The sequence below is a fragment of the Mesoplodon bidens genome (genome assembly GCF_964165515.1).
Source record: "Mesoplodon bidens genome assembly, chromosome: 2".
Classification (NCBI taxonomy): Eukaryota; Metazoa; Chordata; class Mammalia; order Artiodactyla; family Ziphiidae; genus Mesoplodon; species Mesoplodon bidens.
In genome coordinates this window covers 68,962,782-69,106,960 of record NC_138177.1, presented here as the reverse complement: position 1 = coordinate 69,106,960, position 144,179 = coordinate 68,962,782, and the positions used below count along the sequence as shown (strand labels likewise).

The following is a 144,179-nucleotide window of genomic DNA, read 5'->3' as shown; positions in this document are numbered from 1 at the left end:
GAACATACATAGCGATAATTACCTTAAACATAAATGGATTAAATGCTCCAACCAAAAGACATAGACTGGCTGAATGGAAACAAAAACAAGACCCGTATATATGCTGTCTACAAGAGACCCACTTCAGACCTAGGGACTGAAAGTGAGGAAATGGAAATATAGACTGAAAGTAAGGAAATGGAAAAAGATATTCCATGCAAATGGAAATCAAAAGAAAACTGGAGTAACAATTCTCATATCAGACAAAATAGACTTTAAAACAAAGACTATTACAAGAGACAAAGAAGGACACTACATAATGATCATGGGATTGATCCAAGAAGAAGATATAACAATTGTAAATATTTATGCACCCAACAGAGGAGCACCTCCATACATGAGGCAAATACTAACAGTCATAAAAGGGGAAATCGACAGTAACACAATCATAGTAGGGGACTTTAACACCCCACTTTCACGAATGGACAGATCACCCAAAATGAAAATAAATAAGGAAACACAAGCTTTAAATGATACATTAAACAAGATGGACTTAATTGATATTTATAGGACATTCCATCCAAAAACAACAGAATACACATTCTTCTCGAGTGCTCCTGGAACATTCTCCAGGATAGATCATATCTAGGGTCACAAATCAAGCCTTGGTAAATTTAAGAAAATTGAAATCGTATCAAGTAACTTTTCTGACCACAATGATATGAGACTAGATATCAATTACAGGAAAAAAATCTGTAAGAAATACAAACACAAGAGGCTAAACAACACACTACTTAATATCCAAGAGATCACTGAAGAAATCAAAGAGGACATCAAAAAACACCTAGAAACAAATGACAATGAAAACACAATGACCAAAAACCTATGGGATGCAGCAAAAGCAGTTCTAAGAGGGAAGTTTATAGCTATACAAGCCTACCTTAAGAAACAAGAAACATCTCAAATAAACAACCTAACCTTACACCTAAAGCAATTAGAGAAAGAAGAACAAAAAAACCCCAATTTATCAGAAGGAAAGAAATTTTAAAAATCAGATCAGAAATAAATGAAGGAAACGATAGCAAAGATCAATAAAACTAAAAGCTGGTTCTTTGAGAAGATAAACAAAATTGATAAACCATTAACCAGACTTATCAGGAGAAAAAGGGAGAAGACTCAAATCAATTGAATTAGAAATGAAAAAGGAGAAGTAACAACTGAGACTGTGGAAATACAAAAGATCATGAGAGATTACTACAAGCAACTCTATGCCAATAAAATGGACAACCTGGAATAAATGGACAAATTCTTAGAGATGCTCAACTTGCCGAGACAGAACCAGGAAGAAATAGAAAATATGAACAGATCAATCACAAGCACTGAAATTGAAACTATGATTAAAAATCTTCCAACAAACAAAAGCCCTGGACCAGATGGCTTCACAGGCGAATTCTATCAAACACTGAGAGAAGAGCTAACACCTATCCTTCTCAAACTCTTCCAAAATATAGCAGAGGGAGGAACACTCCCAAACTCATTCTATGAGGTCACAATCACCCTGATACCAAAACCAGACAAAGATGTCACAAAGAAAGAAAACTATAGGCCAATGTCACTGATGAACATAGATGCAAAAATCCTCAATAAAATACTAGCAAACAGAATCCAACAGCACATTAAAAGGATCATACACTATGATCAAGTGCAGTTTATCCCAGGAATGCAGGTATTCTTCAATATACACAAATCAATCAACATGATACACCATATTAACAAATTGAAGGGAAAAAAACATATTATCACCTCAGTAGTTACAGAGAAAGGTTTCAACAAAATTCAACACCAATTTATGATAAAAGCCCTCCAGAAAGTAGGCATAGAGGGAAATTTCCTCAACATAATAATGGCTATATATGACAAACCCACAGCCAACATCATCTTCAATGGTGAAAAAATGAAATCATTTCCACTAAGATCAAGAACAAGACAAGATTGCCCATTCTCACCACTATTATTCAACACAGTATTGGAAGTTTTAGCCACAGCAATCAGAGAAGAAAAAGAAATACAAGGAATCCAAATCAGAAAAGAAGAAGTAAAGCTATCACTGTTTGCATATGACATGATACTATACATAGAGAATCGTAAAGATGCTACCAGAAAACTACTAGGGCTAATCAATGAATTTGGTAAAGTAGCAGGATACAGAATTAATGCACAGAAATCTCTTGCATTCCTGTACAATAATGTTGAAAAATCTGAAAATGAAATTAACAAAACACTCCCATTTACCATTGCAATAAAAAGAATAAAATATCTAGGAATAAACCTACCTATGGAGACAAAAGACCTGTATGCAGAAAATTATAAGGCACTGATGAAGGAAATTAAAGATGATACAAATAGATGGAGAGATATACCATGTTTTTGTATTGGAAGAATCAACATTGTGAAAATGACTCTACTACCCAAAGCAATCTACAGATTCTGTGCATTCTCTGTCAAACTACCACTGGCATTTTTCACAGAACTAGAACCAAAAATTTCACAATTTGTATGGAAACACAAAAGACCCCGAATAGCCAAAGCAATCCTGAGAAAGAAAAATGGAGCTGGAGGAATCAGGCTCCCTGACTTCAGACTATACTACAAAGCTACAGTAAGCAAGGCAGTATGGTACTGGCACAAAAACAGAAAGATAGATGAATGGAACAGAATAGAAAGCCCAGAGATAAACCCACACACATATGGTCACTTTATCTTTGATAAAGAAGGCAAGAATATACAGTGGAGAAAAGACAGCCTCTTCAATAAGTGATGCTGGGAAAACAGGACAGCTACCTGTAAAAGAATTAAATTACAACACTCCCTAACACCATACACAAAAATAAACTCAAAATGGATTAAAGACCTAAATTTAAGTCCAGACACCAACAAAGTCTTAGAGGAAAACATAGGCAGAACACTCTATGACATAAATCACAGCAAGATACTTTTTGACCCCCCTCCTAGAGAAATGGAAATGATAACAAAAATAAACACATGGGACCTAATGAAACTTAAAAGCTTTTGCACAGCAAAGGAAACCATAAACAAGACCAAAAGACAACCCTCAGAATGGGAGAAAATATTTGCAAATGAAGCAACTGACAAAGGATTAATCTCCAAAACATACAAGCAACACATGCAGCTCAATATCAAAAAAACAAACAATGCAATCCAAAAATGGGCAGAAGACCTAAATAGACATTTCTCCAAAGAAGGTATACAGATTGCCAACAAACACATGAAAGGATGCTCAACATCATTAATCATTAGAGAAATGCAAATCAAAACTACAATGCAATATCATCTCACACTGATCAGAATGGCAATCATCAAAAAATCTACAAACAATAAATGCTGGAGAGGGTGTGGGCAAAAGGGAACCCTCTTGCACTGTTGGTGGGAATGTAAAGTCATACAGCCACTAATGGGGACAGTATGGAGGTTCCTTAAAAAACTAAAAATGGAACTACCATGCAACCCAGCAATCCCACTATTGGGCAGATATCCTGAGAAAACCATAATTCAAAAAGAGTCATGTAGCAAAATGTTCATTACAGCTCTATTTACAATAGCCAGGACGTGGAAGCAACCTAAGTGTCCATCAACAGAGGAATGGATAAAGAAGATGTGTCACATATATACAATGGAATATTACTCAGCCATAAAAAGGAATGAAACTGTTATTTGTAGTGAGGTGGTTGGACCTAGAGACTGTCATACGGAGTGAAGTAAGTCAGAAAGAGAAAAATGAATACCATATGCCAACACATATATATAGAACCTAAAAAAAAAAGAAAAGAAAGAAGAAAATTGTCAGAAGAACCTAGGGGCAAGACAGGAATAAAAATGCAGACCTACTAGAGAATGGACTTGAGGATACGGGGAGAGGGAAGGGTAAGCTGGGACAAAGTGAGAGAGTGGCATGGACATATATACACTGGCAAACGTAAAATAGATAGCTAGTGGGAAGTAGCTGCATAGCACAGGGAGATCAGCTCTGTGCTTTTTGACCACCTAGAGGGGTGGGATAAGGAGGGTGGGAGGGAGGGAGATTCAAGAGGGAAGAGATATGGGGACATATGTATATGTATAACTGATTCACTTTGTTATAAAGCAGAAAGTGACACACCATTGTAAAGCAAGTATACTCTAATAAAGATGTTTAAAAAACAAAAAAACAAAAAAACATTGCCATATCTCTCTCTCTTTCCCTTCTTCCCCCCTTCCTTCTTTTCCTATCTTGCTCATCTCTGCTTGTCTTTTTCTTTCCATGCCGAGTTCACTCTTTACTGCAGACAGGACTTTGCCTTGTGGTAGGAAATATGGTTCCTGCCAGACCCAGCTCAGTGACCACAGAAACAGAGCTTTTTGGGTTCCAAGTATGCATATAACAATCCTAGGGACCTTCTCTAATTAGCCTTGCTTGGATTACATTTCCATCCCTTGGATCAATCATCAGTGCCAGTGATAAAAGGCACTATGATTGTCCTACACAAGTCATGTGACTACATTTTTGCCTAGAGGGGAAGGGTCTATTACCAGAAGAATGGGAATAAAAATACTTACTGGGAAGATAAAAATAAGAGTGGAACTTTGTGTTGCTTAAACTCTCTTCCAAAAACCTTCAGTACAATCTTCTATCCATGCAACAGCTTTGTGTAAATGGAGCTTTTCAGGTGGAAATTTTGGAAAGAACCTTAGGTCTTGTCTGCTCTTTTTAAAAATATACCTATTTATTTATTTATTTAGGCTGCACAGGGTCTTAGTTGCAGCACGCAGGAACTTTGTTGCGGCATGAGGGCTCATAGTTGCAGCATGTGGACTCTTAGTTGCAGCATGCATGCAGGGTCTAGTTCCCCAACCAGGGATTGAACCTGGGTCCACTGCATTGGGAGTGCAGAGTCTTACCCACTGGGCCACCAGGGAAGTCCCCTTGTCTGGGTTTAAGGTAGTAAGGAGTAGGGAAACACACATAGGTGGTCAAATGATCCATAAACTGAACTAATTTAGCAGAAGCAGGAATTTGGAACCAGTAGTGACAATGAGAACAATGCCATGAAAGAGGGCATTGGATTACTAAAAGATGTAGATGGAGATTTGAGGCCATCTTATGTAGTTCTGTGACCTGGAAATGGGCAGATTAATATTGTTGGCTTATTAAAATGGGGTATTGTAGGTTCTTCAAAGATTCCCCTGCTGGGAATCTGTAAGTGTAATTCCTGTCATGTGGGTGATGCTTCTTATCTGACAGGCTGGTTTTAACTTCAACTCCTAGGAATGAGCCTCCTATAGTAAACATAGGTACCTCTATGGAGTCATGAGTTTTCAAACTGGCTCCAGGTCAACTCCATTTTAGAAAACCTGTGTCTGGTATGAGGAAACATTCTTATTTCTGTTCTGCCATCTGCGGATGGTCAGCCTTCTTTTTTCTCTGCTCTGTGGCCTCAGGCCCATGAATCCACAGCCTCTCTTCACAGTCCTTATAAACCCCAAACTCCAGAGGACACAGGTAACTCTGAATGATCTACTGCTTATGATTCTATTGAAGCCCATCCAGTTGGTTTAGGGTGAAGGGAAGTCCCCCTTCCCCGTGCTGTGAACACGAGCATTTACACAACTCTTTTTTTTTTTTTACAGTACACGGGCCTCTCACTGCTGTGGCCTCTCCCGTTGCGGAGCACAGGCTCCAGACGCGCAGGCTCAGCAGCCATGGCTCACGGGCTCAGTCGCTCCGTGGCATGTGGGATCTTCCTGGACCGGGGCACGAACCCATGTGCCTTGCATCGGCAGGCGGACTCTCAACCACTGCGCCACCAGGGAAGCCCTATACAACTCTTTTAAAGAAATTCTGTGCTTCCCCTTCTCTTCAACTTTAACTCCTGATACAGGGGATGTGCTAAGGGTCACAAAGCCAGCTTTTGATTATCTCCTTAGTAAATTCCTGAAAAAGAGGGCAAGCTTTGTACTGTGAGGAGAGCTTGGCATCTATTGTTTTATTTTTGGTTTTGTAGACTTAGCCTAAGCTAACAAAGAAAGAATACCGTTTTAAGCTCCTTTTACACAAGCATCACCTCACTTAAACATTTCAATATATTGGTCCCATTTTACACATGAAGAAACAGGTTTAAAAAGGTTATGTGACTTGTTTGAGATCATATAGATAGCAAGTGGCAGGGATAGAATGTGAACGCACATCTTTCTGATTTCAAACTTTATGCACCTTCCAATTTACAAGTGTTAACTGATTACCAGGGAGGCCGAGAGTCTTGCGGTTATGCTCTGAATCAAGTGTGAGGAGCTTGATCAAGTGCTGGTGCCTCTGACTCACTATGGTGCCAGTCCATTCACCTTTGTGTCTCAGGTTTCCTTTTTGTGAGCTGTGGAACATAAAAGTAATAATTTTATTTATTTATTTTTTTACTGCTTCCAGGTTGGTGGGTAGAAAAAGAATCTGTAGGATTAAAATTTACTGAACATCCACTACTATGTTCCAGGCTGGCCCTATGATAGGCTCTTTACACACTATTTCATCTAACCAGTATTGACTAAAATCATTTGGCAACAGGTATAGCACAGTCGGCAATCAGGATGACGCTGGCCATTAACAACCAGTAGGCTGTGCTCTTGAGGCCTGCCTGAGTGTGGGCCTCAAGGAAACAGGCTTACAGGGCAGCTCCTACAGGTCAAACAGCTAGCAAGGAGGGACCAGGACCATTTTCAGGTCTGACCCACGACAAAGTCCCTGCTCTTTCCAGCTACTTGATGAACACTTCAGAAGAAAGTATCTACACAGAGTTGAGCTATTATTATTCTTAAATGTAGGTATTCTGATGTTATTTAGGAAAGGTAAACAAGGCTAAGAGCTTTTGTTTTTATGATTCTCCTTTCAAAAGAGCACTGTTTTGCTCCTTTCTCTTACCTGCCTCTTTCTCATGCCTTTGGTGGAGTAAGAGTAGTTCAGTTATGAACCTCAAAATCTTATGTTCAGGATCTTACTTCCTCTCCTTGTGACAATGCTCCCCAATCAAGATACATGTGCATTACTGAGAGCAATACAAAAGAAAAAGAAAGAAGGACAGTGGGGGAACAGATCAAAAAGAAAGAAAAGGAGTCAGAGAAAGACAGAGAAGAAAGGAAGGAAGGAAGGAGAGAGAGAAGAAAAAAGGCCAGCAAGAAAGAAAGCATTCAGACCAGGGCTAGTTCTGGAGCTTTGTTTCTACAGTTTAATCAGATAGGCTCACAGTGAATGGAAAGTTTGCAAATTTAGAAGTTATTTCTGACTCCCTAGCAGCTTTCAACATCAAAGTGCTTCAGACTCCCCAGTGTATTCACTCAACACCAGGGCTCCGGTAATCATGACCTGGGAGGGGAGGTAAGGGTGAAGGGTACAGACTCAACTGTTACTTGTGGAAAAACCAAGGATAAACAGGAAGAATTAAAACAGGAAATGACTCATAAACCATAGAAGGGGGCACTCCCTTTACCTTGATCATTCCTCTCACAGAAAGAAGTATTTCCATTATCTTTGTTTTTAGGATTTTTCCCTCAACAACTCAAACTCTCTTAACTCCCTCCTATGAGGCAAACTCAGTTTTTCTGAAGAAGTCACGACAAACTTCCCTGGCCTCTTCTTTCACTCTGACTTCTTTCAACCATACTGAATACTTGTGTTGAGTATTTGCTATTGAAGAAAACAGGATTGATCAAAGATTTGTAAATGCATTGCTTATAAAAAAGCACAGCAGCAGCTGCAAATTTTATGGGTCTGGTAAAATCATTCAGAGAAGTGATGGATTTAGAAAAGCTCCTCAACAGGCCTGTTTGGTTCAGATCCTGTTCTGATCATGTTCTGAAAAGGGAACAACTGTGACAGAGTTCAAATTGGTCTGCATAATAAAGTAATAGGTGTGTTTCAGTTTTCCCCTTGGGGGAAGGCAAGTGGTGTGTTAGCAAATGTTTAAAAACCACTTCTCTGGGCCTCCCTGGTGGAGCAGTGGTTGAGAATCTACCTGCTAATGCAGGGCACATGGGTTCGAGCCCTGGTCTGGGAAGATCCCTCATGCCGCGGAGCAACTAGGCCCGTGAGCCACAACTACTGAGCCTGCACGTCTGGAGCCTGTGCTCTGCAACAAGAGAGGCCGCGATAGTGAGAGGCCCGCGCACCGTGATGAAGAGTGGCCCCCGCTTGCCACAACTAGAGAAAGCCCTCGCACAGAAACGAAGACTCAACACAGCCAAAAATAAATAAATAAACAAATGTGGGTTTAAAAAAAAAACCACTTCTCTAATAAAAACTGCAGATGAACAGAAAACCCACAAAACCCTGATTTATAGCACTTGTCCATTCTGTGGTAGCATTTGCATAAAAATGTGTACCATTATACAGTATATCCACTCAACAGGTAAAATAGATGTAAATAGTCTCAAGAGCATCGAATACTAAAGTGTAGTAACATAATTAGGAAGTGAATACTTACTATCTTTTAAAAATATGATTTATTTAAATGTAAGCTTATATAATTTAGTTTTTAATAATGGCTGTGTTTAACAACAGGCTTGTGAAATTCCTGAAATTTTAACAATGGACTTATGTGTACCTGTATGCAGCTATGGCATACCAGTAGCTTTGGGAGCCTGAAACTTTAAGAGGAGAAAGAATGAGAATGGTCTCTCAGGAAGGGTACATGCCAGAACAACAACAACAAAGCGATACCCAATGAGAAACTCTCTGTGCAGAGATGACCAATGGACTTTGAAGACAGTGATTTAAATAACTCAATTTTAATTTGTTTTTTATTCCAGCCTTTTTCCTCAAATCTTTAAGTGTGTTAAATAATGATTAAAGAAGACAGTTTAGGTGATACAAACAATCTTTACCTACCATGTTATGAAGAGGAATGTCTCCATTTGGAGAACTGCAAAATGGGGTGGAGGGCAGGAGCTTTTCTTTTTTTCTTTCTTTTTCTTTTTTTCTTGAAGTATCATTGATTTACAATGTTGTGTTAGTTTCAGGTGTACAGCAAATTGATTCAGATATATATATATATATATATATATATTTCAGATTCTTTTTGGCAGCAGCTTTTACAGGGTAAAGACTAAGGCAAAAGCAAGTAAGTATAGAGCCCAGAGTTGTCTTGGTGTTTAGGAATTGGCTGACTGGATATACCGTGTTTCTGGTCAAGCAGAATGTAGGTGAGCAAAACTTGCCACCCCAAAACGTCTCTTTCACATGAGGATTATTTTGAGCTGAAAACAATGAAGTCTTAAAAGACTCAGGAAGAAATTTCTACCTTCCCCCTAATTGCCTAAAATAATTTAGATAGACTGTTCGTGGAATAGGGCTGTCACCAGAGATAATCTGCAAAGAATATGGACTAGGGGTGGTGGGGAAACTCAGCAGGGCCTATTGATAAGAGTCCACTCTGTGAACTATTGTCTCAGGTGGCCCAGCAAACATTTGTTTACCAAACATTTCCTTTTCAATCTCCATGTGAGTTACTTTCCTCCCCTTTGAGGTCTCAAACCACTACACTCACCATCCTCTTTTGTCTTTAGCTGAAGATGATATTTAAGGTGAGGGTTTTGACCATTTTGGTAAGTTACTCAGTTTTCCGGGATCTCTCCCACTTGTACATGCTATTAAATTTTCGTTTTATTTTCTCCTGTTCTTCTGTCTCATGTCAATTTAATTCTTGGGTCAGCCAGAAGAACCTACAAGGAAAATTTCTTCCTTCCTGACAAGAGCATTTACTAGGACATGAAAGTTGTCAAAGTTTTGGTTTGATGACATGGCATCTGGGGGAGGCAGAGCTCCATCTTGGGCCCAGAAAGTTATTTGAACAAGTGAAAGTGTGATAGACACACAGACTAGTGTTTGGTGGTACTTTCAGGGTCAGGGTCCATGCAAATGTAAAACAAAGAATGTTGCCCACCATCCTTGGGCTGTCTGTGAGGATTAAGTCATTAGCCACTGCAGTTGCTGACTGACAGTATGCCCTGAAAAGAATACCAGATGAAAAACAGCATAAGGCACCCTGTGCTTTGGAAAAACAAGCCCCTTAGTTAGTTAGATATCCCAGAAAGAATTTTAATGAACCCAAATTCTTGTGTTTTCCCACATATATATTTTAAAAAGCACTTAGATCATTAACAGAGATACCTGTTCCTCGTGACTAGCAGTTACATTTTACTGAGATGTGTGTGTATATATATAGGCTGGTCCTCCTACCTCTTCAGAGCAGTTAGTCAGAGCTACCTGAGAGGCTGTTTCCCTGGCTGTAGTGCTCAGTAAGACCCTGAATATAATTCAACTCAAAGCTCTGACATGTATTTTTTTTCAGTCAACACTAGTGATGAAATAGTATGGAGAGAACACAGCTGTAGAAGGTGAAAGGACAATAGGAAATGGAAACTCTATAGGTGTAGCAATTTGGAGTGAGGTTACCAGGTGAGTATAAGCACTGCTTCTGTCCCACCCATACAGCAATCCCCTGGAACAGGAATTTCTGAGTGTGGGATGGGGCTTGAGGTGTTTTATCTGGGTGTTAAAGGAAAGGGTGACCCTAGAAGTCTAGAAGAATTAAAAACATTTGGCTTGGACTTCCCTGGTGGCGCAGTGGTTGAGAGTCTGCCTGCCAATGAAGGGGACACGGGTTCGAGCCCTGGTCTGGGAAGATCCCACATGTCACGGAGCAACTAGGCCCGTGAGCCACAACTACTGAGCCTGCACATCTGGAGGCTGTGCTCCACAAAAAGAGAGGTTGCGACAATGAGAGGCCCGTACACCGCGATGAAGAGTGGCCCCTGCTCTCCGCAACTAGAGAAAACCCTCACACAGAAACGAAGACCCAACACCCCACCCCACCCCCCAAAAAAATAAATAAATTTAAAGAAAAGGTTTAAATGAATAAGAATGACACAAAGAGATAAGGCTTCATTATTTCCTTTGGATATTAGATAAATGAAGAGTTTTTGTAATTAATAGCGGTCATTTTTCCATTTCCACTTTTGTCTTGACGATAAGGATGGCATGGCAAAATGTATTGAATGCTAATAAAGTTAATTTACGTAATGGGACTCACAAAATGGAGGCTGCCCCAGTGGCCTGCTCCACATCACAAATCTAAGCCTAAGTCAACCTGCACTTATGGGAAGCACCTGTCAAGGAACCTAACATCCACCAGTCACAATCCTCCAACTCAACTTTGCCTAGCTCACCTTACCCTAGAAACTAGGACCTGGTCGCCTTATAAGGAAATCCCTAACCTCTTAGCCAATCATGTTCTGTTCCCATGTTGCCTCTTCTAATGTCCTATAAAACTCGCTTTTGCCCAAAATCCCATGGGAAGAGTGCTCCACTACTTGTGAGGAACTGTACTCTCCCAATCCATAGACTGATTTCCCTTGAATAAAATTCATCAAACTCGTTACCTAATCATTTTAGTTTTCTCATTTGACAGGACTAAAAGCAAGTTTCAAAAGTTGTGTCAGCAAAATTATTATAAAAATTGCCCCAGACTTCTGGAAACTTTAGACGTTCAGATTACCTGACCAGGAGAAACAGTTTATAAAGAAGATCTGGGCTGCTGGACTGCTAAAATGGCTGCCACCATGCCTTTGTCTACAGCTTTGTAGGAGAGGTCCTTGGGTCATCTTTCAGAGTCCACCAAATCTTAATTCATATAGAACCAGTGGCACTGTATTTCTCTGACCACAGCAAAAATGAAACATCAGGTTAAAAGGTACTGGGTTATAAGAGACAGGTTCTATGACAAAGGAAGTAACTATTGTTCTCCTGACATAGTAGGAGATTTTAGAAAATAGAGTACAGTAATTAATAGTTCTAATAACACACATGATTAATCAAGAAATGGTAAAATAATAGTTACTATTTAAGAAGGAGGGTGCTAATTAACTCTTCTAGACAGATTTCCATAAAAAATGTTTACAATATAAAGAAGTTACTTGAAGGGGTAAACTTCAGTTACCTGAAAAAAATGCATTAATACAAATCACTTTGTTCCTTAAGCATCCTGGTTAAATGCAGATTTACTATATAATTTTTACGTTTGATTTTTTATTAATTTATTTTTTTGCTGCACTGTGTGGCACGTGGGATCTTAGTTTCCTGACCAGGCATCGAACCCATGGCCCCTGCAGTGGAAGAACAGAGTCTTAACCACTGGACTGCCAGGGAAGTCCCTACATTTGAGTTTTTAAAAAAAATCTGTAACCACTTTCCTAATTTGTCAGAGTTGTTGAATAATAACAAGAAGTCTAAATTATGCCTCTTGCTACACTTTTCCATCTGATGTTCTGCTTTCATCTCATTCTCAATTTATTGACAACCAAACTCATAAATTTTCCTATGAAATAACAAAAAATATATATTGGTCTCTTCCCCCAGTTCCTGGCACAGAGCTCCTAAAACCCTGGTAATTTCCTAAGTCTTAAGGGCACTAGGAGCATCTTTTGTTCCAATATTTGGTCTTTGATCCCAGTTTCTGACACAGCAACCAAATACCTTGGAATTCAAGAAATTAGGTGGCAGAAGTGTCTTTTGTCCTGAAGACTCTTGGTGGGATCCTGGATAGTTCAGGATGGGGGCTGGTCACAAGAAAGACCAGCTCATGATTAGAAGCTTGGAACTTTCAGCTGCATCTCCCATCCTCCAGGAAGAAGAGAGGGCTGGAGATTGAATTGATGATATATCATCTGTACGTGATGAAGACTCCATAAAAATCCCCAAAGTATTGGGGTTTGGAGAACTTCTGGGTTGCTGAACACATGGAGGTACTGGAAAGGGGGCATGCCTAGTGATAGCATGGACATTCCATGCCCCTTTCCCCATACCTTTCCCTATACATCTCTTCCATCTTCATGTTCATCTGTATCCTTTATCATATCCTTTTATAATGAATAAATATAAGTGTTTTCTGGGTTCTGAGAACAATTTAAGCAAATTATTGAACCCAAGGAAGGAGTTGTGGGAAACCAGATTTATAGCTGATTGTGCAGAAGTGTAGATAGCAATTGAGGACTTGTGATTGGCATCTGAAGTGGGTGTGGGGTAGAGTTTCGTGGGACTGAAACATTAACCTGTGGTATCTGACGCTAACTCCAGGTAGATAGCCTCAGAACTGAATTGAATTGTAGGACAGCCAGTTGGTATGGAGAATTGCTTGCTTGACACCACACATTTGGTGTCAGAAATGTGAGTGTGGTAGTATTATGAGAGTAAAGTAGAAACACAGGAGTGTTTTCCAGCTCATCTTCCAAGCTGACTTCTCTACATTCTCAAGTTTCTATTTTTGTATCACAGTCATCAAGTGTGAGGCTTAGGATTCATCTTTGAATAACTATTTCCCATGTGCAATCAGTTTTAAAGTTCTGTCAATGTTTCCTTGGTGATGTTGCTGTCCCTCCATTTTTATTCTCCTGGTTAACCCTTATCATTTAACACCCAAGTTATTCCATAGCTCTCCAACTGTAATGGTTTCTGGTTTTCTTGGCTCTTTCTCCATACTATACTGTAAACTGGCTGTCATCACATTAGGCTTTTGAAACCCATTTCTTTCTGTGGTGTATTGATTCAAAGTGTGGAATTTGCTTTTAGTCTTGGATTTTAGTCCTAGCTCTACCTCTTTCTCTTGTGGGAACTTGGGCAAGTAACTAAGCTTCTAAACTTCAATTTCTTCATCTATAAAACAGAAATAATAACAGTGGCTAAACCATAGAGCTGTTGTGAGGATTAAATGAGGTAGTTTGTATACAATATTAGTATGGGGCCTGACACATAACAGTGGCTTCTCTCTCACCTCTCTCACCTCTCTCACCACTCCTTGTCAGACTACTTTGTTGTATCTTCCTCTTCCAGAGGCAGCAATCTATCTGACTTTGCCTCTTCTCTTTTCAATCTGTACTCACTCTCTAGGTGACCTTATTTAGACTCATGCCTTGAAATATTACTTATATGTTGATGATTCCCAGGTATAAGTTGTCTATGCCCACTGGTTTTACTGGGTTGCTGACTTTTTCAGCTCCAAGCTTGGGATATATGAAGCAAAAACAAAACACAGGGAACTCACCACTGAGTCATTCTTTGGGTCCTGAGTTCCCTAGCCTGTCTGTCTTCTTCTGTTCACTTTTCAGAGTCTTCTTATGTTTGTTTTACATATAATGTCTAGGGTTTTTCATTGTATTTAGTGGGAAGAATAGAAAAAATATATCTATTTCATCTTGATGGAAATATCTATTGAATTAAAATTTTAAAAAATTTTAAAATTGTGGTAAAAGACACATAAAATTTATCCTCAACTCTCTTTAAGTTACAGTTCAGTAGTGTTAACTATATTCACATTGTTGTATAACAGATCTCTAGAATTTTTTAATCTTGCAAATCTGAAACTATACCCATTGTACAACTCCCAATTTTCCCCTCTCCAACACCTGGCAACCATCATTCTACTTTTGTCTCCATGATTTTGATGACTCTAGATATCTCTTGTAAGTGGAATCACACAGTAATTGTTCTTTTGTGTCTGGCTTATTTCACTCAGCATAATGTCTTCAAGGTTCATCCACGTTGAAGCATGTAACAGGATTTCCTTCTTTTTCAAGTTGAAATATCTATTGAGCTTTCAGTTTCAGTGATTATATGCTTCATTTCTAGAAATTAAATTTTATAAAATTTAATTTTAAATTAAAATTAAATTTGCTTTAAATTTTAATTTTAAATTAAAATTAAAATTAAATTAAATTTGCTTTTTGTTTTACTTTATGTCTTTAATAATTTTAAGCATTAATAATTAAAATTCTACTTCATATTGTCAATCTGTCATTTTACATGATTGAGGGCTCTAATTTTAATTTTCCTTTTTTATATGCAGACTTTAACTTATAATGAATTGCTTCCTTGTGTGCTTTACATGTTTTAATGTGTGCTCACAGATTTTTGTTAGATAACTAATTCAGATACCATAAATGGTTTTCCTAGTTTACTCTTTGGCTAGTTTAAGGCCTTAAATCTATCCTTGATAATCTTGATCTAGTACTTTAATCTTCTTGATTCAGATCTTTATTTTTACCACCCTCTTCTATATCCACAAACTAGATCTTGCCAATTGCCATCTAGAACTGTTCCACCTGTCTGAAATATTAAACTTCTATATTCTACCTTTTGACCACAACTTTTAATCCTTCTAGCTTTTGTGTCATGCCTCTGCACAAATTATAAGCCTCATCAATATCTCTAGTCCAATGACGGACTCATTTTTTCTCAATTTACTTATCTTCTCTATGGCCTCACTTTGATTTTCTACCATAGTTGACCTATTGCTTTTCTGTATGCTGAATCCTATATCTTTTGGGAACTGCTCTTCTTCCCTTCCACATGGTATTGGTAGGGCTGTTGATCATGTGTTCTAACCACCTCACCATAGGTGTGGGCACCTGACTCAGGCTGTCCAAGCAATCTTTGTTAGGGATTGATATGTATACAATGAGAGAAATGGTCAGGGTCAGGCTATGGGGTCATGAGCTCTAAAGAATATATAAAAGTCGAGCTGCCGGAGGTTGTCCTGCCATATATACTTGGAGAGATTTGGGATAGAATGAAGTCAAGCAGAGACAAGTAGAGCTTAGAGATGAGAACAAAAACCTTCCTTCTCATTTACCTCCATCCACGTCCTAGCTAACATCTAAATCTTCTCTTTTTCTATTGAACTGAGCTTCTCAAAATATTAATAGCCAGGCAGTCCCAATGCAGGAGGCCTGGGTTCCATCCCTGGTCAGGGAACTAGATCCCACATGCTGCAACTAAAATTCCTGAACGCTGCAATGAAGATCCTACACATGGCAACGAAGATCCTGCATTCCACAACCAAGACCCAGTGCAGCTAAATAAATAAACAAATATCAAAAAAATAGTAATATCCAATTTCAGTCTCTACTTTCATACCTTCCAGCCACTTCCCAACTCATTGTTTACCAGCTTCAACACTACCATGTCAGTGAACTGTCTTTGCTAAGGTCCCTGATGACTCCCTACTTATCAGACTCATATATTATGTAAGTCTACTGCAGAATTTATTTACACATATCCTATTTCTTGCAAATATCCCTTTCCTTGAATTTTTGTGACACTCTCTTGGAATTAAATTATAGAAGAATTGTAGCTTTTGGTACTAGGGCATGACTATAGGAGGTATCCAGTCAGCAGAATCTAGGGACACAAGTCTCTTTATGGTACAGGAGTCATAAGAGAAACCAAGACAAGGAGAGGTAAGGAGGGGCTGGAAAGACAAAGGAGTATACTAGGATGGTGCACCTGAAAGGCTAAAGGAATGAAAGGAGTGGAGGACAAATTCATTGGAGGAGAGGAAGTCAAGAATCTAAAAAACTAGGCTGATGCAAGGACCATCTACTTGGATAGAATTATGAAATTAGTAGTGTTGAAGAATATAAGTTAGCCAGAAGCTAAACTCTTCAGGGAATGTGGGGAAGATTACTGTAACAGGAATAGTGATGTTATACTCTTAAAAAACGAGATTCAAAGCAAAATTGCTCATCTTATGGTCATGCATGACATCCTACTTACCAAAAATTTTATCTTAAGTTTTCTGCATAATTTGTCATCACTTCCACTTTCTTGAACTTCTCTTTTCTTGAAATTGTTTGATCTTGAGATCTGTTGGTTCTCCTACCTCTCTGTCAATACCGTTTGTTGTCATCTCTTAGGTTCTCCTTCTCAGCGGTGTTACCCACAGCTCCCTACATGTCATTTTCTCTCCTCACTATACGCATACTCCCTGGGTGATCTCACCAATCTCATGGCTTTAGCTGCCGCCCAAATTCATGTGGTTCTCAAATCTCTAGCTCCAGCCACAACTATGCTCCCTTGCTCTAGTCCTGTATTTCTGATTGCCCACTGAATAGCATTTGGATGTGCTTCAGACAGCTTAAATTCATTCAAGAGTGAATTAATTATCTTCTTCCCCAAACTTCCATCTCTTCATTTTTGAATTTTAATCACTAAGATATATTTGACTCATCATAGTCCAATTCCTCTTCCTCATCTCCCAAATGTAGTCAAGTCATGAATTCCATTTCTCTACTATGAATTCTATTTCTGAATTGTCAGCACTGATTAAATCCAGCTCTTTGACTCCTTCAAACCTATATCTATATAACAAAAATTTGATGAAAAAAACCCCCCACAAAAGCCATTGCCCCAGTCTCATGGAAGTCTAGAAAATATAGTTTATCAGATGCTCTGTTTCTATAGCACAGAGAGGCACATAGAAGGAAGATGGAATGGATGTTGAAAGTCAACTCATTACACTGACATATCAGTTATGAGGCATGGGGCTTCCCCAAAGCAAGCATATTCTAGGTTGAGAATTCTTCTATTGTGTGTGTGTGTGTGTGTCCACACCAGATAAGAAGTTTTTGTTGCATTTTGATATTTGCAAATTAAAAAACAAAAACAAAAATGAAAAACTCACTACCTCAGAGAAACCTTCCTTGATCACCTTACCTAGGTAGGATTTTCCCTATTATTCTTATTGTTCCTTCATTGATTTACCAAATACTTAGAGTACCTATTTTGTGTCAGGCACTATTCAGAGTGATAGGAATATAGCGAAGAAAAGAGACAAAATCCATACCTTCATTGAACTTAGAGTCTAGTGGGGGAGCCAATCAAGAAACCTGTATGGAAATACATAATGTATTTTCCAATAGTGATCCATCCTATGGGAAAATAAAAGATAACAGAACAGAATAAATGGTGGTGGGGAGGCTGGGAGCAATTTTAGGTAGGAAAATCAGGGAAAGCCTCTTTGAGAAGATGAGGTTTTAGTGTAGATATGAATGATGAGAAGAAGCTAGCCACACAAGGACCTCGGGGAAGAGATCTCCACAGAGAGCAGAAATTGTAAAGACCCTGATGTATACGTGCTTGGCATGTTCAAAGATGCTGTCAATATCTCTGAAAGCCTCCTTCAAAGCACTTATCCCAGGCTGTAATCATATGTTTATTTGTGCTTACCTAGTTGGATCTATTATATATTTGCTTATTGTCTTTTATTCCCATGGTTCCTGAGGACCAAGGCTGTGTTTATCTTGTTAAAGTTTCATACTTAGCACCTGGCACACTGTGAGTAGTTTAATGTTTACTGAATGAATAAATAAATAACAACTATTTAATAAAAATTTTATTTGTAGTATTAGCTGTTGAAGAGGTACTTTTTTGTTTTCTAAATATAAAATTACAATTTTGACTATGCTCTTTCAAACTACATATTCTATCATATCATAAGTAGGCTCTTTTCCTGTACCCTTCCTCCCTTGAAAATATCTGTTCTAAGATGTTTGATATTAAAGTTTCTTTTCCCTTTATCTTCAATTGTCATGAATTCACTCTATGATTTGGATTTTTATCAGACCCTGAGAGGGGCTTTGATAGAGATATTCTCCATTCCTTGGGTCACTAGAAGCATTAATCATATTCACTCTATAGAAATGAATGAAGGGAGAGAGAAAAGTAAAATTTAAGGTGATTATGGGACATTCAGGTGTCCATTCAGCAGAGTCTAGGGAGACCAGTCTGTTTATGGAACAGGAATTGTAAGAGAAGCCAAGTTAAGAAGAGGTAAGGAAGAGCCAGAAGATGGAGAAGAAGACTAGGATGGTGCAACTTAATGAGAGCTGAAAAGGGGGAAACTTAAGGGTAGGGAGGATTCTGTAATGTCAAATGCTGCAGCAGGCACCAGAATACAGAGTAAAGACCCTTGCGTCTGGACATTTGTACCTTTTAAGACTGCAGCTTCAGAAGAGTAGTGGGGCTAGATGAGAGGAAGTGAAAGCTTTGGACATGAGCCATTCATTCTAGAGGTTTGGTAGTATAAGGTCAGTTATAATGCCCCCATCCTTCCTTCACACAGGAAGTGTCTTTAGCTCACCTCTGGGAAGAGGAAAGTCAGGAGGTCATACTCCCTTCCTCTCTAGTTGAGAAGTCACTTCTCAGCCTATTCTTCTCATCACTTTGAAATTCAGGATGAAATGTCTCCCTAGTGATTCTGGAACAGGGTTCCTGTCTCTCGGTTCTGCAACCATCAGCAGCAATCTTCCTATAGCAACATATACACTGGACCCTGAGGGAGGGGTTAAGTGGTTCTTTACTGAAAGCTTCAGGTGAATATTCTAAAGCCACACAGGGTCCAAGTGTTGTTTTGAGGGTGGATTGGGTAGTGGACAAGGGAGATCAGGCATTGTTATTTTAGGTCTGGCTAATTTGCTCCTTTGACCAGCATGAGGTGGGGCAAAGCTTCACGGCTTAGGCTAACAGTTGGAAACTTAAACATTTATAGGTATCAGGCAGGTATAATAAATGAATGAAGTAGGCAAGGCAGGCCAGGGATGAAGTGTAGAGTGCAAGCTCCGTTTAGAATAGGATGAATGCTACTCAGCACCAGATAGTTGTTGCCCTGTAGAAATGTGGTTCCACTGTGGTCAGATATCTGGAAAACATTTTAAAAAATCAGGATCTTTAAGTGAATTGTCCCAATTTCTCATTTATAAAAAAGCACAGTGGGGGTGAACATCTGTAGATAGGATCCTGATCTCCAGCTGCCAGTTTGTGATTTTTTTTTTTTTTTGGTGGCCCTGTGGCTTGCGGGATCTTAGTTCCCCAACCAGGGATTGAATCCCGGCCCTTGGCAGTGAGAGTGCAGAATTCTAACCACTGACTGTCAGGGAATTCCCAGTTTGTGATTTCTGGTTTAGAACTTAAGGAAGTATGACAAGGGAATACTTTCCTCTTTCCTTAATTCTTATTGGTCACTCCCCACCCCTACAACACTTCCATCATGGAGTCCTGGGCCCCCTTTCCTCAGGCACTCACTGAATTTGGATTATTTTCTCATCCATCTTTACCTGTTAGCTCTGAGGGAAGTAGAAGGATGGGCAATACCCTATAGGTAGGAATGGGGAAAAGATTGTAGCTTTTTCAACTCCAGTTTGGTTTCTCACATCCACAAGGATGCTATCAGTTTTCTCCTATAATACCTGAAGATAAACTCATAACCTCACTGAGAAGGTTAATTTTTTCTTGAAGACCACCCCATGTAATCTACATGCAAAAGTGAATGTTTCTCCTATTAAGTAGACTGGAATCACCCAAAAGTTAAAAAACTATACTGATGACTGAGTCCCATCTTAGACCAATTAAATCAGTATTTCTGGGCACTGTAGTTTAAAAAACTCCTCAAGTGGTTCTAAAGAGCAGCCTTAATAGGTGATATGGAGGATATTATTGAGAATATGTGAAGGGTGAGAGTTTGGAATGGCTAGGAGAGTAAAAGTATCATTGAATGGAGCAAAGACCCAAAGAGAAATTAAATGGGTCTGTGGTGTGTTGCATGCTTCACTGATTTTCTTCTACGGACTTTGCAGGTTAAGTGTAGTCACTGGGAAATTGAGATGGAGGATAGAGGATCCTTTGGACTGGATACTGACCCAGCAAACTGGAAAACTAAGGAAGAGGGCACACAGAGTATTAATGATGACTTTATTGATCTGTGGAAAGGGAATGAAAGATACTTAGATAGGGACTAAGGACCTGGATGACTTAAAATGCATGAAGGAGAGAGGAAACACCAGTGAGTATAGGCGAAGTGTAAGGAAGAGGAATAAGGGTAATTGCAAATTTGAGATTTCAGAGGCAGATCAGGCCATTGTGTTGAGAAAGTTCGGGTTTTGTCATCCTGGTGTGACTCCATTGAAGAGCTGTCCCTCCGTTTGAAGGAACCCCCTCATTGACTTTCTATCTATCGTTTATCCATTCATTCAATAAGTATTTACTGAGTGTCTACTTGATGAACAAGGTAACATATGAGGTTCTGGGGAATTTTCTATCCTCTTGGAATTTCGAGGCCAGTGGAGATATATGTCTAGATATATAGATATATCAAACATAAAATTACATAAATGCTTATAAAATTACAGTTTTTATAAAGAAATACAGGGAGCTATGAGACAATATAACAGGCGTAGCTGACTTAACTAGAGGTAAGGATAAATATGTCAAAGAAGACTTCTCTGGAGAAATGATGTAGAAGCTATGTCCTGAAGACTAAATAAGAATTAGCCAGCCTGCTTCTGTGTGTGTGTGTATGTATCTATGTATAGAAGGCATTGCAGAGGAAACTGAATATGTAAAGGCACAGAAGCCAGAGAATTTGGATAATTCTAGGAGCTGAATGAAGACCAGTGTGGCTGGGATACTGCGAAAGGAGTGACGATGTAGTAGGGGTCTTGGAGGTCATGCCAAAGGTTTGGAACTGCCAGTTGGTGTGACTGGGGTCTGCTTAAAAGGGAAAAGAACTTTTCTTCCCTTTTATTACCTTCCCAGGACAGCGAATCACAATCATCTTATCTCAATCAAAGCAGTTTAATGGTGATATCATTTCCTCCATTCTATTAAAGAACAAGCTTACTTTCTGGACATAGAAAGGTTTTTTTCTGGGTTGAAATTTTGTAAGCATTGCATATTTTCTTCCCTGATGGCAAAATGCATAATTTATCTTTTGGGAATGGAGCATCCAGTTCTTCATGTGTTTACCGACAGAGCAATAGATTAGTTATGGTTGGTTAATTTCTTTTATTTCCCATAAGAAAGGAAAAAGTAATTAATTACATGGTGAGGTTGAGTGGTCTTCAGGCCCATAAAGGAGCTCTGACTGAGAGTGTCCTACAGCAGTGGTGCTATTTACTCTTATGAGAAAGAGTAGTAGAAGAAAAGACTTGGAGAGGAAATTCAGAGTTTTCTTTTTTTTCTTCTTTTTGACATATTAAGTTTGATATGTGAATTAGACATATCAAAGATTCCAAGTAGGCAGTTTGTGAGGTAAGCCAGGAGGCCAGGGCTAAAGATATAAATTTGGGAACCATTAGCATATAAATTGTATTAAAGCAATGGGAATGGTTGACATCATATAATAAGACGTAGATAGAGAAGTAAAAGGGTCCCATGTCTGAGCCTTATCTCCAGTCCTTACTGGTCCTACAGAGGAGAAAGAGATTCAGAAGAAGACTGAGAAGCAACTCAAATTCCTAGTTCTTGTTTTAGTAGTGATCTTCCTCAGTGCTGCCCAGACTCAAGGTGAATTCTGGTAGATTTCCTGATCTTGACCGTTTAGCAGTCCCTTCCATGCCATGGTCATTATTATTATTATTATTATTATTATTATTATTATTATTATTATTATTATTTTGCTGGTTTTGGGCATCCTAGATGTTGAAAACATTTCTCTACCTGCCCTGACTTCCAGATTATTCATTTTTACCCTCTGAAAGACCTTTGAAATCTTATTTTTTTTCTTGGTCCCCTTGAGAACAAGGCATTCTCTTGTCTACCCAAAGAGATTTCCCCCAAACTTTAGGCCATCTTGCATGAGCATAGCAGTAACTCTCTTCTTTTTTTCTTTGATGCCTCCATGACTCTATCCCTGGAAGTCCTTCCTTCTTCCTGATCAAATTTCTCAGTCCTGTCCTATTCCACTGACTGATAATGTAATTAGTAACCAGTATTTGAGATTAATTTAACTTTGGTGAATTTGTTTTGCTCATATATTGTTCCCATCATTATTTCAGTTCTTCCCTACTCAACTCTTCCACCCCTTCCCATTAAGTCTTGAGGTCTTGAGAGCTGGTCTTCATTACACAGTCTCCAGCACATGGGCTCTCTCCAACAGTCCTGTGTTGTTTAAAATTTTATAGTTAATTAAAAAACTTAATTAAAAATTTTAGAAGAATTTGACTGGTTTAAAATCCCCCAAACAATACACCCTTACTGTAACTATTTAGACAATTCAGAGGTATATAGAGAAAATCATGAGATACAAAAATTAGGGTCTCTCACAGAGAAAGTAGGTAAAATGGTTGTCTAAGGTGATGACAAAGGGAAGTTCCAAAACAACTGCTTTGCCTCAGGCATAGAAAACACCAGTTCAGGGTTGAATACGAGGTCAGATGCTCCAAAGGTCAGAATTAAGTCTCTAGAAGAGCATGAAGCTGATAAATTATTTAACAGACTTAACTGGATGGAGAATTATATTGAAATCACTTTTTACAGAACTAGTGGAGAGTGAGGGAAGACAGTCAGATGTTCAATGAAAACAAAGCAAAATGGAAAATGAGGCAATTCACTCTAAGAAAAACTGAGAGTTGTACAAGGGAGTAAATGGAATTGTAGTCACTTCTTGGCTCAGCAGCCAAGAATATTTTACATGGTGATAATGATGAAAGCATTTGAATATGTATTTAACCAAAATTGAGCTGTCTTTGTATTAGGAGAATCAGGCAGGGAAAGAATGAATTTAAACACATAAAAAGTCAATACATAACATTTTTTGTGTGTAGATGTGTGGAGAAGGGGAAGTATTGGAGAGGGGAATATAAAATAAGAGACTGTAATTAGTTGTTTTATGCATTTTAAAGCACTATTTTAATTTTAACTATCTGTAGGTAAAACTGATAAAATTTAATCAAAAGCAAAAAGAATGTAGTAGAGCTAATATTTTGACATTTGAAAGTTGTTTAAGAAATATTCTTAAGCAAAAAAAACCCAAACAAATTCTAAAAAAATTTCATTCTGGTGAAAAATTTGTTCTTTTAATATGGAATCATTAATGATGGTTATCTTAGAGATTGTAGGGGATTTTTGCTTGTGGAATGTTTGAATTTACAATGAGCATATATTTATTATTTTGTGATCAGAAAAATACACACTAAAGAAAAGATATATTAGGATGACATCAGGTAGATGGTGGAATAAGAGGTCCTAGCCCTCGTCCTCCCACAGAAACACCAACTTAACAACCATTCATGGACAAAAATACCTTTATGAGAGCTCCAGAGTCCAGTTGAGAGGTTCTAGCACCATAGTGGAACAAAAAATATGAGAATGAGGAAGGGGGCAGAAAACTTGTTTAAAGAAATAATAGCTGAAAACTTCCTGAATCTGGGGGAAAGAAATAGATGCACAGATTCATAAAGGCTAAAGGGTTCCAAAAAAGTTGAATCCAAAAAGGTCTACACCAAGACACATTGTAATTAAATTGTCAAAAGTCAAAAACAGAGAATTTTGAAAGCAGCAAGAGGAAAATGACTTGTCAAATACAAGGGAATCCCCATAAAACTGTCAGAGGTTTCTCAGCAGAAACCTTGCAGGTCAGGAGGGAGTGGAATGATATATTCAAAGTCATGAAAGAAGACAACTGCCAACAAGAATATTATATACCTGGCAAAACTCTCCTTTAGAAATGAAAGAGAGATAAAGACTTTCCCAGACAAATAAAAACTGAGGGAGTCCATCGTCACTAGACCTGCCTTACAAGAAGTGCTAAGGGAAGTTATTCATATTGAAATGAAAGGATGCTAAACAGCAACACCAAAGCATATGAAAATATAAATCCCATTGGTAAAGGTAAGCACAGACAGTCCTTGGCTTATGATGGCTTAACTTACAATTTTTTGACTTTACAATGGTGTGAAAGTGATATGCATTCAGTAGAAGCCATACTTTGAATTTGGATCTTTTCCCAGTTAGCAATATGTGGTAAGATACTCTCTTGTGATGCTGGGAAGGGCAGTGAGCCACAGCTTCCTCTCAGCTACATGATCATGAAGTTAATAACTGATACACTTACAACCATTCTGTACCCATATAGCCATTTTGTTTTTCACTTTCAGTACAGTATTCAATAACTTACAGGAGGTAGTCAACATTTTATTATAAAATAAGCTTTGTGTTAGATGATTTTGCCTACCTGTAGGATAACATAAGTGTCCTGTGCACATTTAAGGTAGGCTAGGCTAAGCTACAATGTTCGGTGTTGGTCAAGGATATAAAGTTTCAGTTATGCAAGAGGAATAAGTCCCAGAGATCTACTGCATAGCATAGTGTCTATAGTTAACAACATTGTACTATACACTTAAAAATTTAAGAGGGTAGATCTTATGTTATGTGTTCTTATCACACACAAAAAATTAAAAATTAAAAAAATAAAGAAGGTGGAGGAAACTTTTGGTTATGATGGATATGTTTATAGTATTAATTGTGATGATGGTTTCATGAATGTATACTTATCTTCAAACTCACTAAGTTGTTTGCATTAAGTATGTGCAGCTTTTTGTATGTCGGTCGTTCCTCAATAAAGTTTTGTGTTTTTTTTTAAAGAGAATTCACCCCAGAGGAAAAGGAGGGTTATTTCTCATATGAGGTAAAAGAATGGAATTAGAAAATTTGAGCAGAGGAAAGGTAGGAAATAATGTGGAAGTGGCATACACAGACAATTATCCTTTTTCCTTTCTTATTGTGCTGAAGGCATGTAAGAAGATTCTGTTAGTGCAGGAGAATGTAATTTAATAATAATAATAACAACAACAGCAACACAACAATAATGATGACTGGCTGACATTTATTGAGTTCTTTTATGTGTTAACCATTATGGTAAGGGTTTCAGGTGCATTGTTTACTTAATTCTCACAAAACTCTATTACATATTTTATTTATTTATTTATTAAAGATATTTATTGAACATTGTGCTAGATACTCTGCTAGGTGCTAGGGATACAGTGATAAACAAAATTGTCATGGTCCCTATTCCTGAAGAGCTTATGGTATAGAAGGAAAAACAGACATTAAACAAATAAAAATAAATATTTAATGACACACGATAAATGACATGAAAGGTGTGACTGAATAATAGGGAGATCTACTTCAGATAGAGGGACCTGAGAAGGTCTCTCTTAGAAGGTGACATATGTAAGCTGACATCTAAAAATAAGGAGGATCCAGGCAGGCAGAGGAAGGGCCTTGAGGCAGATGTAAATAACTCTAACATAGAGTACTCTTTCCTCTAATAGGGGAGCTGAAAGGAGATCAAGGAAGCTAAATAAAGACAGTGGAGGGAGAATGATGCTAGCTGAGGCTGGGATGGGCCAGACTATCCAAAACTATGTTACTGGGAAGTCTTGCAGGATTTTAAGCAGACAAGTGAAGGCTCTGATTTATATTAACAGTAATACTTTTGTTGTGTCATGGAGAATGGATTGGAGGGAGCCAAGGGCAAATGTTGGGGAGAATTGCTCAGAGTTTATTGCAGTATTCCAGGCTGAGAGGATGATGGTTGTATATAGGATGGTGGTTGAAGATTTTGAGAAAAGTAGATAGGTCCACTAGTTGGAGGTAGAGTCCAAAGGGCCTGGTGATAGAGAAGCTGAAGCCAGCGATAACTCAGGTTCTTGGTTTGAATAAGAGGGCTGAGGTACTGCTAGCCTCCTTTTTCAGTCTAGGAGACCAAAGCTCCAAGAGGTTAGGTAACATGTCCCAGGAGGTATATCTAGTAAATAATGTATGACGATTTGAGCATGGGCCTGTTCAACTCCAGAGACAACACATATAACCAATATAACTCTACTGCCTCCCAGTGAGTCACAATCCTGCTGCTCTCTAAAAGGAGAGAAGTGGTTGTCTTTTGAATTATAATCTCTCTGCCAACCATAACTCCATTTGCTTAGTTACCAAAAAGAAAGTGAATATCCAGACTTTTTTTTTTACCCTTCCCCGCTGGTAACCATAAATTCATTCTCTAAGACTGTAAGTCTGTTTCTGCTTTGGAAATAAGTTCCTTTGTATCATTTTTTTAGATTCCGCATATAAACAAGTTCATATGATATTTGTCTTTCTCTGTCTGACTTTCTTCACTTAGTATGATAATTTCTAGGTCCATCCATGTTGCTGCAAATGGCATATCTCATTCTTTTTAATGGTTGAGTAATATTCCATTGTATATATGTACCACATCTTCTTTATCAATTCATCTGCTGATGGACATTTATGTTGCTTCCATGTCTTGGTTATTGAAAACAGTGCTGCAATGAACATTGGGGTGCATGTATCCTTTTGGACCATGTTTTTCTCCAGATATATGCCCAGGAGTGGGATTTCTGGATCACATGGTAGCTCTATTTTTAGTTGTTGTTTTTTTTAATCTTTTAAATTTATTTACATTTATTTATTTATTTATTATTTTCAACTGCGTTGTGTCTTCATTGCTGTGCACAGGCTTTCTCTAGTTGCAGAGAGCAGGGGCTACTCTTCATTGTGGAGCACGGGCTCTGGGTGCACAGGCTTCAGTAGTTGTGGCAGGCAGTCTCAGTAGTTGTGGCTTGTGGGCTCTAGAGCAAAGGATCAGTAGTTGTGGTGCACAGTTTCAGCAGTTGCTCCGTGACATGTGGGAGCTTCCCGGACCAGGGCTCGAACTCGTGTCCCCTGCATTGGCAGGCAGATTCTTTACCACTGTGCCACCAGGGCAGTCCCTATTTTTAGTTTTTAAAGGAACCTCCTTACTGTTCTCCATAGTGGCTGTATCAATTTACATTCCCACCAACAGTGTAGGAGGGTTCCCTTTTCTCCACACACTCTCCAGTATTTATTGTTTGTGGATTTTTTTTTTTTTTTTTTTTTGCGGTATGCGGGCCTCTCACTGCTGTGGCCTCTCCTGTTGTGGAGCACAGGCTCCGGACGCGCAGGCTCAGCGGCCATGGCTCACGGGCCCAGCTGCTCCGTGGCATGTGGGATCTTCCTGGACCGGGGCATGAACCCGCATCCCCTGCATTGGCAGGTGGACTCTCAACCACTGCGCCACCAGGGAAGCCCTGTTTGTGGATTTTTTAAAAGACTTTATTTTAAAAATTATTTATTTATTTATTTAATTTTGTTGATTTTTGTCTGCATTGGGTCTTCGTTGCTGCATGCGGGCTTTTCTCTAGTTGTGGCGAGTGGGGGCTACTCTTCACTGTGGTGCGTGGGCTTATTGCTGTGGCTTCTCTTGTTGAGGAACATGGGCTCTAGGTGCATGGGCTTCAGTAGTTGTGGCACGTGGGCTCAGTAGTTGTGGCTCACAGGCTTAGTTGCTCCGTGGCATGTGGTATCTTCCTGGAGCAGGGCTTGAAGCCATACCTCCAGCATTGGCAGGTGGATTCTTAATGACTGCGCCACCAGGGAAGCCCATTTGTGGATTTTTAATGATGACCATTCTGACTGGTGTGAGGGGACATCTCACTGTATTTTTGATTTGCATTTCTCTAATAATTAGCGATGTTGGCCATCTGTATGCCTTCTTTGGAGAAATGTCTATTTAAGTCTTCTGCCCATTTTTGGATTGAGTTGTGTTTTTTTTTTTTTTTGATATTGAGCTGCATGAGCTGTTTGTAAATTTTGGAGACTGATCTCGTCTGTCACATTGTTTGAAAATATTTTCTCCCATTGTGTTGGTTGTCTTTGTTTTGCTTATGGTTCCCTTTGATGTGCAAAAGCTTTTGAGTTTAATTAGGTCCTATTTGTTTATTTTTGTTTTTATTTCCATTACACTGGGAGTCAGATCGAAAAAGATATTGCTGCAATATATGTCAAAGAGGGTACTACCTATGTTTTCCACTATGAGTTTTATAGTATCTGGTCTTATATTTAGGTCTTTAATCCATTTGGAGTTTATTTTTGTATATGGTGTTAAAGAATAATTTAATTTCTTTTTTTTTTGCTTATATGTGGAATTTTTTTCTTTTTTAAAAACATCTTTATTGGAGTATAATTATTTTAAAATGGAGTGTTAGTTTCTGCTGTATAACAAAGTGAATCAGCTATACACATACATACATCCCCATATCTCCTCCCTCATGCATCTCCCTCCCACCATCCATCCCCTCTAGGTGGTCACAAATCATGGAGCTGATCTCCCTGTGCTATGAGGCTGCTTCCTGCAAGCTATTTTACATTTCATAGTATATATAAGTGCATGACACTCTCTCACTTCGTCCCAGCTTACACTTCCCACTCCACGTGTCCTCAAGTCCACACTCTATGTCTGCATCTTTATTCCTGTCCCTCCCCTAGGTTCTTTTTTTAGGATTATTTTTTTTATATTCCCTGTATATGTGTTAGCATATGGTATTTGTATTTCTCTTTCTGACTTATTTCACTCTGTATGACAGACTCTAGGTCCATCCACCTTACTACAAATAACTCAATTTCGTTTCTTTTTATGGCTGAGAAATATTCCATTGTGCATATGTGCCACATCTTCTTTAACAATTCATCTGTCGATGAACACTTAGGTTGCTTCCATATCCTGGCTATTGTAAAGAGTGCTGCAGTGAACATTGTGGTACATGACTCTTTTTGTTTATTTTATTTTATTTTATTTTTAACATCTTTATTGGAGTATAATTTCTTTACAGTGGTGTGTTAATTTCTGCTTTATAACAAAGTGAATCAGCTTTCCATATACATGACTCTTTTTGAATTATGATTTTCTCAGTATTTGCCCAGTAGTGGGATTGCTGGGTCATATGGTGGTTCTATTTTTCATTTTTTAAGGAACCTCCATACTGTTCTCCATAGTGGCTGTACCAATTCACATTCCCACCAACAGTGCAAGAGTGTTCCCTTTTCTCCACACCCCCTCCAGCATTTATTGTTTCTAGATTTTTTGATGATGGCCATTCTGACCCGTGTGCGATGATATCTCATTGTAGTTTTGATTTGCATTTCTCTAATGATTAATGATGTTGAGCATTCTTTCATGTGTTGGCAATCTGTATATCTTCCTTGGAGGAATGTCTACTGCCCATTTTTGGATTGGGTTATTTTTTTTTTTTTGATATTGAGGTGCATGAGCTGCTTGTATATTTTGGAGATTAATCCTTTGTCAGTTGCTTCACTTGCAAATATTTTCTCCCATTGTGAAGGTTGTCTTTTCATTGTTTTTATGGTTTCCTTTGCTGTGCAAAAGCTTTTAAGTTTCATTAGGTCCCATTTGTTTACTTTTGTTTTTATTTCCATTTCTATAGGAGGAGGCTCAAAAGGATCTTGCTGTGATTTATGTCATAGAGTGTTCTGCCTATGTTTTCCCCTAAGAGTTTTATAGTTTCTGGCCTTACATTTAGTTCTTTAATCCATTTTGAGTTTATTTCTGTATATGGTGTTAGGGAGTGTTCTAATTGCATTCTTTTACATGTAGCTGTCCAGTTTTCCTAGCACCACTTATTGAAGAGGTTGTCTTTTCTCCATTGTATATTCTTGCCTCCTTTATCAAAAATAAGGTGACCATATGTGCGTGGGTTTATCTCTGGACTTTCTATCGTGTTCCATTGATCTATATTTCTGTTTTTGTGTCAGTACCATACTGTCTTGATTACTGTAGCTTTGTAGTATAGTCTGAAGTCCAGGTCCAGCTCCGTTTTTCTTTCTCTAGATTGCTTTTGTTATTCGGGATCTTTCATGTTTCCATACAAATTGTGCAATTTTTTGTACTAGTTCTGTGAAAAATGCCAGTGGTAGTTTGATAGGGATTGCACTGAATCTGAAGATTATTTTAGGTAGTATAGTCATTTTCACAGTATTGATTCTTCCAATCTAAGAACATGGTATATCTCTCCATCTGTTTGTATCATCTTTAATTTCTTTCATCAGTGTCTTATAGTTTTCTGCATACAGGTCTTTTGTCTCCTTAGGTAGGTTTATTCCTAGGTATTTTATTGTTTTTGCTGCAATGGTATATGGGAGTGTTTCCTTAATTTCTCTTTCAGATTTTTTTCATCATTAGTGTATAGGAATGCAAGAGATTTCTGTGCATTAATTCTGTACCCTGCTACTCTACCAAATTAATTGATTAGCTCTAGTAGTTTTCTGGTAACATCTTTAGGATTCTCTCTGTATAGTATCATGTTATCTGCAAAGAGTGACAGCTTTACTTCTTCTTTTCCGATTTGGATTCCTTTTATTTTTTTTCTTTTCTTATTGCTGTGGATAAAACTTCCAAAACTACGTTGAATACTAGTGGTGAGAGTGGGCAACCTTGTCATGTTCCTGATCTTAATGGAATAGGTTTCAGGTTTTCACCATTGAGAACAATGTTGGCTGTGGGTTTGTCATATATGTCCTTTATTATGTCGAGGTAGGTTCCCTCTATGTCTACTTTCTGTAGAGTTTTTAACATAAATGGGTGTTGAATTTTGTCAAAAGCTTTTTCTGCATCTACTGAGATTATCATGTGGTTTTTATCCTTCAATTTGTTAGTATGGTGTATCACATTAATTGATTTGCATATACTGAATAATCCTTGCATCCCTGGGATAAACCCCACTTGATCATGGTGTATGATCCTTTTAATGTGCTGTTGGATTCTGTTTGCTAGTATTTTGTTGAGGATTTTTGCAGCTATGTTTATCAGAGATATTGGCCAGTAGTTTTATTTTTTTGTGACATATTTTTTTTTGTGTGTGTGTGACATATTTGTTTGGTTTTTGTATCAGGGTGATGGTGGCCTTGTAGAATGAGTTCAGCAGTGTTCCTCCATCTGCTGTATTTTGGAAGAGTTTGAGAAGGATAGGTGTTAACTCTTCTCTCAATGTTTAATAGAATTCGCCTGTGAAGCCATCTGGTCCTGGGCTTTTGTTTCTTGGAAGATTTTTAATCACAGTTTCAATTTCAGTGCTTGTGATTGGTCCGTCTATATTTTCTATTTCTACCTGGTTCAGTCTCAAAAGGTTGTGCTTTTCTAAGAATTTGTCCATTTCTTCCAGGTTGTCCATTTTATTGGCATATAATTTCTTGTAGTAATCTCTCATGATGCTTTGTGTTTCTGCAGTGTTTGTTGTTACTTCTTTTTCATTTCTAATTCTGTTGATTTGAGTCTTCTCCCTTTTTTTCTGATGAGTCTGGCTAATGACTTATCAATTTTATCTTCTCAAAGAACCAGCTTTTAGTTTTATTGATCTTTGCTACTGTTTCCTTCATTTCTTTTCATTTATTTCTGACCTGATCTTTATGATTTCTTTCCTTCTGCTAACTTTGGGGTTTTTTCTTTTTGTTTTTATTCTTGTTCTTCTTTCTCTAATTGTTTTTGGTGTAAGGTTAGGTTGTTCATTTGAGATATTTCTTGTTTCTTGAGGTAAGCTTGTATTGGTATAAACTTCCCTGTTTGAACTGCTTTTGCTACATCCCATAGGTTTTGGGTGGTTGTGTATTCATTGTCATTTGTTTCTAGGTATTTTTTGATTTCTGTGTTGATTTCTCCAATGATCTCTTCATTATTTAGTAGTGTATTGTTTAGCCTACATGTGTTCTTTTTTTTTTTTTTACAGTTTTTTCCTTGTTATTGATATCTTCTCATAGCACTGTGGTCAGTAAAGATAAATGATATATCAATTTTCTTAAATTTACCAAGGCTTGATATGTGACCCAAGATATGGTCTATCCTGGAGAATGTTCCATAAGCACTTGAGAAGAAAATATATTGTGTTGTTTTTGGATGGAATGTCCTATAAATATCAATTAAGTCCATCTTGTTTAATGTGTCATTTAAAGCTTTTATTTCCTTCTTTATTTTCATTTCGGTTGATTTGTCCATTGGTGAAAGTGGGGTGTTAAAGTCCCCTACTATGATTGTTGTACTGTCGATTTCCCCTTTTATGGCTGTTAGCATTTGCCTTATGTATAGAAGTGCTCCTCTGTTGGGTGCATAAATATTTACAATTGTTATATCTTCTTCTTGGATTAATCCTTTGATCATTATATAGCATCCTTCTTTGTCTCTTGTAATATTCTATTTTGTCTGATATGAGAATTGCTACTCCAGCTTTCTTTTGATTTCCATTTACATGCAATATCTTTTTCATCCCCTCACTTTCAGTCTGTTTTGTCCCTAGGTCTGAAGTGGGTCCCTTGTAGACAACATATGTATGGGTCTTGTTTTTGTATCCCTTCAGCCAGTCTATGTGTGTTGGAGCATTTAATCCATTTACATTTAAAGTAATTATCAATATGTATGTTCCTATTACCATTTACTTAATAGTTTTGGGTTTGTTTTTTTAGGTCTTTTCCTTCTCTTGTGTTTCCTGCCTAGAGTAGTTCCTTTAGCATTTGTTGTAAAGCTGGTTTGGTGGTGCTGAATTCTCTTAACTTTTGCTTGTCTGTAAAGGATTTATTTTCTCCATTGAATGTGAATGAGATCCTTGCTGGTAGAGTAATCTTTGTTGTAGGCTTTTCCCTTTCATCACTTTAAATATGTCCTACCACTCCCTTCTGGTTTGAAGAATTTCTGCTGAAAAATCAGCTGTTAACCTTATGGGGATTCCTGTGTATGTTATTTGTTGCTTTTCTCTTCCTGTTTTTAATATTTTTTCTTTGTGTTTAATTTTTGATAGTTTGCTTAGTACGTGTCTTGGCTTGTTTCTCTTTGGGTTTATCCTGTATGGTACTCTCTCCTGTATGGATTTGATTAACTATTTCCTTTCCCATATTGGGGAAGTTTTTGACTATAATCTCTTCAAATATTTTCTCAGACCTTTTCTTTTTGTCTTCTTTTTCTGGGACCCCTATAATTCGAATTGGTGCATTTATTGTTGTCCCAGAGGTCTCTGAGACTGTCTTCAATCCTTTTCATTCTTTTTTTCTTTATACTGCTTCCTGGCAGTTAATTCCACCCTTTTATCTTCCAGGTTACTTATCCGTTCTTATGCCTCAGTTATTCTGCTATTGATTCCTTCTAGAGTATTTTTAATGTCAGTAATTGTGTTGTTCATCACAGTTTGTTTGCTCTTTGGATCTTCTAGATCCTTTTTAAATATTTCTTGTATTTTCTCCATTCTGTTTCCGAGATTTTGGATTATGTTTACTATCATTACTCTGAGTTCTTTTTCAGGTCGGTTACCTATTTCATCTTCATTTATGTGGGCTTATAGGTTTTTACCTTGCTCCTTCGTTTGTAACATAATTTTTTGTCGTTTCTTTTTTTTTTTTTTTTTTTGCTGGGTGCTGCTGTATTCCTGTCTTACTGGTTGTATGGCCTGAGATGTCCAGTACTGGATTTTACAGACAGTTGGATAGAGCCAGGTCTTGGTGCTGAGATGAGGACCTCCAGAAGTTCTCACTCCTACTGATATTCCCTGGGGTTTGACATTCTCTGTTAGTCCAGTGATTTGGTCTTAGAGCTCCCACCACAGGAGCTCAGGCCCAACCTCTGGCCTTGGAACCAAGATTCCACAAGCTTCATGACACAGTAAAAGAAAAGAAAGAAAGAAAGAAAGAAAGATAAAAAGGAGCAGTACAGTATCAAAGTTAAAAACCAAAGTAAAATTAGAAAGATAAAAAATATATTAGGAAAAATAAAAGTTTAATTGAAACAACTGCAACAAGGCAAAATAAAACCAAAACAGAAAAAGGAAAAAAAGAAAAGAAAAAAAAAAGGGTGGTGGTGGGGAACAAGCCAAAAGTAGAGAACAATAACAAAGTATAAAGAATAAAATAAAATTAGAAAAATAAAAGATTTATTAGGAAAAATGAAAATATAAAAGAATCAACAACAATGAATCAACAAGGTAAAACAGAATCCCAATCTAAAAGAGGAAAAAAGAAAAAAAAAAAAACAGCCTTGGCTATGGGGGTGGAGTTTAGGTGGTGGTGGAACTTAGGCAGGGACAGAGTTTAGGGTGGGGTGGGACCTAGGCAGGTGGGAGCATGACGTTTGCGTGTGGGCCAGGGCCTAGACTCAGGACCACATAGCCAGAAAAGGCCCTGGGGGCGGGGCCTAGGCTGGGTGATGTTCAAGCGTGGGGCGGGGCCTCTGCTTAGGACTTGCATGGAAAGGAAGAGGCAGCACGTAGAAAGGAGGGCCTCTGGAGTGTGGAGTTCTGGAGTTTGGAGGTAGGGCCCTGAGTGAGGGTGTGTGCGTGGTGTTTAGGCCCCGTATTGGAGGGCGTCTCAGAGGGGTCTCCGAGAGTAGAGATAGAGCCCTGGGTGGGGGTGTAGGAACAGGGCTTGGGCTCTGCAGGTAAGGAGGGAGACTCCAAGGGCAGAGGATTAGGCCAGGGAGCCCAACAGGCTCTCCAGTGCCTAAGTGGACAGGGAAAGCACTGGCCACATTCCCTTCCATTCCTTTGTGCCCCTCCCCCACTGTCACCTCCAGGGTCTCCCCTGTAGCCACTGGACCCCTAACCATGGATGGGTCCCGCTAGGTGTAGGAACTCCTCCCCTCCCCCAGCCACCCCTCAGGGGTGCCAGTCCTGGAGGTCTGGCCTTTACTTTTGCTCCCCCTTCCCTCTCTCCTTCTCCCTCAGACCCGTGTGGCTGGAGGATCCCTAGGTGGGCAGAGGATCAGGCCCAGGATCTCAGCAGGTTCCAGGGGGCCCAAGTGGACAGGAGAAACCTAGCCACACTCCCTGTTGATCCTCTGCCCTCCCAGTGGTTCCCCAATTTCCCCCTTCGAGCATGGAATCCCTTCCCCTCCTCCAGCCACCCCTCAGGGGCACCAGTCCCTTCTGACCTCCACTTCTTCTACCCCTACACTCCCCCCACGCCCTATCTGGTTGCTGGGGGTTCCTCCTGTCCACTTAGGTGTTCATGGTCCCTTACCAGTGCCCGGTAGGTGCCCTAGTTGTGAGGAGATGTGAATTCCACATCCTCCTAGAATGCCATCTTGACTCCACCCCCTTATCATATGGTTTTTATTCTTCAATTTGTTGATGTGGTGTATCACACCGATTGATTTGCAGATATTGAAATTGCTCAATTGATATTGATCATGGTGTATGAGCCTTTTAATGTATTGTTGGATTCGGATTGCTAGTATTTTGTTGAGGATTTTTTTCAAGCATGGTATCTGATGTATGTTTTCACTTGGAGCTGATTAGAAATTGTTATTTGGGTCATATGCTGAAGATGATGTTATTCCTTAAATGTTTGACCTAGGTAAGCAGATTCAAGTCTGATAATCCTAGATATTCAAATTCTGTTGTCAGCCAGAAACCAAGCTCTGTTCTCTCTCATAGGATTAGGAGAAGATGTGTCGTTCCTGAATTCCATTGAAGATTTTCAGCAACTTACATGACATTGTGAAGGGCAGTTGTCCTGGAATAGATGGGCTTTCTGTAATGGAAAAAAGAGAAAAATAAAGTAGGTCAATAGGGACTACAGCGTCAGGCCACTCCTCATGGATATAGAGGTGGTTTGGAGAGTACTAACAGGCAGAAAGGGATATTGACAGCATAAGCAGGATTAAATTTAAAAAACAAGTAGCTTAAAAACTCAGTTATGTGTGGTGATCCTAATACAAGATAGCTTCTTGGATATGTTTTAGAGCTGTCCTGAGACTTTCTGTATCCTGCTGGTATTTGTGCATCTGTAAAATGGTCCCTTTACTTTTACTATATTTGCAAAGTCATAGGTCTGAGAAGAGAGGTAAGAATGTAAAAAGAGGTGTCAGTCATAGGCTTACCTGTTGGGACTGTTGAATTTCAGAGTAAATTGTGGTGGAGTCATTGTTTTTCACAGGTTTTGGGATTTCCATTTCCTGTAAAACACAATCATACCAATTTGGCTCACATAAAGAGAAATGCACACATACACAGATACAGTAAGTCCCCTACCTATGAGACTTCAAGTTGTGATATATCAAAGATGTGAACGTGTGTTCACATGTCCAATCACGTAAGTTAGTTCACGTGTCTGGTGTACATTGTCATGTCAAGTGGTTGTGTACTTGACAACAAAGTAAGTACATAAGCTTTTGTGTACTTACTTTGTGTAGCTTACTAATGAAGACCTGATAGAATTGGAGGCTCAAAGAAAAAAGAGAGACAAGAAGAAGAAGAAGTAATTGAAGAACTGAATAGATTCATGATATAGGAAATGGCAAAGGGATTTTCTTTATTTGAGGAGGCACTGTTAGTTTTTGAGGCACAGGACCCAAATATAGAACAGTATATGAAGGTTGCAGCAGCCGTTCAGAATGTGATCCAGTGCTACCGTGTCATCTATGGTGAGAAAAAAAAGCTACTACCCAGACATCACAGGATCATTTCTTCAAGAGAATAGATAAAATTGAATGCAGCAAGGAGCCAGAACCTGTGCCATCAGTGTCAGGTATGGGTGAAATTGTAGCTTGCCCTCCACCTCCTATTGCAGGAGATCCTTCAGCTCTGCCATCTCCCATGTCCTCTTCCTCTGCCAGTCAGTAACTCTTCTTGCCTGTTCACTCGATGCCAGCCCCTGTATGCTAGCTCTTGTACCATATTACTGTACTTTTCAGGGTACTGTACTGTAAAATTAAAAATGTTTTCTTTATTTTTTGTGTTTTTTGTTTTGTATGTATTATTTTTGTGAAAGATATTATAAAACTATTACAGTACAGTACTATATAGATGATTGTGTTAGTTGGGTATCTAGGCTACTTTTGTTGGACTTAAGAACAAATTGGACTTATGAGCATGCTCTCAGAACAGAACTCATTCATATGTAAGGGACTTACTGTATATTCTTGGGAAAGGCAGTGTGACAAAAGAGGGATGATGTCAAAGTTCTTTAGGAGGAATTCTAGGGAGTGTTTAGCAAGAGAAGCTGGAAACAAAGCACCACTAGCTCTTAAACCTGTGAAGGATTAGTCACCTTCCCTGAGCCCCAAACAGAAGCACAACACTCCAGCAAACCGGTGGTCTCAAGAACCAGAGAGAGACAGAAGGGCGACCTTGTTGGCAGGTGGTGTGAAGGAAAGAAAGCATTTTTGTCCTGCATCCAAATCTACTCTCCTTCCTCTATTTTTAGGAACTAACCTACACACCAGATGGTTATTGTATTATATCTTTTGTCTCAGATCTTTACTACCTATAACTGGAGTTACTGCCTGCTTCATTTTACCCCTGTGTTTCTATTTGCCTGGTCATCATGTCTTTGGGGTTCTCCTCAAGCATGGGGAACTGGTAGAGCAGGAATATCTTGTCTTAAGAATGGCTCTGCTTGGAATAAAAAGTCCGGCAGTAGCAGAAGTCCCCCATGCTCATAGTTTTTGGCATTTTAAATTAATTAAGGCATATTTTGGGTGTTATCAAAACCTCTGAAACTCTTCAAAGTACCATGTTTTGCTAAGCAAAAGATAACAAACTTGCCGGAGAGTTTCTTGGTTTGTTGAGAGTAATTCATCTTGTCTTCAAGAGGAAATTGGAAAGGCAATTGAAATATCTGAAGTGAGAGCACTTCTTATTGTTGGCTAGCTTCGGAGGCTACTTTGCAAATACCTGTGAGGGGCTTTGTGAAGGGAGATTTGCTTGTGGAATCCAAGATTTCTAGGCAGACCATTGTTTCCATCAACTGAAGAATGATGGCTCTCTTGGCTTGTTTTTCAGAAGACATGGAAATTGGCCTCCCAGGATGTGTAGTGTTATTTAGAAATGTACCACCTGCGGGTGCTTTATTTTGGGGCTGATGGGGAATTACTGATGCATGGCGAGGAGTTCCTGATGCCTGACCAAGGCCATCCTGTTATGTTGCTAGAGGGCAGGGGACGATTGAGGACTGCTCATGCCTTTAGTGTCCTATACTGTTGAGGGATTGCAAATTCTTGCCCCTCTTTCCCTCTTGAGAGATTCTTCTGAGCTCCCCTATTTCCCCTACATCCAGGATGAGAAAGCCCCTGATACAGAATCGTGCCCTCTGAGGGCTCTCAAACTTAAATGAACTCTGATCCATCCAGCAAGTATTTACTGAGCATCATGCTAAGACATAGGGGAAGAGAGAGGAAGACATAATTTTCACTTCCAGGCAGCTTGTAATTAAGCTGAAGGGACAAGACTTACTGATGCATTAAGCAGTTAGATTAAGCAACGTAAAGCAGGATATGAGTCAACATTCTACTGAGGTGTGAACATTGAGGTCTAGAAAGGTCCCTCACATAACTCTGCAGTTCTTGTCGCTGCCTTTGCCTCTCCTCAATGGTGTATGTCATTTGAATTTAGAAAAGTTTGGTGACAAGGTCATGTATAATGACTGTAAAAATAATGACCATGAAGGAGTATAAACCTGAAAGTACTCACCCTGTTTGAATGGGTGACCTGAGCATACACAGTGCTCCCTGGAGAGAAGGAAGCATACTCTAAGTTCCTCACAGTCTCTGCTGTTAACACAGGAAGGCACAGTCAGTAGCTGAAGGACTCTGGTCTGCTCTCCCAGGACCTTGTCTACCCCAGGCCATTCTCTGACCCCAGAGAGGCAATTGTTCAAAGCATGGCCCTTCCTTAGGGTTCATTCATTTTTGACAGTCTTTGGAGTTCTGGGTTGAACCAGAACATTCTCAGTCATGTGATCTATTTCTGACCTCATCTCCTTAGGGACACATGGCCTTGAGCTATCCTAAAGCCTCAGAGTCTCCCTCTGACTTCACAGGAAGGGAAGCTTCTGGGACCAAATAGCACTGCCTACACAGGAGCTAGAGAACCTCACTGGTGAGCATAATGGAGCCAGATTATTTCACATATATAATACTATTAAACTTTTTAGAGCTCCTTAGAGTGGATTTGATTATATTAGAGATGAGGAACTGGAGGCTCAGAAAGTTTTACAGACTTGGTGCAAACTCACATAGGAAGTGATCAGACAAGAATTTGAATGCATGCCTTGTGACTCCAAACCTCATGCCAGGTCCTCCATGCATGAAGTCATGTATCTCTCACCCATGAAATGAGACTCAATGCCAATGTGAGTCCAGAGCCTGTGTTTCTGTCTCTATATCATACTTTCTCTTTTGACTGTGTCCACTCAGTGCCCAAACCCTGGCTGAAGAGAGTGATGGGGTCAGGCAATTTGTCTTTGGGCATTTGATGACATAATCCTGTCTTTACCCTGCTCCTCCTGTTGATAATGGACAGGTCATGAGTCCTTTCACTGGCGCTTAGTCTCTCCATTGGCAGAGCGGGGAATGACCCTAATCTACCCCAAGAAATTGCATGAGTGACCGGTTTGCATGTTTGTAAGGGACCCTGTAAGTCACACAGGGGACAAACTTTCACAGTTCCAGGTGTTATCCCCTTGCACCATCTGGTCCATCTGGGTAATGACATTCTGACTCCCTCCTCTCTCATTATCCAGCCCTCTGACCGCCCCCCTTTCCTTTTCACTTGGTTCTTCCCATCTGCTTTATGATTGGGAGTTAAGAGTCTGGACGCTCACCAGGACACTGGGTTTGCTGAGTAGAGAATTGAAAGAAACCTGAAAAATAAAATCAGGGAAATTGAAATCTGTGACTATAGTGAGAGAAGCCTTCCACCCCCTACCCCTAGATGTATCTCTCTAGAGGGTGTGTTGGAAGGGGACCCGAAAGGGAAGGGCAGGCAGGCCCTGAGACTGGGTCCTGCATTTTCCAGTAAGACACTTTTCTAGGAGATTAACACATGTGTATTCACAACCCAGGTGTCGTCCCAGTGGGCCAGCTGAACCAGGGTTTGCATCCTCCTTCCCTTTATCTGTCTTCTACAAGACAGAGTCTTGTGGAGGCCCCAAACACTAAGTCTCTGGAACTTTGGAGAAGAGACAGTAAGTAGGAAGAAAGGAAACCTATTTTTTTCCTGCAAACAAATAACGACACGATGATGACTACGACTATACATATTGAAGAAACTGCCACTACAATCCACATGGTATCCAGGTGTTCATTTTTTTCATTAGTAACACCTAAAGAGAAAAAAAAAGAAGTTGCACTTGAGACACATCGAGTGAGGGCCAGAGTGGTTTTTTAGAGCCTCTACTGCATCTTTTCTAGACCATCTTTGGGGGTTGGGTGGGTTCTTCTATACCCAGAGGCTCTGGTGGTCTGAGCAGGCTTTCTGGGAGTGGGAGTCCCATTTAGGCAGACAGGGCATGGTGGAGCCTGGTAGAGCCAGTGGGAGTAAGCAATCGTGCCTTACCAAGGACTTTGCTCTTGGGCTCTGAGTGGGCTGGAGAAAGCGTTGGTGGAGGGGGAGGGAGGAAGGAGAGACCTCTGGGGGAGTGAGAGGCATGGAGCCCCAGGGGATGTCTGTCCCTTCCCAGTGTCACTTGGCTGTCTCCTACTGGACTGCTGTTTTAGGAATCATAAAGAGCACGAGAGAAACCCCACACCCCACAGCCACTCAAGGATCTCAGAGAAACCTGAGACAGACTTACTTTTGCAGAGACTCTGGACAGAGATAGAGAAGGATGAATTGCTGACAGGATTCTCAGCTACGCAGGTGTAGGTCTCTTCATCGAAACTCTTGGGGTCCCAGGAGATAGTGAGGTTTGCTTCACTTTGAAGTGTGTTTCCTGAGACCTGCCACCTGAATAAGATGTTATCATTTGGATCCTCCACAGAGCAGGTCAGGTGGATCTCACAGGTCCTATTTTTAGACCATTTGGTGTGAGGGACAACTTGTAAGTTCCTCAGTCGTCCTGTGTGCAGAGAAGAGGCTTGGATTAAGGACAAATGGCTTGGCTCAGCCCTCTGTGAAAAATATCTCTCACCTCGACGTTTCTGTATTCCACCTGACACTGCTGTGTACTCTGTAAATAACTCTGCATGTACTGCCTAATTGATGACATCAAGGTCTGGGGTGACCAAATGATAAGGGACATCAGTATGAGAGAGAGTAGGCAGTAGGAGAGAGGGAAGGGAAAGACTGGGGTTGTTGCCAACTAGTCTGGTGATTTTGAGTTGATCACTTTAATTTTTGGACCTCCAGTTTATTCCTGGGGGTCCTTCTAACCCTTGTTTACTGCCCCTCATGTAAAGATAATTTGGAGACTAAGCTAAGGGCCAGCCCTACCTTAGCCAGGTCCGAAACCAGAAGACCAGGCACACTTCTCCATTGTCAGAATTCCCTAGATGGGATGGAAGATAAAAGCTTAACACTCTTGGAGAACTGTATTTCCCACCAATATGTGGGAATATTGGTTCTCACTGGAGCTGATGCTGGCTCAAATGATGACAAAGAGACCTTGATGTAGAGTGTCACCAGGTCAGAAAGGGAAATGTTGAGAACTAAAGAATTAGGAAAGGAAAAAGTGAAGAAACAGAGAGAAAGCAAGAAATCCTGAGGAAGAAAGAAGTGCAATATATTTGGGACTACATATGTTGCAGAAATATCTGAGAACAGAGCCCAGAAAATATCACCTAGTAAGGTGTCAGTGGCTGTGAATCAATGGGGACATGAAAGCAGTACAGAAAAGCTCTCTGAGCTAGACTCCGCCCAAGGGTTGAAATAAAGGTGACCCAATAGAAACAGAATGACTCCAACTGTCTGATTAGAAGAGATTAAGTAATGCTTTAAGCTTAGCTAACTGAGTAGGGATGGTGGAACACAACTTGCTAGAACAGATTTTTCATGTCATGGCAAGAGTGTTGGATTTGGAGTTAGGAAGACCTAGGTTAGAATCACGGCTTTGTCATTTACTGGCTACATGGACAAATTTTAGTCTCTTCATGCCTAAGTTTCCTCATCTATAAAACTGGGCAATAATACTTACTTCTTGGGTAACTATGAGGATTACATGAGATAGCATGTAGCACAGAAATGGAAAATATTTGGCATGAATATTACATCTCCTTCAGCCAATGTCTGTTGCTGACCTCAAAAACCTATCTTGATATCTTTCTTCACTTGATGAATATATAACTACTGACTTGACATTTCCACCTGGATATAATGTATATCTCCAACTCAACATGTTCAAAAAGACTCCTGTTTTTCTCTCCAAAACCTTCTCAGTCTGCAACTTTCCCCATCTTAGTTGACAACAACTGCATCCTTCCAGTCATCCAAGCCAAAAGCCCTGGAGTCATCCCTGACTCATCTTTTCCTCTCATACTCCCACATCACAAAATCCTGGTGGCTTTACCTCTAAAATATATCCAGAATCCAACCACTTCTCACTACCTCCACTGCTCCCACTCTGGTCCAAGCCAGTATTACCTCTTGCTTAGATAGTTGCAATGGTTTCCTAATTGGTTCAGTGGCTTCCACCCTTGTCCAAAGAGATCCTTTAAATAAGTTAAATTATATTACTTCTCTGCAAAACCCTCCAATAGTTGGCCATTCCCCCCAAATAGAAGCCAAAGTCCTTATGATGGCTCTCATAGCCTTAGAAGATATGGCTCCCTACTTCCTACTGACCTCATTTCCTATTGCTCTCTCTTACTCTGCTCCTTGATGTTTGACCTTCTTTATATTCCTTGAGCTGCCAAACACAGGGAGTGCTTGTGCAGGATGGCTCTTCCTCCAGATATCTACATGGCTCACTCTTTTACCTCCAACATGTCTTGGCTGTAATGTCATCTTCTCAATGAGGCCTATTATGACCACTCCATTTAAAATTGACCACTGCTCTCTGGCACTTCTGATGCTCCTTATTCTGTTCTAATCTCTCTTTCTCCATAGCACTCGCAGCTTACTGTGTCATTTGTTTATATATTATGTGTACTATTTATTATTGCTCCCATATTCCCTTCCCAGAATGTCAGTTCCATGAGGGCAGGGACCTTGCTGATGTATTTCAAGGGCCTAAAACAGTGTCTCGTATATTATCCCTGGTTAACAAATATTGTTGACTCAGTGAATAAACGACATGACTCTGATATCTTTCTTAACACTGAACCCTAGACAGTTACTCCCAGTTAATTGATATTTGCCCATAAGATCAAATCTTTGCCATCCCTAGCCTAGTACATACAGAACAATTGGCCAGGGTTTTTTTTTTTTTTTTAAAAAAAACCTATATAATTTATATCTTAAAATTCCTTTGCACAATTGTAAAACATGTTGGTGTAGCTTACACATCTCTCTGTGTATGTGCCTTTGAAGGAGAGGTACTCCAAAAGGTCCTGAGAAGCCATTGGCATTCAGCCTCAGGAGTGTGGTTGTTGCAGAAGAAGTTGTGCTTGGTCTTTTAAATAGTGGCAGAAGAAACTTGTCTCAACAAGTGTAATGGAGCCTAGTACAGGGTCTAGAAGTCACAAGATTTAGGTTCTAATCTCAGCTCTGTCACTAACTGCTGTGCAATGCCATTGAATTGTTTTGTTGCTGGACCTCAGTCTAGCTCCAAATGCCATGCTTTTTACCACTAAGCTATAGTGCACACTTGCAGTCACATAGAATTGAAATATGTACTATTTTTTCAGTCCATACACAATTAAACCCCATGCTTTGACTCACTGAAGATCCTTAGATCATAACTGGTAAACAGTGAAGAGGTCAGTGTGGTTATCTGGGCGCTGTAAGGTCCTGTGTCTGCCATCGTCAGGTTGCTGAGCTGCAAGGAGTAGGACTCGGTGACATTCAATCGATTTTTCCGCTTTGGGTCAGTCACCCTCTTTAGTGTTTCATTTGGATCTATGAAGATGATAGATTTTCCACCATGAAGCCAGGTGATGGACATGATCTTCTCTTCCACAGGAAACTTCAGGGTAAGTGTTACAGAGTCCCCCATGACCCCGTTCACAATCAATGGGGTTGAGCTGGTTTGTGAAACTGTGTTCCCTGTGAACACAGAAAGGAAACTGCTATAACTCTCCCTGCCCTCCCCCTGCTCCCCACACCCTTTCTCCATCCTCTGCCAGTCAGTTAGAGCTCTCTGATACTGAAGCCCAGAAATGTGATGAAAAGGGAAAGGGTTAGGAGGAGTGTTGAAATGGGCAATCACAGAGGCTCCACCCCAGCAAAATGTCTGGCACTCTTGTTTAATGAGTACTTGGTCCAGATGATCCTGGCCAGTCTACCCTCCCACACTAGCTGGTCACTCCTGGGTCATGGCCACACTATCTGACCCCAGCTTCTGACTTATCTGGGAATGAGATAGAGAGGGACAACTATATCAACTCTCTGGCACAGACTTCAAAACACACAAGTCTTTGATGATGAAATATAATCAAAGCTTGACATTTATCAAATACCTACTGTGTTCAGCATAATAGGCTTGTGAGCTTTAGAGGACTAATAATAGGAATTTACAGTTCTTATACATTATTTCATTCAACGCTGACAACAATTCTGTGAGGCAGTAGGATGAATATTACCATCTCCATTTATAGACAAGGATCTGAGGCACAGAGAGGTTACCTAGTTTTCCCAGGGCTATCTAGCTAAGGAATAACAGAGTCAGGATTCAGACCCAACTCCTTTGACTCTAACTACTTTGTGCTCTTTCCATGATACCAGAAGGTATCTTTTCTTCTCCCAAAAGATTATTGTCTAGTAGTTGAGGAGATAAAAACTGATAAGCATAAAAGTAATACATATAACCTCAAAGTAACATATAATGACTATACTCTCATAAGCCTATCTCAGAGCCATTAATATTCAAGCAAAAATGGTGAAATAGTCACAATCATTCTTAAAGAAGATGTTTCTTTACCATCCTTTGCCAAATTCCTAGCATTTATCATACCATTTTTTAGCCCTCTGTTTACTTGTTTGTCCAGCTGACCATGCCTTAATTATCTTTATATCTCAGCACTGTGCCTGACACAAAGTAGGATCTGGAAATGTTTGAGTGAATCAATGAATAAGTAACCATTACCACAACCTCAACCTTCTCAAGACCTCTTACTTCTCAGGAGAGGATCTGAGTAGGGGAGGAAATATCTCTTGGGATCTTTGCACTCAGCTCCTGGGTGACCTCACACTTCCTCTCTTTCTCTCAAATTGTCACATGCATGCCTGTCACATGAACACTGCCATCAATTCCCCCTCTTTACTACATCTTTCCCATCAGCACTTTAACATGCTGTTGTTTGTCATTTGACCATTCTTCCCTCTCGGAATCACATGGGTGAATATCACAAGCAAAATCTTGAGTGAAAAAAGAAAATACAAATACAAGTAGATTACAGTGGCATGCTTACATTTATTTAAAGTTAAAAAACAGGCAAAACAAATCTATTATTTTAGAAGTCAGGATAGGGTTACTTTTGAGGAGAAGGGAGGGATAGCAAGTAGGAGGGAGCATAAAGGGGGTTTTCTGGGCTGCTGGTAATGTGCCATTCCTTAACCTGTGTCTGGATACACAGATTTATTCATTTTATGATTATTCATTGAGCTGACGCAAAGGATTTGTGATTTTCTCTTTGTATGCTATATTTCAGTAAAAGAGGTTAAAACAACAAGAAAAAAAAACAAAGCAATTACAATGGCCTATGAGGGTCAGAATGATCTGGTCATTTTTCTCTTTTTAGCCTAATTTCCTATAACTCTCCCCCTTGTTCCCTTTTCTCACACTATGCTGGCCTGGTTATTCCTTGAACAGGCCAGAGTTGTATACTTGTAATTCCCTCTGCCTAGAAGGCTCTTCCCCCAGGTGTCCACAAGGCTCTCTCTTTCATCTCCATAAGGTCTTTAATGTAAACATCACCTCTCAAGGAGGCCTTCTGTGACCATGTTTTCCTCACCACAAGCCCTCACTCCTGTGTACTCACTGCCTTTGAATTTGTTTTTCTCTGTAATACTTACTTTCTACCATACTTTGTAATTTGCATATTTGTGTTTTTTTTGTTGTTGTTGTTCTTTTTCCCTTCTATAAGAATGTAAGCTCCATGAAAGCAAGGACTTTTTCTGTCTTGTTCATGGTGCTGGACATTCTTGAACAGTGCTTTGCACATAGTAGGCACCCAATGAATATTGCCGAGTGAATGAGCATAGCTCCATCCCTTGTTTTGGAGGTTCTCTGCCCAGGATGTTTAGGACCAGTTTCTCTTTGTAAGGGGTCTTGGCATACCCTGTGGCCCAAAGACTCTCCAGGAACTGTTCTTCCTTCTCTAGCACAGACCTTTAAGTTTCCTTTGTTTTTATAGATTGAAATCATTCATTTATTTAACAGGCCATTCATTGTACTATTTGCTCAGCTCTATGCAAATTCAGTGAGTAAAAGCCTTAGAAATCATGGCATTCAGACCATATTTATTAGACTCCTTTTATATACCAGTTTCTGGACTGAAGACTGAATATAGAAATGAATAAGACATTATCCGTTCTCTGGACTCACCGTGTGGTAGAGGAGTCTGACAGGTAAATATGTAGCTATGGTGTGGTGAGTTAGGCATTAACCTAGGATAGGGTTTGCTTCTGCATCGCCCTCACACCACTAATTGCACCCTGAACACTCAATATCTTTCTCTTAGATATAGTTAAAATGTTCTTTTCCTCTATTTTTCATAATCTTGAGGGTAGGGATTATGCTTATTATCTCTGTATTCCTAGCATTTAGCACAATTTTGAGCTCAATAAATGTTAAATTGATAGAGATAAATGCTTTATAAGAGAACAAATAGTGAAAATGATGGGGTAGAAAGGGTTGGGGGTTGTCAGAGAACACTTCGCAGAGAAGGTAACATTGTAGTAGAGTTTTGAATAAAAACAAGAAGTTCTCCATTGCTTGATTATTTCAAGAATACCCAGCTGTTTCTTTGCTCTATTGTTCCCTTTGCCTGAAATACCTTGCTCACATTTTCCCATCTGGTGAGCTCCTATTTATCCTTCAAGGATAAGTTCAAATATTTGTTTGCCTTTGCTTATATTTGTGGGGTTTGTATTGGTACAGGGGAGGAGAAAGGAGTTTGTGGTGGGAGAAGAGGAGAAGTTATAGAAGGAGGAGAAGGGGTTGGTAGAAGTAATTCCCTGCAAGTCTAAGAAAAAAAAGAAGATAAGAGTCACTGTGCTTAATGAAGGTGAAGGTAAGAAGTTACTGAAAAAGTTCAAAGGCTCCTCTGAAAGACTTTGGACTGAAGGAGAGCTGCTTTGGGACCCAGATGATGTGGTGTGGCCCAGAAGGCACAAGAAGGCCTTTTTCTCTACTCTGTCTGGGATCAGCACTGATGCTTTGGGAATGTCCTGGGTCAGCATGTTTGGCATGAATATCTATGTTCTCTGCAGAGCACTGAGGTCTTCTGTAAGTGGTTCAGCTGGCAGCAGATTTGGAGGACTAGAACCAGAAAAGAGTAAGAATTGGGAGAATGCCTTATGACCTTAACAGAAGGCTGCTTTGTGGGCCAATGTGAAGCATCCCGTAAAAGTCACTGGGAGCCACTTGGAGCATGGGGGTGGTGCTGAGGCCCATACCCTGGTGTGGATGTTCAGTCAGCAGAAATTTGGGATATGTTTGTTGACATGTTTCACTCACTCTGGAAACATGAGTAATGTATCAGTCAGCTCTTTATGCCCCCAGAATCTGGCCCAGGGAACTTGGAATACTAAATAGGTTGAGATTAGAATGTAAAGTGCCTTGAATGATTTTTTTTTTGAATGTATTAAGGAACATGGAGTATTTTTGAGAAATGCGAAGAAATAAAGAAAGCAGGTAAGGTTGAACTGATTCTGAAAAAGAGAAAAGTCAGAGAAACTTTGGGATATCTAACCTAGGGGAATGGCTTAGGCCTAGGACTGGCTTAGGCCTATCTATAGGAAAAAGAGATACAGTGGGTTGTTTCAGCTCAGCATGAAACAAGTTCAGAAGGAGGGTAGGGGCTGATTTCTCAAGAGATTTAATAGAGAAGGGAAGAGATATATAAGGCAGGATCTTGAGTAAGACAAGTGAAAATGAAAATACAACATACCAAAACTTACAGGGTGCAGCGAACACAGTGCTCAGAGGGAAAATTTTTTCTTTGAAAAGATCAGGAAGATTGACATACTTTTAGCTAGATTAATTGAGAGAACAATAGACAAGGCTCAAATTACTAAAATTAGAAATGAAAGAGTGGACATTACTGCAGACCTTATAGAAATAAAAACGATTATAAGAGAATATTATGAATAACTGTATGGCAACAAATTAGATAGCTTAGATGAAGTAGACAAATTTCTATAAACAAACAGATTACCAAGACTGACTTAAGAAGAAATTAAAAAATCTAAGAGGACCTTTAACAAGTAAAGAGATTGAATCAGTAATCAAAAACCTTCTGGCAAAGAAAAGTCCAGGACCAGATGGTTTCACTGGTGAATGCTACCAAGTATTTAAAGAATAATTAACGTCAATACTTCTCAAACACTTCCTCAAAAAAGAGAAGAAAACACTTTCTAATTCATCCTATGAGGCCAGCATTACCTTTACCAAAGCCAAAGATATCATACACACACACACATGCACACACACACAAACTATGGACCACTATCCCTTATAAGCATTGATGTAAAAACCCTCAACAAAATATTAACAAACTGAATCCTGCTGCATATTAAAAGGATTATACACCACGACTAATTGGAATTTATTTCAGGAATGCAAGAGTGATTCAACATATGAAAATCAATCAATGCAATATACTACATTAATAGAATTAAGGAAAAAAGACACATGATCATCTCAATTAATACAGAAAAAGCATTTAACAGAATCCAACACTGTTTCACACATAAGAATCTAAGAATAGAAGGGAAATTCCTCACCTTGATAAAAGGCATTTGAGAAACCCACATCTAACATTCTATTCAAGAATGGAAGGGACTTCCCTGGTGGCGCAGTGGTTAAGAATCCACCTGCCATTGCAGGGGACACGGGTTTGACCCCTGATCTCAGAAGATCCCAAATGCCATGGAAAACAAAGCCCATGCACCACAACTACTGAACCTGTGTTCTAGAGCCCATGAGCCACAACTACTGAGCCCGTGTGCCACAACTACTGAAGCCTGCATGCCTAGAGCTTGTGCTCCACAACAAGAGAAGCCACTACAATGAGAAGCCTGCCTACTGCAATGAAGAGTAACCCCAGGTCACTGCAACTAGAAAGAACCCACCCACAACAACAAAGACCCAATGCAGCCAAAAATAAATAAATAAATAAATAGATTTTTTTTTTTTTTTTTAATGAAAGACGGAAAGCCTTCCACGTAAGGCCAGGAACAAGATAACAATGTCTACTTCCATCACTTCTATTTAATATTGTACTGGAAGTTCTAGTTACAGCAATTAGACAAGAAAAAGAATAAAAGGTATCTTAATTGGAAAGGAAGAAGTGAAACTATTCCTATTCACAGATGACATGACCTTATAGATAGAAAATCCTAAAGAGTCCACAAAAATAGATTGGTTCAAAACAGTGGAGTAGAAGGACATGGTCTCACCTCCTCTTGCGAGAGCACCAAAATCACAACTAACTGCTGAACAGCATTGACAGGAAGACGCTGGAACCCACCAAAAAAAATTCCCACATCCAAAGACAAAGGAGAAGCTGCACTGAGACAGTGGGAAGGGCACAATCACGATAAAATCAAATCCCATACCTGCCAGTTGGGCAATCCACAAACTGGAGAACAATTATACCACAGAAGTTCTCCCACTGGAGAGAAGGTTCTGAGCCCAATGTCAGACTTCCGAACCTGGGGGTCTGTCAGTGGGACTAGGAATCCCCAGGGAATCTGACTTTGTGAAGGTCAGCGGGATTTGATTGCAGGACTTCCAAAGGACTGGGGGAAACAGAGACTCCACTCTTGGAGGTCACACACAAAGTCTTGTGTGCATGAGGACCTGGCTAAAAGAGCAGTGACCCCCATAGGAGACTGAACCAAACCTACCTGCTAGTGTTGTAGGGTCTCCTGCAGAGACGGGGGCAGCTGTGGCTCACTACAGGGACAAAGTCACTGGCAGCAGCAGTTCTGGGAAGTACCCACTAGTGTGAGCCCTCCCAGAGGCCACCACTAGCCCCACCATATAGCCTGTAGGCTCCAGTGCTGGGTCACATAAGGCCAAACAACTAACAGGGAGGGTAAACACAGCCCCACCCATCAACAGACAAATGGATTAAAGTTTTACTGAGCACAGGCTCTGCCCACCAGAGCAAGACCCAGTTCTACCCACCTCCAGTCCCTCCTATCAGGAAGCTTGCACAAGCCTCTTGGATAGTCTCATCCATCAGAAGGCAGACAGCAGAAGCAAGAAGCAATCCTACAGCTTTCAGAACAAAAACCATAGTCACAGAAAGATAGACAAAATGAAAAGGCAGAGGACTATGTCCCAGATGAAGGAACAAGATAAAATCCCAGAAAAACAAGATGAAGTGGAGCTAGGCAACCTCCCAGAAAAAGAATTCAAAATAACGATAGTGAAGATGATCAAGGATCCTGGAAAAAGAATGGAGGCAAAGATTGAGAAGATGCAAGAAATGTTTAACAAAGACCAAGAAGAACTAAAGAACAGAGATGAACAATACAACAACTGAAGTGTAAACTATACTAGAAGGAATCAATAGAAGAATAACTGAGGCAGAAGAACTATCATTATTCTGAATTCTTTTTCAGGTAGACTACCTATTTCCTCTTCACTTGTTTGGTCTGGTGGTTTTTACCTTGCTCCTTCATCTTCTGTGTGTTTCTCTGTCTTCTCATTTTGCTTCACTTACTGTGTTTGGGGTCTCCTTTTCACAGGCTGCAAGTTTGTAGTTCCTGTTGTTTTTGGTGTCTGCCCCCAGTGGCTAAGGTTGGTTCAGTGGGTTGTGTAGGCTTCCTGGTGGAGGGGACTAGTGCCTGTGTTCTGGTGGAGGAGGCTGGATCTTGTCTTTTTGTTGGGCAGGGCCATGTCTGGTGCTGTGTTTTGGGGTGCCTGTGACCTTATTATGATTTTAGGCAGCCTCTCTGCTAATGGATGGGGTTGTGTTCCTCTCTTGGTAGTTGTTTGGCATAGGGTGTCCAGCACTGTATCTTGCTTGTCATTGAGTGGAGCTGGGTCTTAGTGTCGAGATGGAGATCTCTGGGACAGCTTTTGCCATTTGATATTACATGGAGCTGGGAGGTCTCTGGTGGACCAATGTCCTGAACTCAGCTCTCCCACCTCAGAGGCACAGGCCTGACACACGGCCAGAGCACCAAGACCCTGCCAGCCACATGGCTCTGAAGAAAAGGGCAAAGAAAGAAAGAAAGAAAAAATAAATAAATAAAATAAAAGTTATTAAAATTAAAAATAATTATTAAAAATAAAAATGTAAAGAAAAAAAGAAAGAAAGAAGAGAGCAACCAAAACAAAAAAACAAATCCACCAATGATAACAAGTGCTAAAAACTATACTAAAAAACAACAACAACAACAAAATAACGGACAGACAGAACCCTAGGACAAATGGTAAAAGCAAAACTATACAGCCGAAGTCACACAAAGAAGCATACACATACGTATTCACAAAAAGAGAAAAAGGAAAAAATCTATTTATCTATCTATCTATCTATCTATCTATCTATAAAAGGAGGAAGAGAGCAACCAAATCAATAAACAAATCTTCCAATGATAATAAACTCTAAATACTAAACTAAGATAAACACAAAGCCAGGATCAAATTAGACGCAGAAAGCAAACCCCAAGTCTACAGTTGCTCCCCAAATCCACCGCCTCAATTTGGGGATGATTTATTGTCTACTCAGGTATTCCACAGATGCAGGGTACATCAAGTTGACTGTGGAGATATAATCCACTGCTCCTGAGGCTGCTGGAAGAAATTTCCCTTTCTCTTCCTTGTTCGCACAGCTCCTAGGGTTCAGCTTTGGATTTGGCCCCGCCTCTGTGTGTAGGTCACATGAGGGCGTCTGTTCTTTGCTCAGACAGGACGGGGTTACAGTAGCAGCTGATTAGGGGGCTCTGGCTCACCCAGGCCAGGGGGAGGGAGGGGTACGGAATGCCAGGTGAGCCTGTGGCGGCAGAGGCCACTGTGACGTTGCAACAGCCTGAGGCGTGCTGCGTATTCTTCTGGGGAAGTTGTCCCTGGATCACGGGACCCTGGCTGTGGCGGGCTGCACAGACTCCCGGGAAGGGAGGTGTGGATAGTGACCTGCTTGCACACAGGCTTCTTGGTGGCTGCAGCAGCAGCCTTAGCATCTCATGCCTGTCTCTGGTGTCTGTGTTGATAGCTCGCACCTGTCTCTGGAGCTCACTTAGGCGGTGCTGTGAATCCCCTCTCCTCATGTACCACTAAACAATGGTCTCTTGCTTCTTAGTCAGGTCCAGACATTTTCCCAGACTCCTTCCCTGCTAGCTGTGGGGCTTCAGGCTGTGTTCATGCAGCCAACCCCAGTCCTCTCCCTGGGACTTGACCTCCAAAGCCCGAACCTCAGCTCCCAGTCTCCACCCACCCAGGCTGGTGAGTGCTGGTCGGCGCCGATTCTGTGTGGGAATCTCTCCACTTTGCCCTCCACACCCCTATTGCTGCACTCTCCTCCATGGCTCTGAAGCTTCCCCCCGCCCATCCCCCATCTCCACCAGTGAAGGAGCTTCCTAGTGTGTGGAAACTTTTCCTCCTTCACAGCTCCCTCGCAGAGGTGCAGGTCCCTTCCCTATTCTTTTATCTCCGTTTTTTCTTTTTTCTTTTGCCCTACCCAGGTACGTGAGGAGTTTCTTGCCTTTTGGGAAGTCTGAGGTCTTCTGCCAGCGTTCAGTAGGTGTTTTGTAGGAGTTGTTCCACATATAGATGTATTTCTGATGTATTTGTGGGGAGGAAGGTGATCTCCATGTCTTACTCCTCCACCATCTTGAAGGTCTCTCTGGCATGATATATTTAAAATGATGGAAGGGAAGAACCTGCAACCAAGAATACTCTACCCAGCAAGACTCTCATTCAGATTTGAACGAGAAGTCAAAACCTTTACAGACAAGCAAAAGCTAAGAGAATTCAGCACCACCAGACCAGCCTTGCAACAAATGTTAAAGAAATTCCTCTACACAGGAAAGAGACTAGCAACTTACAAACAAAGAAACAAACAAAAGCAATAACTACAAAAAAATCTTGCACATATATAGACTGATATATCAAAACCTCATGGGAACAGCAAACCCCAAAACTGCAACAGATACCCACACACAAAAGAAAAAGCAACCCAAACACAACACTAAATACAGTCATCAAATCACAAGAGAAAAGAACAAAAGAGGAAGGGAAGAAAAAATACCAACAAAAACAAACCCAAAACAACTAAGAAAATGGCAATACGAATGCACATATTGATAATTATTTAAATGTAAATGCATTAAATGTGCCAACCAAAAGACATAGACTGGCTGAGTGGATACAAAAACAAGACTTGTATATATGCTGTCTACAAGGGACCCACCTCAGACCTAGGAACACATATAGACTGAAAGTGAGGGGATGGAAGAAGTTATTCCATGCTAATGGAAACCAAAATAAAGCTGGAGTAGCAATACTTATATCAGAAAAAATAGACTTTAAAATAAAGACTGTTATAAGAGATAAAGAAGGACACTACATAATGACCAAGGGATCAGTCCAAGAAGAAGATATAACAATTGTAAATATATATGCACCCAACATAGGAGCACCTCAATATATAAGGCAAGTACTAACAGCCATAAAGGGAGAAATCAACAGTAACATGATAATAATGGGGGACTTTAACACCCCACTTTCATCAATGAACAGATCATCCAGACAGAAAATCAATAAGGAAATGCAGGCCTTAAATGACACATTAGACCAAATGGACTTAATTTATATTTATAGAGCATTCCATCCAAAAGCAGCAGAATACATATTCTTCTCAAGTGTACATGGAACATTCTCCAGGATTGACCACATGCTGGGCCACAAGGCAAGCCTCAGTAAATTTAAGAAAATTGAAATCATATTAAACATCTTTTCTGATCACAACGTTATGAGATTAAAAATAAACCACAGGAAAAAAACTATAAAAAACACAAACATGTGGAGGCTAAAAAATATGCTACTAAAGAAAAAATGGATCATTAAAGAAATTAAAGATGAAATTAAAAAATACCTAGAGACAAATGAAAATGAAAGCACAATGATTCAAACCCTGTGGGATGCCTCAAAAGCAGTTTTAAAAGGGGAGTTTATAGCAATACAATCTTACCTCAGGAAACAATAAAAATCTCAAATGAACAACCTAACCTTACACCTAAAGCTATTAGAGAAAGAAGAAGAATAACAACAACAACCCCCCCCCCCAAAGTTAGTAGGAGGAAAGAAATCATAAAGATCAGAGCTGAAATAAATCAAATAGAGACAAGGAAAACAGTAGCAAAGATCAATGAAACTAAAAGCTGGTTCTTTGAAAAGATAAACATAATTGATAACATTTAGCCAGGCTCATTAAGAAGAAAAGGGAGAGGATTCAAATCAATAATATTAGAAATGAAGGGCTTCCCTGGTGGCGCAGTGGTTGAGAGTCCGCCTGCCAATGCAGGGGACATGGTTTCGTGCCCCGGTCTGGGAGGACCCCACATGCCGTGGAGCGGCTGGGCCCATGAGCCATGGCCGCTGAGCCTGCGCATCCGGAGCCTGTGCTCCACAACGGGAGAGGCCACAACAGTGAGAGGCCCGCATACCACACACACACACACACAAAAATAATAATATTGGAAATGAAAAGGAGGAGTTACAAATGACACCACAGAAATACAAAGGATCATAAGAGACTACTACAAGCAACTGTATGCCAATAAAATGGACAACCTGGAAGAAATGGAGAAATTCTTAGAAAGATATAGTCACCCAAGAATGAACCAGGAAGAAATAGAAAATATGAACAGACCAATCACAAGTACTGAAATGGAAACTGTGATTAAAATACTCCCAAAGAACAAAAGTCCAGGACCTGATGGCTTCACAGGTGAATTCTATCAAACATTGAGGGAAGAGCTCACACCTATCCTTCTGAAACTGTTCTGAAAAATTGCAGAGGAAGGAAAATTCCCAAACTCATTCTATGAGGCCACCATCACCCTGACACAAGACAAAGATACCAGAAGAGAGGAAAATTACAGGCCAATATCACTGATGAACATAGACTCAAAAATCCTCAATAAAATACTAGCAATCTGAATCCAACAGTACATTAAAAGGATCATACACCATGATCAAGTGGGATTTATCCCAGGAATGCAAGGATTTTTCAATATCCACAAATCAACCAGTGTGATACATCACATCAACAAATTGAAGAAAAAAAAACGTGATCATCTCAATAGATGCAGAAAAATCTTTTGACAAATTCAGCACCATTTATGATAAAAATTCCCCAGAAAGTAGGCAAAGAGGGAACATACCGCAACGTAATAAAGGCCATATATGACAAAACTATAGCTAACATCATACTCAATGGTGAAAAGCTGAAAGCATTTCCTCTAAGATCAGGAAAAAGACAAGGATGTCCACTCTCACCACTTTCATTCAGCATAGTTTTGGAAGTCCTAGCCATGGCAATCAGAGAAGAAAAAGAAATAAAACGAATCCAAATTGGCAAAGAAGAAGTAAAACTGTCTCTGTCTGCAGATGACATGATGCTATACATAGAGAATTGTAAATATGTTACCAGAAAACTACTAGAGATAATCAATGAATTCCGTAAAGTTGCACAATGTAAAATTAATACACAGAAACTTGTTGCATTTCTATATACTAACAATGAAATTCAGAAAGAGGAACTTAAGAAACAATCCCATTTACCACCACATGAAAAAGAATAAAATACCTAGGAATATACCTACTTAAGGAGAGAAAAGACCTGTACTATGAAAACTGTAAGATACTGATGAAAGAAATCGAAGATGACACAAACAGATGGAAAGATATACCATGTTCTTGAATTGGAAGAATCAGTACTGTTAAAATGAAAATACTACCCAAGGCAATCTACAGATTCAATGCAATTCCTATCAAATTACCAATGGCAAGTTTCACAGAACTGGAACAAAGAAAATCTTAATTTGTATGGAAACACAAAAGACCCCAAATATCCAAAACAATCTTGAGAAAGAAAAATGGAGCTGGAAGAATCAGGCTCCTTGACTTCAGACTATACTACAAAGCTACAGTCATCAAAAGAGTATGCTGCTGGCACAAAAATAGAAATACAGATCAATGGAACAGGATGGAAAGCCCAGAAATAAACCCACACACCTATGGTCAATTAGTCTATGACAAAGGAGGCAAGACTACACAATGGTGAAAAGACAGTCTCTTCAACAAATGGTGTTGGGAAAACTGGACAGCTACATGTGAAAAAATGAAATCAGATCATTCTTTAACACTATACACAAAAATAAACTCAAAATGGATTAAAGACCTAACCTATAAAACTCCTAGAGGAAAACATAGGCAGAACACTCTCTGACATAAATCGCAGCAATATCTTTTTTGATCCATCTCTCAGAATAATGGAAATAAAAACAAAAATAAATGAATGGGACCTAATTAAACTTAAAAGATTTTGCACAGCAAAGGGAACCATAAACAAAATGAAAAGACAACCTACAGATTGGGAGAAAATATTTACAAATGATGTGACCAACAAGGGATTAGCCTCCAAAATTTACAAACAGCTCATGAGGCTTAATATCATCAAAACAAACAACCCAATTAAAAAAATGGGCAGAAGACCTAAACAGACATTTCTCCAAAGAAGACAGACAGATGGCCAACAGGCACATGAAAAGATGCTCAACATCACTAATTATTAGAGAAATGCAAATCAAAACTACAATGAGATATCACCTCATACCAGTCAAAATGGCTATCATCAAAAAATCCACAAACAATAAATGCTGGAGAGGGTGTGTAGAGAAGGGAACCCTCTTACACTGTTGCTGGGAATGTAAATTGATACAGCCACTATAAAGAACAGTATGGAAGTTCCTTTAAAAACTAAAAATACAGCTACCATATGACACTGCAATCCCACTCCTGGGCATATATCCAGAGAAAAACATGGTCTGAAAGGATACACCCCAATGTTCATTGAGGCACTGCTTACAATAGCTAAGACATGGAAGAAACCTAAATATCCATCAACAGAGCAATGGATAAAGAAGATGTGGTATATATATATATATATATATATATATATATATATATATATATATATATATATATATATATATATGTATGTATATGATGGAATATTACTCAGCCATTAAAAAGAATGAAATAATGCCATTTGCAGCAAAATGGATGGACCTAGAGATTGTCATACAGAGTGAAGTAAGACAGACAGAGGAAGAAAAATATTGTATGATATCCCTTATATGCAGAATCTAAAAAGAAATGATACAAATGAACTTATTTACAAAACAGAAACAGACTCACAGACTTAGAGAATGAACTTATGGTTACTGGGGGGAAGGATTGGGGAAAGGGATAGTCAGGGAGTTTGGGATTGACATGTTCACACTGCTATATTTAAAATGGATAACCAACAAGGACCTACTGTATTACACAGGGAACTCTGCTCAATGTTATGTGGCAGCCTGGATGGGAGGGGAGTTTGGTTGAGAATGGTTACATGTATATGTATGGATGACTGAGTCCATTTGCTGTGCACCTGAACCTATCACAACACTGTTAATCAGCTACACTCCAATATAAAATAAAAAGTAAAAAAAAAATCCACAAAAAACTATCAGAGCTAATAAATGAATTAAGCAAAGTTGTAGCATAGAAGATCAATTTACAAAACTTTACAATTACAACACATATTTTTAAAATTGTAAATTTACAATTGTATATTTTTAATTTGTATTTTACAAATACACATTGTATTTTGTGTATCTGTACACAAATCTGAAAAGAACAATCTGAAAAGGAAATTAGGAGAACAATTCCATATATAATAACATCCAAAATAATTAAATATCTATGAATAATCTAGCCAAGGAGATTCAAGACTTATACACTGAAAACTATGAAACATTTTGAAAGAAATTAAAGAATACCTAAATAAATGGAAAGACATCCTATGTTCATGGATTGTAGGATTTAAGATTAAGTATTTGGCAATACTACCCAAAGCAAGTTACAGATTCAGTTCAATCTGTATCAAAATTCCAATGACTTTTGTGACTTTTTTTTTCATAAATAGAAAAGCCATTCTTCAAATTCATATGGAATTGTAAGGGACCCCAACTAGCCAAAACTATATTGAAAAATAAAAACAAATTGGAGAACTCGCACTTCCCACTTTAAAAATTTTCACAGCTACATTAATCACATGCCAGTGCATTGCTGCTATCAGGATAGACATATAGATGTCTATATGGAATTGAATTGAGAGTCCATAAATAAACCCATACATTTATGGACAATTAATTTTTGACAAGAATGCCAAGATCGTTCAATGGGGAAAGAATGGTTGCTTCAACAAATAGTGCTGGGAAAACCGGATGTCTATAAACAAAAGAATGAAGTTGAACACCTACCTCACACCTATACAAAAATCAACTCAAAATGTTTCAATGACCTAAATATGAAAGCAAAACATTATGAAACTCTTAGAAGAAAACATAGGGGTAAATTTACATGATCTTGGACTTGGCAATGAATTCTTAGATATGACAACAAAAGTGTGAGCAGGAGAAGAAAAAATAGTTAAATTAGACTTCATCAAAATTAAAAACTTTTGTGCATCAAAGGACATTATCAAGTAATGAAAAGAAAACTTACAGAATAGGAGAAAATATTTATTAATCATATATCTGATAAGGGTCTAATATTCAACGTAGTTAAAGAGCTCTTATAGCTCAAAAAAAAGACAAATAATCCAATCAAAAAGGGACAAAGGACTTGAATAGACATTTCTCCAAAGAAAATATACAAACGGCCTATAAGCACATGAAAAGATGCTCAATATCATTTGTTGTTAGGGAAATGCAAATCAAAACCACAAGACACTTTACATGTACTAAGATGGTGATTAATAATAATAACAACAATAATAATAGTAAATAATTGGAAAATAAGTTTTGGTAAGGATTTGGAGAAATTAGAACCCTTATACATTGCTGGTGGGATTGTAAACTGGTATAGCCACTGTGGAAAAACTATTTAGTGATCCCTCAAAAAATTAAGTACAACATTACCATATGATCCAGCAATTTCATTCCTGGGTATATACCCAGAAGAATTGAAAACAATACTTGTACAAAAGTCTTCATAATAGCACTATTTGCAAAAGCCAAAAGGTGGAAACAACACAAATGTCCATCAGTAGATGAGTGGATAAATAAATATGGTACACACATACAATGGAATATTATTCAGCAATGAAGAGGAATGAAGTACTGATACGTGATACAATATGAATAAACATTGAAAACATTGTACTAAGTGAAAGAAGTCAGACATAAAAAGTCACATGTTGCATGACTTCATTTATATGAAATATTCAAAATAGGTAAACCCATTGAGCCAGAAATCAGATTGGTGTTTGAAGAGGGATAGGGGGAAGGAGAAATGAGAAGTGATTGCTTAATGGGTACAAGGTTTTCTTTTGGGGTGACTAAATGTTTTGCAGCAATAGAAGTGGTGGTAGCCCAACATTGTGAATTTACTAAATGTCACTGAATTGTACATTTTAATATTATTATTTTGTTTTGTGAATTTCACCTTAATGAAAAAAAGAAAGACAAAAATTTTGTGTGCACATGGAGACACAACTAAGGCTAGATCTGTAGTGGGAGGCTGAAAACTGGGAGGTGTGAAAGGCTGGCAGTCCAGTGGGCACAGACCACAGATTCTGAGAGGTGGAAAGACACAGTTGTCCTTGAGGATAGTGACAAAATATAAACAACTCTCTGCCTGTGGTGAGCAACAATAAACATTTGAAGGTGTGGATGGTTAGTAAGAAGTAGATAATGCTGCTCAGGGGAAAGGGAGTCATTGGATTACAATCTCTTAGAAGAAGAGCCTGTAAGTTTTTGACTCAAAACATCAGAATCATTTGGTTGGCCCATGTGTATTGGCTGTACATATATTTACTACCACTGTTCTCTCTTCAGCATCAGAATACCTGTATCTGCTTCTTGCAAACACACTTGAAGAATTTGTTCTTATTTCTCCATCCCTCCAACCCCACTGTGACTAAAGTCTCATGAGTGTGGTTCATGAAGCAGCATTGAGGTTGCCTGGGAGCCTGTTATAAATGCAGAATCTTAGTCTCCATTCCAGAATCAGCATTATAATAAGATTCCCTAATAATTTGTATGCATATTGACATTTGATAAGTAAGTTCCCACCTATAAAGAATAAAACGGAGAAGCAAATGAGATTCATTTTCTCCAGGGCATGATAATGTCTGATTTCAGTTATACCAATTGGGATTATTTCTTAACATGGTTTATCTTTTCAGATACATTTCTTAAAAGGAGCAAGTTATGGTATCCAGCCCCTTGAAAGAATGTAGGCTGGCATGAGTCATCTTCCTTCATGCTTGTTTTCAAGATTGATTTTATTTGTGCCATACTCTTGTCGCAGTAGTTTTCTTTCCCTTCCTTAATCACTCCAAACTCTTCCCTGTACCAGGGCCTTCACATATGTAAATCCCACTGCTTTGAATGCTTCTTCATTAGACTCCTCCCCTGTTTGACTTCTCATACTCTTTAAATATCAGAGGAGATGCTACCTTTCCAGAAAATCCATTCCACATCACCTCATCCAACGCAGATCCTCTTGTTTTTCTCTCCAGTGGTACTGAAACCAAGAAGGACACTGTGGGGACTCCTGGGCATGGAAGGCTTTATGTCCCCCATTTCTTGTTTGTAGGGAATAGACTCCAGCCTCCATGACCTTCCCTGAGTTCCAAAGGGCAGATTATAACAGTTGCTAATCAAGGAAGAGAGGGGATGCAGAGACGAGAGAGGAGCAGCCAAGAAACAATAGTACAGCCTTGGGACAGGGTCCTAGTTCTGCCTCAAGGGTTAAACAACAATATCTTTGAGCTCTTCTACAGAACTAAAACCCCCAAAATGGAAGATATCAACATTCTTCATTCCAGATTTAAGGGACCAGAGAAGTTCTTCAAGAAGTCCACCCGAGGCCAGATTAAAGGAACCATAGAAACTCAACAGATTACCTGAGACCAAATTAAAGGAGTGCAGGTTCTGCACACACCCTAAACTTATCAGCAATCCCAACCTTGAACCATTGCTATAAAACTCCTCACCAGGGCTTCCCTGGTGACACAGTGGTTGGGAGTCCGCCTGCCAATGCAGGGGACACGGGTTCGTGCCCCAGTCCGGGAAGATCCCACATGCCGCGGAGCGGCTGGGCCCGTGAGCCATGGCCGCTGAGCCTGCACATCCGGAGCTTGTGCTCTGCGGCGGGAGAGGCCACAACAGTGAGAGGCCCGCATACCGCAAAAAAAACAAAAACAAACAAACAAAAAAACCCAAAAACCTCCTCACCAAATTGTCCCAGGTTGGGACACACAGTTTTTGAGGACAGGAGCCTGCTGTGTCTCCCTTGTCTGGCAAAGCAATAAAGCTACACTTTTCTATTTCACCCAAAACTCTGTCTCTGAGATTCAATTCAGCACCAGTGTACAGAAGCCAAGTTTTTGGCATCAGTACCCTGCTTATTTTCTTCCTAGCATCACAGTTTATAATTGTATATACATTTATGTGAATACATAACTGTGTATAAACTAACTAGCAGAGTAAAGTGGTTATGAACACAGACTCTGGAGCCAGGCTCCCTGATTTCTAACCCTGGCGATCACTGCTTTCCTCCTGGACCTCAGAACACCTGCAAAACACATTCAAGTATGTTTCTTTTCTGCACCATCCCCACTTCCCCCATAACAGTGTGACATTAAGCAAGTTACTTAAGTGTTGTATGCCTTCTTTCCTCTTCCTTAAAGTGAGGATAGTGTATATTTCATAGGGCCCTATGAGAAGTATTGATGGGAATGAGGAGAAGCAGGGGAATTTTAACCTGAGGACATTCAGAATATTTAATTCTAGAGATGGGTTCAATTTTGCAAGTAGGCAAAGACATGGGTCTCTGCTCCCACGCTGGGGAGTGGCTCTTGAATGTGTAAGTGAATTCTCCCTCTTTCTACATCTTATCCATATTTCCCAAGTTTCTGTCCTCCTTACACTTTTCTCCTTAACTTCATTTATTACTTCTATGCTGTGACTTCTAAGCTTCCAGCCTCAGCTCTACCTCCAGTCCTAAATTTCCAGCTGCTTTCAGGAAATCTTCTCATGGATATCACACTAACATCTTAAAATTAATAGCTCCCAAATAGAAATCACCTTCTCTTCATGGCTGCTCCCTCATCCCCACAACTTTGTAACCTTCTTTGGCTACTCTGAAATTTCATCCCCCTCCCCAGTATTTCATATTTCCTTTCCCTGCTTGATTTATTTCATTCTTATCATTTATCACTATCAAATATAATATTTCACTTATTTATCTTGTTTATAGTTTGTCTCCCCTGCTAAAAATTTAACTCCATGAGAGCAGGAATTTTTGCCTCCTTTGTTCATGGTGTATCCCCAGGAACTAGAACAGTGCCAGGCATCCAGTAGGTGCTCAATGAATATTTATTGGACGACAGTGAATTCTCTTCCCCCCTAATTCCCATTGCCAGTTAATCTAGTTAATTCTACATCTATGATGATTTTTGCTTCTGTCCTTCTTTCTCTTGTGCAGCTACCATGTTTATTCAACTGTCACTGTTCCTCAAAAATATTGCAAGAGCTTGCCACCTACTGGCTAATGAAATTTGGGCAAATTATTTAAAAAGGGGATAATAATAGTATAGACTCATAGAACTGTCATAAGCCTTATGTATATGATGTATGTACAGCATTTGACCCAGTTCCTGGAACAGTATGAGCCCTCAATGAATATTAACTATTTTTATATACTACCCTGGGCTAGTTCTGGGCTAGCTTTCCTGTTTTGTCTTCTGCCCCATCTTATACTTTGGCGCCAGTTGACCACTTGTGATTCTCCAAACCTGACATGAACCTTCATGCTTTCCATGGAATGGACAGCAGGGAATGAGAAGCAGGCAGGATCAGAGAATTCCTTTCTGTCTGCCAAATTAGGTACTGCTGGATTAGATAGCCCCTGATTTGCCTCAAAGGAAAAGAAAGCTGGAGAACGCTTTTTATCACAGTAAGCAAAAACTGAGAGGACTATTTCTAGTGTTTTAGTTGGGTTCAGAAATTTCGGCTAAGCTGAACCATAGAGTTTCAATATTTCCAATGAAGATCGTGAGGCTCAGGAGGAACGTGTAACCTACCTGTGATACCACAGTAAGTAAGAAGGCTTCTTTTCTTAACTTTAGGTCTCCTTATACCACAACATGCTGGTCATAAACCCCAAACAGTCTTGTCTCATAAAATCACATTTCCCATGCCCCAGCAGATAATTCACTTAAATGAAAACACAGTTGAAGCTGTTAACTCTGAACCATCTCAGGCCATAAGCTTTTAGGTTGAGAGGCAATTTATCAGGCACCACTGTGAGCCCCACCAGATCCCTTGGCAGAGAGACAGACAGACACCTATAAATAGGTGATTTAGATTGAGCAAGCTGCACAAAACCAGGAGTGACTCATGACTACATGGGTCCGCTTCAGCATTTACCTGGGCCAAGGCAGAAGACAAGCGTGGACTGGAACAGCCAGATCATGCTCTTAGCAGTGGAGAATGGTGCTGGAGACCTCAAGGCAGGCAATGTTCTTGACATTCTCTCATAAACTGAAAGTGCTTCTACTGAAACTGCCTTCTTCCTCTCAGAGGCGTGGCAAGGCCTTCTTCCCACATACAAAGAGTCCCAGTTTTATTTTATTACTCTTTTTACTTCTTTTCTGAGCAAAGTGCAAAAATCTTGTGTGTGATGTGAATTGGAATTTTCACTATCTATATCCTTTTTTCTTTCTTTTTTATGGTAGTAAAACAACCTAAATTACATATTGTGGTTAGGCAACCTAAAATTTACTGGGTTTTTTTTTGAATTTTATTTTATTTTTTTATATAGCAGGTTCTTATTAGTTATCCATTTTACACATATCAGTGTATATATGTCAATCCCACTCTCCCAATTCATCACACTCCCACCCCCAACCCCCTGCCACTTTCTCCCCTTGGTGTCTATATATTTGTTCCCTACAACTGTGCCTCTATTTCTGCCCTGTAAACCGGTTCATCTGTACCATTTTTCTAGGTTCCACATATATGCATTAATATACAATATTTGTTCTTCTCTTTCTGACTTACTTCACTCTGTATGACAGTCTCTAGATCCATACACGTCTCTACAAATGACCAAATTTCGTTCCTTTTTATGCCTGATTAATATTCCATTGTATATATGTATCACATCTTCATTATCCATTCATCCATCAATGGACATTTAAGTTGCTTCCATGACCTGGCTATTGTAAATAAAGCTGCAATGAACATTGGGGTGCATGTGTCTTTTTGGATTATGGTTTTCTCTGGGTATATGCCCAGTAGTGGGATTGCTGGGTCATATGGTAATTCTATTTTTAGTTTTTTAAGGAACTTCCATACTGTTCTCCATAGTGGCTGTATCAATTTACATTCCCACCAAGACCGTAAGAGGATTCCCTTTTCTCCACACCCTCTCTGGCATTTATTGTTTCTAGATTTTTGAATGATGATGGCCATTCTGACCGGTGTGAGGTGATACCACATTATAGCTTTTTTTTTTTTTTCGGGTATGCGGGCCTCTCACTGACGTGGCCTCTCCCATTGTGGAGCACAGGCTCCAGACACGCAGGCTCAGCGGCCATGGCTCACGGGCCCAGCCGCTCCGCAGCATGTGGGATCTTCCCAGACTGGGGCATGAACCCGTGTCCCATGCATCGGCAGGCGGACTCTTAACCACTGCGCCACCAGGGAAGCCCGCACATTATAGCTTTGATTTGCATTTCTCTAATGATTAATGATGTTGAGCATCCTTTCATGTGTTTGTTGGCAATCTGTATACCTTCTTTGGAGAAATGGCCATTCAGGTCTTCTGCCCATTTTTGGATTGGGTTGTTTGTTATTTTGATATTGAGCTGCATGAGCTGCTTGTATATTTTGGAGATTAATCCCTTGTCAGTTGTTTCATTTGCATATATTTTTTTCCAATTCTGAGGGTTGTCTTTTCGTCTTGTTCATGGTTTCCTTTGCTGTGCAAAAGCTTAAGTTTCATTAGGTCCCGTTTGTTTATTTTTGTTTTTATTTCCATTTCTCTAGGCAGTGGGTCAAAAAGGATCTTGCTGTGATTTATGTCAGAGTGTTCTGCCTATGTTTTCCTCTAAACCTTTGACAGTGTCTGGCCTGACATTTAGGTCTTTAATCCATTTTGAGTTTATTTTTGTGTATGGTGTTAGGGAGTGTTCTAATTTCATTCTTTTACATGTAACTGTCTGGTTTTCCCAGCACCACTTATTGAAGAGGCTCTCTTTTCTCCATTGTATATTCTTGCCTCATTTATCAAAGATAAAGTGACCATATGAAGCAGGCAGATTCTTAACCACTGTGCCACCAGGGAAGTCCCTGATAGTATCATTTGATGCACAAAAGTTTTTCGTTTTAATGAAGGCTGGTTTATTTGTTTTTTCTTTTGTTGCCTATGCTTTTGGTGTCATATTCAAGAAATCGTTGCCAAATCCAATGTAATGAAGATTTCTTTTTACATCTTTATTGGAGTATAATTGCTTTACAATGGTGTGTTAGTTTCTGCTTTATAACAAAGTGAATCAGTTATACATATAGATATGTTCCGATATCTCCTCTCTCTTGCGTCTCCCTCCCTCCCACCCTTCCTATCCCATCCATCTAGGTGGGCACAAAGCACCGAGCTGATCTCCCTGTGCTATGTGGCTGCTTCCCACTAGCTATCTATTTTACGTTTGGTAGTGTATATATGTCCATGCCACTCTCTCACTTTGTCACAGCTTACCCTTCCCCCTCCCTATATCCTCAAGTCCATTCTCTAGTAGGTCTGTGTCTTTATTCCCGTCTTACCCCTGGGTTCTTCATGACATTTTTTTTCTTTGATTCCATATACATGTGTTAGCATATGGTATTTGTCTTTCTCTTTCTGACTTACTTCACTCTGTATAACAGACTCTAGGTCCATCCACCTCACTACAAATAATTCAATTTCGTTTCTTTTTATGGATGAGTAATATTCCATTGTATATATGTGCCACATCTTCTTTATCCATTCATCCGATGATGGACACTTAGGTTGTTTCCATCTCCTGGCTATTGTAAATAGAGCTGCAATGAACATTTTGGTACATGACTCTTTTTGAATTATGGTTTTGTCAGGGTATATGCCCAGTAGAGGTAGTGCTGGGTCATATCGTAGTTCTGTTCGTAGTTTTCTAAGGAACCTCCATACTGTTCTCCATAGTGGCTGTACCAATTCACATTCCCACCAGCAGTGCAAGAGTGTTCCCTTTTCTCCACATCCTCTCCAGCATTTATTGTTTCTAGATTTTTTATGATGGCCATTCTGACTGGTGTGAGATGATTTCTCACTGTGGTTTTGATTTGCATTTCTCTAATGATTAACGATGTTGAGCATTCTTTCATGTGTTTGTTGGCAGTCTGTATATCTTCTTTGGAGAAATGTCTATTTAGGTCTTCTGCCCATTTTTGGATTGGGTTGTTTGTTTTTTTGTTATTGAGCTGCATGAGCTGCTTATAAATATTGGCGATTAATCCCTTGTCAGTTGCTTCATTTGCAAATATTTTCTCCCATTCTGAGGGTTGTCTTTTGGTCTTGTTTATGGTTTCCTTTGCTGTGCAAAAGCTTTGAAGTTTCATTAGGTCCCATTTGTTTATTTTGTTTTTATTTCCACTTCTCTAGGAGGTGGGTCAAAAAGGATCTTGCTGTGATTTATGTCATAGAGTGTCCTGCCTATGTTTTCCTCCTAGAGTTTAATAGTTTCTCACCTTACATTTAGGTCTTTAATCCATTTCAAGCTTATTTTTGTGTATGGTGTTAGGGAGTGATCTAATCTCATACTTTTACATGTACCTGTCTAGTTTTCTCAACACCACTTGTTGAAGAGGCTGTCCTTTCTCCACTGTACATTCCTGCTTCCTTTATCAAAGATAAGGTGGCCATATGTGCGTGGGTTTATCTCTGGGCTTTCTATCCTGTTCCATTGATCTATCTTTCTGTTTTTGTGCCAGTACCATACTGTCTTGATTACTGTAGCTTTGTGGTATAGTCTGAAGTCAGGGAGCCTTATTCCTCCAGCTCCGTTTTTCATTCTCAAGATTGCTTTGGCTATTCGGGGTCTTTTGTGTTTCCATACAAATTGTGAAAGGTTTTGCTCTAGTTCTGTGAAAAATGCCAGTGGTAGTTTGATAGGGATTGCATTGAATATGTAGATTGCTTTGGGTAGTAGAGTCATTTTCACAATGTTGATTTTTCCAACCCAAGAACATGGTATATCTCTCCATCTATTTGTATCATCCTTAATTTCTTTCTTCAGTGTCTTATAATTTTCTGCATACAGGTCTTTTGTCTCCTTAGATAGGTTTATTCCTAGATATTTTATCCTTTTTGTTGCAATGGTAAATGGGAGTGTTTTCTTGATTTCACTTTCAGATTTTTCATCATTATTGTATATGAATGCCAGAGACTTCAATGCATTAATTTTGTATCCTGCTACTTTACCAAATTCATTGATTAGCTCTAGTAGTTTTCTGGTAGCATCTTTAGGATACTCTATGTATAGTATCATGTCATTTGCAAACAGTGACAGCTTTACTTCTTCTTTTCCAATTTGGATTCCTTTTATTTCCTTTTCTTCTCTGATTGCTGTGGCTAAAACTTCCAAAATTATGTTGAATAAGAGTGGTGATAGTGGGTAACCTTGTCTGGTTCCTGATGTTAGTGGAAGTGCTTTCAGTTTTTCACCATTGAGGACAGTGTTGGCTCTGGGTTTGTCATATATGGCCTTTATTATATTAAGGAAAGTTCCCTCTATGCCTATTTTCTGCAGGATTTTTATCATAAATGGGTGTTGAATTTTGTCAAAAGCATTCTCTGAATCTATTGAGATGATCATGTGGTTTTTCTGTTTCAATTTGTTAATATGGTGTATCACGTTGATTGATTTGCATACATTGAAGAATCCTTGCATTCCTGGAATAAACCCCACTTGATGATGGTGTATGATCCTTTTAATGTGCTGTTGGATTCTGTTTGCTAGTATTTTGTTAAGGATTTTTGCATCTATGTTCATCAGTGATATTGGCCTGTAGTTTTCTTTCTTTGTGACATCCTGGTGTGGTTTTGTTATCAGGGTGATGGTAGCTTCGTAGAATGAGTTTGGGAGTGTTCCTCCCTCTGCTATATTTTGGAAGAGTTTGAGAAGGATAGGTGTTAGCTCTTCTCTAAATGTTTGATAGAATTCTCCTGTGAAGCCATCTGGTCCTGGGCTTTTGTTCATTGGAAGATTTTTTTTTTTTTTTTTGTGGTACGCGGGCCTCTCACTGCTGTGGCCTCTCCCGTTGCGGAGCACAGGCTCCGGACGCACAGGCCCAGCGGCCATGGCTTATGGGCCCAGCCACTCCGCAGCATGTGGGATCCTCTCGACCGGGGCACGAACCCGTGTCCCCTGCATCGGCAGGCGGACTCTCAACCACTGCACCAGCAGGGAAGCCCCTGTTGGAAGATTTTTAATCACAGTTTCAATTTCAGTGCTTGTGATTGGTCTGTTCATATTTTCTATTTCTTCCTGATTTAGTCTTGGCAGGTTGTGCATTTCTAAGAATTTGACCATTTCTTCCAGGTTATCCTTTTTATTGGCATAGAGTTGCTTGTAGTAATCTCTCATGATCTTTTGTATTTCTGCAGTGTCAGTTGTTATTTCTCCTTTTTCATTTCTAATTCTATTGATTTGAGTCTTCTCCCTTTTTTTCTTGATGAGTCTGGCTAATGGTTTATCAATTTTGTTTATCTTCTCAAAGAACCAGCTTTTAGCTTTATTGATCTTTGCTATCATTTCCTTCATTTCTTTTTCATTTATTTCTGATCTGATTTTTATGATTTCTTTCCTTCTGCTAACTTTGGGGGTTTTTTTGTGTGTGTTCTTCTTCTTTCTAATTGATATAGGTGCAAGGTTAGGTTGTTTATTCGATGTTTCCTGTTTCTTAAGGTGGGATGATATTGCTATAAAATTCCCTCTTAGAACTGTTTTTGCTGTGTCCCATAGGTTTTGGGTCATCGTGTCTCCATTGTCATTTGTTTCTAGGTATTTTTAAATTTCCTCTTTGATTTCTTCAGTGATCACTTCGTTATTAAGTAGTGTATTGTTTAGCCTCCATGTGTTTTTATTTTTTACAGATCTTTTCCTGTAAGTGATATCAGGTCTCATAGCATTGTAGTGGGAAAAGATACTTGATAGAATTTCAATTTTCTTAGATTTACCAAGGCTTGATTTGTGACCCAGGATATGATCTATCCTGGAGAATGTTCCATGAGCACTTGAAAAAAATGTGTATTCTGTTGTTTTTGGATGGAATGTCCTATAAATATCAATTAAGTCCATCTTGTTTAATGTATCATTTAAAGCTTGTGTTTCCTTATTTACTTTCATTTTGGATGATCTGTCCATTGGTGAAAGTGGGGTGTTAAAGTCTCCTACTATGAATGTGTTATTGTCGATTTCCCCTTTCATGGGTGTTAGTATTTGCCTTATGTATTGAGGTGCTCCTATGTTGGGTGCATAAATATTTACAATTGTTATATCTTCTTCTTGGATCAATCCCTTGATCATTATGTAGTGTCCTTCTTTGTCTCTTCTAATAGTCTTTATTTTAAAGTCTATTTTGTCTGATATGAGAATTGCTACTCCAGCTTTCTTTTGGTTTCCATTTGTATGGAATATCTTTTACTAACCCCTTACCTTCAATCTGTATGTGTCTCTAGGTCTGAAGTGAGTGTCTTGTAGACAGCATATATACTGGTCCTGTTTTGTATCCATTCAGCCCATCTGTGTCTTTTGGTTGGAGCATTGAATCCATTTACATTTAAGGTAATTATCGATATGTATGCTCCTAATGCCATTTTCTTAATTGTTTTGGGTTCGTTATTGTAGGTCGTTTCCTTCTCTTGTGTTTCTTGCCTAGAGAAGTTCCTTTAGCATTTGTTGTAAAGCTGGTTTGGTGGTGCTGAACTCTCTCAGCTTTTGCTTGTCTGTAAAGGTTTTAATTTCTCCATCAAATCTGAATGAGATCTTTGCTGGGTAGAGTAATCTTGGCTGTGGGTTTTTCTCCTTCATCACCTTAAATATGTCCTGTCAGTCCCTTCTGGCTTGCAGAGTTTCTGCTGAAAGATCAGCTGTTAACCTTATGGGGATTCCTTGTGTGCTATTTGTTGTTTTTCCCTTGCTGCTTTTAATATGTTTTCTTTGTATTTAATTTTTGACAGTTTGATTAATATGTTTCTTGGCATATTTCTCCTTGGATTTATCCTGTATGGGACTCTCTGTGCTTCCTGGACTTGAGTGACTATTTCCTTTCCCATATTGGGGAAGTTTTCAAGTATAATCTCTTCAAATATTTTCTCAGTCCCTTTCTTTTTCTCTTCTTCTTCTGTAACCCCTATAATTTGAATGTTGGTGCATTTATTGATGTCCCAGACATCTCTGAGACTGTCCTCATTTCTTTTCATTCTTTTTTCTTTATTCTGCTCTGCAGTAGTTATTTCCACTATTTTATATTCCAGGTTACTTATCCGTTCTTCTGCCTCAGTTATTCTGCTATTGATCCCATCTAAAGTATTTTTAATTTCATTTATTGTGTTGTTCATCATTGCTTGTTTCATCTTTAGTTCTTCTAGGTCCTTGTTAAATGTTTCTTGTATTTTCTCTATTCTATTTCCAAGATTTTCGATCATCTCTACTATCATTATTCTGAATTCTTTTTCAGGTATACTGTCTACTTCCTCTTCATTTGTTAGGTCTGATGGGTTTTTATCTTGCTCCTTCATCTGCTGTGTGCTTTTCTTTCTTCTCATTTTCCTTATCTTACTGTGTTTGGGGTCTCCTTTTTTGCAGGCTGCAGGTTCATAGTTCCCCTTGTTTTTGGTGTCTGCCCCCAGTGGCTAAATTTGCTTCAGTGGGTTGTGTAGGCTTCCTGGTAGAGGGGACTAGTGCCTGTGTTCTGTTGGATGAGGCTGGATCTTGTCTTTCTGATGGGCAGGTCCACGTCTGGTGGTGTGTTTTGTGGTGTCTGTGGACTTATTATGATTTTAGGCAGCCTCTCTGCTAATGGGTGGTGCTGTGCTCTTGTCTTGCTAGTTGTTTGGCATAGGGTGTCCAGCATTGTAGCTTTCTGGTCGTTGAGTGAAGCTGGGTGTTAGTGTTGAGATGGAGATCTCTGGGAGATTTTCACCATTTGATATTATGTGGAGCTGAGAGGTCTCTTGTGGACCAGTGTCCTGAAGTTGGCTCTCCCACCTCAGAGGCACAGGACTGACTCCTGGCTGCAGCACCAAGAGCCTTTCATTCACACGGCTGGGAATAAAACTGAGAAAAAAAGAAAAAATAAGAAAGAGTGTAAAATAAAATAAAATAGGATAAAATAAAGTTATTAAAATAAAAAATAATTATTAAGAAAAAAAATTTTTTAAGTAAAATAAAAAACCACCACCACCAACAAAAAAACGGTTGGATAGAACCCTAGGACAAATGGTGAAAGCAAAGCTATACGGACAAAATCTCACACAGAAGCATACACACTCACAAAAAGAGGAAAAGGGGAAAAAATAATAAATCTTGCTCTCAAAGTCCACCTCCTCAATTTGGGGTGATTCGTTGTCTATTCATGGATTCCACAGATGCAGGGTACATGAAGTTGATTGTGGAGATTTAATCCGCTGCTCCTGAGGCTACTGGGAGAGATTTCCCTTTCTCTTCTTTGTTTCCACAGCTCCCGGGTCTCAGCTTTGGATTTGGCCCCGCCTCTGCGTGTAGGTCGCCGGTGGGTGTCTGTTCTTTGCTCAGACAGGACGGGGTTAAAGGAGCAGCTGACTCAGGAGCTCTGGCTCACTCAGGCCATGAGGAGGGAGGGGTGCGGATGGGGCAAGCTGCCTGACATTGCACCAGCCTGAGGCACGCCATGAGTTCTCCTGGTGAAGGTGTCCCTGGATCCCGGGACCCTGGCAGTGGTGGGCTGCACAGGCTCCCCGGAAGGGAGGTGTGGATAGTGACCTGTGCTCGCACACAGGCTTCTTGGTGGCGGCAGCAGCAGCCTTAGCATCTCATGCCCGTCTCTGTGGTCTGCGCTGTTAGCCGCAGTTCGCACCCGTCTCTGGAGCTCTTTTAAGCAGCGCTCTTAATCCCCTCTCCTCACGCACCAGGAAGCAAAGAGGGAAGAAAAAGTCTCTTGCCTCTTTGGCAGGTCCAGACTTTTCCCCGGACTCCCTCCCGGCCAGCCGTGGCGCATTAACCCCTTCAGGCGGTGTTCACACCGCCAGCCCCAGTCCTCTCCCTGGGATCCGACCGAAGCCCGAGCCTCATCTCCCAGCACCCCCGCCCCGGCAGGTCAGCAGACCAGCCTCTCGGGCTGGTGAGTGCCAGTCGGCACCGGTCCTCTGTGCGGGAATCTCTCCGCTTTGCCCTCCGCACACCTGTTGCTGTGCTCTCCTCCGCGGCTCCGAAGCTTCCCCCCTCCGCCACACGCAGTCTCCGCCTGCGAAGGGGCTTCCTAGTGTGTGGAAACCTTTCCTCCTTCACAGCTCCCTCCCACTGGTGCAGATCTCGTCCCTATTCTTTGGTCTCTGTTTTTTCTTTTTTCTTTTGCCCTACCCAGGTACGAGAGGAGTTTCTTGCCTTTTGGGAGGTCTGAGGTCTTCTGCCAGCGTTCAGTAGGTGTTGTAGGAGTTGTTCCACGTGTAGATGTATTTCTGCTGTATCTGTGGGGAGGAAGGTGATCTCCGCGTCTTACTCTTCCGCCATCTTCCCAGGAGTCTGAATTAAGATTTTTAACATTTATATTAATAAGTGAGACTGATCAATATCAGGAATGGACAAATTTTTCCGTAAAGGTCAAGATAGAGAATATTTTTAGACTTTGGGGGCTGTACAGTCTCCACTGCAACTATTCAACTTTGCTGTTGTAACATGAAAGCAGCCCCAGTCAATATGTAAATGAATGAGTATTGGGAGTGTTCCAGCAAAATTTTATTTATTAACACTGAAATTTGAATTTCATATAATTTTTGCATGTCACCAAATATTATTCTTCTTTTGAGTTTTTCCAACTTTTAAAAATTGTAAAAACTATTCTTAACCCACGAGCTATATAAAAACACTTGGCAGACTGGATTTGTCCGCAGGATGTGGTTTGCTGATCCCTGGTCTATATTTTTCTTTTTCGGGAATCGTCCTCATCTAGTTTGGAGTCAGTGCTATATTAATAGTGGTCAATGAATTTTGATTTTCCACTAGTTTTTACACTTTGGAACAGTTAAAATTACATAGAAATTATCCTTTCATTGAAGGTGGTGGAGCTAGCTCATTAGACCATCTAGGCTTGGTGCCTCTTGGGGAATTAGATAACTGAGTAGTTTTTCCATTTTATCTCTGGTTAGAGAAGTTCTTCTAGTTAAAATCTTTCAACTTATGAACTATTATGAGTGTAAAGCTATATACCAGAGCAATCCATTTGTTCTTCCTGCCACAAGATGGCATTATGTTTGTGTTTTGGAAAGATCACTCTGACTGTGGTGTAGAAAATGGATTGGACCAGGGCAAGTGTGACTTCAGGAGGTAAAGTGCTGTTGTCCAGGTAAGAGATGATAGTGCCTTGACTGCTGTAGCTACTGCTGGATGGAAGAAGAAAAGTTGGATGGATTATAAAAACATTCAAGGAGGTATGTCAGGGATTTTCAAGACCACTTCCACGTTCAATGGTTCACTACAAGGACTTATAGGATTCAGCATATAGTTATATGCATGGCTGTGAGTTATTACAGTGAATAGATAAAAAGCAAAATCAGTAAAATGAGATGGTATGTAGAGTGGTGTCCAGGAGAAACCAAGGTACAAGCTTCCAAGAGGCTTCTCCCAGTGGAGTCACATAGGATATACTTAATTCCTCTAGTGACATGTGATGACAACACATGTGAAATATTTTCTAGTAGAGAAGTTTGTCTGAGCCTAGGATTCCAGGGTTTTTATCAGTAGTAATGCAGGCGCTATCTACCTAGCATGTACAAAATTTCAGAATCCCAGAAGGGAAGCAGGTGTTCAGCATAAAGCAAATTGTTTGTATAAACAGTTTAAGTTCAGTGACTCCCTCTTATCAGGGAATGGTAGAACTCTCCCCAAATCCAAGTTCCCAGACACCAGCTAAGGGCCAACCTTGTAAGCACACCTTTCAAAGGGTAGCAGTCTTAGGCCCACATTGTTAATGTTAACTATTTTCTGTGTTTTCTAATTCTTAACTATGTTTTATACACAGGAAGTAAAGCCAGTATTTTTCTATTGCATTTCTATCTGAAGGTTGGAAACTTATTAAGGGAATATACTTTGGAATAAATAGCTTTGTCATTGAGACATGTGCCAAAGAATTACTCATTCCAGGTAAGGTAAGCCAGTTAAAGCCTGTACAAAACTGTTGCATCTTCACTAGTTAATCAAAATATTATACATTGAGGACTTCCTCTGTAACTTGCACAGGATCAGACATTGTGGATACAAATGATGAGCAAAATCAGATGTGATCTGTGCCCTGATGGAGCTTACAGTCTAGTGGGGAAAGAGAGACATTGATCAGATAATCACAAGGAGAAATATTTAAAGACAAAATTTGAAAACTGCTGTGGTGGAAAGAGATCTAGTGTAATGAGAGTAAAAATGGGCATCAGTCATGGTTTGAAGAACAGGAAGACTTCCCTCAGGAAGGGACATTTGAGCTGAGCCCTGAGGGATGACTGGGCATTAACTAAGTGAAGTGTGTATTAGAGGTGGTGAAGGTACGGAGTGGGTGGTAAAGCATTTCAGACAGAGGGAGAGTCCTAAGGCTAACGTGTAGATTAAATTAAATGAAATGTGCCAGAACCTCAGAGGGCACTAGAAAAACACCACCAAAAATTAAAAAAAATCTTCTCAAGATTATCTGTATCTGTTTATAAAGTTGCTACACGGGTGGCTCTGAAATTCTTCTGGGTAGTGGTTCCATTTCAGCCCAACAAAAAACTGATAAAGAGATGTAACTGTGGGAGCTGGGAGCCCAAGCGTATTTGCAAAGAGTTGCTCAGAGCAGAGGATCTGAAGCTTCTTTGGTAAGTAGAGAGTAAAGGAAGTGTTTTCAGATCTAGAAGATACTGTTTGCTATCTCACATACCACCTCTTAGCAAGTCATTTCTTCAAAGTTTTACAAAACATCCTGAAGCCCTGCACCTATAGTTCTGAGGGAACCACACCCTAGTCTCGTCATTGAAAAACCTAGTCCTTTTATCCCTTTTCTCCAAGTGGCACTGTGGGTGACCCATACAATCTTACTCTCAAATTCCCTAGAAACAGACTCAAAGTGGTTTCCAGGACTTCTATTCTACTCTTGATGTCTGGGTCCCAATCCGAGTTCAGTTCAACAAATTATTTATTTATTTATTTATTAACATCTTTATTGGTGTATAATTGCTCTACAATGGTGTGCTAGCTTCTGCTTTATAACAAAGTGACTCAACAAATATTTATTAAGCTCTCCTAGGCATTGGCTTCTGTGATGAGAGCTCTCACTGAAGAGATGAATAAGACAAAGTTCTTGTACAAGAGGGAGATGGACCCCAAAACATATGATTTAAGTGCCCAATTTCTCTGTTTCTGGGATGATCAAGGCAGAACTCCCTGCTCTACCTCTAGACATATGCCTCTGCTGTGCTCTGGTTTCTTGTTTCTGGTCCTGGTCCTCCCTCTCTCTAGGTTTTCCATTTTCTCTCAGGATCCTGGTCATCTCTCTCACAGCAGACTCCCTTTTCTCCAGTCTCTGTCTGACTACCTCAATCCATGGTAACTTTGTGTCTATTCAGGGTCTGAGTTCTCAGCTGCACAGAGCCTTTGTCATATTGTTGATAGTCTTTGATGTTTCAGCTACTTATTTTATCTCTTCTTTTCCTGAAAAAGCCAAGTAAGACACAAACATAATAGATGCATCATCAAATATTTGTGTGTTTACTTGCTGAAATGGAGCTTGTAGTCTCATTTCTCAGGCACTTACAAGGTGTGGACAATACTTTATTAATGGAAATTTACAAATGCATGAAATAAAAGATAACATGTAGAAAGGATAAAATACCCTGTTACAAACATGGCACCTAGCTTCTGAAATAGGTTTAGCAGCATTTGTTACTAGTGAGCATAATCTTCATGCTTGTATTAATTCATCCAAGTTTTTGAGGATCCAAGGTTTATTAGGTACTGTGGACACAAAGAAGAGGAGAAAGTCTTCTGAGCCAAAACAACTTATTGACCAGTTGGGGAGACAGTTAAGAAAATGCCACAGCTATATAATTATAAAAGAATATGATAAATGCTACTATTATGCACTTATGTACTAAATGCTGTAGGACTGTAAATAGGCAGCTATATATTTAGCTTTGAGTGGGAGGTTTTGGAAGGCTACACAAAGAGGGGATACTTGGTCTGATCCTTGAAATATGAAAGAGCCAGAGATGGAATGGAGAGAAAGGCATTTCAGGTAGGGGATGAAGCATGGGCAAAGGCATGGGAGTGGGAAAGGATTTGGTGAGTTCATGGACCCATGATATTTCTATGTGGCTGGAGCCTAGGGAAGAGGCAGGTGAGGGGCCTGGAAAATCTGATGGGTCAGATTGCTAAGGAGTCTTGTCCTACAGGAAAATGAAGTGATAATTTCCATGTTTTAGAAAGATTGCTCTTCATGTGATAGCAGCCCAGGTAATAAATGATAAAGGAATGAACTGAGAGACTGGGATAGAGAGGGAGGGTGTGTTTGAGAATTAGACAGATTGAGGAGACATGGTTGAGAGGGGCCAAATAGAGGAGTTGGAATTATTTATTTATTTATTTATTTAACATCTTTATTGGAGTATAATTGCTTTACAATGGTGTGTTAGTTTCTGCTTTACAACAAAGTGAATCAGTTATACATATAGATACGTTCCCATATCTCTTCCCTCTTGCGTCTCCCTCCCTCCCACCCTCCCTATCCCACCCCTCTAGGTGGTCACAAAGCACCGGGCTGATCTCCCTGTGCTATGCGGCTGTTTCCCACTAGCTATCTATTTTACATTTGCTAGTGTATATATGTCCATGCCACTCTCTCACTTTGTCACAGCTTACCCTGCCCCCTCCCCATGTCCTCAAGTCCATTCTCTAGTAGGTCTGTGTCTTTATTCACATCCTACCCTTAGGCTCTTCATGACTTTTTTTTTCTTAGATTCCATATATATGTGTTAACACACGGTATTTGTTTTTCTCCTTCTGACTTACTTCACTCTGTATGACAGATGAGGAGTTGGAATTGACAGGACATAATAGCTGATTAGATGTAGGGGTGAGGTGAGGTGATGGGAAGAAAGAAAGAAGACTCAAGGATAAAAGATTTCTCTGCTTTGGGTAGCTGTTGATTGGTGAAGCAGTGAAGAATAGCAGTTCAGGACAGTCCCTGGAGTTGGAAGACTAGGAATTGATTCCTGGTTTTAATATTTGTTTGTCTGAGTTACTTAGCCTTTCTGTGGCTCAGTTTCTTTACTTGTAAAATGGAGGATGATTGCAACTACTTTGGGGGTAGATAAGTTTTAATGTTTCTTATGGGATTTAAATGAGTGAGTACATATAAAACATCAGTGCGGGAATGGTACATAGTAAGCACTCAGTAAATGTCAGCTATTATGATTTGGTGGGCCATTAACTAGCACAGTGGAAACAGACAGAAAGCAAGTTGGGGAGGTCAAGGAAAGACCTGTGAGTTCAATTTTGGGCACACTGAATTTAAGGTGACTTCTGACATCCATGCAGAAATGACCCATAAACAGTTGGAAATATAGATTATAAATTAATGATTGAGATTATGTGTATTTTAAAAAATTCCCTGACAGATAATTTATGTAATTATTTGCCTATGATAAAACCTCATAAGAAAAAAATCTCTATTTCCCACTTGCAAAGATATGGCCACTTTCAGGTCCCAGAGTTGATGCAGCTAAACCCAGAAGCTTGTGTAGGGCTATTCAGAACTCCCTGGGCAATCAGCCAGCAAGAGCGATGTTAATAATTATCATCCAAAGAGAGGATAGTTCTCTTATGCATTCTCTAAATAAATTTCTCAAAGTCTACAAGCCTCTAAAGAATGTACTAGTCATTACTTTGCTTCCTCAAATCAGAAATTCAGGACTTTTACTAATGGGCCTTTGTCAAAATGTATTAACACTTTAATATGAAAAACCATCAAGGGCTCCTCACACTTGGATGGAGGATCATTAAAATCTCAAGCTGTGTAGCTGTTTCTTAACCATGAACTAGTATAGCACAACTCCCCAGCTCTTACCTCTTCTGTTCCTGTTTTTCTTGTGGTATCAATAGTGGAAATTTACACTGTGTTTTTCTCATTCTGTAACAACGCATCAGAAATGCTTAAGACCTGGATTCCTTGTTTGCTAGGAAACTAGCTCTGTCCAAAATGCAGAGCGGGCTTCTATCCAAGCTTCTTTAATGGCTGTTTCCAAAAGGAAAGCTGGGTGGTTATCCAGAGAACAACGGAATTAATATATGAACATATTGACTTGGAGCTGCAGTTATTGTCTTTAAAATATTATTATATGTACATATTCATTCAACAAATATTTGTGGGCCACCTATTATGTCAAGCAAGGTGCCAGGTGTGTGATATACTTGAAGCAAAGTGCCAGGTGTTGGGAATCCAGAGCAGGTAAAGGGAGGCAGCATGGTAGAGTGCAAGTACTTAGCCCTTGATAACAAGAAGTCCTGAGTTCAAATCCTGTCTTCCCAAGCTTACTGGCTTCGCTAAGGTATTTACTCCCTCAGCCTTAATGTAAACTAGAAGAGTTAATTTCTATTTTACAGCATCTAGTGTAGCAGTTGGTGTACAAAGTAAGCCCTCAATTAACTATTACCATCTCCCTGCCCTCAAATAGCTCTTTATTTCCATCACTATTATTCAGACATAGTCCCTGTGCTCTCACTAGTTGAGGAGAAAGGTATGCTATCAGGTAATTAGGATGTAGTGTAATAAGTGAAATAATAGGAGCAGATATTGAGTTGAGGATTGAGAGTTAAAAGTTTGATATACCATGTTAATTTAGCACAATATCAGGTACACTTGTGTTGCAAGAACCTTATTTCATAATTTTGGTTTAGCATCTTATGACGGTTTCAGGCCTATAAGAACAGCTAATGTAATGATCCAGGGCTTTACTGTGTGCAGGCACAGAACACCTCATTTAATCCCCACATCAACCCTACAAGGTAGGAGCCAGTATTATCCCTATTTTACAGATGGGCAAACTGAGACACAGAGAGGTTAAAATAACTTGCCTAAGGTCACATATCTAAGAAACCAGCATTCAGACCCAGGTGCTCTAGCATCAGAGCCCACACTTGTGACTACTCATTACACTTTTTCCTATTGTGTCCTTAAGCTTCATTTTACAGCCAATAGGGATTCTCACTAATTACATGTGAGAAAATTTTACAAATCAAGGGAAATTCAGGGAAAATTCAAATAGAAGGAAAGTAATGGATCTTGAAGAAAATATAGTCCGGTCATTTCTTTTCTTTTTTTTTTTAAATTTATTAAATTTATTTATTTTTGGCTGTGTTGTGTCTTCGTTGCTACGTGCGGGCTTTCTCTAGTTGCGGTGAATAGGGGGGCTACTCTTTGTTGTGGTGTGCAGGCTTCTCATTGCAATGGCTTCTTTTGTCGCAGAGCACAGGCTCTAGGCGTGCAGGCTTCAATAGCTGTGGCTTGTGGGCTCTAGAGCACAGGCTCAGTAGTTGTGGCACACGGGCTTAGTTACTCTGAGGCATGTGGGATCTTCCCAGTCCAGGGCTCGAACACGTGTCCCCTGCACTGGCAGGCGGATTCTTAGCCACTGCGCCACCAGGGAAGCCCCCGGTCATTTCTTTTCTCCAGGAGTAACCATGAGAAGTGCTCTCTGTTTACATAGCCTGGACCAGCCAGGCTCCTTCCTATGCCCACTTTCCATAGGTGGCCCAGTCCAGCTCTTCTCTTGTGGGTTGTGCAGTTCATAATGTTCTATAGCTTTAAAAAAAAATCTCATTTTAAATCAGCTTCACTTTCTTTTTCTGAAAGGCATTAACTCAGTTCCCTGGTAAAGCCCACGTTGACTTGCGAGGGAGTGTCCTGTCTTACCGCTGCTTTCCACTAGAGGGCCCTGCCCCTGAGATTTCAATTTCAATGCACATTTTTTTTCTTTTTTTTTTTTATTAGTTTCTGCTTCATAACAAAGTGAATCAGTCATACATATACATCTGTTCCCACATCCCTTCCCTCTTGCGTCTCCCTCCCTCCCACCCTCCCTATCCCACCCCTCCAGGCGGTCACAAAGCACGGAGCTGATCTCCCTGTGCTATGCGGCTGCTTCCCACTAGCTATCTACCTTACGTTTGGTAGTGTATATATGTCCATGTCAATCTCTCACTTTGTCACAGCTTACCCTTCCCCCTCCCCATATCCTCAAGTCCATTCTCTAGTAGGTCTGTGTTTAAACTAGCACATCTTTGTCTGATACAAGATCCTCTCCATTGAAAGAATACTTTGATTTTATAGACCTGTTGTTCATAATCTAGTTTGTATGGAAATATGTGAAGGGGAAAATAAGATCACATTCATTTTACAGAAGGATTATCTGAGAACTGAGCCCTTGGGAATGGGGTGAGTAGCTTATGTCTTCATAAATCAGAAGATTCACAGGAAAGAATCAAACACAGTGGTCCTGAGTCCCAAAGCCCACTTGAAGAATTTCTGTGCACTGGTTCCATCCCAGGCTCGTTCTCCTGGAAGACATAAGGAACACCTATCTCTGGTTCTTTCCTTTCTTTCTTTCCTTTCTCTCCCACCCCACCTTTCCACTGGGGTGTTAGTATATTAAGAATGTGACTGAGTAAGCACACCAGAGAGAGGCAGGTGCAGCAGTTACAGAATGAAGATATTCAGGAGCAATCCCTCAACTCACATAAAGGAGTACTTTTATTTTAGAAGAAACAGCCTGTTCAGTGTGACTTTGGAACTTCTTCATCCTTTAGGACCACATCTTTTTATTTCCTCCTTCATACCCTTCCCTAGGGTGACTGCCTTTCACCTCTTCACACCTGGTTCATTGCATCACTTGATGTCTTAGCTGGTCTGTCTAACTCTGAAAATCTTCTCCCTCCAAAGTGTCCTTACACTAGGAATAGACTCTGATGTCTGCCTCTTGATATGTAATGCTTGCCATGATTTGATTCCACTGTGCTTATTGGCTCCTATCCATCAGTATTTCCAATATGTATCTTCTTTGCAAGCTGGCTGGTCACTTTCAATTCTATTCAACAGCATTTATAGCTCACAAGCAAGGTACAAGACACCATGCTGGCTGGCGGTAGATGCAGAGATGAATAAAACTATTACCTCTCATGATCACCTCTTCATGATCATGAAGTCACGGGCCTTGCCTTTAAGTAATGGACAACATAGAGGGAAACAAATAATAATCTATACTGTAAGGTAGAATGAAATAAGTTTTAATGACAGAAAGACCAAAGGGGTGGGGGAAGGAGTGCAAAAAGAACCATAGTTAATTTGGCTAGTGATACCAGGGAAAGCTTCATAGACGAGGTGACATTTGAGCTGGGTATTGAAGGATGTGTAAATGGACAGGGGGTGGGGGCATACATTCCAGCTGAGCACTGTGCCACACACAGGCAAGGGACTGTGAACATGTGTGGTATATCTGGGGAGGTATCCCAAATATATGACACAGATCCAGTCCTTTTCTTTCTTTCATGCCTTCCTCACTTGGATGCCTTCTGTCTTCTTCATTCTCTGCCAAATTCCATCCATCCTTTTGAGGTCCAGCTTCAGCTGCACTTCCTCCATAAGATCTTTTCTGACTGTGCTAGCTCATGCCACTCCCTGTAGCATGTAGTTCAGAATTTAACTGTAGTGTTTGTACTTTAGCTAGACCAGGGCAGAAATCATGCTCATCTTACACTTTGGAGGCCTTGCAACCCCCAACACAGTGCTAATGAGAGTCAGGGCTAGATGGTTCTATGGACCCATTAATGGGGACTAACAACTTCATTCTGCCTAAATCCAGTTTATTTCTGCTATCCATCCTGGGATTGTTCATGGGGGTTTAAGATTTAGCTGGTTATATTTGCTAACACATAAGGGAAATAATTTTTCTAATGCTTACTTCAATGTTCTGCTCAGCCATAGGTGATTCCTCCTCAGTGCTGTCAGGGGAAGGGGTAGGGTCATTAACATCAGCTTGAACTCCACTACTTTCTGGGATGAGCCTTAGGAGCTGAGGTGAACCCAGTTTCATCATCTATACTGTCATCTACCAAGTTCCCTCTAGAGAATGACTGCTTCCTTCAAGGTCTGTTGTTTTGATGGTTGGGTTCCCCTAAAGTGCCAGAAATATAGCTGAGCAATTCCTTTTAGAGACTGAGGTTCTTCTTCTTCTTCTTCTTCTTCTTCTTTTTTTTCTTTTGTGGTACGTGGGCGTCTCACTGTTGTGGCCTCTCCCGTTGTGGAGCACAGGCTGCGGACGCGCAGGCTCAGCGGCCATGGCTCACGGGCCTAGCCACTCTGTGGCATGTGGGATCTTCCCAGACTGGGGCACGAACCCGTGTCCCCTCCATCAGCAGGTGGACTCTCAACCACTGCGCCACTAGGGAAGCCCTGGCTTCTTCTTCTTGATGAGGCTGTTTGGAGAGTGTATTAGCCTGGTTCTGCAGAGAAACAGATCCAACAGGAAATAGCTATAAAGGAATTGACTCATGTGGTTATGGAGATTGAAAAATTCCAAGATCTGTAGTCAGCAAGCTGGAGAGGTGATGGTATAGTTCCGGTCTGAGTCCAACAGCCTGAGAACCAGGAGAGCTGATCGTGGACATTCCAGTCCATGTGCAAGTCCTAAGGCAGGAGAAGACTGATGTCCCATTTCAAAGACAGGCAGAGAGAGAATGGATTTTCCCTTACTCTGCTTTTTTGTTCTATTCAGGTTTTCAATGGATTTGGTGATGCCCACCCACACTGGAGGGGAAGATTAATCTGCTTTACTCAGTCTACCAATTCAATTGTTTATCTCATCCCTCACACTCACAGCCTGAATAATGTTTAACCAGATATCTGGGCACCCCATGGTCCAATCAAGTTGACACATAAAATTAACAATCACAGAGTGATATAGAAGGAAAACTTGGCCAGAAAAATATATATTATGAAGTTTCTGAAGTGGAGCCTGAAGAATAATGCCCCAGCAGTCTAGTTCCTACAGAAAGAGCATTTTCCAACACTCTATTGGGAGACTGTGTCTGCACAGCTGAGAGCCACAACTCTGATGGCTTCCCATGCCACACAGTCATATAGGGTTGGGCTGGTCCAGCGAGGTGTACCCTGAACAAAGTTTCCCAGGCAAAGGGACAAACAGAGGCTGAAATGCAGTCCACACTCTACATGCCAAGCCATGTACTTATGTGAGGGGCTCATCTGCCCAAGGTGCAGTGTGGACTTGGGGAAGCCAGGGACCAGGGCTCCTCCCATATATTGAGTGTGAGAAGAGGCTCCTAAGTGGTGTGTCATGGCAGATTACAGGTGTGCAAAATGTGGATCCTTCACATATGGGGTTGCTGGGAATGGTCATCACCTCTGGTTATACACAGCCTCCAGCCATGAGCAATCTTGACTGTTTACCCCATTGGGCCATAAAAATATTTTCTCCATGTGCTGCGGTGTGAAGAAGGGTGGGAAGCACTTGTCATTCATCAGGAAGGGAGCAATTTCAGAAAGGGCATGCATCCATTTGCTTATCTAGGCACAAGCTATGCCCAGCAACAGAGTGTTTGCTTCTTTGCTTACATGTTGGGATCTGGTGACTTGCAATCTCCAGGTAAGATCTGAGCCGAGCAAGTCTAGGTCTGGAGCATCTGCCAGTAGGTATGGTTGTAGCTCAGTTTCCATGGGGAGAATTCCATCTGGGAGCCTAGATCACAATTTCATAGCTTGAAGTCCCAGGAGGTTTGCTGTCCTGAGTGTTGATTTTCCCCATCTGCACAAAAGGGAGAAGGAGGACATGTTGACTGAAAGGTGCTGGTAGGGAATTCCACTCCCACAAGGAGCCCTCAAGAGTCATGCAAATGGCACAGACAGATGCCTTAGATTTCCCTGGTTCTGGGGTAAACTGGGTAGCAGGGCCTTGTCCTTTGCTGAGTCGCTCACCTCTGTTCCAGCCACGCAATTTGGAAGCCCTTGGGTAATCAACTTCTTAGCTTAGGAAAAAGCAGCAGTAGAGAATGTGGATATTTGCACTGATTTTGATTATAGACTTGAGGCAACATCCAGGCTCAAGCTACCCATGTTCCATGTTCCTAGTTCAGCCTTCATTCCTTCTGTATCACAGTAACTGCACCTTGGCCTATATTTAGTGGTGAGTCACCTCCACTGGTGTCATATGCTCTAGTTACTTAGAATACTGCAGACAACTCTCCCATTGGCTTGCAGAGTCCTAGGTTTTAAATTACACATTATCCAAATTAATAATTGTCATCCAACTTGTCTAGAGGGTTTACTTTGAGATGTCTCAATCCAAGAGTCCCTGACTAATCCCTCAAGTCTAGTCTTTTCCAGTTGTATTTTCTTCTCTGTTTCCTCCCACTCTCTTTCCAATCCTGGTTCAAACATGCGGACACCTTGCTTCCCGCTTCCTGCTTCTCCTCCCTTTTCCCTCCTCCTCCTCTTTCCTCACTCACCTCCTTCTTTTCCTTCTCCCTCCTTTTATCTCCTGATAACTGAGGAAGTCAAGGTCCTTTTACCTTGTTCTCCAGGACACTTAGCTTATCTTTACATTCAAACTGACCTGTGCATTGAGTTCCCTTACGACCTTCCTACTTGGCCAACTCATAGATGCCTCATAGAATCAGCTCTTAATTCTTATTCATGGATTCATTTGCATTCCATTTTGATATCCCTATATTTCTTCTCACTTCATTTGTTATCATTATTATCCCTTTCCTCCGAGACTTCTGGGTTCAAATTTATCTTTCATGATTAACTTCCTACCTATTAGCTCAGCTATTAAACAGAAACACTGCCAAAATATTTGATTCACCCAGATACCCCAGAGCTGTCCTTACTGTAGCAGAAATGAGGACCCTCAGACAATATCAACTCCTCACCAGATCCCCCAAACTGAAAGTCCTGTCAAAGATCAGGACTTACCTTCTCTCTTTGCATAATTGAGAGAAGGACACTGAGGCACAGGGAATGTGAGTGTCACTAGAGCTCTACAAATGGTTGGGCATGTTACACACTGTGAGGGTCTGCTGAGGGAGCAAATGGAAACGGGGGTTCAGCTTGTGTTCTACTTGCCCTTGTGTTCTACTGTGCACTTGGTGTGGGCCTGTGTCTGCCCGGCGTAGGGGGAAGGTGGGGGACACCTGCTTTCTAATTTCCACACTGTGAGCTAGCAATGGCCTTGGATGTTATAGAGGCTGGAGTTTCCACACTGTCGTTCAGAGGCCTAGGGGCTCCTGCATATAAAGTGTGGGATCAGCATCAAGGAAGCCAGCTTGTGGATGGTCATGGACCTGGGAAGTAGGGCTCTGTGCATATGTGGAATGAGACCAAGGCCCTCAGCAATTAATCCTGAGAAGCATAGAGTCCCAAGGGAACCAGCTGATTCCTGGTTGTTTGGACAAGATACAGCAGAAAGGTTGGAATAGACAGGACAACAAGGCTAAAAATCAGAAAGTCTTTACCTTATCAGAGTACTGCACTATGGAATAAATCGTGTTCACTGGCTCCTCCTTGGTGGGGAGCACCTGTAAAATACCCATCTTCCCTCAGTGAGGGAGCCCAGGTAAAATCTTATGAGTCCCCCTTCTTACTTCTGCTTCTGCCCATCAGCCCTCTCTGGTTGCACTTTCACTAGGTGGCCTCCTCTCCAGCTTCAACTCTGGTTCCATCCAGCTTTGGAGAGGATCAGGTTCAGGTGGAGGTGAGCATGGGACAGTTGGCAGCCATTGGGAAAAATCTTCAGAAGCCAAGAAGAGGGGTCAGACTGAGTCTTGCTTAGTCAGAATTTTAGCTTTCCATGGGCTCTATGGACCAGCTGACCTATCAGTCCAAGTACAAGGCTGGATTGACCGAGCAGACCTCAGTTTCCCTTTCACTCCTTGGAGACTTTAGGATAGCACGCTGGTGGGGGCACAGAGAAAGGCAATACCATGTAGAAGTCTGGTTCAGGGTGGAGGTGAGGGAGGGACAGGCAGGTAAAAGGCAGGCGAGAGGCAAGGCTGTGGGACAGAGTGAATCAGCCTGAGGAAAGCAAGCTGTTGCTGCAGCCAGACCAAGAAGTCAAGTTCAAGGGGACCTCTCTCAGTTCTGTGACCTTGAAACCCCCTTAGCAAATTGTTCACCTGTAGTGGCCACATAACAGCTCTCACCTAACAAAAGGGACACCCCTGTTGTGGGTCCCGTATAGAAGGTGCTTTGCTCTTAGTCACGACTCTCATTTAACCTGGAGCCAGGCTCTCATGTGGAAGCATGAGGCTTCAACCCTGGGAGGCTGTTATGGGGTGACACTTGACCATATTCTTGTCCTCATAGAAAGACTTATGGCATCATTTCCCTGACCTGGTATTTCCTGGTTGGACCCCGTCAGGCACTTGGCTGTGGCTGCTGCCCATGACTCCCTGTCCTGGGGGGTTGTGGTGGAGACCCACGAGTAGCATCACCTCACCTTGGACTGTGGGATTTCATCATAGATCCTGGGCTCTGCTGTCTGGGTGTCTCTTGGAACTGTGATGTATGTGTATATTGTTTTCTTTGAGGCAGCATCTGTGTCACAAACAAACATAGAACCACAGTATGTGAAATGTGGATGAATTTTTCGAGGTGATCTATTCTAATGTTCTCTTTTTCAGATGAAGAAATAAAACCCCAAGAGGTTAAATGACTCCCATCCTCTTGAGATGGATGCTTGGATCCTTGACTCTCTTTTCCTTTTCTAGGGATGGCATGTGGTATGGGAGACACCTGGCTCAGGTTTCATCCAGAGCTCAGTGGGAATTCTTTTCTGCTCCAAAGCCCACATTAGGGTAAAGAGATTTTCCCCAATCCCGGTGTTGGCACTGAAGGTAGCTTTTCCACCCAGGGTCTTAGTGTCTCTGGCACTTAGCATCCACTGCCTTGCATGGCTAGTTTTCTTTTCACGTGAGGGTCTTAATTTTTCGACTAGAATGATTCTCTCTAGTTATACACTGTGTTGGCCTCTTCTGGTGCATACCTTTCTTTTACCACCTCAATGTTAGACCTGTAGTAGATGCTCCACAAATATTTGTTGCTTGACTGATTCACAGAGTCAAAGATTTGTTAAGCTCTCTCCACATGCCAAGCTATGTATGAGGTCATGGAGCAGCAGACAAGAGAGATAAGTCCCTACTTTTAAGAATTCGTGGGCATTCCTCCCAGTGTACTGCTTTTCTTTGCTCCTAACATGGAACATTTGAGGGTCAAGTTGAAAAGAGATAGCCAGAATTTGGGGCCTTCATATTCCAGGACACCAGCATATCCGCAGACAACAAGTCTGAGCTGAGTGATATTACAGGGATCCAGTGTTTCAGAGTTTAGTCCTGTTGTAGCCCCTGCCTCAGACCTGGTGAGTGAGCCGGACCCAGTGCTCTCTCTTATCTCATTTGCAGATGAAAAAATAGCCCTTATTCCTTCCCACGAGGCTGTGAGAGATTGGAGGCAGATGCCTCTTTGAGGAGCCCTAAACATCACCTATGGCCTGAGCAGGTTGTGTGATTTCTCCCCATCATGACGCCTTTTGAGTTACAGTTCATGTCACAGACTCTCTTCTGCCAGAATGCCTCCTTCTGTGCCAAGCCCAGGTTGGTCGATTGTAAGTATAGTATCTAACACTAACTGAGTACTTACGAGGTACCAGGCACTGGGCCAAGTATTTTATATGTGTAATTCATTAAATCCATTTAATATTTATATGCAGTACATCCTATTTTTATGCATATTTTACAACTGAGAAAACTGAGACAGTGATAAAATAACTGGGAGTTGATAAATGGTCAAGCTGGCACCTTCACCCCAGACTGCCTGCAAAGTACAAGCTTAGGCTTAACCACTCTGCTGTGAATGCATCTCTTCCATCACACAGGGAAACTCATGGCTGAGAACTTACCAGGGTTCTTACTGAAGGTCTTTAAGTGGGAACCTGAGGAATCAGACACAAAGGAGAGTCAGGAATATGGAATCAGATGTAGAGCCTCGCTACATTCAGGCTTGTTATTATGATCAGTGGGAAAGCAAGATTTTGGGTGGACACGGAGTTAGGAGGAATAGGAGGGTATAATGATCCCCTAGGGCCGAAGATCAGGTTTTCTGAATTGAGAATGGTTACAATTACAGAATGATCCAGAGGGACCCAAAGGGATCTAGTGACAACCATGGAATATAAAATTAGTACATGTCCCTCAATGACATTTCAAAGCTCACAGTTTTGATGGAATCGATAGTGACCTTGGAGACCTAGTCCAAACCTCATTTCACATGTGAGAACATTGAGTCAGAGAGGTAAAGACATGTATCCCATGAAGCACAGCTTGTTAATGCCAGTGCTAAACTCGAACCCAAGTTCTAGGCCCACCACATCTTGGTGATCCCAGTAATATATTTTGAAGACAGTTCAGGATAATGTTATATAGTCCTCAGTACAATCTTTCTGGGAGATGGTAAGGTGAGGGACTGGGGATTTTAGGAAGGCTAATTCCCTGGAACAAAGGATATTTCCACCCCACCTTGGATAAATGACTTCAGTCCCAGGAAGAAGGAAGAAGGAAGGTGCATTTCCACATTTTAACTTCTGAGAAAATCTTACCTTGTCCTCTTTTGTGCAAAAGGAACAAAATCACTGAAGCTAGAATGATTAGAAGCAGAGAGAGCACAGCCAGCCCACTCAGCAGCACAGTGCGGTGAGTATGGAGGCCCATTGCGATGTCTGGAAATAGAAGATGCTGTGAGACTTGACTCTCAGGAAATAGGCCTTAGAGGCTGAGCAAGCTTGTCCACATTCAGGGGCACTCCCCTGGAGGACACTCAGTATGGATAGAGGGGAGTGACAAAGCTCCGAGGGAAACTGTACTTCCTGCTATTAAAGGTCAAGATCAGAAACTGAATTGGGGAGCTGAGCGGGGGCTGCCTCAGAACACCCTGAAATGCCCAGCATCACCCAAAAGGCTTTGGATTCTTTTCTAGGGCTTCTTGGGAAGAGAATTCCCCTGGGTCCAGCCCTGGCATAAGGGAGGCACCTTCCCCTGGAGAGCTAGGGCCGATTCAGGCCTTGCAGCAGGTTATAGTGATTTCTGAGACTCCAGGAGAGATGGACAGAGATGGTTACCTGCACAGAGCTGCTTGGCAGAGATGGAGTCAGAATTGTTGCTGACAGGGTTCCATGCTGTACACGTGTAAGCCAGTTCTTGGTTGTCAGGGGTCTGGAAGACTCGAAGAACATTGCCTTCTTCCCCCAGTGGACTCCAACTGTATGTCACATTCTTTTCTTCTTTCTCGACAGAGCATGTCAGTGTGACATTGCAGGTGCTATTCACAGATGTCATTAAACTCTGAGTAATTTTTGGCTTCCCAAGCCGACCTATGAGGAGAAAACACATGAGCCAGTGGTAAGCTGGAGCTGGCCTATACCAGCTTGTGGGAGCCAACTGTTAAATTTTCAGAAATTTTCATGATGGATGTTAAAAACTTACAATGAAATAAATTATATTAAAAACAAAGCTAATAACTCTTCAAAACTCATCACTTTCTAATTTTTTTGGACAATTTACTATAATCTATGCTCTAGAGGTTATTTACATCTATTGTATCTATCCCTTGTAATGATGTATCAATACAAAGTCTTCCCAACTTTGCAGGTCTTAAAATCAGCCAAAGTGGGAGTATTTACACCAAAGAAATTGGCAAATGCTGCAAACTAGGGCTTGACTTACTGTTTTCTTGATTGTCACACTAGACTTAAGAAAGCAATGGAGGAGAGGGTACTGAAGCAGATTAAACTAACAATGCATCCTGTCTGTAGCCATTATATTGTGAATAGCACACAAAAAATTGGAAATGTTCTTCCAGTATTTGAAAACCACTATCCAGTTCAGCAAAGAAGTTGCTCACATCATTGATGAACAAGTGAAGCTCCAATATATATGTCTTTGTTGAATCACTTTTTTCTTATTACTGGACTTAAATGAAAATGTCAATCAATATATATGTTGGTTGTGTTTATCCACTCCTCATGTTGGTTCCCTCATCAGTTGCAATGATATGTTGGCTAGGGATATAAATGCTCAACAAAAACCACTGAAAGGGGGGAGACCTTCAAGATGGAGGAGGAGTAAGACGTGGAGATCACCTTCCTCCCCACAAATATATCAGAAATACATCTACATGTGGAACAACTCCTAGAGAACACCTACCTACTGAACATTGACAGAAGACCTCAGACTTCCCAAAAGATATATGTATTTTTTTTCCTTTTCTTCTTTTTGTGAGTGTGTATGTGTATGTTTCTTGGTGTGATCTTGTCTGTATAGCTTTGTCCTAGGGTTCTGTCTGTCCGGTTTCTTTCTTTCTTTTTTTTTAGTGTACATTTTAGAGTTTGTTATCATTGGTAGATTTGTTTTTTGGTTTGGTTGCTCACTTCCTTCTTTCTTTTCTTTTTTTATTGCTTTTTAATTTTTTCTATTGTTAATAATTATTTTTTTATATTAATAAATTTTTTATATTTATTTTATTTTATTTTTTTGTTCTTCCTTTTTTTCTCCCTTTTCTTCTGAGCTGTGTGGCTGACAGGGTCTTCATGCTCCAGCTGAATGTCAGGTCTGTGCCTCTGAGGTGGGAGAGCTGAGTTCAGGACATGGGTCCACTAGAGACCTCCCAGCTCCATGTAGTATCAAACGGCAAAGGCTCTCCCAGAGACCTCCATCTCAGTGCTAAGACCTACTCCACTCAACGATGAGCAAGGTACAATTCTGGACACCCTATGCTGAACAGCTACCAAGACAGGAACACAACCCCACCCATTAGCAGAGAGGCTGCCTAAGATCATAATAAGGTCACAGGCACCCCAAAACACACCACTAGACGTGGTCGTGCCCACCAGAAAGACAAGATCCAGCTTCATCCACCAGAACACAGGCACTAGTCCCCTCCACCAGGAAACCTACACAACACACTGAACCAAACTTAACCACTGGGGACAGACTCCAAAAACAATGGGAGCTAGGAACCTGAAGCCTGTGAAAAGGAGACTCCAAACACAGTAAGTGAAGCAAAATGAGAAGACAGAAAAACACACAGCAGATGAAGGAGCAAGGTAAAGACCCACCAGACCAAACAAATGAAGAGGAAATAGGCAGTCTACCTGAAAAAGAATTCAGAAAAGTGATAGTAAAGATGATCCAAAATACTGGAAAAAGAATGGAGAAAATACAAGAAACATTTAACAAGGACCTAGAAGAACTAAAGAGCAAACAAACAACGTTAAACAACACAATAGATAACATTAAAAATTCTCTAGAAGGGATCAATAGCAGAATAACTGAGGCAGAAGAATGGATAAGTGACCTGGAAGTTAAAATAGTGGAAATAACTACTTCAGAGCAGAATAAAGAAAAAAGAATGAAAAGAAATGAGGACAGTCTCATAGACTTCTAGGACAACATTAAAGGCACCAATATGCGAATTATAAGGGTCCCAGAAAAAGAAGAGAAAAACAAAGGGACTGAGAAAATATTTTAAGAGGTTATAGTTGAAAAGTTTCCTAATACAGTAAAGGAAATAATCAATCAAGTCCAGGAAGCACAGAGAGTCCCATATAGGATAAATCCAAGGAGAAACATTCCAAGACACATACTAATCAAACTATCAAAAATTAAATACAAAGAAAAAACTATTACAAGCAACAAGGGAAAAACAACAAATAACATACAAGGGAATCTCCACAAGGTTAACAGCTGATCTTTCAGCAGAAACACTGCAAGCCAGAAGGGACTGGTAGGACATATTTAAAGTAATGAAAGGGAAAGACCTACAAACAAGATTACTCTACCCAGCAAGGATCTCATTCAGTTTCAACAGAGAAATTTAAAGCTTTACAGACAGGCAAAAGCTAAGAGAGTTCAGCACCACCAAACCAGCTTTACAACAAATGCTAAAGGAATTTCCTTAGGCAGGAAACACAAGAGAAGGAAAAGACCTACAATAACAAACCCAAAACAATTAAGAAACTGGTAACAGGAACATACATATGGATAATTACCTTAAATGTAAATGGATTCAGTGCTCCAACCAAAAGTCATAGACTGGCTGAATGCATACAAAAACAAGACCCTTATATATGCTGTCTACAAGAGACCCACTTCAGACCTAGGGATACATACACATTGAAAGTGAGGGGATGGAAAGATATTCCACGCAAATGGATATCAAAAGAAAGCTGGAATAGCAATTCTCATATCAGACAAAATAGACTTTAGAATAAAGACTATTACAAGAGACAAAGAAGGACACTACATAATGATCAAGGGATCAATCCAAGAAGAAGATATAACAATTGTAAACATTTATGCACTCAACATAGGTGCACCTCAATATATAAGGCAACTGCTAACAGCCATAAAAGGGGAAATTGACAGGAACACAATCTTAGTATGGGACTTTAACACCCCACTTTCACCAATGGACCGATCATCCAAAATGAAAAAAAAAAAAAGGAAACACAAACTTTATATGATACATTAAACAAGATGAACTTAATTGATATTTATAGAACATACCAACCCAAAACAGTGGATTACACTTTTTTTTCAAGTGCTTAGGGAACATCCTCCTGATAGATCATATCTTGGGTCACAAATCAAGCCTTGGTAAATTTAAGAAAATTTAAATCATATCAAATGTCTTTTCTGACCACAACACTATGAGACTAGATATCAATTACAAGAAACAATCTGTAAAAAATACAAACACATGGAGGCTAAACAATACACTACTTAATAACCAAGAGATCAATGAAGAAATGAAAGAGGAAATCAAAAAATACCTAGAAACAAATGACAATGAAAACACGATAACCCAAAACTTATGGGATACAGCAAAAGCAGTTTTATGAAGGAAGTTTATAGCAATACAATCCTACCTGAAGAAACAAGAAACATCTCATGTAAACAACCTAACCTTACACCTATAGCAATTAGAGAAAGAAGAACAAAAAACCCCCAAAGTTAGCAGAAGGAAAGAAATCATTAAGATCAGATCAGAAATAAATGATAAAGAAATGAAGGAAACAATAGCAAAGATCAATAAAACTAAAAGCTGGTCCTTTGAGAAGGTAAACAAAATTGATAAACCATTAGCCAGACTCATTCAAGAAAAAAAGGGAGAAGACTCAAATCAATAGAATTAGAAATGAAAAAGAAGTAATAACTGACACTGAAGAAATACAAACGATCATGAGAGATTACTACAAGCAACTATATGCCAATAAAATGGACAACCAGGAAGAAAGGGACAAATTCTTAGAAAAGCACAACTGTCCGAGACTGATCCAGGAAGAAATAGAAAGTATAAACAAATGAATCACAAGCACTGAAATTCAGACTGTGATTAAAAATCTTGCGACAAACAAAAGCCCAGGGCCAGATGGCTTCACAGGCGAATTCTATCAAACATTTAGAGAAGAGCTAACACCTATCCTTCTCAAACTCTTCCAAAATATAGCAGAAGGAGGAACACTGCTGAACTCATTCTACAAGGCCACCATAACGCTGATACCAAAACCAAAGATGTCACAAAGGAATAAAACTACAGGCCAATATCACTGATGAACACAGTTGCAAAAAATCCTCACCAAAATACTAGCAAACAGAATCCAACAGCACATTAAACTGATCATACACCATGATCAAGCAGGGTTTATCCCAGGAATGCAAGGATTCTGCAATATATGCAAATCAGTCAATGTGATAAACTATATTAACAAATAGAAGGAGAAAAACCATATGATCATTTCAATAGATGTAGAAAAAGCTTTTGACAAAATTCAACACCCATTTATGATAGAAGCCCTCCAGAAAGTAGGCATGGAGGGAACTTACCTCAACATAATAAAGGTCATATATGACAAACACACAGTCAACATAGTTCTCAATGGTGAAAAACTGAACCCATTTCCTCTAAGAGTGGGAAGAAGACAAGGTTGTCCACTCTCACCACTATTATTCAACATAGTTTTGAAAGTTTTAGCCACCGCAATCAGAGAAGAAAAAGAAATAAAAGAGTCCAAATCAGAAAAGAAGAGTAAAGCTGTCACTGTTTGCAGATGACATGATACTATACATAGAGAATCCTAAAGATGCCACTAGAAAACTACTAGAGCTAACCAATGAATTTGGTAAAGTAGCAGGATACAAAATTAATGCACAGAAATCTCTTATATTCCTATACACTAATGATGAAAAATCTTAAAGAGAAATTAAGGAAACACTCACATTTACCATTGCAAAAATAAGAATAAAATACCTAGGAATATACCTACCTAAGGAGACAAAAGACCTGTATGCAGAAAACTATAAGACACTGATGAAAGAAATGAAAGATGATTCAAACAGATGGAGAGATATACCATGTTCTTAGATTGGAAGAATCAACATTGTGAAAATGACTCTACTACCCAAAGTAATCTACAGACTCAATGTAATCCCTATCAAATTACCAATGGCATTTTTCACAGAACTAGAAAAAAATTTTCAAAATTTGTACTGAAACACAAAAGACCTGAAGAGCCAAAGCAATCTTCAGAAGAGAAAAACAGAGCTGGAGGAATCAGGCTCCCAGACTTCAGACTATACTACAAACCTACAGTAATTAAGACAGTATGGTACTCGCACAAAAACAGAAATATAGATCAATGGAACAGGATAGTAAGCCCAGAGATAAGCCCACACACATATGGTCATCTTAACTTTGATAAAGGGGGCAAGAATATACAATAGAGAAAAGACAGCCTCTTCAATAAGTGGTGCTGGGAAAACTGGACGGCTACATGTAAAAGAATGAAATTAGAGCACTCCCTAATACCATACACAAAAATAAACTGAAAATGGATTAAAGATCTAAATGTAAGGACAGACTTCATAAACTTTAGAGGAAAACATAGGCAGAGAACACTACGACATAAATCACAGCAAGGTCCTTTTGACCCACCTCCTAGAGAAATGGAAATAAAAACAAAAATAAATTATTGGGATCTAATGAAACTTAAAAGATTTTGCACAGCAAAGGAAACCATAAACAAGACGAAAAGACAACCCTCAGAGTGGGAGAAAATATTTGCAAATGAAGCAAGTGACAAAGGATTAACCTCCAAAATTTATAAGCAACTCATGCAACTCAATATCAAAATAACAAACAACCCAACCCAAAAATGGGCGGAAGACCTAAATAGACATTTCTCCAAAGAAGACATACAGATCTCCAACAAACACATGAAAGAATGCTCAACATCACTAATCACTAGAGAAATGCAAGTCAAAACTACAATGAGGTATCACCTCACTCCAGTCAGAATGGCCATGATCAAAAAAATCTACAAACAATAAATGCTGGAGAGTGTGTGGAGAAAAGGGAACCCTCTTGCACTGTTGGTGGGAATGTAAATTGATACAGCCACTATAGAGAACAGTATGGAGGTTCCTCAAAAAACTAAAAATAGGACTACCATACAACCCAGCAATCCCACTACTGAGCATATTCCCTGAGAAAACCATAATTCAAAAAGTGTCATGTACCACAGGGTTCATTGCAGCTCTATTTGCAATAGCCAGGACATGGAAGTAACCTAAGTGTCCATCGACAGATGAATGAATAAAGAAGATGTGGCACATATATACAATGGAATATTACTCAAAAAAGAAATGAAATTGAGTTATTTGTAGTGAGGTGGATGGAACTAGAGTCTGTCATACAGAGCAAAGTAAGTCAGAAAGAGAAAGACAAATACTGTATGTTAACACATATATATGGAATCTAAGAAAAAAAATGTCATGAGGAACCTAGGGGTTAGACGGGAATAAAGACACAGACCTACTAGAGAATTGACTTGAGGATATGGGGAGGGGGAAGGGTAAGCTGTGACAAAGTGAGAGAGTGGCATGGACATATATACACTACCAAACGTAAAATAGATAGCTAGTGGGAAACAGCCACATAGCACAGGGAGATCAGCTCGGTGCTCTGTGACCACCTAGAGGGGTGGGATAGGGAGGGTGGGAGAAAGCCACAAGAGGGAGGAGATATGGGGATGTATGTATATGTATAGCTGATTCACTTTGTTGTAAAGCAGAAACTAATACACCATTGTGAAGCAATTATACTCCAATAAAGATGTTTAAAAAGAAAAAAAATGATAAAAGTTCATTTAAAAAATGTTTTTACTAAAGCAATGAAAAAGTGAATGATAAAAGTTGTAGGTAGTAAAGGGTTACCTAAAAACCAATTATATATAAGTTGAGGCAATAGCTAGATCTGGAGCTGCCAGAAAGAAAGGAAAAACCTTTTACCAGGAGATAAGAAAAGGACCATATTCAGAGCTGATAAGTTTAGTTCATTCTTGTCAAAACTGCTGCAATGTGGTTTTCTCCTCCCACTATTGCCATATGAGGGAGGAAATAGAGGAAGGAACAGGCACATGACTTTCTAATTAATGTGGAGTCTGTAAAGGCAATAAATTCAGCACTGTAAATGTAGGAACCATTTGTCTGTACCTGTGAGGGAGTAGAACATGGGAACTAAGAGCTGTAAAGTCTTTGATTCCAACATAACCAGATATTCTGGTCCTAAGAGTCTCTTAGAGGGAACCATTCCAGATCAGAATTAGTGATAACTTGCCAAAGAACTTCTAAACAAGTTTGGAGTAAAGACCTTGATTAGCTATAACAGTGATAGATACAGATATGTATAGTGAAAAAGGAACCAAATGGTGTGCGTGTGTTTCCATAGAAACTTGATTTACAACAGTGTTTAAGTCTCTGCTTGTTGTTCACTTATTTTTAAAAAGAGGTTTTTTTATGTGTGGGTGTCAAGGTGGGGGATAGTGGTGAAGAATAGGATTCCATCTCATTTTTCTCTGAAGGAACAGAGATGTTACCTACACAAAGCTGATGGGCAGAGAAGGTCAGGATTGTGGCTGACAGGCCTTCATCCTCCCAAGTCAAAGTGTGGAGAAGCCATTGGAGACTAGGTTCAGAATCCAGGCTCCACTGTTCTCTAACTATGGAATGGTGGAGAAGGTATCCAGCTGCACTGAGCTTTGGTTTCCTCAATTATAACACGGGGACAACAATTTTCTCTAGTTAGGGTGGTTGTGAGGATTGGATGAACTATTATATATAAAGACCACTCTACTATCTATCTATCATCTATCTATCTATCTATCTATCTATCTATCTATCTATCTATCTACCCAGCACCAATCTATCTATGCTTATATGTACTTCAATTTTCTACAGAAGAAGCAAAATAAACTGGCAATAATGACTGCCTCTGAAAAGGAGGAGTTGCATTTCATTGTATTATCTTTTGCTCTGTTTGTGCATATATTGCCTAAATATGTATAATCTTTATGTATTTTTAAAAATTAGGTGGTAGAATGCCATACAAATAGGTAGTGTTCATTAAATGTCAGTTTCTTTCTCTTTATCTTCTCAGCTAACTACCCCAAAAGTGCAGATTTTGTTGTATGGGCTTTCTCTAAGACTTTACAGTAGTCTGCCCTAATTGCAGATGTTTTAACACCCCCTAAAGACTGAGTGGGTAAAACTAAACATATAACGGGCTGAAAACGAACATCATAAAATTGAATGCCCTCTTTATTTTCTCAGCCAAAGTTCTTGAATGAGTCAGATATTTTCTGAAGTGTCCACACTTGGGTATGGTTCTTTGACTCTGTCGCTCATGCTCAGTTCAGAGCCTTCTTCACCTAGGAAGTTCTTCCTAACTAGAACCTAAAAAGGGGACAAGGGTTAAAAAATTAATAACAACAGCTAGTTATTGAGCATCTACTTTAAGGCTTGCACTGTACTAGGAGCTCAACTAACACTATCTCAATTAATCCCACCTATTACAATCTACATTTTATAGATAAGGAAATTTAGGCACAGACAAGGTAAGCAACTTGCCCAGGGTCACACAGTTGGCAAGGGTTCTAATTCTAACATTAATGTTCTTTACAGTATGCGCCCTATCCAGATGCAACCCGATTGAATTATGCTATATTAATTGAGCACTTACAATTGCCAGGCACTGTATTAGGACCTGGGACTATTATGATTAATTCATTTTTCCATTCAACAAATACTTCTGCAGCACCCACTATGTGTGCCTGGCAAGGTAGGAGCTGGGAACATGAAGTGTATCATATACCAGTCTCTGCCTTTATGGAGCTTGAACTTTAGCGGATTAACTGTATACCTGAATTTTATCTGTTAGTCGCATTTCTGTGTTTTTCTGCTGTGGGGCAGATGGACAGTAAAATCCTTGAGACATGGTTCAAATATTCTCTATGCTAGAAATTAGTGCTGAAATAAAATGTTAATCACTTATGTAATTTAAATTTTTCTAATAGCCACATTAAAAGTAGTGAAAATAAACAGGTGATGTAATAATGTATTTTATTTAACACAATATATCCAAAATGTTATCTTAACCTGGAACCAATATAAAATTGATTAATGAGATATTTTATGGGTTTCTTTATTGATGCTAAATCTAGTGTGTATTTTACACTTAGAGCACATTTCAATTTGTACTCACCACATTTCAAATACTTAATAGCTACCTGTAGCTACTGACTACCATATTGGACAGGACAGTTCTAGATTAGCACTTCTCAAACTTCAGCACACATAGGAATAGTTCAGCGAGAATGTTAAAACACAGATTCCTGGGCTTCACCACCAATGGTGAGGATTGTGGCCTGAGAATTTGCATTTCCAATAAGTTCCCAGGTGATGCTGATGCTGCCAGCACACAGACCACACTTTGAGTAGCATTACATAACACACCACACACATCTCCTAGTGAATTGCAGCAATTTTAGTGATGATAACAGTGTTAATATTTTACCTTTTAAAAGCATTTTGCATTAGCTACTGGAGAAATTAAAATTAAAAACCAAAATGAAATATACTACTCACTCATCAGAATGACCAAAATAAAATACAGTGACAACACTAAATGCTGTGAGGATGTGGAGATACTGATCATTCGTACATTTTTGGTGGGAATGCAAAATAATTTGGCAATTCTTTTAACACTAAAAATGACTCAAAAGTTCTGGAGAGAGCTATCAACCATGAAAAGATATGAAGATAACTTAAATGCATATTACTAAGTGGACGAAGCCAACCTTCGTTAAAAGGGTTACATACTGTGTGATTCCAACTACATGACATTCTGAAAAAGATAAAACCATGGAGACAGTAAGATCAGTGGTTGCCAGGGCTTGGGGGGAGGGATGAATAAGCAGAACACAGAGGGATTTTAGGGCAGTGAAACTATTCTGAATGATACTGTCATGGTGGATAAATGTCATTATATATTTGTCATTACCCATAGAATGTATAACACCAAGAGTGAACCCTAATGTAAACTGTGGACTTTGGTTGCTAATGATGTATCAATGTACATTATTAATTGTAATAAATATATCACTCTGGTGGGGGATGTAGATAATGTAGGAGGCTATGTATGTCGTAGAAGTCAGGGTGCATATGGGAACTCCGTACTTTTTACTAAACTTTTGTATGAACCTTGAACTGCTCTAAAAAATAGAATCTATCTAAAAGGGAAAAAAATTTTCTGGAGGGCTTCCCTGGTGGCGCAGTGGTTGGGAGTCCGCCTGCCGATGCAGGGGACATGGGTTCGTGCCCCGGTCCGGGAGGATCCCACGTGCCGCGGAGCGGCTGGGCCCGTGAGCCATGGCCGCTGAGCCTGCGCGTCCGGAGCCTGTGCTCCGCAGCGGGAGAGGCCACAGCAGTGAGAGGCCCGCATACCGCAAAAAAAAAAAAAAAAAAAAAAAAAAAAATTTTCTGGAGTCGAAGAGTGGTGATGATTGCACAACAATGTAAACGTACTTAATGCCACTGAATGTTACACTTAAAAATGATTAACATGTTAAATATTATGTATATTTTATCACAATAAACCATTTAAAGAAAGAAAAATGGATTTACCATATGCTTTCTTTCTTGGACATTTATCTTAAAGAAACAAAAACTTATTTCATGCAGAAACTTGTATGCAAATGTTCATAGCAGCTTTATTTGTAATAATCCCCAAACTAGAAACAACTAATATATCCCTCAATAGGTGAATGGTTAAACAAAGTAGTACATCTGTACCATGAAATACTATCCAACAATAAAAATATATAACCTATTGATACTGGTAATAATTAGGATGGCTCAAAGAAATTATGCTGAATGAAAAAAGCCAATCTCAAAAGCTTGCATACTGCATGATTCTATCTATGTAACATTTGTGAAGTAACATAATTTTAGATATGAAGAATGGATTAATGTCTCCCAGGAGTTTGGGAGGGGAAATGGGGTGGCAATGAGTGACTATAAAGGGATGAAGGAATCTTGTGACATCGGTACAGTTAAGTATTTTGATTATGGTAATGTTTACATAAGGCTATTTATGTGAATAAATTGTACAGAGCTACAGACATACACATAAATAAGTGCCTATATAACTGGTGAAATCTATTCAATAAATAAGCTCTACAGATTGTACCAATGTCAATTTCCTGGTTTTGATATTGTACTCTACTTATGTAAGATGTTACCATTGGGAGAGGTGGGGGTGAAATGCACACAGGCCCTCCCTATACATTTCTTTACACCTTTCTATGCATCTATAATTATTTCAAAATAAAAAGGTTTTTAAAAAGTACTTTGCATACACTATCTTACTTGATCTTCACAATAACTATGGGAAGTAAATAGTATGATTATTTACATTTTATAGGAAAGAGAAACAAGGTCCACAGGAAGAGTACATAGCTAAAAGCAAGCAAAGCCACATCCTCTTAAGTACTGATACATTTATGTAAGTATTTATAAGTATAAAAAGATTTAGGGAATCCAGCTGTCAGAAATAAAAGTGTTCTTTAGACAGCAAATTTCAAAGTAAAAATAAAAAAACAAGCCCTCTGTCTTCCCACACTTACGATAGACTTGAAGATTGTAGCACCTGGTGGTGGTGGTGATCATTTCAGAGGTCTTTACATTTATGTCAGCTTTGTAGATCCCTGAGTCTTCCAATCTCAGATTTCTGAGCTCCAGGTTATAGTTCTGACCTGAGACATTTATTCGTTCATGGTAATTTTGGTGGGTTATGGAAATTGTGGGTGCTGCTTCTGAGTTTCCTGGTGTTACAAAAGCGACAGATGTTTTGGAATTCCAAGAAATGCTCATAACTTTCTGTGATTGTTGGATATTTAAGGGGAAAGTAACTGACTCCCCCAGAATCCCATTCACCATGAAGATGTCTGTGTCACTTCCAGCTGCTTCCAGACCTGAGGACATAAATAGAAAATCATAACCATTTGACTGTTGCAACTTTTAGAATTCCCTGTTTCCCCAGACTTGAATCTCCCCAAGGAGCAGCTCATCCAGTTTCTTGATGATATCTTCTTTTTTTGTGGGGGGAGCATTCTGCTTTAAATATATTTAATATGATGGCTAAATATTCTAAAGGATTCTCTTTCAAAAACTAAGTTTCCCAGTGAATTTTAAGGGATCCATTTCATTAAAATTTATTTATCTAGACGTATAGACTCTGAGAGCTAGATGGAATTTGAGAGATGAAGGCCATAAACTTCCATGAGGTCTGAGATATTAAATGTTCTTTCTTTCCCAAGTCATATTGCCAAGTGGTCAAAGAGCTGGGACAAGAGCCTACGATGGCTACTGTGGTCTTTGCAAATAAAGAGCTACATGTATGCCTCTATTCCTAGAAGATATAGGCAGAGAGTGCTTTAGAGGCTCTGGAGTAAATATTCCCCAAGCTGGTGATTTTGGGGGGTCTTTTTTGTTCATTGCTATACCCCCAGTCTTTAGACAAGTACTTGACACATAGTGGGTGCTTAGTAAATATTTGTGGAATGAATTAATAAATGGAGTTAACTTATGTGTTGCCTAGGATCTTTTGGAGCAACTTCTGAAGTAAGCAAAGTTCGTTTATTCATTTATACTTTTATGAATGAATGCATGTATTTATTCAAGGTCAGCTTTGTTCCAGATACTATGGCAGGTATTTATTAATTTAATTATAATACAAACATTTGTTGAGCATCTATTCCTTAAAGCATGATGTAAGGAGATGGGGGTACAATGGTGAGTAAAAATAGACATAGTTCCTGCTCTCTGGAACTAAACAGTTAAAGAAGAGAACAGGTTTGATTAGATAAGTGCAAATGGTATTAAGTGTCATGGTACTTCGAGAGAGAATAAAAGGGGACTTGATTTGTTCTGGGAATCCAGGAATACTTTCGGGTAAAAGCTGAAGGATGAATGCTTTTAAAATCTAGCATGGAAAAAATGAAAAATTTTTTTCTCTTCTCCTCCATTACCTTATGAAGATAAATTGATTTAATACATAGTTTGTAAAATGAAAGGCAATATAATTATAGGGTGTTTTTTCTCCTCTTCCTTCTATTCTTTCATCACTTTGTTATTCTCACTGAGCTATATAGTGTGAAATACTGTGTTAAGCCAGCATGTATGATATTCAAACTGTTTAATAACCAATAAGTACAGGCTCTGACCAATCAAGTGGGGCTTCAGCCATAAAGAGTAAAAGGGCCATTCTGATGAGTACTGGTTGCATGTAAGCCCCAAAGAGCAGAACAAAATTTTCCCATGTAAGTGAGTTCAGGTTGACCCTAAAGTTTATCCAGGCTTGGCATAAAGAGGGCAAGAATAGGGCTTCCCTGGTGGCACAGTGGTTATGAATCTGCCTGCCAGTGCAGGGGACACAGGTCCGAGCCCTGGTCTGGGAAGGTCCCACATTCCATGGAGCAACTAAGCCCGTGTGCCACAACTACTAAGCCCATGTGCCACAACTACAGAAGCCTGCATTCCTAGAGCCGGTGCTCCACAACAAAGAGAAGCCAGAACAATGAGAAGCCTGCGCACCGCAACGAAGTGTAGCCCCTGCTCGCCACAACTAGAGAAAGTGCGTGCGCAGCAATGAAGACCAAACACAGTCAAAAAAAAATTAATTAATTAAAAAAAGAAAAGAGGACAAGAATAAAGGTCATTGAGAATACAAGTCATTTTGAAGTGTCAGAAAAGCAAAGATATTTCTTAACCTGATGGTGCTGTCTCACTATGGCCACCCCCGCTCTCCAACACAGTAACTCCTTAATGAGCCAGGGACTGCTAATATAAACCTCTTTCCTTTCAGAACATCCAAGATTTTCCCTTAGGATGAATATCCCAGGCAAGGACTGGTGACTTAGTTGGGGTGGGCTAAGTACAGAATGAGACATAACAGGGCCCTGAGGGAAAGAGCGACACAAATGATCCCTATCTACAAACATTTATTAAGGGCTAATTAAGTGCCAGATGCTGTGTTAGGGACTCAGGGATGAATAGAACATGGTGGCAGCCCTGAGGAGCTCACAGCCCAGAGAATAAGACACATGAGCATTCAAGTGAACAATAATACGATATGATGAGTACTAAATGGTAAAAGCAAAAGGAACAAACCACTAGGGGAACAGGAGAGACTAAGCTTGCCTTCGGTGACAGGAGTCAGAGTTTATTAAAATCCGTTCCTTGAACATTAATTCTCCGCAGAAAAACTTTTCCACTGGGCTGATAAGGTCGGGTAGAGGGGAACTTAGAGTGTCCCAGCCCGAATTCTTGGATGTCCCAGTTATGGACATGTGACCTGTGCAGTTGTACAGAGCCTTGAGCTCAGAAGGACCTAAACTTGATTTAATGCTGCCATGTCACTTTGAACTTCTTAATATTATTTGAACAAGGGACCCCATATTTTCATGTTCTACTGGGTTCCACAAATTATATGGCTGGTCCTGGTGCCAGATCTCCCACATCTCATAAGGCTTTTTTTTTTTTAGTCAGGCCCCTGTGCCTAAGTTCCATTCTGCTCTTTGGATTCAGGTTCAGTGTGAGAAGATGGAAAGGGTGTGGGTTCCATAGACTCATAATTCTCTTATCAAACTCCAGGAAGTGGTGGGCAGTTTGTTAAGGCTGGGGCCTTCTTAACAGGAGCACAATTGTGCGGTCATAAAATGATTGGTGTGTGGTGTTGTTTTTGAAGTATGTCTTGTCTTCTGTAGCAAGACATTCAGGAAGCGATGCTGGGGCATCAAAAGATAAGGCAGTGGGGGTGGCAGATACGCTAAGCTAGCGGAAGCCCTGTTGCTATTTTATGCTGTGGTGTTGGGGGTGAGATTCCTGGGCTTGCTGAGGAAAGGTGTAGGGTTTACACAAGCGTAATATGCACCTTTGGACATTCCATCTGAGGTCTGAGGCAGCTGCAAAACCATAGCATGCAGCGTAAAGATAAGGAGGCTGAAGACATAGGTGCTAGTACTTCTACTTATGAGCTGGGCAAACTTAATAAAGCCAGAAGACTTTTCTGAGTCTCAGTATTTTCATCCACAGAATGGAAATAATAACTATAAAAATCGCCTATCTAATTAGTGATCAGAAAATCATGAGTAGAAACTCTGGTAACCATCAAGCCAAAATAAATGTTAGTAATGACTCTCATTCTCATCCTCACCTTAACAATTAGGACATGCCCTTTAGGGCTTCCCTAGTCCATCTCTATGATGGCCTTCATGACACGAGGGCCATACTGAAGAACGTATGAAGAGCCATTATTAAGGGCTAATTCAAGTAAAGCACAGAGGGATAGAGTTTTCAACACCACTCCACTTGGTGGCCTTTATTCTTCTCTTAAAGACTTCAGTCTTTTAAAAAAAGAATCTCCATATCAACCAACCCTAATATTTATTTTTCTAGGTGCTGAGGGGACTCAAACATTATATTAGTGTTGGAGGAGACCTTAAGAAAACTCAATTTCAGAGAGAATTCGTGGCACAAAAATTTCTTAAGGACTTACTATGAAATGGACTATGCAAGTCTATGACCAAGACAAGTTCCCTGTCTTTTTTAGAAATTTCGTATATGCTTAGGGAAATAAGACACACACACAGACACACATAACTCTCCTTTACAATATGAAGTGGAAAATGATAAATTTAAGCAAATGGTAGAGACAATAATTGCAGTAGGCTTTCAAGGAAGGGAGAGATCACTTTGATCTGCAGTGGTTAGAGAAAACTTCTTGGAGGAAATAGAATTTGAGGAAGAACTTGAAGAGTGAATAGAATTTTATTGGATAGAAAGAGAAAGGATGGGTGTCTCAGGTCCTCAGGTCCTGAATAAAAGTATAGAAGCAGGAGAATGTGTGATATAGGTTGAATAAGTATAGATTTGCATAACAGAGTAGAGAGCAATAAGGCTGGAGATATAAATTGTTTAAATTTGGGATAGCCCTGAGTTTGAAGTCTACACCACAGGCAGAGGGGAGCTATTAAGGTTTTTGAGAATAAAGATTAAATGATGTTTTAGGGTCATAGTAATATGGTAATAACACATAGGAAGAATAAGAGGAAAGAGGAGCTGGGCTTAAGAAACCATTTCATAGGCTATTGTAGCCATCTGGGCGTGAATCGGAGGATGATGATGAGAATGGAAAGGAAGGGCTGAATTTGAGAGAGAGCACAAATAAAGGCAAGGAATAAGGAGGCATGTCACAGAATTCAACAATATATTTTGAGTGTCTACTTCATGTCAGTGGAAAACTAATAGCTACTGGAAATTGATTAAGTTTATGCTTCAAAGAAGTCAAAAGGAGAAGACAAGTTTAGTGTCAGAAATATTGAATGTGAGATGATGGTGGACCATATAAATAAGGAGTTGGAAGTATGGAAGATGAGAAAAGTTAATGGATTCAAAGTATTATTTGGGGGGCTGTGACAGAATCTGCTAGTTGTTTTCCAATATTTGTTTTCATCTCCATTCTTAGTAACACATATATATGGAATCTAAGAAAAAAAAAAAGGTCATGAAGAACCTAGGGGCAGGACGGGAATAAAGATGCAGACCTACTAGAGAATGGACTTGAGGACACGGGGAGGGGGAAGGGTAAGTTGGGACAAAGTGAGAGAGTGGCATGGACATATATACACTATCAAATGTAAAACCGATAGCTAGTGGGAAGCAGCTGCATAGCACAGGGAGATCAGCTCGGTGTTTTGTGACCACCTAGAAGGGTGGGATAGGGAGGGTGGGAGGGAGGGAGATGCAAGAGGGAAGATATATGGTGATATATGTATATGTATAGCTGATTCAATTTGTTATAAAGCAGAAACTAACACACCATTGTAAAGCAATTATACTCCAATAAAGATGTTAAAACAAACAAACAAACAAAAGACTACATTGCCCAGCCTTCTGCTAGCTCAGTTTGGTCATGTGACTAAGTTCAGGCCCATAGGATGAAAGTGAAAGTATTGTATCAACTTTTATGTCTTTTTTTTTTTTTTTTTTTTTTCTTTTTTTTTTTGCGGTACGCGGGCCTCTCACTTTTGTGGCCTCTCCCGTTGCGGAGCACAGGCTCCGGACGCGCAGGCTCAGCGGCCATGGCTCACGGGCCCAGCCGCTCCACGGCATGTGGGATCTTCCCGGACCGGGGCACGAACCTGCGTCCCCTGCATTGGCAGGCGGACTCTCAACCACTGCGCCACCAGGGAAGCCCAACTTTTATGTCTTTAAGAAGAGGATACTTTGTTTTCATTTCTTCCTTGTCTCTTGAAGGCTGGAATGCCATGACAACTGGATCTTGGACATTTTGGGTCAAGAAGACGAAGCCAAGTACTGAGAACTGTGGAGCAGGAAGACTGAAAAAGTCTGGATTCCTGATGACCTTGTGAACTATTCTACCAACTGAACTGCCAACTGCAGACATTTCACATGAGCAAGAAATAAACTTTTTTCTTCTATAAGGAATTCTTTTTTTTTTTTTGAGTCTTTGTCATTTGCCATCAAACTAAAATTCAAGTGGTTTAGGAATCATCTATGGAGAGATGATTGAAGAAGAGGGGCACTCAGGAAGAGTTGGCTGAAGTTCAAGGCTGAGCCTTGTGAGCAGTGCTTACATTTCTAAAAGAGGCACTATCAAAAAAACTGAATAGACCAAGTGGTAGGAGTGGCAAGAGAGGAACCAATAGTGGACAATATCATGAAATCCAGGAGGACAAAAAATCTCAAGAAGGGGACTATAACTGATGTCTAGTGATTCAGAGTCTTCAAGTAAGGTAAAGACTGAAAATGATCCCTAGATTTGTCCATTAGGAGGTTATTGATGGTGCTTGAGAATGTAGTGCAAGTTAGGATGATTCAAATGGAGGCCAGAGTACAGAGGATTGAGGATAGAATATGTGGTAAAGAAGTGGAAAAGCTTGATAGTGAAAGAAATGTTATAAGATAGAATAATAGCTAGAGGGTCCAGAAAAACTACTATTTGATTTTGTTTTAAAGTAGAAGGTATTGGTGGGGGAAGGTTGGTAAGAAGGGAGAGAAGATAGAGATTTCCCTGATTATGCCTGCTCTAGATTACATGCTCCTACTCATGGAGTTTGGTGTTTCTCTCTAATAGTACTTGCCATACTGGCTGGTAGCCATGAATCCATGTGTCTGTTTCTGGACACTGTGAATCACTTGAATCCAGGGACCTTGCCTTCAAATCCCAAGCGCCTAGCACAGTGCAGGATACACTGGCCACTAATGCTTGTGTGGAACAAAAGATGGAATGGAAATGGTGGGCAGAGAAAAGTATAGGTTTTCAATCAGAGGAGGGTAATGCCTTCATCTGAAGTGGAAGAAAAAAAGGAAAGGATGAGTGAAAGCATACGGGTATTTTGAGGTCTTGTTGGGAGTAGGGATAGAAGAAAGTCTGCTTTGTGAAGTGGAGGAAACATAGGTTTGAGCCAGATGGACCTGTGTTCAAGTTCAATCCCTGACATTTACTGAGGCCCTTATATTACTTAACTACAAGATAGGATATAATAATGCCTGCCTCATGGAATTGTTGTGAGGGCACACAGAAGGTGTTTAATACGTAGTGGACATTTTGGAGTAGAGAAGTTAAAATAGTAGACAGTCATGGTTGATAGCCTTCATCTCTTCAGTAATGTAGGAGATAAGAAGAGGCAAGAGTGGGACTATTTAGGAAGCATAAAGGTTACGGACACACATTTTGAATCTAGGTATATTCGAACCTACAAATATTATCTTGAGAAAATTATTGAAATTCTCTGATCCTCAGGTTCCTCACCTTTAAAATGTGGATAATTATTCAATGCAATTAAAAAGATAGAGCACTTAGCACAATGCCTGGCACATAAAAATGGTAGTTGCTATTATTATTTTGATGAATGTAAAAATTTTGAGGAAATGCTGCTCCAGGGAACACCTCAGGGAGTTAACAAGGGATTGATTAAGTGGATGAAGGTACTGCTGAGCAGGCTTGGGAGCCTAACGAAGAAGAGATGACCCACATTTATAACATCTCCCACTGTGTGTGATTTCCTGACTCCCATAGCCAGACCACAGCAGGGGTGGGTAGGAGAAAGGTACTACTTCTAGAGGAGAAGCAAAGGCAAGAAAAGGCTGGAACCCTGGGATGTGGGCTTGGATGGGAAAATATGTTCGCTGTGACCCCTAGGTAGCTATGGTGAAGAGGGGACCAGAGGGGAAGGATGACACCAGCTTAGACAGCACCATGGACAGGTTATTCACTGGAGCTGGATTTCCCCTCCTGGAAGGGAAGCTGGGCACATTTTCCAGCCTAATATATCTTTCGTGTATTAGGTGATAACTCCTGTTTCCCTGGATGAACCCATATGAATGGGTGGACTTCACAAATGTACATTTCATGATAAAGTAGCTGCCAAAAATCACTGACTCACTAACTGGAAGAAGGCAATAGAGAATATGAGAATAAGAAATGTGTTTGGAAAAAATAAAGAATCAGAAACTTCATCTGGGTTAGAAATATTGATGGGGCAGGAGAACATTAACTGAATAGAGGGACATTCTTCATAGCTGAGCAAGGGAAACTTACTATGAAGTGTTGGGTGGAATCTAAAGAGATCTTGAAATATTAAATATTGATGACAACAAAGAGGGTGTTTAGGCTTAAACCTCATAGTTCTCCTTAGAGTCTATTAAAAACAAAGACAGTGTACATTTGGGGTTTTGAGGGGCTCCCTAGTCTCCTTTCATATACTTTGCCACCATCTACTAGATCCTGTCTGGTCTGCCCCTGCTCTCCTGCCTCATCTCCTACCTTTCTCTCTCCTACTCACTCCAACCACACTGACTTCCTCATTCTTCAAACCAGCCGCTGTTGCCTTAGAGACTTTGTACTTGCTGTCCTCCTTTTCTACACTCTTTCCAGCACTCCCTTACTGTGACACTCTGCTCCAATGTCATCTCATCAGAGAGAGCTTTCTTAATCACCATGTTTAAGTAGCAGTCTCCTTCCCATCACTCCCTATTGCTTTGTCTTACTTTATTTTTCATCATAGCAGTTTTGACTACTAAAGCATTGTATGTGCGTATTTACTTATTGTCTTCCCCACTTTGCACCCCCATGAGAATATAATTGCCATGCAGTCCTTGTCTGTTTTGGTCACTAGTATTTCCCTAACAATTAGTGGATGATTGTTAAATATTTGTTGAAAGAATAAATAATTTTTTGGCTACTGACCCAGTTACCTTTTTTTCTAGCAATAAAAAGCAAGGTAGAAAACTCAGAGCAAGAGAGAGAGTGAGGGCAAGAGATAACTCTACTGCTTTCTGCATCTTGGTGTGGAAGGTCCATGGTGTAAACTGATTAATAAGAAGGAGAAGTTGGCTAACTGTAACTGCTTTCCATTCCAATATTCCCATGTTGTTAACAACAACAACAAAAAATTACATAGGTCCAAAGGCTGGGGCTTCAAAGCATGGTTAGTAAAAGTGTCCTGAACTAGGGATCAAGAAACATGTTCTAGTCAAGGCTCTGTTGCCAACCAGCTAAATGACCATGACTAAGTCACTTACCTGTTAAACCGCAGAATTCTAGTTGGTAAATGAAATAAAATTCCTCTACCACTTTGAGGAATTATGAAGATTAAATGACACTAGGCAGCTCTACCCACCACCAGTCCCTCCCATCTGGAAACTTACACAATCCTCTTAGATAGCCTCATCCACCAGAGATCAGACAGCAGAAGCAAGAAGAACTACAGTCCTGCAGCATGTGGAACAAGAACAACATTCACAGAAAGATAAGCAAGATGAAAAAGCAGAGGGCTATGTACCAGATGAAGAAACAAGATAAAACCCCAGAAAAACAACTAAATGAAGTGGAGATAGGCAACATTCTAGAAAAATAATTCAGAATAATGATAGTGAAGATGATCCAGGACCTCGGAAAAAGAACGGAGGCAAAGATCGAAAAGATGCAAGAAATATTTAACAAACACCTAGAAGAATTAAAGAAAAAACAAACAGAGATGAACAATACAATAACTGAAATGAAAACTACACTAGAAGCAATCAATAGCAGAATAACTGAGGCAGAAAAACGGATAAGTGACCTGGAAGACAGAATGGTGGAATTCACTGCTGCAGAACAGAATAAAGAAAAAAGAATGAAAAGAAATGAAGACAGCCTAAGAGACTTCTGGGACAACATTAAATGCACCAACATTCGAATTATAGGGGTCCCAGAAGGAGAAGAGAGAGAGAAAGGACAAGAGAAAATATTTGAAGAGATTATAGTCGAAAACTTCCCTAACATGGGAAAGGAAATAGGCACCCAAGACCAGGAAGCGTACCGAGTCCCATACAGGATAAACCCAAGGAGAAACACACTGAGACACATAGTAATCAAATTGCCAAAAGTTAAAGACAAAGAAAAATTATTGAAAGCAGCAAGGGAAAAAGGACAAATAACATACAAGGGAACTCCCATAAGGTAAACAGCTGATGTCTCATCAGAAACTCTACAAGCCAGAAGGGAGTGGCATGATATAATTAAGTGATGAAAGGGGAGAACCTACAACGAAGATTACTCTACCCGGCAAGGATCACATTCAGATTCAATGGAGAAATCAAAAGCTTTACAGACAAGCAAAAGCTAAGAGAATTCAGCACCACCAAACCAGCTCTACAGCAAATGCTAAAAGAACTTCTCTAACTGGGAAACATAAGAGAAGAAAAGGACCTACAAAAACAAACCAAAACTGTTAAGAAAATGGTAATAGGAACATACATATCGATAATTACCTTAAACGTGAATGGATTAAATGCTCCATCCAAAAGACTCAGGCTTGCTGAATGGATACAAAAACAAGACCCATATATATGCTGTCCACAAGAGACCCACTTCAGACCTAGGGACACATACAGACTGAAAGTGAGGGGATGGAAAAAGATATTCCATGCAAATGGAAATCAAAAGAAAGCTGGAGTAGCAATACTCATATCAGAAAAAATAGACTTTAAAATAAAGAATGTTACAAGAGACAAGGAAGGACACTACATAATGATCAAGGGATCAATCCAAGAAGAAGATATAAAAATTATAAATATATATGCACCCAACATAGGAGCACCTCAATACATAAGGCAACTGCTAACAGCTATAAAAGAGGAAATCGACAGTAACAGAATAATAGTGGGGGACTTTAACACCTCATTTGCACCAATGGACAGATCATCCAAAATGAAAATAAATAAGGAAACAAGTTTTAAATGACACAATAGACCAGATAGATTTAATTGATATTTATAGGACATTCCATCCAAAAACAGCAGATTACACTTTCTTCTCAAGTGCGCACGGAACATTCTCCAGGATAGATCACGTCTTGGATCACAAATCAAGCCTCAGTAAATTTAAGAAAATAGAAATCATATCTAGCATCATTTCTGACCACAAGAGAAATTAGAACTCTTGCATTCCTATATGTTAATGATGAAAATTCTGAAAGAGAAATTACAGAAACACTCCCATTTACCATTGTAACAAAAAGAATAAAATACCTAGGAATAAACCTACCTAGGGAGACAAAAGACCTGTATGCAGAAAACTATAAGTCACTGATGAAAGAAATTAAAGATGATAGAAACAGATGGACAGATATACCATGTTCTTGGATTGGAAGAATCAATATTGTGAAAATGACTATACTACTCAAAGTAATCTACAGATTCAATGCAATCCCTATCAGATTAACAATAGCAGTTTTTACAGAACTAGAACAAAAAATCTTAAAATTTGTGTGGAGACAAAAAAGACCCCGAATAGCCAAAGCAGTCTTGAGGGGAAAAAACGGAGCAGGGGAAATCAGACTCCCTGACTTCAGATTATACTACAAAGCTACAATAATCAAGACAATATGGTACTGGCACCAAAACAGAAATATAGATCAATGCAACAAGATAGAAAGCCCAGAGATAAACCCACACACCTATGGTCAACTAATCTATTGCAAAGGAGGCAAGGATATACAATGGAGAAAAGACAGTCTCTTCAATAAGTGGTGCTGGGAAAACTGGACAGCTACTTGGAAAAGAATGAAATTAGAGCACTCCCTAACACCATACACAAAAATAAACTCAAAATGGATTAGAGACCTAAATGTAAGACAGGACACTATAAAACTCTTAGAGAAAAACATAGGAAGAACACTCTTTGATATAAATCACAGCAAGATCCTTTTGACCCTCCTCCTAGAGAAATGGAAATAAAAACAAAAATAAACATATGGGACCTAATGAAACCTAAAAGCTTTTGCCCAGCAAAGGAAACCATAAACAAGACAAAAAGACAACTCTCAGAATGGTAGAAAATATTTGCAAATGAATTAACGGACAAAGGATTAATCTCCAAAATATATAAACAGCTCATGCAGCTCAATATTAAAGAAACAAACAACCCAATCCAAAAATGGCCAGAAGACCTAAATAGACATTCCTCCAAAGAAGATGTACAGATGGCCAAGAAGCACATGAAAAGCTGCTCAACATCACTAATTATTAGAGAAATGCAAATCAAAACTACAATGAAGTATCACATCACACCAGTTAGAATGGGCATCATCAGAAAATCTACTAACAACAAATGCTGGAGAGGGTGTGGAGAAAAGGGAACCCTCTTGCACTGTTGGTGGGAATGTAAATTGATACAGCCACTATAAAGAACAGTATGGAAGTTCCTTAAAAACTAAAAATAGAATTACCATATGATCCAGCAATCCCACTCTGGGCTGGGCGTATACCCAGAGAAAACCATAATTCAAAAAGACACATGCACTCCAATGTTCACTGCAGCACTATTTACAATAACCAGATCATGGAAGCAGCCTAAATGCCCATCGACAGATGAATGGATAAAGAAGTTGTGGTATTATATACAATGGAATATTACTCAGCCATAAAAAGGAACGAAATTGAGCTATTTGTTGAGATGTGGATGGATCTAGAGACTGTCATACAGAGTGAAGTAAGTCAGAAAGAGAAAAACAAATATCGTATATTAATGCATGTACATGGAACCTAGAAAAATGGTGCAGATGAACCAGTTTGCAGGGCAGAAGTTGAGACACAGATGTAGAGAACAAATATATGGACACCAAGGGGGGAAAGCCACGGGAGTTTGGGGATGGTGGTGTGCTGAATTGGGTGATTGGGATTGACATGTATACAATGATGTGTATAAAATTGATGACTAATAAGAACCTGCTGTATAAAAATATAAAATAAAATTCAAAAATTCAAAAAAAATGACACTAGATTTCTCTCAGGTGTATATATCAACAGAGAAGAATGTAGAACCCCCAAAGGGAGTCTTGCCATGAGGAGCACCCTCTTTCTGCCCCCGTGTCATGCACCATGACTTAGTGATGAAGATCAGACTGCCTGAGCTTGAATCCTGCTTCTTCCAGGCACTAGCCATGAGACTTTGGGAAATTTAACCATCTCTCTGTGTCTCAGTTTTATCAGCTTCTAAATGAAGCCAATAGACTAATAGCACTTACTTCATAGAAGCGTTATGAGAGTTAAACAAGTTAATATATGTAAACCTATTGGAAAAGTACCTTGCATATACTAGGCACCATAGGCGTTTGTTATGTAAAATGAAAGCATTATTACAGAGATTAAGATAATACCCCAGACAACTTTTATGTGTTCCAAAAGAAGAGTTGCAGTATTGGGGAGATGTTAGAGAAGGCCAACATGAAGCTATTCATGGGAGTGGAAATAAGGAAGGGTAGACTGTTGCTTAATAGTGACCCAAACCCCCTCACTTCTTCAGGATTCTTCAAGTCAGTATTTCTTGTCCTTTTTTTGACTCCAGCTAACCTTCCCCTCCTCTCCTCCCATTCACTGCCTGACTGAATATTGCAGGCCTGGAAGGGTGACCAGACGTAGCACCACCCAATGGCACCCAGAAGAGAGGTGGTTGTAACCAGTTATTTTGAGTGAAGTGAAGTAGCAGGCAAAGAGGAAACAAAGTGTTAGCAGCCAGAAGTTTTGTGTCATTCTCCATGAGGATGGAAAGTCCTTGGTTATGAGGTTTTAGAAAAAAGGAACCTACCACCCCCATACAATAGTAGGCTATTTTCTGCTGGATTTTATTTTATTTTATTTTATTTTACTTTATATTATCTTTATTGAGATTTGGGTTGACTTGAATCCACTTCTGCAACACACACACACACACACACACACACACACACACACACACACAGATTCCCAAAACAGAGATGTGGTCCTGGCCACCCACTGTTTTATCACTACTCGGCACTGTAAGCATATAATAAAAAATCGAGTATAACAAAGGAAATGTGGGTACATACCTCTACTAACATCAGCCCCCCAATTGATTTTCACACCTCTTTCTTTTCCAACTTCCAGGTAGATGAGTTTAGATACCCCCAAACGTACAGATTCATCCTTCTCTTAGGTTCAAGAGAAGAAAGGTTTGATTTAGGAAATACTTGAGTAGCCCAAGTGGCCTAGCACTGACTTTTGGGCTCCTGTTGTGAAGTCACTCTGGCTGCTTTGTGGTTCACCATATTGATCTCTAGGGCTGCTTTGTGGATTGGGTTGGTGTGGTGGGTCATACCCCCTCTACTGGAGTCCCGTGTTGTCACAAGTATGCAGCTTCAAGCCTCTACTTGGAGACTGGATTTTTAAGTTAATGTCCTGACACCTAGTTTTCCCCATACTTAATACATTTTTTCTTGTCTATAACTGGGCTTTTGCTTTTTTTTTTTTGAGCAATAGCCAATATTTATTGAGCACTTACTATGTGCCAGACATTTGTGCTAAGCTCTGTATCATTGAATCTTTACAATGATTTGCTTTATTTATTTTTTAAAATATTTTTATCGATTATACTCCATTTAAAATTATTAGAAAATAATGGCTATATTTCCCTGTGCTATACAATACACCCTTTTGCTTGTCTGTTTTATACATAGTAGTTTTTTTTTAACAACTTTATTGGAGTATAATTGCTTTACAATGGTGTGTTAGTTTGGGCTTTTGCTTTTAAGCCGTTTCTGAGTGTCTATGGTAGTAGTCTGCTCAAATTGCTTTCTAGAACAGAGGCTTGGTCTTTATCTTGAAAGCCTCTCTTTATTAGGACTTTGGGCTAGTGGCAAATTGACTCTTGCCAGGACCCTTCTCCAGGCATGAAGTCCTGTCTCTAACCCCCAGGATGATGGTTGGGGCCTACTTATCCAGAAACAGATATCCAGAGGGGCCCGCTCACTTCCCTTGTACTTTTAAGTATCACCTACTGGAACACACCATGACTGTGCTCTACGTTCAACAAGACATCAAGACCTTGTTGATACTGGACCCTTGTTTGTTTTGAAAAAGAAAATTCAAGTCAACACATAACCATGTTCATGTGAATGATACCTGAACCTGTCTGGATATGGTCATTTACTTGGATATTCTGCCTTGCTGGCCTGCCTAAACTTCTGTTATTGGCAAAGGTCTGGCCTCTAACCCCCATCCTCCTCTGTAGGTAGGTATAGAGATAGGCCCAGCCTCTTCTGAATAATCCTTTCTTGTTGGGAATAAATCACCATTCATGATAAATCCTAAAGTTGGATAACCATCAATCTCAGGGACAATTCTACTTCAGCATCAAAGTGGGTGAAGGCAGCACTGCTTAGTGGTTAAGCCTAAAGATACTGGAGTTCAAATCATACTTCCCCCACTTTTTGGCTAAATGACTTCTGATTTTCTGTGTTAATGTCTTCATCTGTAAATTGGGATATTAATAGTATCCATCTCATAAGGTATTGTGAAGATTAGACAAAATAACAAACGTACGCTACTTAGAGTAATGCCAGACATGTAGTGATTGCTTCATAAATGGTTAATTATTACTATTATTGACAGGAGAGAGGAGAAAGGAGCAAGTGGAGGGGCTGGAGAAAGAGAAGTGAGAAAGGTGTGGAGAAAAGGAAGAATTAAAGGAGTGTGAGAAAGAACACATAGAAGGGCATGAAGCAAAAGTGGTGGATTCTTGTCTTCTACCCCAAAGGGTAGGTAGCTAGTAGAATACTTGGAGGGACAGTCAGAGTCACAGTGTTCACAGGTCACGATGAGGAAGTTGAGATTACAGAGCATAGGACTGTGAGTCTTGGTACTTAGAGAAAACTTTTCCAACATGGAATGGTCATGAGCTTTGCACACTCAGACTCCTCTTATTTCAGTGGTTTCAAGGGAAAATGGGATTTCCAACCCCCTTTTCCCACTGCATTTCAGCTGCTTCCACTGCTCTGAATTCCAGGGAAGTAAGTAAAGTCAGTGTTGATGTCTAAGCCCAGTGCTAAATATAAGGGACCACCTTTGCCAGGAATAGCAGCAGGAGGGATTTCAGGTATATTTTTGACTCAGGAAATGTTGGTGGAATAAACTAAAAGGTAAACAGATCCATTCAGCAAAGGCAAATTGTACCTGAAAGTACTTTTAGTTTTACTGCTATAAAAACAAGTCCCTACCCCTCATTTATGGATCCCTGACAAAATGAATATTTCACCCCTGGTTTTCTCTTATGGAACCCCAAAAGCCCACACCTAAGCTTAAATTCTCACCATCTTTTCATCTGCTCATGTTCCTTGGATCATCCTAAACAGAGGAGTCTCACCCAGGATCTCAGTGCAAGAAAGCCCTGGCTCCTCCTAAAACCATGTGAAAAGCAAGTGTGAAAAACAACAGCATTAGCTAATATTTGTTAAGCACCTACTATATTCAGATACTGTGCCAAGTGTTGTACATGGATTATCATTTTGGTTCTCAAAAAAATCCTATTTTACTAATAGTTCTCCCATTTTGAAATCTAAATAACATTTTTGGGACCCAGGATGGGCTGCCCCCAAATATGCCACAATGGCATATTGATTATTATTATTACTTTTTGGCCATGCCACTTGCAGGGATCTCAGTTCCCCTACCAGGGCTAGAACCCGGGCCATGGCAGTGAAAGCCCAGAATTCTAACCATTAGGCCACCAGGTAATTCCCAATGTTGATTATTTTGAATTGAATTTCCTTAAGAAGCAGCCAATGCAAGAGGGAAACTCTGACTCTTCTCTGTCCCCCTGAAAGCAGAAAATAAATCTCCCATGTGAAAGGTGCACTCCCTATATCTGGAGGTACAAGGACATCCTTATCGCCAGAGACAGGGAATTTGGGGCAAGAAGCTTGTATAAACAAACCTTGTTCCTTTAATTTACTACTTCAAGCCCAAACTCTGTTTACATTCTTCACTGATTGAGCACCCAAAGCCTAAGTTTCTTTGTCCTGTTGGTTCTTCACAAGTTTATTTTTTCTTTGTCTAAAAAGTATAAAAGCTGTTTGTGTTGGCCACTTGTTAGGTCTAATTTCTATGAGACTTCTGTGTGCACAAATTAAAATTTGTCTCTTTTCTCCTATAATCTGTCTTGTGTCAATTTTATTATTAGTCCAGACACAGGAACTCAAGAGGGGGAAGAGGGGAAATAGTCCCCTTCCTGACAACAGGTGGAGTTTATATAACTTTCCCAAAGTCCTAAAACTAATGGATGAATGATTCACTGCTAGCTGATTTGACAACTTCGATTTCAGTTTCAGTAGATGAGGCAAGTGTATCTTAGAGCTGCCTTTCACCGTAGCATGTTTTGCCCTTTGAAGAGTATCAAGGACATGGAAACTGAATGAGTGAAGAAGTCAGAAAAGTGTGGAGCAGAAAGAACTATAGCCCTGGGGTTAACAGAACAAATGTCCATTTCCAGCTCTACCAACTTCAGGTTGTGAAATGTCAGATGAATTGTTTAACTTGAATCTTAGATTACACTTTTTTTTTGCATAATGGAATTAATAATATCTCTCTTGCTTATTTAAATGATTTTAGTATGTATCACATAAGAATGTGGGCATAAAAATTGTAAAATGCTTTCCAAGTTAAGTGGTATCAAGTACCACCCTGTCCAGCCCTTCTTTGGAAGATTGGGAACATCCCTAGATTTACACTTAGGTTCTATCCAACTTTTTTCCCCATCTACTTGCATTTTCTACGTGTATGTCAGGATGACTAACATAGGCTCTAAAAACTTGACCTGCCCAGTGGATACAACCTCTATGAATCTCACATTAAATGAGCCACAGCTTTAAATGGTTAAGGGAACCAGAGAGACCAAGGTGCATGGATTCTAACTTTTCAAGAAATCCTAACCCACTAGATTCTCTGTGTTCTAACTCATGCCAGGAATTTGCTAGTGCATTTCCAAAGTTGGTAAGAGACATTATAAGTAGATTTAGAAGTGCCAAATATAGTCAGTTTTTACAGAAATAAGACAATTGTTAGGATTCAATGAGATAATATGTGCAATGACAGGGCACTCCCAGAACTATGTTGATGTTACATAGTTTTCTTTGTACTAACAACAACCAATATTCATTTGACCTTTATACTTTACTGTAAGCCATAAGTAAGAAAAACAGAATTTTCAGTTCAACTTCTCTGTTTATTTTTTGAGAACTAACTTATTTGTAAAACAGGGATAATAATCTCTTCTCCATTTATTTTAGGGTTTTTGGAGGACAGAAGCAGAGCAATAGCTCCGAATTTGCTTTGAAAATAAAGGGGGCTTATAGCGATGAAGTTTTTACAATGATAATTATAGTCATGCATCTCTCTAATCTGCTGGAGCAATGAAATAATTGAGAAGGGTCTATCTCTGTTAAAATCTATATAACACATTCTAACACCCCCCAAAAAATTGCTTTTAAGTTTTTCAAGGTTTTGGATTATCTGTTCCTCTGTTGGATTTCTGGGCAGGTCTACCATGTGCTGACTCTTCTGAGCAGAAGGGTTTGTCTCAGATCTTTAGAGGCTGAATACAAATAAAATTCAGAAATATAAACTCTAAAGCTGAAAAACAGTTAGGTTTGGATCTTAGGTCTCTTCCCAGTCAGTTGGATCCCTTTTGAGACCCAGGATGTTTCTGTTAAAGCAGATCAAAAGGGCATTTCAATGTCTTCCTTAAGGGAAATTTCTAAAACAACAGAAAATTAGGAGGGGATCAGCAAGGGTCAGAACTCACAGGTTTGTAGGCAAAGGAGCAAGATCCATAGGTGGTGAAGAGCCATCTTCTTCCAGAGTATGAATTTCTGGGCAAAAGTGTGGCTGTCTTCCCGTGGAGAATCAGTCTCACTTCTGCTTTCATGCCCCTTTTTATAGAAGGCATTGAAGAAAGGAAGTGAGTTAGCTGATGAAGGAAATGCTAGTTTTTTTGTCTACTGTATAATTAATTATTTTTTCAACAAATATTTATTGAATACCTACTATGTGTCAGACACTCTTCTGGGCACTGGCACTATAAAGAGCAACAAAGCACTTGATCACCCTCCTTTCATGGAGCTCATATTCTTTTTGGGGAGATCAATATTAACAGGCAATATAGTGTGATAAGTGTTGCCGAAGAGAAAATAATGGGAACTGAGAGGGCAGCGGGGAGTTCTAACCCAGACTAGGACAGTGTGGGGAAGGCTTCCTGAAGGAACTGACAACCAACCTGAGTCAGGTCTGAAGAGTAAGTTAACATTATTAGGAGAAAGGTGGTAAGGATTATGAATAGGAAGAATGTGTTAACACTATAGGAGCTTAATAAGTGGTAGCAGTTAATATTACATAGTTATAGTTGCATGTAATAATAATTATTTATAATTCTATTATATAATTTTATAATTGTATATAACTGTAAAATTATTTATACTGCATAATAATTATATTGTATGTAATAGTAATATAATGTATATTATCAGATAATATATAATATATAAATTATATTATACATTGTAATGTATATATGTATATACATAAATAATGTATATAATGTATAATTTGTATAATTATGTTTTGATTGAGCTAGAAGTAATACAGGACTGTTCTCTAGTATACTTCTAGGATACTTCTCTAGTTATGTTCCTAGCCAATCCCTGTTAGAAGTATAACAAGGACCTTTTCTGTGTGGGGTGTGTTGGAGAGTGGTAATGTGAGTAAATATTTGGGAGCAGATGCCAAGCAGTTTGAACTTGGACCCAGATGTTTTGGGGAGTGCTGGGAAAACTGAGGAGATAGGTCCTGAGACCTGGGGAAGTAAGATTTTATGCAGCCTTTCCCTCAGCCAGCTAGCTCATTTCTAGGGGTCCTGAGCATCTGGAGTCATTCATAGAACAATCCTGCTCATCATTCTCCATATATACTTTTTTTTTTTGTAGTACATGGGCCTCTCACTGTTGTGACCTCTCCCGTTGCAGAGCACAGGCTCCGGACGCACAGGCTCAGCAGCCATGGCTCACGGGCCCAGCCGCTCCACAGCATGTGGGATCCTCCCAGACAGGGGCACGAACCCGTGTCCCCTGCATCAGCAGGCGGACTCTCAACCACTGTGCCACCAGGGAAGCCCTCTCCATATATACTTATTCAATATTGAATACTTGAGTGCCTTTATGTAGATATAGTGAACTGGGAAGCTGGGACCAAAGAAGGATTAAAATAAAAATAAAATTTCCCAGGCTTCCCTGGTGGCGCAGTGGTTGAGAGTCTGCCTGCCAATGCAGGGGACACGGGTTCAAGCCCTGGTCTGGGAAGATCCCACATGCCGCGGAGTGGTTAGGCCTGTGAGCCATGGCCGCTGAGTCTGCACGTCCAGAGCCTGTGCTCCGCAACGGGAGAGGCCACAAGAGTGAGAGGCCCATGTACCGCAAAAAAAAAAAAAATCGCAATTTTATTTTTTCCTTTCACAAGATAAAACCATATTACTTTCACAGTTTTAGCAAGAATATCTTCTTGAAATATGTAATTAATACATTTGCAAAACCACACATCTATCTTGTATTTGTTGTACAGAGAAGGAAGAAAGACTATGAAGTTGCCAAGAGCTGCTGGAAACCTGACTTTGTATCCTATTTTTCCCTTCATTCTCTGAAAAAAATGTTTCTTCTTCTCTTGCATTTAAAACTCTTGTTTGGTCTCATGTGTATGTCTTTAGAACTCTTTATTGGATGAGATAGATAGGGCACATTCAGGGTGGTACGGCCATAGACAAGAACTCCTATATTGGTATCTTACTCAAGGACTTATGCTCTCTTAAGCTTGAACCAGTGTCTTATCTCTGTCTTTCAGCCTTAACCTGCCACACAATAGTGTTTTTTTTTATCAAGAAGATACTAGCTTTTGAGACTTCTTCTCTTGATGTGCCCTTTGTAGATGAGCAAGGAGCCAAATAGCTTGAGATCTGGGGCAGGAGGCCAGTCTGGGGTACAGACCAATAGAAGAGAGAGTCTGCCACAGACAGAAACTTTGAGAAGACAGACAGATTAGAAAAATTTAGGTGACCCTGTGGACTGGCAGGACAAGCTGGAATCTGGAAAAGCCTCCAGTGCAAAAACAAATTCTTTTTGTCCAACATTTCTCATGCCCTCCAGAATTTTGCTGAGAAAATGGCACTGAGAAGGATCTGGAAAACAGAGGCAGATTGTATGATACATGTAGTTGGAGTTTTAATATAAAAGTGAACCAAAAATAATGAAACTACAGCCCAACCCCTTCCCACTTCAAATATTAATAAGATCTGAAAGGCAGTGGTGGTGAAGGAGGTTGGGGATTAGGCTAATTGTAAGTGAACTCAATCTAATTAAAGCTATGACACTATCCCAGCTCAATTTAATTCTAAGGAGAATATTAATGATCACCTTCTCACTCAAAATGCCAGGCAGAGGAAAGGGATTGCATTCCTAGGGAAATAAATAAAGTAAAACAAAAAAAACCCATTATATTTAACAATATATTTTCTTTTATACAAATATTTGAATACAATAAAAATTATGTGAATTGTTAAGAAGCAAGAAAATGTGATTCATCATCAGGAGAAAGCTAAATCAATAGAAATAAACTACAGATGAGCAGGTTTGAGAAATAGCAGGTAAAGACTTTAAAACAACTGCTGTAAATATTTTGAAGTATTTACAGGAAAATGTGTTGAAACTTTGAAAAGATGACCTGTTTCCAGAGGGAAATCAAAATCCCAACAAAGAACCAACTGGAAATTCTAAAGTGTAAAAATATGATATATGAAACAAAATTTAATTAGATGGACTTAATATCAGAATAAGCACTGCAGAAGAAAGGGTCAGTGAATGTCAAGACAATAAAAACTATTCAAACTGAAGTAGAGAGGGGATCAAAAATATGAAATATTTACAGATAAATTTGATGAAAGCTTAAGGATAAATCTGACAAAAGACACTGGAAACTAGAAATAAGTAGGAAGGAATGCCTATTGATGTGTTGGAAGACTCAATATTGTTAAGATGTTAGTTCTCCCCAGATTGATCTATAGATCCAACAAAATCCCACTCAAAATCCCAGTAGGTTTTTTTTGTTTTTGAACATTGTAAGACACTTGTTTTATTTAGTAAATAAATTTCTCTAAATACATATAATAAAATGCTGTAATTATATTAAACAAGTAATAATTACAAACATGTAGACCCTACTATAGCCTACTTCTTCATAATCACTGTGATGATTACTATACTATCCTGAGAAAATCTGTGGCAAAAACTAAAATTGAAAAATCCTTTGGTGAGCACAGTCATCTCTCTCTCCATCAAAATGAAAAGTTTACCAAGCTATAACAAATATAAAAGAGGTGGTTAGTAATTCACAACAGTCTTCAAGAGCATTAATTATCAATTCTTTACCTGATTTAGGTACAACAACTTGTTCTCTAATCTCATCTTTACCAAATGTGTCAAGCAATATTAGATGTTGGAGACGACAGAAGAATCAAACTTTCCCTACCCCTGCCAAATTTCAAGATTCCTGATGAGTATAAGTTTCTTGAAAATAGTGGAAATTTTTTCTACTTGATAGTGGAGAATGTGATGTAGAATTTTGCATTTGGCACAGAATATGGCTTAGATGATTTGGTGAAATGTGAGGACTGGGCTTGTGATGGAACATTTAAATGTAGTCCAGATGTGTTCTACCAGTTGTATAGGTTATATGCATTGATAAGAGATAACAACATTCCTCATCTGTTCATTTTACTTCTAGGGAAATCTGAAGAGATTTACAACAGACTTTCTTGTGTTATAAACAACTTAAACATCCAACATTGGATCCTGAATCCTTAATGACTGACCTTGAGAAAGGAAGTATCATCCTTCTCTTTAAGATATACTTGAATACAACTACAATCATGAATCCACACATATTTAAAATGTTTTCAAATATTTCTGTACTTTTATTTTCCACAATAAAATATTTCTAATTGAAGTGTAGTTGATTTACAATGCTGTGTTAATTTCTGCTGTGCAGCCAAATTTTATATATATATATAATTTTATATAAATATATATATATAATTCTTTTTTATATTCTTTTCCATGTGGTTTATCTCAGGATATTGACTATAGTTCCCTGTGCTATACAGTAAGACCTTGTTTGTTATCCATTCTACATATAATAGTTTGCATTTGCTAACCCTGAACTCCCAGTTCATCCCTCTCCCACTCCCCCTCCCCTTTGGCAACCACAAGTCTGTTCTCTATGTCTGTGAGTCTGTTTCTGTTTCATAGACAGGTTCATTTGTTTCACAATAAAATCTTTTGTTATTGATTTTTCATGTTTCATTATGTCCTTTTTTATGTCTGTCTTTTATTTGATTTGTTTTTGTTATTTTCTTTTATGGCAAAATTGTCTTATGGCTAACTAGCTGGGCAACAAAACTGCTGTGATGAAACTGCTTGCAGCAAAGATTCTTACTGTGAAAATACCAGATATGGTTAAGCACATTTTCATGTACCTGTTCGCCTTTTGTATGCCATTTTTGGATAAATGTCTAGTTAGTACCTCTGCCTATTTTTAAATTGGATTGTTTGGGGTTATCTGCTATTGACTAGTATGAGTTCTTTACATGTTTTGGATACTAATCCCTTACAATATATGTGTTTTGAAAATATTTTCTCGAATTCCTTAGGCTGTCTTTGCATTTTGTTGATGATTTCCTTCACTGTGCAGAAGCTTTTTAGTTTGATGAACCCAACTTTTTATTTTTTTTTCTTTTGTTGCCTTTGCTTTTGGTGTCAAATCCAAGAAATCATTGCCAAGACTGCTGTCAAGGAGCTTACTGCCTATGGTTTTTTCTAGGAGTTTTATGGTTTCAGGTTTTACATTTTAATCCATTTTGAGTTGATTTTTTTGTATGGTGTAAAATAGGGGTCCAGTTTCAATTTTTGCATGTGAATATCGAGTTTTCCCTGTACAATTTATTGAAGAGACTATCCTTTCTTCATTGCACATTCTTGGCTCCTTTGTTACAAAGTAATTGGCCATAAAGTTTATTTCTAAGCTCTTTATTCTGTTCTATTAATCTATGTGACTGCTTTTATGCCAATATCATACTGTTTTGATTACTATAGCTTTGTAACATAGTTTTAAAACAGGACTTGTAATGCCTCAGATTTGCTTTGCTTTCTCAGAATTGCCTTGGCTATTCAGGGTGTTTTTTGGTTCATATAAATTTTATATTGTATTTTCTATTTCTGTGAAAATGTCATTGGAATTTTCATAGGGATAGCACTGACTCTATTGTTTGCTTTGGATGGTATGGGCGTTTTAACTATTCATTCTCCTAATTCATGGGCATGGAATACATTTTTGTTAATTTGTGTCTTCTTCACTTTCTTTCATCAATGTCTTATAGTTTTTGTGTACAGACCTTTCACCTCCTTCATTAAACTTATTCCTAGATATTTTATTCTTTTTGATTCAGTTGTAAATGAGATTGTTTTCTTAATTTCTCTTTCTGATAGTTTACTAGTGTATATAAGTGCAAATGATTTTTGTATATTGGTTTTGTACCCTGCATCTTTACTGACTTTGCTTATTACTTCTAAGAGTTTTTTGGTGAAGCCTTTAGAGTTTTATACATATATTATGTCATCTGCAAACAGAGAGAACTTTACTTTTTCCTTTTCAATTGGAATGCCTTTATTTCTTTTTCTTGTCTAAATACTCTGGCTAGTATTAAGTTTTCTAGTACTACGTTGGATAAAAGTGGTGAGAGTGGACATTCTTGTCTTGTTCCTGATTTTAGAGGAACTTATGTTTTTACTGTTGAGTATGACACTAGCTGTGGGCTTGTCATATATGGCCTCTATAATGTTAAGGTACATTCCCTCTATACCCATTTTTTAGAGAATTTTTATCATGACTTAATGATAATTTTTCCAAAATTTTTTTCATCTACTGAAATTATCATATTATTTTTACTTTTCACTCTATTAATGTGATGTATCACATTGACTGATTTGCAGATGTTAAGCCATCCTTGAATTCCAGGGATAAATCCCACCTGATCATGGTGTATGATCCTTTTAATGTATTGCTGAATTTGTTTCCTAAAATTTTGTTGAGGAATTTTGCATCTATGTTCATCAGGGATATTGGTCTGTAATTTTCTTTTCTTGTTGTGTCCTTGTCTGGTTTTGGTATCAGGGTAATACTGACTTTGTAAAATGAGTTTGGAAGTATTCTCTCTTCTTCTATTTTTTGGAAGAGATTGAGGATTGATATTAATTCTTTTAATACTTGGAAGAATTCACCGGTGAAGTCATCTGGTCCTGGGGTTTTATGTGTTTGAAGATTGTTGATTACTAATTCAATCTCCTTATTCACTATTTGTCTGTTCAGACTTTCTATTTCTTCATGATGAAGAAAGAATGTATGTATGTATGTACATTGTATGTTGTATGTTTCTAAGAATTTATCCATTTCTTCTAAGTTGCTTAATTTGTAGTTGGATAATTATTCATAACCAGCAGGATTTTTAACAGAAATTTACAAGATGATTCTAAAATGAAAATGCAAAAAACCTAAATAGGTAAAACAACTATGAAAAAGAAAATCAAAATTGGAAAGCTACCAATAATAATTATGAATTTAGAGCTGAATAGTGTAGTATTGGTTTAAAGATATAAACAGATCAATGGAATAGAATAGAGAGTCCAGAAAGAGACTCACACATATATGGACAAATGGATTTTGATTAAAGCACAGAAGAAATGAAGTCCATAAAGGGCAGTCTTTCCCACAAATGATTTTAGAATAATTGAATATCCATATGAAAAAGAAGATAAAGAAAGGAAGGAAGAAAAAGAAATAGAAAGAAAGAAAAGAAAGGAGGGACTTCCCTGGTGGTACAGTGGTTAAGAATCTGCCTGCCAGTGCAGGGGAAACGGGTTCAATCCCTGGTCTGGGAAGATCTCACATTCTGTGAAGCAACTAAGCCTGTGCACCACAACTACTGAGCCTGCACTCTAGAGCCTGTGTGCCACAACATCTGTGCCCATGCACCACAACTACTGAAGCCCGCATGCTCTACGGCCCACGTGCTGCAACTACTGAAGCCTGTGCACCTAGAGGCCATGCTCTGATACAAGAGAAGCCACCGCAGTGAGAAGCCTGTTCACTGCAATGAAGAGTAGTTCCCACTCACAGCAATTAGAGAAAGCCTGCATGCAGCAATGAAGACCCAATGCAGCCAAAGAGAGAGAGAGAGAGAGAGAGAGAGAGAGAAAGGAAAGGAAAAAATAGAAAAACAACTTTGATTCATACATTGTACCATATTTTAAAAAGTCCATTCAAAATAGACCGTGACCTAAAGGTAAAACCTAAAAATTATAAAACTTCTAGAAGAAAACATAAGAGAACATATTTGTCAAATATTTGTAATTTTGTGGCAGATGAAGATTTCTTAGACACACCACCAAAATCACAATCCACAGAAGAATAAATTGACAAATCTGACCTGACCAAAATTAAGAACTTCTGCTTTTCAAAAGACACTGCTAAGAGAATGAAAAGAAAAGCCACAGAGAGGAATTTTTTGCAAACTATGTATCTGTCAAAGGACTTATATCCAGAAAATACAGCAATCTCAAAACTAAATAATAAGAAAACAAACAACCCAATAAAATAAATGGACAAAAGTTTAAATAGACACTTCATCGAAGAAGATATAAGGCTGGCAACTAAGCAAATGAAAAGATGCACAACTTCATTAATCTTTAGGGAAATTGAATTAAAACTACAATGAGATACATTTAAACATCCTTTAAAATTAAAAAGACTCACTGTGATGGTTAATTTTATGTGTCAACTTGACTGGACCATGAGATGCCCAGATATCTGGTTACACATTATTTCTGAGTGTATTGTGAGGGTGTTTCTGGAAGAGATTAGCATTTGAATTGGTGGACTGAGTAAAGTAGATTGCTCTCCCCATTGTCAGTGGGCATGACCCAATCTGTTGAGGGCCTGAATAGAACAAAAAGGTAGAGGAAGGTTGAACTGGCTCTCTGCCTGACTGCTTGAGCTAAGACATTTGTCTTTTGCCCTTGGACTGGGATTTACACCATCAGTGTTCTTGGTTCTCAGGCCTTCAGACTCAGACTGGAATTTACACCACCAGCATTCCTGGATCTCCAGCTTGCAGACAGCAGACTGTGAGACTTTACAGCTTCCATAATCATATGAGTCAATTCCTTATAATAAGTCTCATTCTGGTTATATATGTATATATTCTATTGATTCTGTTTCTCTGGAGAACCTTGACTAATATACTCACCATACCAAATGTTGGCAAGGATATGGAGGAACTAGAACTTTTATACACTTCTGGTGTGTATGCATGTTAAATGGTTGCTATAAACTGAATGTTTGTGTCCCCCTAAAATTCATATGTTGAAACCTAACCCCCAATTTGATAGTATTAGGAGGTGGGGGCCATGGAAAATGATTTGATCATGAGGCTGGAGCCCTCATAAAAGGAATTAGTGCCCTTATAAAAGGTGTCTCAGAGAGGCAGAGTCAAGATGATTGTGCGGGAAGATGTGGAGTTAGCATCTCCCTACAACTAGGGCACCTACTAGCCACTGGTGGGAGACTCTGATGCCCAAAGAGATGGAAGGAACCCCAAAGTGAACTGGTAGGATGTAGGGTGACTGAGGGGGGAGGAGAAGTGGAGGCCAGACAGGATTGGCACCCTTGAGGTCAGGGAGATCAGGAAAGGCAGGTGGGAGGGACTCTCTGGCAAGAGTGGGAGAGGAGTGGAGGGTGATTGCCTTGCCCACTTGGGCTGGGGAGCCTGCTGAGCTCTCAGGCCAGCTCCCTGCCCTCCAAAGCCCCCTCCGTACTTCGTGGGTCCTTGGGGGCATAGGAGGGAGGCCAGGGAGATCAGGAGAGGCAGGCGGGAGGGGCCCTCCCAGACCAGAGGAGCAGGAGAGGAGAGGAGGGCATTTGCCCCACCCACTAGAGCCCAAGAAACCTGCTGGGCTCCCAGGTGAGGTCCCCTGCCCTCTGAGACCAGGGGTGGGGGCACACCAGGGTCTCTTCTGTTTTTTGAGCCTAAGCCCCACACCCCACAGCCCCCAGGGCCTTTTCCAGCCCTGTGGATCCTGAGCATTGGCCCTGCCCAACACAGCTAAGGCCTTTCCATCCCTCCCCCCCCCTTTTTTTTCTTTCTTTCCCTCTCCTCTTTTTTTTACTATTGTGGTACTGATGTACAACCCAGTTGTCAATTCATCTATTTTTTTTTCCTTTTTTTTTTTTTTTTTTTTTCAGTATGCAGGCCTCTTACTGCTGTGGCCTCTTCCGTTGTGGAGCACAGGCCCCAGACATGCAGGCTCTGCAGCCATGGCTCACAGGCCCAGCTGCTCCGCAGCATGTGGGATCCTCCCCGACCGGGGCACGAACCTGTGTCCCCTGCATTGGCAGGCAGACTCTCAGCCACTGCGCCACCAGGGAAGACCCTATATTTTTAATTTTTATATTCTTCCTAACATATTTGTTAGTTTCCTGGTCTAATTTTATTTTTTACTTTGTTATTTATTTATTTTTGCCCCCTCAGGAAGCTTGCAGGATCTTGGTTCATGAGCCCAGGGTCCAGCCAAAGCTCCTGTGGTGGGAGCTCTGAGTCCGAACCACTAGACTAACAGAGAACCTCAGACTCCAGGGAATATTCATCAGGGTGAGGTCTCATGGAGTTTCCCATCTCAGCACCAAGACCCAGCTCTACTCAATAGCTTACAAACCCCAGTTTTGGAAGCCTCAGGCCAAACAACCAGTAAGAGAGGAACAAAATCCCACTCATTAAAAAAAAAGAGAGAGAGCAAAAAATATATCACAGATGAAGAAGCAAGGTAAAAAACTACAAGACCAAATAAATGAAGAGGAAATAGGCCATCTACCTGAAAATAATTCAGAGTAATGATAGTAAAGATGATCCAGAATCTTGGAAATAAAATGGAGGCATGGATTGAGAAAATACAAGAAACGTTTAACAAAGATCTAGAAAAACTAAAGAACAAACAAACGGAGATGAACAACACAACAACTGAAATGAAAAATACACTAGAAGTAATCAATAACAGAATAACTCATGCAGAAAAACGAATAAGTGAGCTGAAAGACAAAATGGTGGAAATAACTGCCAAGGGGCAGAATAAAGAAAAAAAGAATGAAAAGAATTGAAGACAATCTCAGAGACTTCTGGGACAACACTAAACACACCAACATTCAAATTATAGGGGTCCCAGAAGAGGAAGAGAAAAAAAAAGAGTCTAAGAAAATATTTGCAGAGATTATAGTTGAAAACTTCCCTAACTTGGGAAAGGAAATATTTAATCAAGCCCAGGAAGCACAGAGAGTCCCATACAGGATAAACCCTAGGAAAAACATACCAAGGCACATATTAATCAAATAGCAAAAATTAAATTGAAAGAAAAAATATTAAAAGCAGCAAGGTAAAAACAAAAAATAACATGCAAAGGAATCCCCATAAGGTTATCAGCTGATTTTTCAGTGGAAATTCTGCAAGCAAGAAGGGATTGGCAGGATATACTTAAAGTGATGGAAGAGAAAACACATACAACCAAGATTACTCTACCAGCAAGGATCTCATTCAGATTTGATGGAGAAGTCAAAAGCTTTTCAGACAAATGAAAGCTAAGAGAATTCAGCACCACCAAACCAACTTTACAAAAAATGCTAAAGAAACTTCTCTAAGTGGGAAATACAAGAAAAGAAAAAGACCCACAAAAACAAACCCAAAACAATTAAGAAAATGGTAATAGTAATATACATATTGATAATAACCTTGAATGTAAATAGATTAATGCCCCAACCAAAAGACACAGCCTGGCTGAATAGATACAAAAACAAGGCTCATATATATGCTTTCTACAAGAGATCCACTTCAAACCTAAGGACACATACAGACTAAAAGTGAAGGGATGGAAAAAGATATTCCATGCAAGTGTAAATCAAAGGAAAGCTGGAGTAGCAATACTTGTATCAGACAAAATAGACTTTAAAATAAAGACTCTTACAAGAGATAAGAAGTGACACTACATAGTGATCAAGGGACCAATCCAAGAAGTTATAACAATAATAAATGTTTATGCACCCAACATAGGAACACCTCAAGACATAAGGCAAATGTTAACAACCATGAAAGGAGAAATCGACAGTAAGACAATAATAGTAGGGGACTTTAACACCCCATTTACAGCAATGGACAGATCATCCAAACAGAAAATAAATAAGGAGCCACAAGCTTTAAATGACACAATACACCAGATAAATCTAATTGATATTTATACAGCATTCCACCCCAAAATGACAGAATACACTTTCTTCTCAAGTGCACATGGAACATTCTCCAGGATAGATCAGATCTTGGGTAACAAATCAAGGCTCAGTAAATTTAAGAAAATTGAAATCCTATCAAGGATCTTTTCTGACTACAATGCTATGAGATTGGAAATCAATTACAGGAAAAAAACTGTAAAAAACACAAATACATGGAGACTAAACAGTGCACTACTAAATAACCAAGAGATCACTGAAGAAATCAAAGAAGAAATTTAAAAATACATAGAAACAAATGACAATGAATACATGACGATCCAAAACCTATGGGATGCAGCAAAAGCAGTTCTAAGAAGGAAGTTTATAGCAATACAATCTCACCTCAAGATACGAGAAAAATCTCAAATAAACAATCTATCCCTACACTTAGAACAATGAGAGAATGAAGAACAAAGAAAACCCACAGTCAGTAGAAGGAAAGAAATCTTAAAGATTGGAGTAGAAATAAATGAAATAGAAACAAAGAAAACAATAGAAAAGATGAATAAAACTAAAAGCTGGTTCTTTGATAAGATAAACAAAATTAATAAACCATTAGCCAGACTCATCAAGAAAAAAATGGAGAGGATACAAATCAATAAAATTAGAAATGAAAAGGGAAAAATCACAACCGACACTTCAGAAATACAAAGGATTATAAGAGACTACTACAAAACAATTCTATGCCAATAAAATGGACAACCACGAAGAAACGGGCAAATTCTTGGAAAGGTACAACTTTCCAAGACTGAACTAGGAAGAATTAGAAAATATAAACAGACCTATCACAATTAATGAAACTGAAACTGTAATTAAAAATCTTCCAACAAACAAAAGTCCAGGATCAGATGACTTTACAGCTGAATTCTATCAAACATTTAGAGAAGACCTAACAGTGATCCTTTTCAAAGTCTTCCAAAAAATTGCAGAGGGAGAAACACTCCCAAATTCATTCTATGAAGCCACAATCACCCTGATACCAAAACCAGAAAAAGATATCACACAAAAAAGAAAATTATAGACCAATATCACTGATGAACATAGATGCACTGATGAACAAAATACTAAAAAACAGAATCCAACGACACATTAAAAGGAGCATGATCAGGTGGGATTTATCCCAGGGATGCAAGGATTCTTCAATAAACATATATCAATCAATGTGATATACCACATTAACGAATTAAGGAATAAAAACCATATGATCATCACAATAGATGCAGAAAAAGCTTTTGACAAAATTCAACACCAATTTATGATAAAAGCTCTCCAGAAAATGGGCATAGAGGGAACCTACCTCAACATAATATAGGCCATATATGACAAACCCACAGGAAGCATCATACTTAATGGTGAAAAACTGAAAGCATTTCCACTAAGATTAGGAACAAGACAAGTATGTCCACTCTCACCACTCTTATTCACCATAGTTTTGGAAGTCCTAGCCACAGCAAAAGAGAAGAAAATGAAATAAAAGGAATACAAATCAGAAAAGAAGAAGTAAAACTGCCACTGTTTGCCGATGACATGACACTACACATAGAAAATCCTAAAGATGCCACCAGAAAACTTCTAGAACTAATCAATGAATTTGGTAAGGTTGCAGGATACAAAATTAATGCACAGAAATCTCTGGCATTCCTATACACCACCAACAAAAAATTGGAAAGGAAATTGATGAAACAATCCCATTCACTGTTGCAACAAAAAGAATAAAATACCTAGGAATAAACCTGCCTGAGGAGGCAAAACACTTGTACTCAGAAAACTATAAAACACTGATGAAAGAAATCAAAGATGACATAAACAGATGGAGAAATATACCATGCTCTTGGACTGGAAGAATCAATATTGTGAAAATGACTATACTACTCAAAGCAATCTACAGATTCAATGCAATCCCTATCAAGCTACCAATGGTATTCTTCACAGAATTAGAACAAAAATTTTTGCAATTCGTATGGAAACACAAAAGACCTCCGAATAGCCAAAGCAATCTTAAGAAAGAAAAATGGAGTTGGAGGAATCAGGCTCCCTGACTTCAAACTATACCACAAAGCTACAGTAATCAAGACAGTATGGTACTGGTACAAAAACAGAAATATAGATCAATGGTACAAGATAGAATGCCCAGAGATAAACCCACCCACATATGGGCACCTAATTTATGACAAAGGAGGCAGGAACATACAATGGAGAAAAGACAGCTTGTTCAATAAGTGGTGCTGGGAAAACTGGACAGCTACATGTAAAAGAATGAAATTAGAACACTACCTAACACCATACACAAAATAAACTCCAAATGTATTAAAGAATTAAATGTAAGACCAGACACTATAAAACTCTTAGAGGAAAACATAGGAAAAACAGTCTTTGACATAAACCACAAGATCTTTTTTGAGCCACTTATTAGAGTAACAGAAATAAAAATAAACAAATGGAACTTAATTAAACTTAAAAGCTTTTGCACAGCAAAAGAAACCATAAACAAGAGAAAAAGACAGCCCTCAGAATGGGAGAAAATATTTGCAAATCAAACAACAGACAAAGGATCAATCTCCAAAATATACAAACATCTCATGGAGGTCAATATCAAAAACAAACAAACAAACAAACAATCCAGTTAAAAAATGAGTGGAAGACCTAAATAGACGTTTCACCAAGGAAGACATACAGATGGCCAAGAGGCACATAAAAGATGCTCAACATCACTATTATTAGAGAAATGCAAATCAAAATTACAATGAGGTATCACCTTATGCTGGTCAGAATGACCACTATCAAAAAATCTAGAAACAATAAATGCTGAAAAGGGTGTGGTGAAAAGGGAACCTTCTTGTACTCTTTGTGGGAATGTAAATTCATACAACTACCATGGAAAACAGTATTGCTGTTCCTTAAAAAACTAAAAATAGAACTACCGTATGACCCAGCAATCCCACTACTGAGCATATACCCTGAGAAAACCATAATTCAAAAAGAGTCATGTACCACAATGTTCGCTGCAGCACTATTTACAATAGCCAGGACATGGAAGCAAGCAAAATGTGCATCGACAGATGAATGCATAAATGGCACATATATACAATCGAATATTACTCAGCCACAAAAAGAAATGAAATTGACTTATTTGTAGTGAGTTATTTGTACTTCACAGAGTGAAGTAAGTCAGAAAGAGAAAAACAAATACCGTATACTAATGCATATATATGGAATCTAAAAAAAAAAAGGTACTGATGAACCTAGTTAAAGGGCAGGAATAAAGAGGTAGACATAGGAAATGGACTTGAGGACATGGGGTGGGAAGGCAAAGCTGGGGCAAACTGAGAGTAGCATCGACATATATATACTATGGAATGTAAAATAGTTGGCTGGTGGTAAGCAGCAGCATAGCACAGGGAAACCGGCTTGGTGCTTTGTCATGACCTAGATAGGGTGGGATTGGGAGGATGGGAGGGAGGCTCAAGAGGGAGGAGATATGGGGACATGCATACACATATGGCTGATTCATTTTGCTGTGCAACAGAAACTAACACAGTACTGTGAAGCAATTATACTCCAATAAAGATCTATTAGAAAAACTAGTATAATGTCATATGTCAATTATATCTGAATTAAAAAGTAAATAAAATCTAAAAGAAAAAAAAAGAGGTCCCAGAGAGCTTCCTCCACCCTTCTACTATGTGAGAACGCAGCAAAAAGACAGCTATCTATGAACCAGGAATTTTGCCCCCACCAGACACCGAATCTGTTGGCTCTTTGATCTTGGACTTCCCAGTGTCCAAAACTGTAAGAAGTAATTTTTTGGTGTTTATAAGCTGCCTAGTTTATGGTATTTTTTTTATAGTAGCCTGAATGGACTTAAGACGATGGACAACCACTTAGAAAACAGTGACAATTTCTTAAAAAGTTAAGCTACACCTATCATAAAATTCAGCTATTCCACTTCTGGGTATTTATTAAAGAAAATGAAAGCATATGGCTGTTCAAAGTCTTGTAGATGAATGTTCAGTACAACTTTATTTGTAATAGCCAAAAACTGGAAACAACCCCAATGTCTCTCAACAAGTGAATGAATGAATAAATTGTGTTATAGGCATTGAATACAATACTACTCAGCAGTAAAAAGGAATGAACCATTAATACACATGAAACATGAACTACATAGATGAATCAGCATAATTATGCCAAGTGAAAGAAGTCAGACACAAAACATACTCTAAATTCCAGTTATAAAAATTTTTAGAAAATGAGACATCTATAGGGATAGAAAGCAGATTAGTGGTTACAAAAAAAATTTGGCAGTAATGGATCTGTTCATTATCTTGAATGTAGTAATGTTTCATTGTGTATACATATGTGAAAAATGTATATATTCACACATTTAAGCAGAGAACTTTTGGAGTCTCCTACATCTGTTCCCTTGAGTAGAGAGCAACTTGGGTACCTGAAACTCAAGTTACACTATTTTCAATGTTTGTCTTAAGTGTGCAGATTTGACTGAATACCTCCAAATGTCATACTATCAATATTACTATTAGACATTTTAAACAATTAGTTTCACTTCTCCTTGGAAAATGGTAGATTGTGCATCATCTTGTGCATCATCTAGTTCCAAGTCCTCAAATTTACATTAAATTGTCAAGACTCTGGGTGTCACCAAGCCTCCAACATAATTTCTAAATTTCCTTTTTATATGAGCTTTGTGTAATAAGCACATTGTAGTATGTTGTTTGAATGAGAAAATGCATGATGATAAAAAAATATATGCAATATACTTAAAAGATATAGTGATCATAAAACTTTAGGCACCTAACAACATAGCATTTACATTCCTATATAAAAAAAGCTTAGAATACAAGTAAAATTTGTCAGAAGGATGGTTATGTTTCTTTTCATTCTAATTAACTTGGCCAGTTAACAGTCTCATGACGGTGTCTCTTGTCCTGCTCACTGCAGTGTTTTCTTCTAATTTCTATTTGGTGGAGCTACCTAGACTCATATCCACAAACTGGTTAGTCAGAAGTCAGTTTTTCTACTGCCAAGTTCTTTCACCCATGTGTCAATGCCTTAACAGACTGGGCTAACTTTTGAAACTAATCTGTTCTATTAGTGGTTACACATAGCATTTTAAGGAACATACAAATCTATATTTTTCTATCAGTAATGAGAATTAATTACTGTTGATATCCCTAACTCCAAGCAAGATGAAATATTAGCATTTATTTCTCTCAGTCTCTTCATTTCATTAAAATAACCTGGAATTGTATTCCTTTATTACTTTAAAAAATCATTTCCTGTTTTACGAATCCTCTCCTAGTAATACTTACGTTAGAAATTTTATTCTCATCAGTTTGGGAATTTACTATTACTGTTTTCTTTGCTCACCAGTATATCTTGAGTTCCATAACTTGCTCCTCTTTTTGGAAATATTTATTTTAATCTATTTTTTAAGTTGAAGTATAGTTGATTTATAACATCATACTAGTTTCAGGTGTACATGATAACAACTCAACATTTTTATAGATTATACTCCATTGAAAGTCACCATAAAATAATGACTATATTTCCCTGTGCTGTACAATACATCCCTGTAGCCTATCTGTTTTACACATTTGTATTTCTCAATCCGCACCCCATCCCACCTCTCCACACCTCCCTCTCCCTTCTGGTAAACACCAGTCTGTTCTCTATGCCTGTGAATTTTTTGTTTTGTTATATTCATTCGTTTTATTTTTTTAGATTCCACATATAAATGATAACATCCAGTATTTATCTTTCTCTCTGTGTCTTATTTCACTTAGCACAGTATCCTCCAGGTTCATCCATGTTGTTGCAAATGGCAAAATTTTATTCTTTTTTATGTGTGAGTAGCATTTAGACTTGCATACAAAAATATGCTATTTTTATTCTTGTTCTGTAATTTCTCTGTCTGGGAATATTTAAGACTTTCTCTTTATCCTAGGTTATTAAACCAAACTGTTTTCCTTTCTTTCTTCATTTTCTCACTTCTCTGATTAAATTTATTCTTTGACTAAGTTTTTCTACAGACAAAATGCAGGCAGAGGACATGGGGGGTGGTATGTTCAGGAAAGGCCCCATAGAGACCTGTTCAGTTACAATTCCCCCCTTTCCTTGGATACTCCTCAGTCTTGAGAGAGAACAGATGCAGAACAAGAAAGGGAATAAACTTTTGGATTGAGAGGTTAATCATAAACTTGGCAGAGGAACTCAGTTTTAGTTTCCATTTCTGTTTCAATTTTCCCCAACTCTTTGAGGGAATAAGGTGATGACCACTCTGGCTACTTCCTGCTGAAATGGGGCATAGTCCTGCCTAATTTGGGAAATAGACACAGAATTGGAAATAGTCTCTAGTTCCAAGTTCAGCATCAATATTTTGTATTATGAAAACAGTACTTCCATCTTTGATTGTTTTGTTATAGCACCTGGACAAACATTTGAATATTAATAGACATATTACAATGAGGATAATGATCAAACTACACCCTTATAGTATTTTTCAAAAGAGTCCTCCTACTTTAGATGGCAACCAGGAAAATAAGTTTTAGAGTGTTTCCTCTTTACATACATTCAGTAATCAAGTAGATTTTTGAATTGTTCTATATTTGGTTTTTAACTTTTCCAGGGGTACTAATTATACATAACAGTAACTATTGGCCACTATACATGTCTCCTTTTTTTTTGACCAAAGTATAATTTAAAGCAATTTTATTAGCTAATATTATTCTGACTAAAGAAACGAGTGCCTTTTGCTGGGAGGCTATAGCTTGAGCTGTCTAATTTACCAATACTATTTCTAAAGTGGGAAAAGGTTTCATAGTTACAAGGAGACATTGAAACCATAAGGTTGCAGTTGGCAACTGTTAGCAGATATTGTTTCGAGAACAGCTGGTGATGTCCTTAAGTCTAATAAAGTTTAGAAAACAAGTTCTCAGTAATATAGGAATGTGTCTGAACCCAGGTCCACAATGGCCACCTATCTCCATTTTGGATTTCTGAACCACAGTTACTCCATTCTGATTTTTTAAATGTATGTTTCCTTAATGGCTAAAGCAGATATACAATGCATGTTTAATAGCTCACAAACAGGCTGTTCTGGTTAGCCTAAAGCCAGAAAGACCTCCACATACCTCAATATGTAAAAATTTCTTTCATTATTTTCAACTTTTGATGGCAAATCTTTCAATAGAAAGTACTGATAATCAGAATATCTGTCCCTTGATGCTGGGGTGGTTCAGCTGTCTGCCCCAGGGTTAGATCATGTCCCTAGGTGCTAGGCCTCCTTTATATTTGCCTAGTTATGCACTTTGGGGGAAACTAATCAGATATTGTGAACAGGCTCAGAGGTATGTTAACGGGGAAACATTTTATAGGCTATACATTTTATCAATAATTGTCACAAAAATCAATTGTCACATAAGCATTGCACATGAGCTTTCAGCAATAGGTTTAAACCAGCAGTTTTACACATCATGAGTAGTTATACTCTGTGAAAGCTCCATTAGACAATTATATTCCTATCCTAAACACTGAGGGCAACAGTGTGGTTAAAAGTAAAACAGTAACTTTCAATGTTGATAGGGAGACAAACATTTGGTAAACAGTTGCATTAGATTTGTATGATAGGCCTTACAGGTCCAGTCTGGTTCAACTGCCTACCACTGCTGTTGTCTTCTTCTCATTCTGGTATTAATATTGTTTGGAGTCAGCAGTCCTTTCTATAGACCAGTCCAATGCAGAGGCCTTTCTTAAGTAAGAATATGAATTTGAGTTAATTCACTTCAGTTGCTTTGTCTATGATGTACTTAAGAATACCTGATAAGTAGTCTTTCATCTAGTTTGGAGATAGTCCTTTAAATGATGCTTTTTCCGGTATGCATAATCCCCTGGTTATAGATCATGAGGCATCTGATCTTCATCCAAAAATAGATTACAGTGATCAGAAACAAGCTTAGAATATCTTCTTAATAACTCAATTAAGCTTTACAATAATGTAACATAGCAAAAAAGAGCTATTTGGGAAATGAGTTTTAGACAGTAAATACTGATGTCAATTAACAAAACTAGAATTGAATATATAACAAAACACAATCTTTTTCTCTCTAAAATTACCCTCATTTTTACCAAATATAGCCAAATTAAGATTAATTTGTTTGTAAAATAAGTCTGATTAATTGATCACATAGGCTTTTAAAAATTGGCTGTGCTTAAACTTTTCATAAGGAATCTCAGACTGAACTTTTAAAAGGAATCTCAAGGCCAGTAAAGCCACACCAAGGGTTGTCACAGATTCTGCCTGCAATATCTATAGATTTGGGTGAATTCTTCTCTTCTCAAGGTCCCCCAAATAGCTTGAGATTTTACATACACACACACACACACACATATATATGCCACAGCAGTGACAGCACTGAATCCTAAACACTAGGCCACCAGGGAACTCCCTTGAGATTCTTGAACTTGTTGAGAGGTGGCCTGCCCTATTAATCTGATAAGGCTTCTGGGAACCTGAAAGTTTCTAATTTCTGGAGGGATCAGGTAGAGAGAAAAGATAAATATTTCAATTTATAAGGTATAATTTACCAAATTGTTATAAATCATAATCAGCTTAAGGGGAAAGGTTCCCTTACATCTGAAAAACAAAGATTGAAAGCCAGTAATATGTCAGACAAAATGTCATAAAAATTATAATCATATTTTTCAGTTCTTTCAGTCCCATGTAATTAATTTTTATTCTGTTTGAGTCCATTTTTTCCATTAGTTTTGTTGACCTTGCCTGATGATTAAGAATGATAGTGACAGTGATAATTTCAACAAGTTTGTGGGATTTTTTAAAGGCTTGTATGTTTTGTCCAATGAAGTGGGTGCCTTGATCACTGGAGATTGTAGAAAGTATACCCCAAGTAGAAAATACATTTTTAACCATTTCTTTTTTTTTATTGTGAGAGCATCAGCGTTTCATCAAGGGAAGGCTTTAACCCACCAAATAGAAAAATGGGGTTTTCCAGGGAGCCGGGAAGAGCCAATTGGCTGTATTAGGTTTCCTATAGCCCTGATTATTTAATTCACAACTATTGTTTACCCATCTTAATTTCTCTGATTTAGGAGCAGACTGTTGCCATCACACAAGGATATCAGGATGACAAAAGTCTGACATGAGGGGTTAATTTTTTGTAGAAATAGAATGGACTTTATATGTGCCATAATCTTTATACATTCTGTTGTTGTTGCCTTTACATGAAAGCCAGCTAGGGCATTTCCTTAATACCCGGGTTCAGTCCCTTTAGAGTGAGCCTCAGTTTTGATGACAGATAGCATTTTTTGTTAGGACATATATGATTTCCAGGAACTTCATATAACTTCTGGAACACCTATAATGTATATTTATATAGACGTAACATAAGAAGGCTTAACGTTACCTTTTATTTGAAAATGCTTCCCCTGTAATCCAATCTACCAAATAATCCTAGTTAGTTTAATATTTCTCTGAGATGCTTCAGGGGCCCTGTAAAATATCCTAAAGTTAGCTAGAGAAAGAGATTTAGCCTGTTATCAAAAGCAACATTCTAAGAAAACTTTGTTCTCTTAACAGAGAGAGAGAACCAGATTCCAGCCTTAAATTAGTTTACTGTTAATAACAAAATTCATTTAACTAATTAAATTCACTAAAATCTTAATCAATCCTGACCATGTACAAAATTCTTTTATCAAGGTTCTTTTTCTACAAATTTGTCATAGTTTTCTGAATCCATATTAATTTGTCCCATTTTTCCACCCAGAAATAACCAACTCTAAGAAAAAATTATTCTCCTTTTTCCTCCAACAAATGTATATCCAGTCTTCATATTTTCTATCACTGACAACCTATTTCCTACATTCTTTACACACTGAAATGCTTCCTTTGTCATTTTTAGTAGCTTGAATTATTTATATTACCATTTTAACCCTTAAAAACCTTAACCTCAAATGAAAATCAAGAAACAAACAATTGTGAACCGTATGTCATACCAATATTTCCTGAATAGCAAAGAACTTAACAACATATACCATAACCTCTAAAAACACACATTTTTATAGCATAATTTTTAATGTGGTACAAGACATGTACCTAATAAACCCAAATATCTTTAAGTTTTTTTCTCTTAATAAAAAGGCTTGTCTAGCAAACAAAGTTCTAGTATTTTATCCTAATTAAAATGACCTAGATGTTCAATGAATTTTTATCATTGAAGTTAACTTAGCAAAACCCTAAAGTTTCAAGTTACTAAGAATCTAGAAAAACTAAAACAATTATTTCTAAAAATTTCACGTAAGACATCTTTACCATTTATCTCTTTTTCATTAGTTATGACAATATCATCATATCAAGATAATTTTCTTGCTGACAAATTTTGTAATAAATATAATATGAACTATTGACTTTCAGGATAGCTAGGTACAGTAAAAAAGTATTATACTTAATGTTGATGACTCAAAAGACATGTCTGTATTAATTAATAAACTTAAACAAAATTTAATACCAAATATTAGTTTAATACTGAATATTTCCCAGATCACGTGAAGCTGAAAGTCATTTGGATTATTTTCTGTTGTATTTTATTTATTTATTTATTAAAAATATTTTTTAACATCTTTATTGGAGTACACTTGCTTTACAATGGTGTGTTAGTTTCCACTTTATAACAAAGTGAATCTGCTATACATATACATATATCTCCATAAGATCTCCTTCTTGCGTCGCACTCCCACCCTCCTTATCTCACCCTCTAGGTGGTCATAAAGCACTGAGCTGATCTCCCTGTGCTATGCAGCTGCTTCCCACTAGCTATCTATTTTACGTTTGGTAGTGTATATATGTCCATGCCACTCTCTCACTTGGTCCCAGCTTACCCTTCCCACCCCCGTGTCCTCAAGTCCATTCTCTACATCTGCATCTTCATTCTTGTCCTGCCCGTAGGTTCTTCAGAGCAATTTTTTTTTTAGATTCCATATATATGTGTTAGCATATAATATTTGTTTTTCTCTTTCTGACTTACTTCACTCTGTATGACAGACTCTAGGTCCATCCACCTCACTACAAATAACTCAATTTCATTTCCTTTCATGGCTGAGTAATATTGCATTGTATATATCTGCACATCTTCTTTATCCATTCATCTGTTGATGGACACTTAGGTTGCTTCCATGTCCTGGCTATTGTAAATAGAGATGCAATGAACATTGTGGTACATGACTTTTTGTTTTTGTTTTTGTTTTTTAACATCTTTATTTGAGTATAATTGCTTTACAGTGTTGTGTCAGCCTCCGATTTACAGCAAGGTGAATCAGCTATACACATAAACGTGATCCCATATCTCCACCATCCCATGTCTCCCCCCTCCCCCCCATCCCACTCCCTCAGGTGGTCATAAACCACCTAGCTGATCTCCCTGTGCTACACGACCGCCCCCCACCAGCCATCCATTTCACGTCTGATAGTGTATATATGTCCGTGGCACTCTCTCACTTTGTCACATCTTACCCTTCCCCCTCCCCATATCCTCAAGTCCGTGTTCTAGTAGGTCTGTGTCTTTAGTCCCGTCTTACCCCTAGGTACTTCATGACCCCCTTTTTTTTTTCTTAGATTCCATATATATGTGTTAGCATATGGTATTTGTTTTTCTCTCTCTGACTTACTTCACTCTGTAAGACAGACTCTAGGTCCATCCACCTCACTACAAATAACTCAGTTTCGTTTCTTTTTATGGCTGAGTAATATTC

General features: G+C 39.2%; 2 protein-coding genes across 5 annotated transcripts; both read right to left on the bottom strand.

Moving 5' to 3' along the window:
• Positions 1 to 34,408: 34,408 nt before the first annotated feature.
• On the bottom strand, positions 34,409 to 64,357 carry SLAMF6 (SLAM family member 6; the record flags this gene model as incomplete). Of its 3 annotated transcripts, none has more annotated exons than XM_081224217.1 (8): positions 34,409 to 36,022; positions 36,372 to 36,446; positions 38,962 to 39,041; positions 40,094 to 40,132; positions 40,478 to 40,594; positions 41,066 to 41,329; positions 44,089 to 44,412; positions 64,255 to 64,357. In XM_081224217.1, 8 exons carry the CDS (start codon positions 64,355 to 64,357, stop codon positions 35,969 to 35,971), a joined length of 1,056 nt encoding a protein of 351 aa, XP_081080343.1. In that variant the 3' UTR covers positions 34,409 to 35,968. The 3 variants fall into 3 exon arrangements, with proteins under 3 accessions (XP_081080343.1, XP_081080344.1, XP_081080345.1); XM_081224218.1 differs by having other exon boundaries at positions 38,962 to 39,038; XM_081224219.1 differs by lacking the exon at positions 40,478 to 40,594.
• An 18,113-nt stretch (positions 64,358 to 82,470) lies between these two features.
• On the bottom strand, positions 82,471 to 120,974 carry CD84 (CD84 molecule). 2 transcript variants are annotated; one of them, XM_081225332.1, is made up of 8 exons: positions 120,742 to 120,974; positions 102,203 to 102,550; positions 90,302 to 90,553; positions 89,783 to 89,902; positions 89,087 to 89,119; positions 87,629 to 87,726; positions 86,646 to 86,708; positions 82,471 to 84,937 (listed from the first exon to the last, which is right to left on the bottom strand). In XM_081225332.1, exons 1-8 carry the CDS (start codon positions 120,785 to 120,787, stop codon positions 84,872 to 84,874), a joined length of 1,026 nt encoding a protein of 341 aa, XP_081081458.1. In that variant the 5' UTR covers positions 120,788 to 120,974; the 3' UTR covers positions 82,471 to 84,871. The 2 variants fall into 2 exon arrangements, with proteins under 2 accessions (XP_081081458.1, XP_081081459.1); XM_081225333.1 differs by lacking the exons at positions 89,087 to 89,119; positions 102,203 to 102,550.
• Between the last annotated feature and the right edge of the window lie 23,205 nt (positions 120,975 to 144,179).

Excerpts from the sequence above, each read along its gene's own strand:
- CD84 (XM_081225332.1), bottom strand. The coding sequence starts at position 120,787 with ATGGCTCTTCACCACCTATGGATCTTGCTCCTTTGCCTACAAACCT. Across the intron at positions 102,551-120,741 it reads GCTCCTTTGCCTACAAACCT|GTCTGGAAGCAGCTGGAAGT; the intron begins GTGAGTTCTGAC and ends TTATGTCCTCAG. Across the intron at positions 89,120-89,782 it reads TTTGCACAAAAGAGGACAAG|GTTCCCACTTAAAGACCTTC; the intron begins GTAAGATTTTCT and ends CTGATTCCTCAG.